At 43.6% G+C, this 144,179-nt stretch overlaps 2 protein-coding genes and 1 non-coding gene across 6 annotated transcripts; 1 reads left to right on the top strand and 2 right to left on the bottom strand.

Moving 5' to 3' along the window:
• Positions 1 to 48,678: 48,678 nt before the first annotated feature.
• Positions 48,679 to 60,710, bottom strand: LOC103885037. 3 transcript variants are annotated; one of them, XR_004183693.1, is made up of 6 exons: positions 60,668 to 60,710; positions 59,242 to 59,429; positions 55,544 to 58,803; positions 51,718 to 53,224; positions 49,923 to 50,082; positions 48,679 to 49,516 (listed from the first exon to the last, which is right to left on the bottom strand). It is a non-coding gene; the product is annotated as an uncharacterized LOC103885037 (transcript). The 3 variants fall into 3 exon arrangements; XR_004183692.1 differs by having other exon boundaries at positions 60,593 to 60,676; XR_004183691.1 differs by lacking the exon at positions 60,668 to 60,710 and having other exon boundaries at positions 59,242 to 60,660.
• A 360-nt stretch (positions 60,711 to 61,070) lies between these two features.
• On the bottom strand, positions 61,071 to 84,387 carry LOC116275037. Its single transcript, XM_031666813.1, has 5 exons — positions 84,172 to 84,387; positions 83,382 to 84,003; positions 64,061 to 64,273; positions 62,695 to 62,754; positions 61,071 to 61,527 (listed from the first exon to the last, which is right to left on the bottom strand). Exons 1-3 carry the CDS (start codon positions 84,385 to 84,387, stop codon positions 64,149 to 64,151), a joined length of 963 nt encoding a protein of 320 aa, XP_031522673.1. The 3' UTR covers positions 61,071 to 61,527; positions 62,695 to 62,754; positions 64,061 to 64,148.
• Positions 83,909 to 111,417, top strand: GDNF (glial cell derived neurotrophic factor). Of its 2 annotated transcripts, XM_003899594.3 has the most exons (3): positions 83,909 to 84,469; positions 89,134 to 89,310; positions 107,958 to 111,417. In XM_003899594.3, the coding sequence occupies exons 2-3, from the start codon at positions 89,160 to 89,162 to the stop codon at positions 108,440 to 108,442; spliced, it is 636 nt and encodes a 211-aa protein (XP_003899643.1). In that variant the 5' UTR covers positions 83,909 to 84,469; positions 89,134 to 89,159; the 3' UTR covers positions 108,443 to 111,417. The 2 variants fall into 2 exon arrangements, with proteins under 2 accessions (XP_003899643.1, XP_017814987.1); XM_017959498.3 differs by lacking the exon at positions 83,909 to 84,469 and having other exon boundaries at positions 86,801 to 89,310.
• The last annotated feature ends 32,762 nt before the right edge of the window (positions 111,418 to 144,179 follow it).

Raw genomic sequence — 144,179 nt, 5'->3', positions numbered from 1 at the left:
TGTCAGTAAAATGGGAATCATGCCTACCCATAGGGTTGTTGAGGATTAAATAACATGAGTAAAATCCTTAGTACAGTGCCAGGCACATCGCAGGTGTCCAAAAATATTTTTTCTAGCATTGTACTAACAAATATTTTAAGTGCCTAATCTAAAAAGAAATGTAATAATATTGCCTTGACCTCAAAGAAATGGTAAACTGCTATTATTAAGAGATAGGGTAATGACTATGTGGAAGTATGTTTGTCAGGATAGATTAGGTTATACTGCAGTAATAAACAATCTCAACATCTCAATAGCTTAAAACAATCAAGATTTGTTTCTTGCTCATATTATATGTCCATCATGCACAGGTCGGGGATTCTGCTCAACTTCATCCACATTTGGAGACATAGACTAACAGAGACTCCATTACATAGAATGTAACTGATTATCTTGGAAGATGGCAGAAGAAATGGAGAATTGCACTCCCACTTATAAGTATGCTTCAGCACAACAACTCCACTTATATTTTGCTGGCCAGATAAAGCCACATGGCTATACATAATTTCAAAGAGACAAAAAAGTATGATCTTCCTGCATACCCAAAAGTAGAGTGAAACCAGAGATTGATGAAAGTACTTATGATAAAAGTACTTAAGGAGGTACAAAATGTGTAATAAGATCATAAAGAAAGGAAAGCCTAAGGTTGCCTCAAGCGTCCAGAAGAACCTCTTTCAGGAAAGTAACTCGTGATAAAATTTTAAAAATGAATAGTAACTTGTCAGGCAAAGGAACAGGAAGGTGTCCCAGGCAGAGGGACTCTAGCATATGCAAAGGCTTGCAGTCCTGATAAATTATAGCGCTCTCTGTGAACAAGTTATTCAGTGCTAATCAGTGTTAATAGGAAAAGAAAATATATCAGGTGAGTTGGGAAGAGGTAGAAAATGAAGTTGGACCAGTGCTAGATCATGTCATGATAGAGTTCAGCTTTTATTAAGCAGGTGATGAGGGAGGGGAGTAAAAACACTGAAAGGTCACAAGTAAGAAAGCGACAGGGTCAGATTTATTTGGTCATCTATTTAGTGGACAAATATTTATTGAGGGCCCACTGATATGGTTTGGCTGTGTCACCACTCAAATCTCATCTTGAATTGTAATAATCCCCACGTGTCAAGGGTGGGGCCAGGTGGAGATAATTGAATCATGAGGGCAGTTTCCCCCATACTTTTCTCATATGTGAATAAGTCTCACAAGATTTGATGGTTTTATAAATGGGAGTTCCCCTGTGCAGGCTCTCTTGCCTGCCTCCACGTAAGGCGTGACTTTGCTCCTCATTCACCTTCCGCCACGATTTTGAGGCCTCCCCAGCCATATGGAACTGTGAATCAATTAAACCTCTTTCCTTTATATATTACCCAGTCTTGGGTATGTCTTTATTAGCACTGTGAAAACAGAGTAATACACCTACTAAGAGCAAAGTACTGTTTTAGGAGTCGGAGATATATTGGTGAATAAAGACAAAGTTCCTGCCCTCATGGAGTTCAAATACTAATGTCAGGAAAGGCACTGTGGAAAAGTATGGAGAATGGGTTAGAAGAGATTGGTTGAGAGGAGAAGCAAAGAAATTAGGAAAGAAATTATTGCAATTGTATAGATGAGTAATAATACAGAACTAAACCACTCAGTGAGAGTGAAGAGGAAGGGACAGATAAAAGAGGCATTTGAAAGAATCAACAGAACTTGGAGATAATTCAATGTGAGAGTAAAGAAACAAGAGAAGTTAAAAATGACTCCTTGTTTTTTCTGCCACTTACTGAGACTGATAACTCAGAAGGAAGAAGGGGGTAAGTAGAGATGACGCATTTTGTCATTGATGTAATTACTTGGAGGTAGTGTTTTTCCCACAGGAGTTTTGATGTATCTGGAATTTAAGAGCTGGTTATACCCGGAAAAAATTAACTTGGGAATAAACAGAGGGAGCAGAAACCATGGGAGAGATTCTAGGTTAATGGCAAGTATATGTCTCCTCTCCCTCCCAAGACCACACCAGCAGGATATTAAGGTATTTAATAAGATGTGAACACACAACAACAAAAAGTAGAGAGCAGTGAACAACACATTCAGAAGAAAGTGGCTGAGGGAAAACTGATTTTTAAATGAAAAGGCTCAATATAAAGTGCTTGCAGAGGAGCTGACCTGGCCCCCCAAAGAAACACTTAAGAAACTAAAATGCTCTTGGAAATTAAAAATGATAACTAATAAAACAATCAATAGGAAAGAAGTACAGTGATGTTGAAGAAATCTTCTAGAAAGTGTAGCACAAGTCAGATGGAAAACAAGAACGGAAAGGTTAAAGACTTGGACAATCAATCCTGGAGATCCAACTGCAGGCTAACAGGAATTCTAGAAACAAAACAGGGTAAGAGGATGAAGGAACTTATCAAGAAATAATACCCCCCCAAAATGTTCCAGAATTGCAGAACCAGTTTTCAGATTGAAAAAACCCTCCAAGTATGTACCCAGTGACCAAATCCTGACCTATATCAAAGCTTGTAAGAGTGAAATTTCAAAACACCTAGATTAGGTTAAACACATAACCACAATCTCTCAGGGCGGGGGGGGGGAGGACAATGCACTTCATATACAAAGGAATGAAAATAATAATGATATCAGAAGGTGGATTATAGACCTAAATATAAAAGTAATAAAATAAGAATTCCAGAGGAAAACACAAAATATCTTTGTGACTTTGACATAACCAAAGATTTCTTAAACAGAGCACCAAATGCACTCAATATCATAAAAATGAATAAACTGGACTTAGGTAAAATTAAATTCACCACTAACAAAGTGAATAAGCAAATCATAGCCTATGAGAGGATAGTCTCCACACATATATCAAAATGACTTGCATCCAGAATATATATGAAAAGTTCTTTCAAATTAATAAGAAAAACAAGTCAATATTTTTAGTAGGCAAAACACTTGAATAGGCACTTCACAAAAGAGGATAACTTCCCAGTAAACATATGAAAAGTGTTTAACATAATTACGCATTAGGAAAATGCAAATGACAACTTAAGTGAGACATCCCTACTCACCCACAAGAATGGCTAAAATTAAACAGGCTGGTGATACCACATGTTGGGAGGAAATGGAGCAACCAGAACTCTAATACATTGTGAAAAGTGGCTCATCTACTTTGAGAAACTGCCCAACTCTCTGATAGTATCTCTGACTCTAGTATATAGCAATTCCACTCCCAGGTACTTACTTGAGAGAAACGAGTGTGTCTTCCAAAAAACATGTACAAGGGTGTTCATAGCTGCTGTATTCATAGTAGCCAAAACCTGGAAACAACCCAAAAGTCCATCAAGAGAAGAACAGATAAACTCTAGAATGGTACATGGTAAAAGAACAAATGAACAGCTAATACACACAATGATATGAATGAATCTCATAGGTACTTTATGGAGCAGAAGAAGCCAGGCACAAAAGAGTATGGCTCCATAGTTGAAGTTCAAGAACAGGTAAAGCTAATCTGTGGCGATAGAAGTCAGATAAGTGGTTATCTCTAGGATGGGGGTGGGGTGATATTGACAGGAAACAGGCACAAAGGAACCTTCTGGGTTGCTGATCTGAATGGGGTTACATGGGCAAATACATCTGTAAAAGTCCATCAAGTTGTAATTTAATATTAATTGGTTTACATTTTGACCTTTTTAAAAAGATTATGCCTTTTTTAAAAAAGAAAAATAAGAAAAAAACAAAGAGTTGCATTAGACTTGTTAAGTGCCACACTGGAACTTAAAACACCATGAAGGAATGCCTTGAAAATTCCAAGAAAAAAATGGCTTTGATTCTCGAATTTCATACCCATCCAAACTTCCAATCAATTATGAAGGCAAATTAAAGACATTTTCAGATGAACAGGACTCAAAGAATTTTAACTCCCGTGCACCTTTTCTTTGGAAGCTTTCAGACGGTATTCTTTACCAAACTTGGGAATACCCTTGCCAATGGATTCTGAGAACAAGGGATCTGGCCAGAGTAAGAGAAGGGAGGGCTATGGTGAAAGGGGCTGAGGAAAAGGGGAAGAAATGAAATATAAGCAGATATGAGCAACCATTTAGAAAAAACTACTGATAGGTTTGTGACAGATATTATGCAGCATTCAGAAAAAAAAAAGAGGAATAATGAATAACTACCTTGAAGAAACCATGAGAATTAGAAGTGACTATTGATTGACTCCAGGAGACATAAAAAAGATACTGGAAAGTAAATATTATCATAGTCCTCTACTTGAATTTAAAGTGAATAGTATGAATATAGTTGTGATATTATAAATGCTGATATTTGGTTTAACAAAAATATAAGCATCTTGGGGTATCAGGGAGGGAAGTGCTGGGAGATCCAAGACAGCGAAATCCTCCTCTACATTAGAAGAATTTTGTTAATTTCAGAAGTTGTCTGAAATTGATAAATAAAAAACTCACAGTAGAAAATATTATATAAATAAAGAGACAAACTATCAAAAGAAACAACCAAAATAATTAAAAATCATTGTCTCCACTGAGTGAGAATGGACACAGGATAGGAGTAGTTGGTGTAGGAGACCTGTTTTCACATTTTAAGTCTTTCAAGACTATATTTAATAGAGTTTTTTAAGAAACAGGAAAAAACATAGACAAGATTATACAGGGAGGGGAAGAATGAGAAGAGAGGAGAAAAGAAGAGAAGAGAAGAGAAGAGAAGAGAAGGGAAGGATACTAAGAATTCTGAGGAACATCAACATTTAAAAGGGAAATGAAGAGAAGCCTGCAAAGAAGACCGCAAAGGTAACACCAAAGTAGTAGCAGGAGAAGCAGAGAAGAGCAATGCATGGAAACCAGGGAGGGGGTGTTTACTGAGTTCTTGTTTGCAGTGGACTCAAATGTGCGTGGAGACTTTAATTATAATTGAATTATAACACAAGCTTATATCCATCTATCCTTTACACAGGTAAGCCGAGACCTAAAGGTGGTTCTGGAATGATTCGATATTGGGCAGCTGGTAAGTACACACCTGGCCCTTGGAACATGGCTTGAGCCAACAAGGTCTCAGAAATTACTCACTGCATCACCCATTCACTGACCACCTGCACTATATCTGCCTTGCCACTCCTACCCTGTAGGCAGTGACCTTGGGCTCCTGTTTCAAGGGTACAGTTCTGGGACTCTACTTCCTGGCTTTCTGTGGCTTCCATTCAGATGTCCTAATGCTTACTTAATCCTGAGCCTCTGGCCTTTCTTTGCCTCTTGGACTGGATCTGACATTCTCTAGGTGGTTGTCCACGTGCCCTCCACCTGGTCCTAGGGTTGCTAACGTGTACTGCTCCCACCTCCTGTCATAAGTGACTGACAGGAATAGTTCACGAAGCATATGTGGCTTCACCTTTCCTGAGAGAATACCAGTCCAACACTTGTAGGGTTTGTCAATTAGCAGTCTCCAATTAAACTGCTTTACAGCTAGATAACATGGCCATGGGTATGTTTATAAATAGGTTAATTGTCTAATTAGAAGTTAAAAACCCTTAGTTCTTTAGAATAGGAAGGAAGGTGATGAGATAGTTCATGACAGTACTTCCAGGCTGTTACTGAATGAACCAGAAAGTTCTGGAAGTACAGAAAGAGTGTCACTCAAGGAAAATGCCATCATATAAATGAAGATGAAGAACATGACCATATGGATGATCCAACCCAATAGATGATTTGAACAGACATGTAATTATCTTGGAGAAGCAGATAGTACTGGGAGAGTCATTGATGATCAAGGGAATCTGTTTAAATGTAGGTATGGTGGGATAGTATAATCATAATGATATTTGTTGAGTGCTTGCTATGTGTTGGGTTGTAAATCCTTTACCTTTATTGGCTTACTTAATCCCAAAAAAACCCTGCGAGATCAGCAGTATTATTACTGTTCTTATTTTACAGAGGAGGAAACTGGAGCAAGGAGAGGATTTTGCTCCAAAGTCTAATGGCTAACAGAGCTGAGGTTTGAACCCAGGCAGTAGTCACCAGAGCTGCACTCACAAGCTCAAACTGTAGTGTGAGGAAGGTGGATCACAGGCTTTGGAAGTATTTTAGGCTGGGAATTCTTCCAGTTTCTGTAAGAAAGATATGATAAAACCCATAACAGAGGATATGGGAGCTGACCAAGGAAGTGAAGCCATACACATGTTCCCAGCTTCTACAGAGGACCAAATCCCGATAGGAAATTCTTTACGTGTGTGGGTGTGCACGTGCGCGCGTGTGTGTATGTGTGTATATGTGTGTAATTTTAAGTTCTGGGATACATGTGCAGTATATGCAATTTTGTTACATAGGTAAACATGTGCCATGGTGGTTTGCTGCACCTCTGATAGGAAATTATGTAGCCACACACACAGGTATAGACATGGCTACTGAGTAAGACTTATGAAAATCTAACTCTTAGTACAACTGTAAGCACCGAATGAATTTAGCAAAACTTTTCCACATCTCTGCAGACAGAGCCCTGGGTTTTTAGTACAGACAATCTGAAAGGTTACTTATCCCGATGTCAGGTGTAGCCTTGAGAAGTCCAATGATCCAACGTTCAGGAAGAAAATGTGTGAAACGTATCTCAACACATTGAGCCTGCCATTTAGGAGGCTTTGCATCCATTTTTAAGGAAAATTATTCATAACTACTCAAACCCAAGCATGTAAGTCTGTAGCTAAAGAATTCCAAGGGCAAAGGGCTCTCCAGGTGAAGCCAAATGTAACCTTTAAATAATTCAGAGTAACAATATCACAGAAAAAGAACTTCAAGTTTTGTTGCTATTGCTTAGTGTCAGCATGAAAGTTTTCACCCTGAATTGCTCTTAAATCCTGATTCATTTGAAAATCAATCCAAATGTCTTCTCACCAGCTCTTCTTCCTTCTGGTAAATTTTATTAAGCAATAAATTCACATCAAACATTATTTATTGGGAAACATCAGATGAAACCATTCAAATTTTACTATACAGTAGATACACCAAAGAAGTCAGCATTCCCCCCTCAAATTTTTTCATGAGGAGGGCCACTGAGATCTTTTCTCCTCAAGACATGACTCCCAGGAAGGGGTCTTGGCACCAACATGGAGGAGGATGCTTGCAGAGCTGGGACTTGGGCATTTTAAAAGCCACGTGGCTCTAGGCGTGCTCCAAGTGTTCCTAGCTCAAGTCTTATAGTTAAGTCCAGATTTCTCAGCTGAAGTCACTGAGCTGCAACCTTCCTTGCCAAAGGCCCAAAGCAGTAAGCGGAAGGTGCTTCCTGGCCCTGACTCAACTGGTGCAGAAGGACACTCTATTGATGGTGATGCAGAAGTAGCTCTGAGCCTTCTCTGAGTGCTCCGGAAAGCATTATCCTACCCAAAGGGGAGGAAAGTCTCTTTGAAAGTGTTTCTCCTAGCCTCTCAGAGACGAAGACAAAAATCATAATGGGAAGGACAATATCCCAAACATCACGGATATTATCTGGGTGTTCTGCTTGCAAAAACATTTTGCTTATAAAAGGAAAATGTGATCCCATCACTAACTGTCCCTAAAGCAAGTCATCTGCCCTTTCATGGTCTCAAGGGGCTCATCTGTAAAATGAAGAGATGAACTAAATGATGGTTGAGGTTCCATACTGTCTAGTAATAACATACTGGAGGTTCCATACTGTTCCATACTGTCAAATGTTGAGGTTCCACACTGTCAAAAGTGGTCACATACTGTCAATTTCATATGGCGTGATGCACACACATGCACACTCACTGTGCGTACACCCTCACAAACATTTATTCATTCAATAACTATTGCTACTATACACCAAGCATTCTTCTAGGCACTGAAGATATAGCAGCAAACAAAGCAAAGCCCTGCTCACTTGGAGCTTATGTTCTAGGAGTGGTAAAAGCAAAAAAAAAAAAACAAAAAAAAAAAAAACAAATTCACTAGTATGGCCAAGGGGGTGAAAGGGGAAAGGGAGAGAGTGAGAGAGAGAGACACCAAGTGGGGACAGTAGAAGGAGATAGAATCAGAAGGATCACCAGGGTCTGGCAAAGCCTTGCTTTTACTCTGAGATGGGAAGGCATTGGAGGGTTCTGAGCAACGTAATAGGATACACATGCTTAGAAAATGATCCTCACTGCTCTCTGTGGCAGACAGACTTGTAGGGACAAGAGTAGAAACAGTGAGACCAGTCAGGAGGCCGTTGCAATCACCCAGATGAGGGATGACGGTGGCTTGGACCTAGTGGCAACGGTGGAACTGAAAGTCCTGGCTGTTCTGTATTCTGAAGGCAAAGTCAATAGGATTTGCTACTGGATAGCATGTGGAGCATGAGTGAAAGATGACACCAAGATTTTTCACTGGAATAAGTGGAAGGATGAAGTTCTCATTTACTGATCTGGTAAAGACTATGGAAGGAACATATTTGGAGCTGGGGGGAGATAGGAATCTGGATGTTTGATTTTAAGCATGAAATATTTGAACTGGCTTTTAGATACTTTATGAAAGTGTGATGTTAATACCACAGGCATCCAGAATCTTCTTTGGAGAAAAATTTTAAATATAATCCATCGTAAAAACACTCATATCTTTTATTTGGGAACTCCCCAGAGAATACCTGTGACATGTGGTATGGTGGTAAACATTTAACAACATGTTCTTCAAGGAGGAAAAAAAATCCTGAATTAGTAGCATTTGCTGATTTCCATGCTGTCAATACTCCCACCATGGCTAACTTCAGGCTACCAGTGTGAAGTCACTGAGGGGAAGAGGTGCTGTCCCAAACCAGCCTGAGCAGCAGTTCCAGTCCCAAACCAGCCTGAGCAGCAGTTCCAGTATGTCCCACAGCGACCTCTCCCCAAGCCCCCCACTTTCCCCTCAACAGAGAAAGAGGGGGAATCAGGAACAATCCTAGAAGGGGGGGCGGTGTGTGTGATGACCTTAGTTGTTATCCTTTAGACACCTTTGCAGGATTTTGAAAAAACAGGTTGTATGAGAAAGCCTGAGCTGTTTCTATTATAAACAGCTGCTTATTGTAACAACTAGATCCAGGATCTGACATTAATTATCGCTAATATAAAACAAATTTACTCTCAAATTTCAGTGGGGGTAGAGCAGGACACAGGAGGATGGGATCTCTAGCGCTCCTTATGGTCCTCCAAGTCACTTTTGAAAAAAAGGAAAACCTCTGTATTTCTGTTGGGTTTCTGAGCCCCATGTTCCTTTCTAAATTAGTCGGGGAAGATTTGAATCACTTGCAAATCTGGAGTAAGAAAAACAATGCTTGCTTTAGGCTTTAACACGCCCCTGGAGAGAACTGTCTTCTCAGGTCAAGGAATGACATTAGGTTTGCTTTAGCAAAATCTGTTGTCCAGTCAGCAAATTAAGAATTCTTAGGAAAGTCTCTATTTCCTCCTCCACACTGGAACAAGGGTTCTTAATCCTTTCCGCATTTTAGAATTAGATCACAAACTTGTTTAAGATATTCATACTGGGGCCCCACACCCAGAGACTCAAGTTCTGGAGTGATACCTGGGCGTGGGAATGTTTGAAACACTTGCTGATTCTAATGCGTAGCCAGGGTTGAGAACCACTGCACCAGAAATTCAAATAATGTGGTTAGAATCAACCCAATCAATTTGGTGGTTGTTAAAGGAATATTCACATACACAGAAAGTGGCTCGGTGAAGAAGAAATAGCACAGGGCTAAAAATGAACAAGTCCAGGGTTCTAGTCCTACTTCTGCCATTTGGCATACATCGTCAGAAAAGCCATTGAACAACCTGGACGTCAGAGGGTTAGAACAGATGGCCTCTGGGCTCATTCATCCCCCTGACATTCTGTGTCTACTAAAATAGGGGAGCTATGTCATAGGATTTTCATTTTGGCACCCAGTAAGGAAACCACCTGTAGGGCCTGAGGGTGTGTTTTCATAAGAATGGCAGCATGGCTGTTGTTGCTTGCAACTAACCAAAGAGCTGGTAAATATCTTGATAAGGAATGCCTAAGCAAAACAAGCCTGGGCCAAATGATTTGCCCAAAATAAAGCCTGTGTCTGGGATGGTCAGGTTGATATGCAATCCTAGCCTTTTCCAGCTCTCCCACCTGACTTCAGCTTCCTGATTTTCTCACCTCACAATAATGCAGCAGAACTAATGTTCTTTAAAACTCTGAGATTTCTCATGGTTCCTGACCAAACAATAAAGCAATCAAAGGTCAATTAAGAAATGTATTCTCAAATCAGCTGGGAGTGGTGGCTCACTCCTGTAATCCCAGCACTTTGGGAGGCTGAGGCAGGTGAATCACTTGAGGTCAAGGGTTCCAGGCCAGCCTGGCCAACATGATGAAACCCCGTCTCTACTAAAAATACAAAAATTAGCTGGACGTGGTGGTGCATGCTTGTAATCCCAGCTACTCAGGAGGCTGAGGCACAAGAATCACTTGAACCCGGGAGGCAGAGGTTGCAGTGAGCTAAGATCACACCACTGTACTCCAGCTTGGGCAACAGAGTGAGACTCTGTCTCAAAAAATAAATAAATAAAAAGTATTTTAAAATCAAATAATGCTTAACCGCCTGATCTTTTGAGTTATTAACAGTAGGGGTACCTACCAAGAAGACTGACAATTAGTGGTCAGTGGCATCAAAACTCTCATTATATTGTAAGTCTATATTTTCTTCCTGTCCAGGCCCCCAATTCCAAACAACCCCATCCTCTCCCTCTGACCCCCACCTCACTCTCTACTCACACACAGACACCGGATCAGGGATCCAAAGGAACAGAGATAACACAATGTAAAACAATACATCGTGGATGAAGAATGGATGGCGTGGGCTGGCGGTCCAAGGGGAAAAAAAAGCCCAGAGAATGTCTGTCCTTCCAAAGAGAACACATTTACAGAAAAATCTTCCCAAAGAGCAAAGCCCAGACAAGCGTTCATCCTGATGGACCTCAAGGGGCAAGGCCACTAAAGGAGTCAGAACTGGCTGCAGAGGCAATCGCGGTCTCCGTGGATTGCACAAGAGACACTTCCAGCCCATCTCCCATCTCCAAGTGTGCCTCTGGGGGAAACTGGAGAGGAAGAAATGTGGAACTGCCAGTGACAGCAGAGGCTTTTGATTAAGGAAAACAAATGAAGTAGAAGCTTTGTCTTTCACATTCCCCAAAACAGTTTTCCAAAAGAATAATGTATATTTAAAAAAAAAAAAAAAAAAGGAGTAGAAATGTTCAGTGCTTCAGCCTGGAAGGCCAGATGGGGAAGGCAAATAAATCGTGCTTTCAACAAGAAGGGCAGTGCTGTCAAGCTAGACAGGGAATGGGATTCGCTATTGTCCTTATCTCTTCTCATTCAATGACATAAGTTACAAACTGTATGGAAATAGATGGTAGAATGAATCAATTACCTCCACTTGTTAACCCTTTTCCAAATACATACCATAGCTGGTTTAGCAAATCTGGTCTCTTGCCTATGCTGGTGCCATCTGATAAGCGCCTTCTTGTTCCTCAGGGTCCAGTTCAAATGCCCCCTCCTCTGTGAGGCCTCCCTGGACTCCCCCAGATAGTGCCTACAGCCCCTTCTCCTTTGTTCCCATGGCCTTCATCCATACTCTCCATATTGTCATCTAGTTGTGTCATCTTGTCATCTAGTTATGTCATCTAGTCATCTTGTCATCTAGTTATGTCATCTTGTCATCTAGTTATGTGTAAGTCATCTAGTCATCTTGTCATCTAGTTATGTCATCTAGTCATCTAGTTATGTCATCTAGTCATCTTGTCATCTAGTTATGTCATCTTGTCATCTAGTTATGTATCTGTCTCAAGTAAACTGGAACTCCTGGAAGGTAAAAGCCAGATCTTGCTGATTTTCTCATCTATAGTACCTAAAAAAATGCCTACAAGGAAACAGGTGGATGGACAGATGCACAGATGCCAGAGGGAGCCAGAGGGGCCACTGTTCTGAAAAGGAATCTTTGTCAACAAGAGAGCTGCCCACCCATGAGACAGACTCCTATAGGCAGAGTCATCCTTTCTGGAAGCTTGGAAGGGCTGTCAGCAAGATCTCTGCCAGCCTCCTCTGTGTCTCTATTTATACCTCGGGGCCAGGAGACAGGATGAGGCTGTCTGAACTCAAGGATAATGATCAGCAAATAATAGCCCCTCCATTTATTCTTGGCAAAGATCCCCCAGAGGTTAGGTTTCCTCTAGAAAGTAGCCACTGACAGAGGGAAATTCTACTTTTTAAATTCTGTTATTTTCAAAGAAATTGACAGAAGCTTTAAATATCTTCTTGGTAGTCTTTAAGTCTCCAAAACTCACCCATAAGCAAAAAGACTACAGGCACTGCAAAAGCTGCTGACTCAAAAAATTTCAGGAGGTTAATGGAAAGGAAACACCAAAACAAAAAGAAAAACTAAAGGGGTACAAGAGCGTGGATTTTTTTTTTTAATCAGGAGAGAGGATGTAAAATCATCAGCCTATTCAAGTATTTTATTTTTTGCAGGGATTTTGCTTTGTGTTTTAATTTCTAATTTTTGCGGGTATATAGGTGTATATATATTTATGGCGTACATGAGATGTTTTGATACAGGATTACAATGTCTAATAATCACATCATGAAAGATGAGGTATCCATTCCCTTAAGCATTTATCCTTGTGTTACAAACAATCCAATTATACTTTGTTATTTTTAAATGTGCAATTAAATTTTTGACTAGTCACCCTGTTGTGCTATCTAATACTAGGCCTTATTCAATTATTTTGTACCCATTAACCATCCTGCCCACCCCCACCAACTACCCTGCCCAGTCCCTGGTAACCATCCTTCTACTCTCTATCTCCACAGGTTCAATTATTTTGATTTTTAGATGCCACAAATAAGTGAGAACATGCTACATTTGTCTTTCTGTGCCTGACTTGTTCACTTAATATAATGATCTCCATTTCCATCCATGTTGTTGCAAATGACTGAATAGCCTTCTTTTTTATGGCTGAATAGTACTCCATTATGCATAAGCATATTTTCTTTATCCATTCACCTGTGGATGGACAGTTAGGTGGCTTCCAAATCTTGGCTATTATGAACAATGCTGCAACAAACATGGGAGTGCAAATCTCTCTTTAATATATTGATTTCCTTTCTTTGGGGTATGTAGACAGCAGTAGTTTGCTGGATCATATGGTAGCTCTATTTTTGGTTTTTTGAGGAATCTCCAAACTGTTCTCCATAGTGGTTGTACTAATTTACATTCCCACCAACAGTGTATGAGGGTTCCCTTCTCTCCACATCCTCACCAGCATTTATTATTGCCTGTCTTTTGGATAAAAGCTGTTTTAAGTGGGGTGAGATGATATCTCATTGCAGTTTGATCCGGAGCCAGTTCTGACTCCTTTAGTGGCCTTGCCCCTTGAGGTCCATCAGGATGAACCCTTGTCTGGGCTTTGCTCTTTGGTAAGATTTTTCTGTAAATGTGTTCTCTTTGGAAGGACAGACATTTTCTCGGGTTTTTTTTCCCTTGGACCACCAGCCCACGCCATCTCATTTCTCTGATGATCAGTGATGTTCAGCACCTTTTCATATACCTGTTTGCTATTTGCATGTCTTTTGAGAAATGTCTATTCAAATCTTTTGCCAATTTTTTAATCAGATTATTAGATTTTTTTCTATAGAGTTGTTTGAGCTCCTTATATATCCTGGTGATTAATCCTTGTCAGACAGGTAGTTTGCAAACATTTTCTCCCATTCTGTGGGTTGTCTCTTCACTTTGTTGATTGTTTTCTTTGCAGTGCAGGGTTTTTTATTTTTTAACATGATATGATCCCTTTTGTTCATTTTTGCTTTGGTTCCCTGTGTTTTTGGGATATTACTCAAGAAATCTTTGCCCAGACCAATGTCCTGGTGAGTTTCACCAATATTTCTTATAGTACTTTCATAGTTTGAGGTCTTAGATTTAATTATTTAATCCATTTTATTTGATTTTTTTGTATATGGTGAGAGATAGGGGTCTAGTTTCATTCTTCTGCATATGGATATTACATTTTCCCAGCGCTATTTATTGAAGAAACTGTCTTTTCCCCAGTGTATGTTCTTGGCACCTTTGTGAAAAATGAGTTCACTGTAGGTGGGTGGATTTGTTTCAATGTTCTCTATTCTGTTTCTTCAGTCTATGTGTCTCTTTTTATGCCTGTACCATGCTGTTTTGGTTACTGTAGCTCTGTTCAAGTATTTTAATTCTGTGATGGGGCAAGTAAAAAAAAGTTTAGTAAATACTTGGGCTTATATTTAATGGATCTAAATATATACACATACACATACACACATACATACACACACACACACACACACACACACACACACACACAGAGTATAAAGCAGCTCTTAACCTAAATTGCTAAAACCTCAATATGCTCCCTTTTGGGAAAAGAAGCAAAAGCTCCAATAATTAAGAGCACATGTCAGACAGACCTGAATTGATTTGCACTCCACAGCCTGCTAACTGTGAGACCCTGAGCAAGTTACTCAACCTCTCTGAGCTTCAGTTTCTTTAGCGATAAAAGGGGTTGTTGTGAGGCTTACTGAGGTGCTGCATGTAAAAGATCTCAGCACAGTGCCAGGCACGGAGAAGACATTTAGTGGTGTCAGTTTTAGTAGTAGAAGTCTTCAAATTCATTATCATCATCCTCACCATAATAGGAAAGCAAATGGATATCAGGAATTTACGAAGAAAGGAAAAAGTCCCAGTTGCATGAAGAATCTCCTTTCTTCTATAGCTTCATCTTCTGTTTATCAGATGTATTGGTCTTTCTTTTTATAGGATCCTCAATAATAAAGATCCAAGTGTGGTCACGGAATTTACCAGAAAGGGTAACACATTTGATCAAGCTTTTCAACCAAATGGTTGAGACAGGAAGGGTTTCTCTTTGAAGTATCAGTTACCAGTAAAAACCCCAAACTCTAGTAGGAGCTGAGTTCTGCAAGGTTAAATTGTTCATTGGCTTCGGGAGGCCTGAGAGACTGCTTAATCACAAGTTCCTTTCCAGAAGTCACATCGGAGAGTTCCCACTTGTTATGTCTCCTACCGTCTGGAGGGATAGAATACACACCCCAAAAGGAGACCTTTTTTGGCATTAAAAATGAAGTGCCAACCTCAATCACGAGCCCCAGTTCATGGACTTAATAGAATCCCTTACAGTACTCTGCCACCAGAGAAAGCATCCTCCTCAATTTTGTTATAGGTTTTCAAGGGCTAAAAATCACACATTTAAACAGAGTGTATAGTGTGTGTGCGTGCGTGCGTGTATGCAGACACACACACAGCAAAAGTGGGTATGAGGATTATAAGCCATGACCCACACCTGACTCTGCCTGTTAGGTCAAGGATACTCCCAACTTGCCCAAGTCAGTTCATCTATGCCAGGGAAAAAAAACAACAAGAAGAATGAAACCCAGCCAACCTACAAGTATTAGTACCAATCATCAAGAAGATGCAAATAAACCAAATGACACATTTCTACAACCTTTGTTTTTATCTGACTTTAAAATGAATAATATAGGTTGACATGGGGTCAGTTGTTTTTGTTCTTTCCTTTCACAGTTAATCAATTTTTAGCACTTTGTTGGGGAGGGGGGTAAATGACAATTACAATATAATTGCATTTCATAAGCACAGATCAACTGATGATTGCTGAATTATACTTGGTAAGAAAAAGGAGCCATTCTCAGGTGAAAAACATGTTGGATAAAAAGAGGGGATAATGGTAGATAATTTGGAGTTGTCTTCTGCCTCCATATTACACGTGTGAATGTATATATACATATAAACATGTTTATGTAGCAAAGGAACTCCAATATTATGTGTGTCGAGGTACAACATTCATGTGTTAATATAAGAGTGGTCTATAATGTCTATATACAAGGAGGTTGTGTTAGTCTGTTTGTGTTGCTACATAAATATCTGAAGCTGGGTAATTTGTAAAGGAAGGTGGTTTATTTGGCTCACAGTTCTGCAGGCTGTACAAGCATGGCACTCCTATCTGCTTGGCTTCTGGCGAGGCCTCAGGAAGCTCACAACCATAGAAGCAGCAGAAAGGGAAGCCAGCATATCACATGGCGAGAGAGGGAGCAAGAGAGAAAGTGAGGAGGTGCCAGGCTCTTCTAAACAACCAGATCTCATGTGAACTCACAGAGAGCTCACTCATGACCTTGAGGATAGCACCAAGCCATTCATAAGGGATCCTCTCACAACACCCAGACACCTCCCACCAGGCACCATATTGGAAGTCACATTTCAACATACGATTTGAAGGGAACAAAACATCCAAACCTTATCAAATGTATCCGTGTGGCCCTGTGCATGTCTGTGGGCACGGAGCAGTTCATGTGTGTGAACGGTACACGCATGTACTCTTGGGAAGCTTCATCCTCACAAAAGAATTTGTCTCATGAGCCCTATGTGCTGCTGACATACAGCCTTGTTTTAAGAAACATGTTTTCCATTTATATGGTTTATTATCCCCTTGTTTCCTTTCTCAAGTAAAGAAATGCTAAACCTTCAGCTCCTTCCCCACTCCCCACCAGATCACCTGCCATTGCTGGGAAAGGGCAGTCCTTCTGACTCTTGCAGAACCATGACTCAAACCATCCTCCTCTGGAGACATCCAAAGGCAGCCCTGTCCCAGGCCTGCATGACTGTCTCTATGGATCCAAATCCTTTCTCCTGAGGGCCCTTGTCTGCCCTAGTAGAGGAGAGATTTTGGTGGGAAGTCTCATGCAGGCAGCCTCCATGGGACGTGTGACATCTGGATCCAATAATGCCTTGTAATAAAGTACCTCCTGCAGCCAGGGATCAAGTCACAGCCCCTGTATTTGTGGTGGAAGTCATCTGTCTCCCTACATTACTGAGTCTCTTAAGAGGATATGGATTTAAGGTCTGACTTTTCTATAAACATGGCCCCGCTGCCCTTGAGAAAATGTGGGGAATTCTGCATCTGGTGACGGATTTGTGTCCTCTATATGCCCACTCTCCTGAAGCCAGGGGTGCAGTCCGCGTTGTCCTGATTCTCCATCTCTCTTTAGCCTGCAGAAGCTCTCCTGAGCACAGGGCAGAATGTTCTCTCCACCCTCTGCTTCCTTGGTTTCTTGAGAGACAAGAGGAAGAATGACTTTCCCACTGACAGTGTCACTACCTCTTTCCCAGCCACACTGAGTAAACATCAGCAGGGTACACTCTAGTCATGCCCTAGGTGGTTGTTCTTAAACGTCTCCACTGTTCCAGCTGCACTCCTGAATTTCTCCTAGGGCCCTCCCTCACACACTCAATCTCCCACCTTCAGCCCAGAGGCACTCCCCATGCTCAGTGGAGCCCCATCATCATGAATTCTCCTGAAATCTTCTCTACTCTCACCACACACATGCCAGTCTTTTCAGTCCTATGTCCCTAGAGGTGATGGGCAATGATATGTGGCTCAGTTAATGTAATTATCACCTGATGCATTTGCTAGCTAAAAGGTTATCTTTTATCAAGAATAAAACCCAGCAGGGCGTGGTGGCTCAAGCTGGTGGCTCCCAGCACTTTGGGAGGCCGAGACGGGCGGATCATGAGGTCTGGAGATCGAGACTATCCTGGCTAACACAGTGAAACCCCGTCTCTACTAAAAAAATACAAAAAACTAGCCGAGTGAGGTGGCGGGCGCCTGTAGTCCCAGCTACTTGGGAGGCTGAGGCAGGAGAATGGTGTAAACCCGGGAGGCGGAGCTTGCAGTGAGCTGAGATCCGGCTACTGCACTCCAGCCTGGGTGACAGAGCGAGACTCCGTCTCAAAAAAAAAAAAAAAAAAAAAAAAAAGAATAAAACCCATACAAGGTAAAATTAGAGGTGAGGTTCTAAGAATTCAGTGTAGGCCAAAAAGGAGCCATTATAGGGTACAGTAATATTTCGGTTGTCTTATGCTATCCTGTGCAAAGGGTCACCAACTCCCTCCCCAACAAAGCAGGGGGGGGATAGATGACCACAGGGACATGCTTCTCCAAAAAGGTTGAGTGTTCCTGATCCTCACCCCAACCCCTGACCCCGCTCAAAACCACACATGGAGCCTCTCTCACTCCCACATGGAGGGTGGCCTTCCTCACCCTGTGGTCAGGGAGTCCAGCAGACAAACAGCACTCCAGGGGCCAGTAAGCCTCATGTGCTTCCCCCAGGGCGCCACCAAGGAGTCAGGGTACAGGAACTTGGAGGCCAAGCAATCAAAAACACTTTTGGCAGCAATACAAGGGCCATCAGGAAGCTAATTTAGATCCCGCCTGGCTGTATAGGGTCTGGAAGGAACAGAGAACAAGAAAATTATGCAGTGAATTGTCAGAAGGCAGCAAAGACCTGAGGCCTTGGTCTTAATCATATTCCATGTAAAGAAGTTCTGGCATGGTGCATGCATGAGACCTGCCAAATCTTGAGTAATGGGAACAACAAGGGAGGAAAGAAAAGGAGGGCTGAGATCAACTGATGGGGAGAGGGAAGTCAGTGTCTAGGTGGTGCCAAACATCTGGGTAAACTGCAAAATGTTTAAGCCAATAACCAGCCATTTTGTCTGTAGAATAGAAAATGTCTAGGTCACATCATTGTGATTTTGTTTTATTTTGTTCTTCAGTGTTTGTGCAGATGTTTGAACTTTCCTTGAGGGCATAACCAGGTTTGTTTATTTTCAGGTGTCTCCATCTTCCAGCACTTAATACATCTCGGGTCCCTAGTATGTACTCTACATACGTTTAAGGAAGGAAGAGAGGGAGGGGAAAGCCACGTACAGATTATGGCAAACTCTTATATGATGACCAAAAAATTTATTATCTAAACTGGGACGACCTTGAGAGTCAAAGGGAGTGCTAATATTGGCCCACGAAAATCAGGTCAAATGGTCACCCTTCTTAATGACCAATTATGTATGAAGGAAAGGAGGCATTAGAAAGGAAATTTCCTTGTTATTTTCTAAACACTGTAAGTTAGATAAGCTTAGAGTGCAGATGGAATGGCAAGAAGGTCAATGCGGCTAGAGCAGAGAGAAGAAGGTAGAGAGTGGGAAAATGAAGTAGAAGGGTCAATAGGAACTTGGACTTCATTCTAGGTGTGATGTGGAACCATTAGGGTGTGGGGGGTTAACTGGGTGAGTGACAAATTTGATTTACATTTTAAAAGATCTGTCTGGGCCGCACGTGGTGGCTCACGCCTGTAATCCCAGCACTTTGGAAGGCTCAGGCATGTGGATCACCTGAGGTCAGGAGTTCAAGATCAGCCTGACCAACATGGTGAAACCCCGTCTCCACTAAAAATACAAAAAAATTAGCTGGGCATGGTGGTGCACACCTGTAATCCCAGCTACTCAGGAGGCTGAGGCAGGAGAATTGCTTGAATCCTGGAGGCGGAGGTTGCAGTGAGCCGAGATCATCCCATTGCACTCCAGCCTGGGCAACAAGAATGAGACTCTGTCTCAAAAACAAATAAATATGTCTGGCTACAGTGTGGAGAATGAGTTCAAGGGACAAGGGTAGCATCAAACCATGTGGTTGTCCAAGTGAGAGAGGATGGTGACTTGGGCTGGTGGGTAGCAGGGAGAGTGTTGCAGAGGAGGTGGAACGAAGGGGATGGTTTCACAATAATTGCTCTAAGTTGAGTTGCAGGTCTTTGCTCATGCAATGGACATAGGTGGTAAGGTAAAGAGAGGCATCGAGGATGAGTCCTAGGTTTAGAGCCTGAGCCACCAGCTGGGTAGAAGGTGGTATCTCTTACCTACCTGGGAAAACCATGGGAGGTTGATAAGCTGGGGAGGCCTTTACTGACCTTCTTCTAAAAAAGAATTGTAGAGTTGTAACACTATCTACAAGAGCTCTGCAGAATCATGCCTTGTGTCATGGGTTAAGCCATGTCCAAAGGAAAGTCCCTGAAAGCCAGGACAGAGACCAGAGTCACAGCTTGACTCTCATAGTCCAGATGTACTGCTTGCTGATGGCTCCACTCCGTTGTTTCTCCAAACCTCGGATCCTAAACCCTGTGTCATGGCTAAAGACTAGGACTCCTCTTTTGCTCCACCTTCCTATATTCCGGACTTTTGGCTGCCAGTCTCTGGCCATACTCTGCCTCTGTCCCTTGCCTGACACAGACCTTCATCTACTGCAGGCCTATGGAATCAAAGAAACCCAACCTTCACAAGCCTACCAGCTCCTTCCTGTTTACATTTTTCTCCACCTTCCCAAATGTGCAGCTTGTAACCTACCTTAGGCCCTCTCTTGACCTTTCTTAGGCTAGTTTGAATCTAGAGTTTCTTCTCATGGAACTCCTGTACCAAGGTTCTGTTGGAAGTTTGGTAAGCAGCCACACTGGTGACTGTTTTCTCTGCCAAACACATTCTCTTGGTTCCTCTGCTGCTCCTAAAGCTATTATTATCCACCCATAAGGTCTATGCAGGCCACTCCATTTACAATTTTAACCTCCATCTAGCCATCCAATCCCCTGAACCTTGCCCTTTTGTTTTCTAAATGACATTCTAACTACTATATCATATATTCATCTAGTATACTATTTCTTTATTTCTGCCTCCTCCAATAGAATTTAACTTCCAAGGAAGCAGGAATTTTTGCCTGTCTTGTTTTTTTGATTACTCCTCAATGCCCGGAACAGTGTCTGACACATAATATTATTGAATGGATCAATTAATTAATAAGAAATTCATTGGTAGTTAAGAATCTAGTCTGTGGTCTTAGTACTAGGTTTGAATTTCAGCTTCACCTTTTACTAGCTATGTGACTTAGAGCAAGTTTATTAACTTTTTATACCTCATTTCTATCTGTAAAAACAGAAAAAAAATGGCAACTACTTCACAGGATTGTGGATGAGAAAAAGCATGTAATGTGCTTAGCATAGTAGCTAGAATACAGAAAGTATTGTGTGGATGGCATCTATTACCTTCAACCTTGGTGGATGAATTAGACTTTGAAATAATCAAAATGCCACCTGGACCAAAAACTGGTAAATAAAGTGGTTGTAATATGAATGATTCTCTTTTGTGGTTTATAGACCAGCTTTACAAAAACAATTCTGGAAAGAAAAAAAAAAATAGCTACATTTATGTCTTAATCAATTCCAACATGGCCACCTGGACGGGCAACACCCACTTGGCAGCATAAATTGACATATTTGTTAAACCAATAGAGTCTCAGTAGTAGAGATAAAAAGCCCTTGGAAGTCCTCTGCTGGACCTCCTGTTTTACCAACTCACTTTGTTGCTTTTCTGCCAAGAAGAACCAAGTATTCTCTGAGTATCTGGGTCAAGAGCCTCTGGAGAGAGTGTGGAAGAGGCTTTACAGAGAGGATGTCTCAGAAAGTGATACCCTGAACCAGACCATGCAGTAACCTGAGTGTCATGAAGGTCTAGAAACCCAACCTGGGGAGCAGCAATCAGACACGGGACAGCTCATTTGCAGAACAGACTTTCTGGGGCCCAGAGGAGGAGGAAGGGCAGATTCACCCTGGATGGGCTGACCACCAGCCACCACATTAGACCTCTGCGGCCTTAATTCCTCTCCCCTCTCCTTTGACACTTCAGGGAAGAGAGGGTGAGGATAAAGCAAGGCCCAGAGTGACACATTCTACCCTACCACCCTGAAAAGATACAAAGCGCAGGATTCTTCCATTCTAGTTGTGCCCACTGTCCTTCTCCAGGGCCAAGAATATTCTTCAAACTGTATTAGAGGATCAAAAGGGACTTGGAGACTGTCCTTCCTCATTTTAGAGGGAGGGAGATGAAGCCCAGAAAGAAGGGTGTAGGGTGGCCCAGCCATATCCCCTCAACTCACCCAGAAGCCTCCTGCAGACAGTTCTCATACCCACCAACGACCTCCTGCACCCTCTGCCTGAGGGTGTCCTCTGGCCCCGCAAGCATGTTCAGCCTATAGGCAGAACAGGCCGGATGTGCCTGAGAGTTAATACCCCAGAAGTGACCCTCAATCTACCAGGGAGATAATTTAAGATCCATTCCACAGAGTTTCTTAGAAGGTCCCAGCAGGACTGAGTCACAGTTTTCTGCACAAGCAAATCTGCACAGTTACATCCCCTTCATCAGCCTTCCTCCCTTCCCTTGCCCACCTCCCCAGTCCTTCACCAGTCTATCATTTGGCTATTGCCGCAACATGCTGTGTAACCAGGGGTATGCTGGAGCCAGCAGAGACCACACCCAAGAGTCAATTGTTTAAAAAGCCAATTTTATGAGCCTGTTAAGCACAGCTCCTATTAAAAATTAAATTCTATAAACTTACAAATTATATTTCAAACAAAGATACTCACTTATCACATCCTAATTATATTTTTCTGTTGTTTATGCTTTTTATGTTATTTACGTGTCTTGTGTTATGTAGGTCAAGCATCCCTAATCTGAAAATCCAAAATCCAAAATGTGCCAAGGTTCAAAACTTTTTGGAACTGGGAAGAGATGCTCCTCAGTACACAATGCTTCCATCATATACAATTCCACATTCTATGACATCACATTGGTAGCCAGAAGTCAGCTATAGTGGGAATATTATCACCATTTACACCATAGAAATCAGCGTCAGGGCTTGAGATACTGCCGTGTTAAAGTGATGGACACAATATTAGTAACATAGATTAAACTTTGTGTCATGTTTATAACCCTTACATTATAAATACCACAATGTAATAGGAAAATATTTTTTCAGTTTGTAAAAACTGTTATCTGATTCTGCAAAGAAGTCACTCACATGATTGACAAATACATCTTAGTTGTTTCATTTTCATCATACTTATTAACAAAAATAGCAATGAACATTTATGTCAGCCAGGAGGTTCTGCTGATTTGGGCCAGGCTTGGCTGATCTGTGCTGGACTGGTCATGCATCTGTGCTCAGCTGGTGGGTCTGTGCCAGCAGGGTCAGCTGGGAGTAAGAGCGTCTAGAATGGGCTCGCCAAGGTTGACTGGTTCCCCTCTAGGTGGCCTCTCACATCCACTTGTCTCCCATCTCCCTCCATCAGGCCAGCCTGGGCATATTGTCAGGGAACTCTCTAAGTACCAAGAAAGGAATCAAAAACATACAAGTGCCAGCAACTACTCCCTCCATTTGGTGCAACAAGGAAATTGTAAAAACAATAAGATATTATCTGTCACTTGTTGAGGACTTACTACATACCAAGCACAGTGCTAAGCAGTTTAAACATTTCACAGGAGATTAATTCGGGAATTTTCTGACCTAGTTCAGGCACAAAATTTTAAAATAATAGGGAGAAATACCTTCCTATTCCAAAGAGAACTGCTAAACCGGAGGCTGTAATCATGTCTGTTTCCTTGAACCCCTTTGGCAATTTAGTGAAGACTGGGGACCTCTTCTCAGGATAATTATTTTTAATGCACACAACAAAACACATAGGATTATAAAGGACATTAAATATGTTGAAGATCATTATTAAAATAATTTAATGTTGCAATGTCATCATATGCAGACTTATTAGCACAATAAAAAGATCTAAGGAAGAATCTCACAACTACCATAATGTTAAAGTTGTGATGAGCATAAATAATAGTTTCTGCAACAAGTGATATGAAAATGTGTGTGACTTCTGTTGTTGACAAAGTCACAGGCACTGCTAATACCGTGGTTTATTCCCTACATTCATAATTAAAGGAAATGGTAAGATTCAGGGGAAGTTAGAAAAAGTAAACATGTAATTTATTTCCCATCCAAGCTCGCAGATCTCCTGAATTTTATGCAATCTTTGGGGTCTGTAAACACCAGACAGATTAAGTACCCTTATATTAGAATATTGAGGTGAGGCTTGCTAACAGGTGACTCAAAACTGGTTTAAGAGATCCTTAGTGTTTTCCTTCTCTTCCTAAACAATTCAGCCCTAACATCATTAGCTGGGGTAGAGCAAGTTTAGTTCTGCAGTGGGGATGGAGGATTCCACAGGGGCTCAGGGTGGGGCATCAGATTTCATGCAGAGTCAGGAAGGTGGCCCTGTAGAAGAGCCAGTGGCACCAGATATATACAAGGGCACTGATGAAATCAATATATTAGGAATAATGGAAGCCAGGTTTCTCACTGTTGGAAAAGAGAATTACAAATACAGAAAGGGGGTGATACATCATAATTTGTAATCCTAATGTCTTTTTTTTTTTTTTTAGACGGAGTTTCGCTCTTACTGCCTAGGCTGGAGTGCAATGGTGCGATCTCAGCTCACCACAACCTCTGCCTCTCGGGTTCAAGCAATTCTCCTGCCTCAACCTCCCAAGTAGCTGGGATTACAGGCATGCACCACCATGCCTGACTAATTTTGTGTTTTTAGTAGAGGCAAGATTTCTCCATGTTGGTCATGCTGGTCTCAAAATCCTGACCTCAGGTGATCCACCTGCCTCAGCCTCCCAAAGTGCTGGGATTACAGACGTAAGCCATACTGTACCCGGTCCCTAATGTCTTAAAATGGAGTCACTCATGTCAAGTAACATTGAGCCAACAGTAAAGCTGCCCCCTTCAAAGTGATAAATATATACGTAATAGACTGAAGTGATAACACCTGCTGCTGCACAATACCACGCAAGACCTGCAGCGAACAAATAGGAAGTGAAAGGTGGCTGAGATCATGAGAACAGACCCATCTGGAAGGATCATAAAAGCAGCCAGGGGGCGAGGTGGCGGGCGCCTGTAGTCCCAGCTACTCGGGAAGCTGAGGCAGGAGAATGGTGTAAACCCGGGAGGCGGAGCTTGCAGTGAGCTGAGATCCGGCCACTGCACTCCAGCCTGGGCAACAGAGCGAGACTCCATCTCAAAAAAAAAAAAAAAAAAACCAGCAGCGAGGACCCAGCTTTCTTCAAGACATCCTTGCAGGCTCTTCCTGTGAGAACACTGAGGCCTTCTCCTGACTGGAAGCTGCCAACAGAGGCTCTGCGATAGGGATGATAGGGTAGAGAGAGAGAAAAACAACAAAGCCACACCCATGTCCCCCTCCAACCCCCACCCATCTCATCTCACTCTCCCCCTACACCATGACTAGCATCCAAAAGGACCTCCAGACCCACTTGACTTGTCTGTTAGTGTGGTGGTCTCCCAAGCCATCGCTTTTCTTCATTACCCCCCTTTTACTACTGCCTGTGTGAGTATTAACTACATGATTGATGGGCCTCACAATGTACCATGAATTTGAGCATATATAATTGGCTACTGTGTCACTGTGAAACTTCACTGACTTCTATGAGAGTTAATACACCTAAGCAGCGCCAAACTAATTAACATAACAGGGAAAAGGCTCAATGAGCCCTGGGGTTGGATTAGAACTGGAGACTTGTGTGAACTCAAAGTTTTCAATAGAGAAGTTAACACATGTGTATATACACATGTATATACACACACACACACATACACATCCCCTAGCTCTGACCATTGAATGAGCCCAAGAACAGCAACAGCTCACTAGCAACAAGCACACCTAGCACTCAAATATTGGCTCCTAAATACTACTTTCTACTAAAACAGACCAGGGTTCCTTGGAGAAATGGCTGATTCAAGGGCTGGAGTACAGAAAGTACAGATGAGCTTAGAGCCTCTTATTGTGCCAGAAAGGCAGGAAATGCTCATAAAATGATAGGGTTCATATTCACACAAAAGGAATACAGAAGCCAGCTTGAATGGGATCCCACTGGCCAAACCAGGGACAAATTTGAGCATCAAAATAATAAGAATTTAAATTCATTCAGTATAATAGGAAAACATGAGTCTGAACAGATATAAATAAATAGGTAAGTTGAATGTTTGATACAGAATGAGATGTTTATAGAGTTTCAAAATACCTCCCCATGAAATACATATCAATTACACAGGGAAAGAGTAGCTTTACAGTGGGAAAACCTAGAAGATACCAGCTTAATCAAGTAATCAAAGCTAACACCACCAGCAGTGGCATAAAGAGACATTTGTACCACTTGATAGGATGCAATGAAAAGAACATTACCTAACCTCTGTGATAATCACTGCCAAAAATGCATAATCTGAACATAACTGTGAGGAAACATCAGACAAATCTAAACTGAGGGATGTGCTACAAAATAATCAGCCTGTAAACTTCAAAGAGTCAAGGTGATAAAAATCAAAGAATGTTTCAGACTGAAGGATACCTAAGAGACATGACATCTAAATACAGTAGGTGATTCTGCAATATATCCTTTGTGCTCCAAGGATGTTATTAGGACAATTTTGCAAAACTTGAATGGGGTAGTAAGGATGAGATGATAGCAAGGTGTCAATGTTAATTTCCTGATTTTGATGATTATATTGTGGTTACACAGGAAATATCCTATACTCCCTACAGTGTTCTAGGGTGATAGAATACAGGTTAGAAATTTACTCTCAGAAGGTACAGGGGGAAACAGTTCTTTGTACTGTTCTTCCTTTTTTTTTTTTTTTTTTTTTTTTTTAAGTTTGGGATTGTTTCAAAGGCTGTTTCTGTGACCTATGGTCTATCACTTACTTTTAGCCAATAAATAAGGGGAAAAAATCTGAGGGAAAATTGGGGAATAAAGATTTCTCCAAAGAGAATTGTGAGCTGGTATTTAGAGAATCCTGCTCATTTCAGTTGAGAGCAGGGACGCATGTCCCCACCTGCACACAAGTCTAGAGAATGGGTGTATCTGCCTGAAAGAGAGAGTGACATTTTGCCCCCAAGCTCGATGCCCGTGAAGGAGCAGAAACTCATACAACCACTTAGCACTGCAACCAGAGCAGGGCATATAAAGCTTTGAGCACAGCCTGCCTTCCAGAGTGGGGTGAACAGAGATACAAAATACCTCCCAGAACAGTGGGCACCGTGAAAGGCAGCTATACTTGGGTCACCTTGAAAGGATTCAATCCCAAAGAATTTTCTGGTGGGCAAAGTAACCCCAGCAGCAAGAAGCATGGGCTGCAGGATGGGGGGATGAGAAGCAGGGAGAGGAGAATTGTAAGTGGTCAGCAGGAGACTATACCCCCCCCCCAAGTCAGGGAACACGACAGTGGGCAGTGCCTGACATTCCTTTCAGGAAAGATGATATTCTAAGAACCTATGAAAGCACCCAAGAGAAAGAAAGCCCGCATTTGGCTATCTGAAACCCAGGGGGTACCAGCACCAGAGAACAAATGCTGTACCATCAGACCAAAACCACAGAGAACCCGCAGCAGCAGCACAGTCATGGGCAGAAGAGGAACAAAGGAGCAAGGAAGAGAAAGCGTAGAACAAAGCACGCCCTACCCTCGCCCATAGCAAGTCCCAAGCCTGGAAGTTTTGAGTTGGAAGAGAAAACTCCAAATTTTAATTCATATCAGTTTTTTTAAAAAACCTTAAAGCGTAACTAAAATGGCTGAAAGTCACCAGACACCTGTGGACTATGCCAGGAATAGGAAAAGAGCCTGTTTAAAAAGTCATGCTGAAGAAGAAGAATGTGACTTGCTGCTTTTCCCCACCCCCTCCGGCTCATTTGATGCCCTGGTTGCACATGCATTGTCCTGTTTATTCCTCACAACACCCTAGAAATTTGGCCCCCACCATGAGTCTCTTTCATTCAGACTCATGGTGCAAGGCTATCAGCTCCCAGTCACAGCACCCAGGGTGCTGGCCTTCCAGAACAAGGCATTGCTCCTCCCCCAGCTTCACTTGGGTGGTAAACAAGTGGAGGCCCACAGGAAAGCCACTAGGTGGGCAGCAGAAACCAATAGAGGGTAATGCAAAGCACAGTTGCAGGGAATTTGTTTTGCTTGTCGTGGCTTCACAGGAAAACCACAGCTACAGGGAGGATTAGCAATCAGAGGAGGGTGGTTCTTCCGTGCAGAGGCATTGGCAGAGAACACACTGGGAAAGCGAAAAGCCCAACAAAGAAAATGCTCACACCAGGATAATCAAAAACTAAGATTCTGTTCGTGCACCCATTGCGGTGGTCCTTAACCTTGGCTGCACACACCTAGGACTTTTTAAAAATCCTCATGTGTGGGCCCCAACCTCAGTGATTGCAGGCACAGGGATTTTTTTTTTCCAAGTTCCCTAGGTGACTCAAATGTAGCCCAGGTAGAGAACCATAGCTTCATTCAAGGAACTTTGCTGCCTATCAGTTTGGGGACAAAATTTAAAAAAACGATAAAAGAAAAATATTCTATATCAATTACAAATATCAACTCCAGAATAGGTTTGACTGAGCATGAGCCTCAACCCTGAAAAGTGACTAGTATGAAATTTAAACACACTAATGAATATTCAAGCATAGCCTCATTTGCTAGATACAAGTATAGCTATACAGATATAGACACAGAGATAATAATGTAGCCATATACCTTGTGCTAGTGGTAAGATATACAATTAAAAGTGTTTTTCCTGCAGTAGAGATGATCACCAGTCCATCTTATCCACACTTACTTACCTGGTCCTCCTTGCAAAGAAACACACACTCGGGATTTAAGAAGTCACAGAAAAGAGCAAAGCCATTCGACTCACCAGAAGATTAAAATGGCAGGGGCGGGGCTGGGGGGTGTGGATGGGGTTGTTTCATGTAAACTGTTCTTGAGTCAAATGAATCCCCACACTAACAGCATTTCCATCTGCTCACTGACAACACTGTTTCAATAAATGTAGAAAGCATGCAAGCAGACAAGGATTCTTTCATTTACAAGACTTTCACATTATGTAACTCCGATGGCACTTTCAACTTCCATCCCTGTTTTCAGATTATTTTTAATATTTTCCCATCACTCACATGAAAAGAAAAAGATCTGATCCCTCTGCTTGGAAGTCAGGGTCCTTCACAATCTGTTTCCGTCCTAACTTTTACCCTTATTTCCCTCTCTCCATGCCTCTCTAGAACAAATTACCTTTCACTAAGCTAGGAAGTCCACTCACTATCCCAAAACTTTCTAAAGCCACCTTTTTTTCTTCCATATCTTTTTTCTTCATTAAAAAGTATTCATTCAGGCCAGGTGCAGTGGCTCACGCCTGTAATTCCAGCACTTTGGGAGGTCGAGGTGGGTGGATCACGGGGTCAAAAGATTGAAACCATCCTGGCCAACATGGTGAAACCCCCTCTACTAAAAATACAAAAATTAGCTGGGCGTGGTGGCACGTGCCTGTAGTCCCAGCTACTTGGGAGGCTGAGGCAGGAGAATCGGTTGAACCCAGGAGGTAGAGGTTGCAGTGAGCCAAGATCATGCCACTGCACTCCAGCCTGGCGACAGAGTAACACTCCATCTCAAAAAAAAAAAGTATTCATTCAAAAAGTATTTATTGGCTATTTTTCCTAGTTAGGACAATAATTAGTATTTAGTCCTCATTAAAACAATAATATATTTAAATAAACACATACAATTGTCTTTTCTACAAATAAAAAGAAAATGCCACCCATATCATCAAGTACCGTGATAGACCGATGACACCAATGGCTCCAATCTTTTATCCCTCTCTGGATCCTCAGGCTTTATAATGTGACTTGGCAGCTTCACCTATCAAAACATAGGGTATCTATCCCCACTCTTTGACTCTCAGTTTGCAACTTGCTTTGACCAGTGGGCAAGTTCGACAGAAGCCAAAGCGTAAAAGGAAGCACTCAAGTGTTTCTACTTTTGCTCGTCTGTGATTGCTACGTGAACATGCCCAAGCTAGCCTACCAGAGGACGAGCAACTCATGGCCCAGTGACTCTGCCCCACTCATCAGCCAGTCAACTGCCAGACTCATTTGAAGCCAGAAGAACCTCCAGCTGAGTCCATCCTAATTCAGCCAATCCTGGTGACTATCAGGCATACTAATGGGCCCAATCAAGACCAGAAGAACTTCCTAGACAGGCCAACCTAAAGTGCCCTCCTGAGACCATAGCCTTAGTAAATACTCATTGCTTTCAGTCACTGCATTTCTGGGTGGTTTGTTACACAGTATTATTGTGGTAATAGATAAATGATACAAGTGTTAAAATAACTGTATAGCAATAATTTAGATGAGGTAAAAACAACTGGACAAAGACTAGACTACAAGGTCTAGTAGTAGGACAGAAACTATGTTGGATGATTCACGACTGTGTCCCCTTTGCACAGCACAGGGACAGTCACAGGTGCTCAATAACATACGCTGCCGGATGAAGGAAACATCTGGTCATGACAGATCCTGGGCTGTAACAGTCCTCAGAATGGATCATTAAATCATTAACTTCCAAACTTTTACAAATATAACTGACCGACTGCTATCATTTACTTACCTTTTTTCTTTTCCAAGTCAAAATCCTTAGCCAGTACACATAAACCACACAAGGAAAAAAATGTTTCTGTAAATGGCTTCCCCAAACACTCAGATGGCTCCTTGCCCCCTCACAGAAAGCCATTTCTCTGCAGCTGCCAGGTTACTTCTGCAAGAGCTCAAGCCTAGCCAGTTACAGTAGCTGGTGTAAAAGCTAATCTTAGAAAACACACATCATTTCTCCAACCCGGTAATTAAGACCAGAAATCTGTAACCGAGACATTCATAAAACTGGGGTTTCCAAGTGCCAGCTTTCCCTTAGAGTTCTCCAGAATGGGTCAGACTGGGAGAAGCCTGCCCAAAACAATTTGATGGGCAGGAGAATGGGTTCTGGATGGGCAAAGGCCAGTGGGAATAGGCCCAATCCAGTACCTTTCAAAGTCTCCTCTCCTTCTAGCTTCATGCCTCAGTACTTCTCTGTCCACCTTTGACCACTATTCAAGTGCCAGAGCTAACCAACCATTAACAAATCTACAATAAAAGAATAAACTTCTGTGGGCAAGATTAGTAATGTGTTGGTATTTTGGAGCTCTGCCTTTATTAATGTCTCCACTGGCCAGTTGTAAACAAGAAGGCTTTTAACTTCTCAGAAGGACATTGCTATTTCCCCCATTTTATCTTTCACAGAAGGGAAATAGCAGTTTCAACCAACTTTTTCCAGTCCTGACACTTGGATTCAAGTCAGAGACAGTTATTAAACTCATTTAGCCACTGCTTATTACTGAGTCCTGATTTATTCAAGTGCTTATTTACACATAGGACCGGGAACGTACAGCCTCTCCTTTTCAAAATGCAAACTTTACTTCCGACTCCAGGCCTTGCAATTTATCTGGACGAAGTGCTGATATTGGCAGGGTACCCTTGAATACACTTTAGGAGTCTGTTTCTTTGATATAGCCAGGAGGGTAAAACTGCCATATCCACAGATGTCTTCAATTGCTGGGATATTCTCTTCCCATCGTGGAGACTTTTTCAATCTCTTTAATACTAGGGAGGAGCCAGGTTGCTATTTTGGGTTTAACTATGAAATATTTATTGAGCTCTAATTTACCAAGAGTTATTTGAAACTCCGGAGCCTTAGGACTTCGATTTTTTTTTTTTTACAATAAAAATGAGCCTAGAAACTGATCAAGTAACGGTAGGAGAAACAGGAAAGGCCAATCTGATTTGAAAAGGATTGGCAGACCAAGAGACTTGGATTATAAACACCTAGAGGACAGGAAGGACAGCCTTTGAGTGTTGCAAATGCTTCTGTGGGTACAGAATGAGAATGCTACACAATACCTTACAGATCATGTATTGCAAACTTTGCACTTTATATGAGGAAGCTGAGGTCCAGAGAGTGTAAGTGACCTACCTGAGATCACACAGCTAGTCAATAGCAGAATCAGAATTGATTTCTGTTTTCATTCTTTTGAAAGTTACAGGAAATGACCATGAACACCATCTGTAATGACAGGGCAGTATAAAGAACTTGGTGCTATAGCTACACACATGTCAGAGGGAAGGGTCTCTGATCTTCCTGCCTCCACTCCGGGCCCAAGCTCAGCACACTCATGTCAGTAACATTTCCCATTGTACATAAGCTCTCAAAAGTGGAGAATCTATTGTTTAGAGAAAGCTTTCTAAAACTCAGAACTATTGACATTTTGGTGCAGGAAGTTCTTTGTTGGGGGATTCTTTTTTCACAGGATTCTTGGTTCCTACACACTAGGTGCCAGTAGCATCTAGTTGGTTCTCCAGACATTGCCAAATGTCCCCTGGGTTGCAAAATTACCCTAGTTTAGAACATTGATTTAAAGCAAAGTTCATCTGATACCAACTCAAGACTCTACATAAGCATCATTGAGCTGCATGATTATTTGTCATAACCGTGAGAAAGGTGGAAGACCTAGAGATTTAAAGAGAAATAATGGATATCTGTTTAATTCATTGTTGTATTCTCTAGCACCTAGCACATTCATTAGTACAAAAAAAGTTGCCCTCTATCTTCTTAGAAATTAACATAACTAAAACATCATTTATTACTAATAAGTGTTCATTTATTAATTCATAAAAGTTTGAATGCTTTGGGCTTGCAATCAAATAACTTTCTTTCATGTTTATTCTAGTATACAGTAGGTATTCTTTCCCTAATGATCATTGTAGTCCTTCTTTTAAAAATTCACAGCCTGAAGAGTACACAAAGGACACAAATGTAGAATAAAAAGAACTCCCCCAAATAAAAAAGTTAATTTAAAAAAACAAACCTCATTCACATTTGATGTTTTACCAAATTTAAATTCGTCCTGATGAATGCACAAACATCCCAAAGTGGATTCGCCTGGATTAGCACAATCAGATTGCTTTCCTAGCACCCAGCAGTGGCTAGTGGAGAAGAAAGTGTTTGGGTGGGGTAGACAGGAGCAATAGGCCCTCAGTGCTCAGCAATCCCAGTTTCACTTCATGGCAAACTCTCATTCTGAAGCAATTCCAAAGGTCTAGGGAATGTAGCAATTTGTAATTTTGTTAAGGTTCCAGGTTCCATTGTTCTCTACTTGCCAAAGATGTGTACAAAGTAGCTCTGACAAATAATTTGTTGTTGTTATTGTTGTTGTTGTTGTTGTTGTCTTTGAGACAGAGTCTTGCCCAGGCTAGAGTGCAGTGGTGCGATTTCAGCTCACTGCAACCTCTGCCTCCCGGGTTCAAGTGATTCTCGTGCCTCAAGCCTCCCAAGTAGCTGGGATTACAGGCACGCACCATAATGCCCAGCTGATTTTTGTATTTTTAGTAGAGACAGGGTTTCACCATGTTTGCCAGGCTGGTCTCAAACTCCTGGCCTCAAGTGAGCTGCCCACCTTGGCCTCCCAAAGTGCTGGGATTACAAGCGTGAACCACCATGACTGGCCTGACAAATGATCTTTTAAAATTTGTTTCTGTGTAAAAAATAGCCATCAAATGAGGGATAAAACTTCAGGGGAAGTTGGAAAGGTAGTGAACTGTAGTTAATGAGCAAAATGAAGGTAAACACAGAGGCATTCAACTCAGTGGAAATGTGAATTAGGAGGAAACAAGAACTCATGCATACATTCTCTTATTCTTTATTCTCAAGTCTTGGAGGGGTCAGAAAGATCTGAAAAGTACAGTCTTCTGGGATGTGAAAATTCTATTGTAAACTCTTGCTTATTCAGAAACATATCCAGGAAGGGGTCTGCTGAGTGAGGGTCTAGAGCAAGGGAATTTTGAGCAGCCTGAGGCTACAGGCTTGGGGAGGAAAGTGGGAAGAAGTGGAAGCCAGGCAGGGTTCAGGGCTGCCTTTCCAGGTGGCTTTCATTTAACTTCAGAGCGGGCTCCTGCCACACTGAGCTCACTCTGGGGTGGTAGGTATAAAAGAGCAGCCTAGGGTCAGAGCTGGACCTCAGGACCTCTGCCTCCTCTCAGACCTGTCGGAGTACATTGTCTATAGAAGGATGCTAAAATGTCAGGAAAACAGATCAGGCCCGGGGAGGCCCAGGCAGTGCCCTTCCAGGGGACTGCAGGAGGCTGAAAAATACCTGTTCTCCTGCAGAGTCACTGGCTGGGGGAATGGGTGTGTTTTCCGAGACTCCCCAAGCTGCTCTCATTGTCTTCCCTGCTAGAGCCACCATCAACGCCCAAAGAACCCAGACTCAGTAATGCCTTGGGCTATGCAGTTTCCTGTCACATGGCCCTTCCCTAAAACCTGGCTGAAAAGACCAGCTGTGTATCTTATTTCAAAGGGTGCCTGGGGGGTGGATCGCCTGCTTGGCTACATTCCCAGCAGCCCCAAATCTCTGACTAACCATGACTCTGACTATCCAGCAGAAAGGTACTCACACTTGGTTCTACAATCATCCACTAAGCTGGAGAGAATCCTACAACTATCCTTCTTCAGAAAGAGTCTTTGTCCCATTATGTGCCAGGTGCTTTACACAGCTTTATTTAGACTTTGTAACAACCTTCCTCATAATAACATAGCAAAGTGCGTATTTACAAACGAGGAAACTAGGGTTTGGAGAAGTTAAGTAATTTGCCCAATGTTGCACAATCTGTAAGTGATCTGGCTGGAAGAGAATCCTGTGTTGTCTCTATGACAGCAAGGGATATCCAAAACCCAAGAAAGATACAATATTTAGGCCAAGTCCAAACAAGAGGCTCCTCTTCTGCCTGAGTTGTTACTTAGTCGGACCTGGCAAGCTTTGCCAAGGCTGTATCTCTTCATCCGCCCGCCATATTGATACTTGGGATTCTGTGGCATCCTGAGAGCATCCCTGCAAGTGCCTATGAGCACTCCTGCCCCTGAATCTGAACTTCCTGCTACATCCAACCTAGGACCTTCTGAGATTCAGTGCAGCCAATCTCTCAAAGAAGTCAGTCCCCACATCCCGACCCAGGACCTCAGGTACAGAGACGGCAGGACACTTCTTGGAGTTGGAGACAAATGGCTAGTCTTGGTCTGACCACAGGTCCAGAGCTTCATTTACTACTTTCCAGGGGCAATTACAACAAATTCACGAATTTAGTGACTTAAACCAACACAAATGTATTATCTCTCAATTCTGTAGGTTAGAAGTCTGATAAGGTTCCTGTTGGGCTAGAATCAAGGGGTCAGCAGGGGGGCGTTCCTTGCTGGAGGCTCTAGTAGAGAATCCATTTCCTTGACTTTCCAGCTCCTAGAGGCCACCTGCATTCCTTCCTCTTGGCCCCCTCCCTCTATCTCCAGAGGCAGTTACAGCAGGTTGAACCTTGCAGGCATCACTCTTTGTCCATAGTCCCATCTTCCTCCCACTGTCTTCTGCCTCCTTTTCCACTTTTCAGAACTCTTGTGATTCACGGGGTCCTCTCAGATAATCCAGCGTGAACAACCCATCTCAAGGTCCTTAACTTAATCCATCTGCAAAACTCCTTTTGCCATGATAAGTAACGTAATCAGAGGTTCTAGGAATTAAGATGTGAACAACTTTGGAGGGGTTGGGGGGCACACCCCATAAGGCCAAAAACTTTCCTCAGATCATTCTTGCACACAGAAGCACAGGCATTTTCCAGCTCTAGCCTGGAGCTGTCTTGGACTGTGAGCAAGCTGAAGGCAGGACCGCCCCTGTCTTCTTAACAAATGTCTGACGCATGGCAGGCAGTCAGTGGGAAGTGACAAATGAATATGTGCCCAAGAAATGGGCCTCTTCCAACTGCCTGGAACTCAGTGACCTGAGATTACTCACATCTGCCTTCTGCCTGATGGTTTACTCTCAAACATAACCCTCCTGGTCACGAGTGTCCACTCTTTATACCCACCCTCAGCATAGAGCGTGAGCTGCCTTTACTCACCACATTGTTCCTTGGCCTTCAGCAGGTGGTGATGAGTTTGCAAGTATGGAGCTATTGCCATAGAAGACTCTGGAAAAGCCCGAGGGATGTGACTGTGCTGACCAACCCCCTCATGCCAGGAGTTGAAACCTACAGAAGTATCCGGTTGGTGCAAAAGTAATTGAGGTTTTTTTGTTTATTTTGAGACGGAGTCTCGCTCTGTCGCCCAGGCTGGAGTTCAGTGGCGCAATCTTGACTCACTACAAGCTCTGCCTCCCAGGTTCACGCCATTCTCCTGCCTCAGCCTCCCAAGTAGTTGAGACTACAGGCACCCACCACTACGCCCGGCTAATTTTTTTGTATTTTTAGTACAGACAGGGTTTCACTGTGTTAGCCAGGATGGTCTCAATCTCCTGACCTTGTGATCCGCCACCTCAGCCTCCCAAAGTGCTGGGATTATAGGTGTAAGCCACCCCCAGCCGAGGTTTTTGCAATTGAAAGTAGATTTCCTTTGCAGAAACTGCAATTACTACTGCACCAACCTAATATCTCCCTACTCTGTGAAGCATTTGGGTGACTCTACATGTGGACGTTCTTAGAGTAAAATTCAAACTGTTCAAAATACAAAATAACTCTGGCTGACGGCTTTGTAAAGGGAGGTATATGATGCCCCTCAATATCTGGCTCCTGCCCACCTCTCTAGCATCCTCTGCAGCACATGCCCCTGCCTTCTGGTTTTAAGGCACAATGACATCACACCCTCACCTTCAACATTTGGTACAACCCTCTGGGGAGTTTACCCCAATTTTGAGATGAGCAAACTTAGAGTAGATAAAGAACTTGCTCAGCATCACAGAGCTCACGCACGGGAGAGCCAAGTTTTAATCCAGCCTCTTAAAAATGAAATACTTTCTGCCTCACTACACAGCCTCCCAAAGAGTGCAATGACACAGTCCCAGGACCTTACCAGGTGACCAGAAGTGTCTACTAAACACAGGGCTGCCTGGGCCCAGCTAATGGGACGTTAATTCTGGCAGCCCTTTCCCTCCTATTTCCCGTTCTTTCTATGAACTTTGGGATCAAAAACTTTGTGATGAAAGTTATCATTTCTAAGACAGATTTCCCTCTAGGTTTGCACGTACAGTAAAAGGGATTTAGGTTAGACAGTTGGAGAACTTGCCCACACATTAAGGATTGGCTTAAATAATTGGATTAAATTTCCCAAACATAAGAAGAATGAGACACTGGAGCAGGGTTATTGAATTGTCTTTCCTAAGAATATTTCACAATGCAGGCTGCAGACCCAGTAATTAACTAATGTTATTCACAGACTTCTCTAGAAATTAAAAAAAAAGAAAAACGAAAAAAAGAAGAAGAAGAAGTAAAAAGACCGGGTCTTACTCTGTCGCCCAGGCTGGAGTGTGATGGTGCCATCACAACTCACTGCAGCCTTGACCTCCTGGACTCAAGCAATCGTCTCCCCTCAGCCTGTCCAGTAGCTGGGAGTACAGGTGTGCACCACCACGCCTGGCATTTTTTATTTATTTTTATTTTTTGTAGAGACAGGGTCTTGCCGTGTTGCCCACGACGGTCTCAAGCTCCTGGGCTCAGGCAATCCTCCCGCCCTAACCTCCCAAAGTGCTGGGATTACAGGCATAACACACCACGCCCAGCCAGCCTGTGTCTTTTGCAATGACAGCACCATCATAGCACTTCGCAGACCCGAAAGCCCCGGGTGCCTGGAATGGAGGAGAGCAGAGGGAGTTCACGCTGCCACCTTTCAGAGGGAACCAAATCCCAGAGTTCACTCTGGATTTGGCTCTCAAACTTTTATGGGCATCAGAGTCATCAGGAAGGCTGATGAAAACACAGATTGCGGGCCCCACCCCGAGTTTCTGATTCAGTAGGTCTGGGGTAGGATCTGAGAATTTGCATTTCTAACAAGTTCCCATGTGATGCTGATGCTGCTGGTCTAAACTTTAGTGGCCTCAGTCCCATCTAAACACTAGGATTTAGAAGGGATCTGGGTTTCCTCCCTTCCCATAGCCTGTGAAGTGCCCCCAGGGTTGCAGGACAGCCATGTGTTTTTAGAACATCGTCTCAAGATCTTGCTGGGGCTGTGATCTTTCACAAAAGAGGAGTTAGCCCTCTCTCCCCACCACAGCTCAGATTAAGTCTTTTCTTTTCTCTGAAAAGACACTAATCCTGAGCATTCGCCAAGGATGGGAGCCGTCTGCTGACCGAGCTGCCACCAGCTTGGCACCAATATTTGCTTAACCTCTGCTCAGCCGTCTTCTGAGCATTTTCTTGTCCCGCCCTTGGTGGGGCTCATGTTTTTCAAGTTCAGTCCTGAGAAGCCTCTTACTTACCAGTGTGAGGAATCCGGGTTTTCTTCCTGCACATGCTCCTTCTGGATCCCCTACTTGGGCTGTTTGCCATCTCACAGCCTGGCCAGACTAGGGGATGGGGACGGCCCAAACCATCTGCCCCAGCAGGGAGGGGTAGTTTATCACTGACTGTTGGCACATGGTGATAATAAAAAGCATTTTGTTTTACTTTATTTTATTAGTATTTTTAAATGTAGCCTGCACCTGGGTCAGACAGCTCCTCCCCACCCCCACCTTGGTTCTCCAAGGCCACACAAGGTTACTATTCTAGAGGCCTTTAAGTTAAGTACCATTCCCAAAAGGGGCATAGCCGCAGGGTCTCCTGGGAGCAGGATTCAGAGTCTAGAGAATACCCCCCAGTTGTCCTAAAAGACTTCAGGCTGCAGAAGGCTTCCTCCCACCACCTGCCCACCGCCTCCCAGTCTCCAAGCCCCAGCATCACTCTCCTGTGTGCTCACTGTTCCCTTCTCCACCCATTAATCAAAACCTGCCCAGCCTCCTCCCTCAACAGATCAATGATCCGTCAAAATCATTCTCCTTAAGGTCTTCGTGGAAGAGCAAGACTTCTTCCAGACCTTGCTGCACCTAAAAAATCAGGGCCCCTAGATTGTCTGTTTGCAAAAGATCATATTGCTAATGGTGGCAATGCAGCCATTTCAGGCCCCAAAAGTGGTCAATTTGGAACAGGTAGCTTCTGACCCCTCGGATCCCCCTCTGTAGGTGAACCCTGAATATTCTATGACACCAGCCTTCTTTTAATAACCAAACAAAATGGCCCAAGCCCCTCTATTAGGTCATTCTTGCATTGCTATAAATACCTGAGAGTCAGTAATTTATAAAGAAAAGTTTCAGGCTCACAGTGCTGCAAGCTGTACAGGAAGCATGGTGCTGGCATCTGCTTAGCTTCTAGGGAGGCCTCAGGGAGCTTTTACTTATGGCAGAAGGCAAAGTGGGAGCTTGCACATCACATGGTGAAACCAAGAGCAAGACAGGGACGGGTGGGGGCAGGTGCCACACACTATTAAATGGCCAGATCTTCTGTGAACTCAGAGCCAGAGCTCACTTATCACCAAGGGGATCGCCCAAGCCATTCATGAGGGATCCACCCCCATGATCCCAACACCTTCCACCAGGCCCCACCTCCAACATTAGGGATTACATTCAACAAAGGTGGGGACATCCAAACCATATCAGCCCCTATCCCATGGGAGTACAGTGTCCTCCTGGAGACTCCCGAGGGAAGGCAAGAGTGGAGAGACATATGGTCTCCTGGGACAGGAAATCTCTTAAAATTGAGTATTAGTTATCAGTGTTCTTCAAGTTGCTATTGTGGCCTTATCTCTTCCAACCTCTTTAGGAAACCTCTTTCCTTTCTCATCTTCTTCCAGTTCCCCAGGCTCTGAATCTCTGTTTCTCCCTTCTATCCCCAAATTGCTGAGGGAAAATGGAAATCTTCCGTACTTTATTATACAATGACGTTTAAGTCTGAACTCTCCCCTTTCAGAGGCTTCAGGGCCTCTTTTACTCATCTGCTTAATAGGTTTTCCTTAACAAAGAACTAACATCCTTGGCATGAATTTCATGCTTCCAATGCACAGTGGAACTGCAGCAGTCATTTTTGGTTTGAAATAGCAATTTTTCCTTCCTTGCTACCTAGGCAATTTCCTCTTTTGCCTATGAGCCTTACTTTGATTCCTAAACCATAAGAAACTTCTCTTAGGGCCAGTTCATTTTTTTCAATTATTTATGCATATGCATATATATGTACATATATATAATTTTCTTCCATAATGTAAAACCATTTCAAACATTACTGAAAAACAAAAAACATGATTCCATCACTCTAACAACCATTTGTATTTTCAAATGCTCCATCCTAGTCTCTGTCCACCCACATATATATTTTAAGGCATCTATGTTTTCCTCTTCTGCTATTTGATTTTACATGACACAACAAACAACTTCCCATGTCTTCACTGCTATTGCTTTAATAGCTGTATAACACTCCATTGAATTATTGCCCCATAGTTTAGCTACCCATTCTCCATCACAAAGGCAGGGATCTTTGTCTCTCTCATTCAGTGATATACCCCAAACAGTGGGATACAGTGCCTGGCACACAATAGGACTTCAAAAAATATTTGTTAAATTGGCTGAATGAATGAGATACTTAGATTGTTTCTAATTTCTCACTGCTATAGACAGGATGCAATACACATTTTTATAGATATAACTTTTTTGGCTTTTTTCCCTGATATAAATTCCCAGGACTAGATTAATAAGAACAGCAGCAGCAGCAATGATGACGATAGCTAACATATATGAGCAGATACGACATTCCAGGCTATGTGCTGAGCACTCTACAACCATTATATCTTTGACTCTTCACAGTATCCCTATGAGAAAAGTACTAATTATCCCCATTTTACAGATGAAGAAACAAAGAACTGGTTATTTGCCCAAGGTTACACAGTTTGTACAGGGCAGAGATGGCCTTTGAATTAAGGTTTATACCAGTCCAGATTCTAAGTTCTTTATTATTATTATTATTATTATTATTATTATTTTTGAGATGGAATCTCACTGTGTCGCCCAGGATGGAATGCAATGGCACGATCTCTGCTCACTGCAACCTCTGCCTCCCAGGTTCAAGTGATTCTCCCACCTCAGCCCCCCGAGTAGGTGGGATTACAGGTGCACGCCACCACACCCAGCTAACTTTTTGTATTTTTAGTAGAAATGGGGTTTCACCGTGTTAGCCAGGATGATCTCTATCTCCTGACCTTGTGATCTGCCTGCCTCAGCCTCCCAAAGTGCTGGGATTACAGGCATGAGCCACTGCGCCTGGCCTCTGGCTCTAAAATATTAATGGTTCCTGTTGTCCTCAAAGGAGCTCAATCTAGTACAAGCAAGTGAATCACTTGATACCCAAATTCTGATGGCCATCAGTGTAGGGACACAACCTGAGCACAGGCTGATGGCAGAGATAGCCTCAAACTCAGCTCCTGCCATACACAAAGCTCAGCCTGCCTCGTGTTGGCCTCCCAAGCCTCAGAAAGACACTCTTCTGATAAATAAAACCAGGCTTCCATGATCTGACCTAAAGTGCTCATCGTTGAAGAGAATACCTTTACACATGATATAGTAACCTTTAATTATTCATTGGAATAGAGGGCATCTAAATATCTCTTATTCTTGGCCTTTGATCAATGGTTTTATATTTATATTTGAGATGATCTCAAAACTTATAAGCATAAAATAAAACCATGTTGCAAAGTGCTGGAGCAAAAAAGGTCTTGAAAATAGCCAAAGACCTTCCTCAGCCTTCCTTCCTTCCTCCCTCTCTTCATCCTACAATGAATATATCCAGACTTTGGGGTTGGGTACCAGTTGCATAAGACCCCAGGGTATCTGTGCATGCACATCAGCAGTAAAGTACTCCAGGAATTCCTAAAAATTACCTCCCTAGCATCTCATTTGTGACCAAGGACACAAATAATGAGAATGGAAAACATCCTTGGCCAGGGAAGTCAGCTGTTTCTGTTCCCTGATTTTGAATCTGTGAGCAAAGCTTTGCTGTCTTGTCTGGAATCAGAAAGGTCAGTTTAAGGTTAAGCCTAAGTGAACGGTCCATCATGAAGTAAACACAGCACAACCCAGGGCTATGTGCAATGTTATTCTTTCACCTTCTTCCTGGAATTTCAGAGGTTGTACAAATGGAACACAAAAGTGAATAAAATAATGTAACAGTGCAAAACAATGTCAGTGGAGAAATGTTTACTTGAGGATTCAAAAAAGAAACAAAACATACTTTAACTATGAATGTGCCTATCTCTCCACCCAGCTCCCTAAATCCCTCTTTCCTCAAAAGAAAAAATTATCTTTTCTTTCTTTCTACAAGACTATATTGTTTCCAAAACCCTTTCTTTCTCCCTCTCTCTCCTAAATACACAAAGAGAAAAAACAGGACAATAGAAGTGGATGGGAAAGCTGAAAACTCAGCAAACTCAGTGCTTTTCAAACTTTTTTAAACCAAAAAATCTGATTATGGACAAAACTTCTTTGTAAGCTGCATTAGACAGCTATAGCTGTGTAACAAAACGCAACAGCTCATGGCAGCATGTGTTCTTGTACTAACAGATCAACAGGTTGACTATAAGTGAATCTAGGCTGGACTCGGCTCTGTTTCAGGCTATAGGTTGCATTTAGGTCTGTTCTACACCCCTCCCCTTCTCCTTGGACCAGTGGCTCTCTATAGCATATTCTCACAGTAAACAGAAGAGTACGAGAGGTAGGCCAAACAATGCAAGTACATTTAAAGCCTCTATTCACATCACATCCTCCCACATTTCATTGGCCAAAGTTAGTCACATAGCCAAGCCCAAAGTCAGTAGAACAGGAGAGTTATGGTTTGCTCCAAGAGGAAGAAGGAAGGGAGTAATTTTTATTGCTGACCAATAATCCAATCTATCATAGAAACCAAATATATAACACAGAATAAGTGGCTTTTTGCTAGTTGAATGAGGGATGAGGCCCTCTAGACACATGCTCTTCCCATCCCCAAATTCCCAATGAGTCCTCTGGCAACCTGGCAATCCCACAGGGCATCAAAGAACACAGAATGAAATGCAAGGCAACCTTCCCATTTTACAGATAAGAAAACTGAGGTGCAAATCATCCTAATAACTCATCCACCATCTGAAAAGCATCAGGTGTGAGGCCACAAGTAAGGAGATCCTTTCTATGCTTTTCCGAATGTAATGACAACTGGTCATTTTCCAGTCTGTAGTCATAGTTACAGGGATTATAATGGATAAAGAGTTTACAGTTTGTGTAAATTGCTTGCAGCTGGAGAAAATGTTCACAAACCAGGTAGCATAGTAAATAAAGAAAAGGAGGAAGTGAAGAATATCATTCTGACTACTGACTGAATCTCAAACTACTCATTTCACAGTAAGTAAGTGAGAACTAACTACTTCAGTCCCTGCCACCCAACTGTGATTCCATGTAAGTTACAGCAGTGACTGACAAAATAGAAGAGAACACAGTTGAGTTAAATTCTAAATGCATATCTGATGAGGAAAATTGTCAAATGAAAGAGTAAGAATAGCATCAATCACAATTCTATTTGTGGATAAATGAAGGCTTCAGAAGCCAGAGAACCAGGAAAAGGGCAGAAACTGTCGCAAGGTGGCACTTTGTCAGCACTAGAGGCACTAGGGGAGCTCCCTGGTCTAAGGAGGTCAGTCACCAGGGAGACCTGAGAAGTCCAGCTGGATAATGTAGCAGGCAGATATTAGAAACAGAGAGTAGGGTCCACACTACGAAAGACAGCCACTTGAAGAGACACCAAAGTGAGACTAGGGGCATACCAGGGTCCCAAAGATGGCCAGATGTTTCAGCCTTACTCAGCCCATGATTCCAAAGTCAAGGATTGGTAGAAGAGAGGGTCTCTTTCAGTGGTTAGAGGTTAGAGGGGAAGACCAATGTACTCCAGCATCCAGGGATGAGATGAAATGGCGAGGCTATTCCCTGACTTCAGAGTGCCAAGGCCTTCCTTGTCCAGTTCCCTGGCGTGGCCCTCAGCTCAGATCTTGTCCCCCTTGCCTCTCCAGGCTTGAAATGTCAGAGTGAGTAGACAGCACAGGCCACTACAGGTGCTGAAGCTTTTAACCCGTCCAATCCACATGGGGACCCCTCAGCAGTGACTTGTGCTGTGCCACCAGAACTAAGCAGGAACCACATTTCCCAGAGTTCCTTCCTCTACGGTTCCAGATTAAAGCTGGCAACAAGAGAAATCTGTGAGAGGATTGGAAGGCAGAAGGGAAGCAGTAGCCATTCCACTCAGGAGGTTTAATTAGGGACCCAGCGCAGCGGCAGCTCACACGCATCTCAGACCTGCTGCCTCACCTTGACGGAGCAGGGCTCCAGGATCTCTGACTCCCTGGGTCTCCTCCAGCCCAGAGCCCTGAGCCAGGTGCATGTCCAGCCCTGTGATGAGAGGCATCGGCTTTTCCTGCAGGTCACTGTGTTACCACTGCAGGAGTCAGAGACATGGTACAGTTCATTCTTGTTCTCCTGCTTCCATCCAGCTTTCTGTCCCATCTGCAAGCCCTGCTGACCTGAAGAAATGTCAAACTCAACTCCAGATACAGAGGCAACAGCCTTGCCTAGACATTTTTACTAGTTTTCATAATGGGTAAGTCTAATCCCTATGATTAATCCCCTATTCCATGTCATACAGAGTAGCTCTGATTTCCTGATCAAATGCTAATTGATACAACAAGCTACTCCCATGGCCTTAGCAAATGCAAAGACCTTCTATCTCTGCTTCCCGTGTGGTTCCTCTGATCAGAACACTGATGCTTCCTCCAGCCTTCTGCTTTCTTGATGGAACTTTTACCACTAAACCACTGCCACCATCACCACCACTGCCACCAAATCATTATCATCATTACTACAACCACCTGACTGTCATGTTCACCACCATCAAACCACCGTCATTACCATCATTACCATCATCACTACCATTACTGCTATCACCAGTATTATCACCACCACCACCACAGTCACCATTACAACTACCACCACCATCATCACCACCACCCCTATCACTGTAGCCATCACCTGCCACCAAAATCAGCACTACCACCACATCAATACCCTCACCTCACCTCAACACCGCCATTACCATTATCATCATTCTCATTATCACCATCACTCCTGGTCATTCTCACCAGGCCACCGCTACCACACCATCACCCCTCCTTTATCTCTGTTCATCTGCACAGCAGTCTCACCCAGGTCAGATTATTCCTAGCTGACAAATGAGGAGAGGTTAAGTAACTTGTCAGCAATCAAGGATAGAGTTAAACCCAGGTCCAACCTCAAATTCCCTATTCTTTCACTACACTACACAGCCTCCAAAACTATGTTTGACAGAGCAAAGGGCAGTCAATGGTTAGTGGAAAAAAGGACTGAAAGCAGCAGAACTGTGCTGATCAAGAAAGGAGGGGCAGAAGAATAGTAGCTAGAAGGCATAAGGCAGGCAAAGAAGGGATGGATTCAGACAAGATCCCCCAGAGCAGAGGGGCAGAAGGGGGTTCCACATGGGTGGCAGTTCTGACCCAAAGCCTGTGTCTAGGATTCAGAGAGGAAGTGGCCTTGCTCCTGCAGACCTCACGGCAAGCCCCAGAGGAAAGCTCACCTACGCATGAAGGGCAGAAATCAGAGTCCGAGGGGCCAGTGAGTTAAAAGGGGTGAGTCAGAAACGACCAAGGGAGGCACCTGCAATGCCACTGAATGTCTTAGCCAGGGTGGTTCTCAGTCCTGGCTGCACAATAGAAGCAGCTGGAGAGTTAAAAAATGTACTAATACCCAAGCCCCACACACAACACTTCTATGATTTTTGTAATGCTTCTCAATTCATTCGAATGTGCAGGAAGGGTTCAGAAGCAATGCTTTAACCCAACGAAACTCTGGAATCATGCTTTCCTTCCACCTGAGCCCTCAGAATTCCCTCACGCTCCAGTACAAGCTAGCTGGCCTCTTAAACCAAGTGTCTCTGGGTGCTAGATGGTGGTAAACTAGAAGGGAGAAACGGATCCTTCCTAGGATAGGGAAAAGATCAGTCTAATTTTAGACCAAGGAATCTACCTTTTATTTTTGGGTCACAAAATTAGATAATTAATCTATAAGTTGAAACAATAAGAAAAAGAAGGTAAGCTGAAGGAGACTCTCACAGTTTGGGTAAGGGGCTATTCCTCTCCCCAGCCTGGAGGTGAACTTGCCTTATTTTCTACTATATTCATATACTTAATAGAACAAGAGAAATTATAAACAACAAGAGCCACTGTTAGCATTTGCTGAATACTTATTGTGTGCTGGGCACTGGGTTAAATTGTATAATTCTCAAGGTAACCCTATGTGGTGGATGCTAACATATTCCTCATTATACAGATGAAGAAACAAAAGCCCGGGGAGGCTGAAGAACTTGCCCAAGCTCACACCAGCAGCAGAGCTGGAATATGCACAGATACATGCCTCCAGGGTCCACACTCCCAACTCCACACCACACAGCATCCCAATTGCCATGGGTTCTGGGATAAGTATTACTGTCCCTATTTTACAGGTGGGGAGACTGAGGCTGCTGCATCTCACTAGCACAGCCTGGATTTGGAACCTCCACAGGTAGAATATACCAGAAGAGCTGAGCAGCAGTTTGGCCCACAGGCAGAGAGGTTGCTAAATGCCCAGTTCTTCCCCTCCACCACCCCACCCTTTATGCTCAGAGGCTACACAGAAATCACATGGCGTGACCTTTCAAAATAACTGCATTTTTAAAAATCGACTCAAGACCCAAACCAGTATTGGTATATGAGCCGAGTCTGAAAATGACACGTAAATAGATGGAAAGGGCGAATCCAACCGCGCTGTAGGTTGGGCAAAACATCTCAAATTATTTGTTTCAAATATTTTGCAATTGGCAAGACCCAAACCACATTTTTCCAAGCATTCCCTTCTCCACCCCACCCCCACGCTACCCGGTTTTACATTGTAAGCCCATGTGTATTTCCCAAAAAATGTAATCCATATGTCTCTGAGCCGTTTACACTTAACTCATCAAATTATTGTTTGCTAAGAGTTGTTTGCTGCCCATGAAGCCTTCTGAGACTGTCTGTGAGGCCTTCAAAAGCCCCTTTCTGCCTCTTTTCTTAGAAACAGGAAGCTGCATTTAGCCAAGGGCAAATGAAATTGACCATGTTGGCACTGGGAGGGAAGAGGTTCCAGGGCCAAAAAGTTTGTTCTTGTTCTCAACATGGCAGAATATCAAGGAAGGTCCCTCTGAGGTGGTATTTCAAGGCCCAGAAAACCTGCTCTCAGTGGAATACCAAGCTCGAGATTGAGTCCAGTTTTGTTTTCACCCCTCTTCACCATCCCTCTGTCTGCCATGGTCCCTATGATGGTTCAAGAAAGTCATAGAAAGCAACAAATCTGTGACCTGCTGGTGAGACTGATGGTATCAACTGCTGTGGTGGAAGTATTACCGACTTTCCACCTCAGCAGCTAAGGTCTTGCAAGTTCTGCTTTTCTATCTGCCTTTTAAAAAAGCATGCATGTACATAGGCAACAAACCAAACACTTTTCAAAACAAACCATTCCATCTGATATAGTTTAACTCATCCATGTTTTTTGGCTTTAGCAAAAGGTTTTAGTTTTTTTTTTTTTAATTGCTTAAGTTCAGCTAACTTATGTCTCTTGGGAAAACAGATCTATGTAAATGTGATTTAACTAAAGGGGTTTGAGCCACTCACATGTGTTTTACATTTTCTAATCATCCTGAGCTCTGTACATGGTGAGCAGACTGAAAAATGATGGTGGTCTCATTTCAACATCAATTTTTATCCATTCTATCTCCCAAGAATGCCAAATGATGGCTGGAGAGAATCTCACTTCCTGTTTCCAGATGATCAGAAGCTGGTATTTATGAAAAGTTGGAAGTGTGTGAAGTTGATTGCATGGCTAGAAGATCCAAAGGAAGATGGCAATTCTTTAAGATATCTACATTCATTAAATTGGCTAAAACTTTAGAAGATATTCCTTTTAAATATTATATTTCCCTGATTAAAGTAAGTTCAGCAAACATTTAAGATGCCTACTGTATTAGGCATTGTTGCATAACAAATTACCACAACCTTACCGGCTTAAAGTAATATACATTTGTTATCTCAGTTTCCACAAGTCAGGAGTCCAGGAGTCCAGGCATGGCTGAAGCAGGTCCTCTGCTCAGCTGTTCATATGTTACAGTTAAAGTGTTCATCTGGAGGCTTGACTATGGAAAAAATCCACTTCCAAGCTCATTTGGATTGTTGGTAGAATTCACTTCCTTGTGGCTATGTGGCTGAGCCACCTGTTTTCTCGCTAGCCGGTGGCTGGGAACTGCTGTCAACTTCTAAAGGCCACCCTCAGGTCCTTGCCACATGGGCCCCTCCATAGGCTCCCTTAAAACACAGCTGCTTACTGCTTCAAAGCCAGCAGTGGACTGTCTTCCTTCAGGAAGGGCACAGTCCTCTTTTAAGGGCTTTTCCCTGGTTAAGGTAGGGCCACCCAGTATAATCTCCTTTGTGAGTAACTCAAGATCAACTGATCTGGGACCTTAATTATAGCTGCAGAAGTCCTTCACCTTAGCCATATAATGTAATCTAATCAGAGAGTGACAGCCATCATATTCACAGGTCCCATTCATCATTGTAAGATAGAAGAGGATTTTCGGCCGGGCGCGGTGGCTCAAGCCTGTAATCCCAGCACTTTGGGAGGCCGAGGTGGGTGGAGTCACGATTGGCTCAGGAGATCGAGACTATCCTGTGACTAACAAATTGGTAGAAACCCCGATCTCTACTAAAAATACAAAAAACTGAGCCGGGCAGTGGTGGCGGGCTGTATCCTGACTAGTCTCAGCTACTTGGGAGGCTGAGGCAGAAGAGAAATGGCGTTGAACCTCGGGACTGGTCGATGGAGCTCATGCATGTGAGCCGAAGATCACGTCCACTGACACATCCAGCCTGGGATGTGATGACTCCGTCTCAAAAAAAAAAAAAAGCATAGTAAGTCAGATGTTTCTAGGATATGGATGCCAGAGGGGTTGGGAGTGATCCTTCAGAATGTCTGGACCTTATACCATGAGAAGCCTTCCTATGTGCTAATGTGACATGGCAATACATTAGTTATGAATCCTACCTACAAGAAACTACCAGGCTTTAAGCCAGGAGTGGTAATATGTGCCTGTAGTCCCAGCTACTCCAGAGACTGAGGCAGGAGGAGCGCTTGAGCCTGAGAAATCGAGGCTGCAGTGAGCTATGATCATACCATTGCACTTCAGCCTGGGTGGTGCTTTCGTAAGTTGCAACAAGATTCACTTTTGAAGCTTGAAGTCTTCTGACTCTTCTACCACAATATGTAAATACAAGCCAGAAAGCAAAAAGCCTCTAAAAATTACAGTAGCCTTCATGTCAACTCCAAAATACCTCTTGAGCCATGAGGAAGATGACAACATTGCAAATGAAAATGCAAGCATCTTGCACGCGGTTCAGCTCTGAGTGTTCCACTCCCACTGCCAACAGTCTGATGTGGGATTGTTTCTGGTTACTCAGACCTGCTCGAGTTAGTTTACCTCCCTGTGGCCTTCCTGACAAGCCCTATGGATAGGAACTACAAAGTACTGGGAGACCCGGATACCAGTCTCAGTTCAATTCGTTCTTTCATTTATCCAGAATTGTTGGAGGACAAGTGAGTTCCCCACTTATTGGATAAATAAGTTTTCCAAACAACTGAAAATTTTCGCTAGCCACAAGATTTTTGCACTTTTATTGTTTAAATAGGAGAAATTCTCCTAAGATATGGAATATATTAAGAGCATCGCCCCTGGACCCTGAATGCCTGGGTTTGAATCTCAGCTCCAACGCATGCTTGCGGTGTGATGTTGGGCAAGGGACTGAACTTCTCTCCGCTTCCAGGGATAATGATAGTCCCTGCTTCAGAAAGTAGAAAGAGTAAATAAATTAACTACACAAAACAGAACAGTATCTAGCACATAAAAATTGTTTCAGTAAGTATTATTGTTATTACTGTAAACAGAATGACTAACAGAAAATATGAGGCTTTCCTTCTCAGAATCATCACTATAACCACTAAGCAAAATATTGTATATGTATATATGCATATTATTTACATATATAATATATATTTATAAGTATACAAACATTTTATGTATTTATGTATACACATACTTTATACAACCACACACTCACTAAATCTATATATATACACATATATATTTATGCATATATATGTATACACACACACACTCTCTCTCTAGATGTAAATATATAAAATCATGCCCTCATAACCCACTGGAATACATTAGGGAACTACATTTACCTTAAACGACCTCAGAAGTTTTAGCTTCTAGTTTTTCACACTTTGTGTTTGCCTGTTTTAAACATCCTGGTCTCCTCTTTCATTGGTGGAACTGCTAGCAGCCATGTCTGGCTATGTCTGACTTCTTCCCCTCCTGAGTTGTTCTTCTATTCTTCCATGACTGAGAAACCAGATTGCAAAGCTTGTTAGAATTGTGGCTAACATAAGAGCACAGAGTTCTGAATGAGAATCTCAGAGGCTCCTCTATGAATAAAACGGATGGGCTTTAATATTTGTACACCGGATCACCTGCTATGGCTGATCTGATCACCGTGTTTAGCTTGCTTTCTGATTCTTGAACCTGTTCTTAATCTGTGCTTTTCAGCTGTGCTCACAGGACCATCAGGCTGTGTGAGCAGATTTCAGGGGCTACCATGGTGTAGAAAGGGGTGGCCAAGGTGGGGTTTAATCTAGGAAGGCTCCAAGCCCTCCATTTTTGCTTCAACCAGAGAAGCTCTGAGATGTTTTATATACTGGGCTTCTGCATAGGATGCCATTTGCAAAAAGGCTTCCGCTGCTACATTAATAAATAAAGTTGGCAACTACTGTTCTACAGAGTTATGTTTGCTAGATAAATGGCATCTGGACATACACTCTTTTATGTATGTTTGAAATATTTCAAATAAAAAATGAGAGTCACAAGCCAAACCAACACTAGGGATTAAACATAACAAAAATTCATATGTAATAAATGAGACTGGGCATCTACAGAAAACATTTCCAAATAAACCACCATAACTATGATTTGTAAATTTTGTAACGATGTTAGGTTAACCCCACATCCCACCACAGAGCCACCACGTTAAAAGTCAATAAATGTAAAATAAGTGTAATTTTAAGAAGTCTAAAATGTTAATGATGGCTACAAATAGACGGGGCTTGAGTTACATGATTGGGAAAAGGGGAATTTTAAGAATGGTTTGTCAGGGTTTTTCCAGAACTCATGAAAAGAGATTCTAACAGTTGATACTAGGTTTCTAGTCAGTAACATCCATACACTGGAAATGGACATATTAGCATGATGGAAACGATCTTCCAGTAACATTAAGCTCCCTCTTGTTCTAACTAACTCCATCTTACTAACTGTATCAGTTAGAATTGTTTTGTCTGCAAGAAACAAACAAAAACCCCCACAAAAACAGCAGTGGTTTAAACAAGACCAAAATTTATTTAGTTAGTTAGTTATTTGTTTGTTTGTTTGTTTGTTTTTTGAGATGGAGTCTTGCTCTGTATCCCAGGCTGGAGTGCAGTGGCATGATCTCGGATCACTGCAACCTCCGCCTCCCAGATTCAAGCAATTCTCCTACCTCAGCCTCCCGAGTAGCTGGGATTACAGGTGTGTGGCACCACACTCAGCTAATTTTTGTATTTCTAGTAGAGACGGGGTTTCGCCATACTGGCCATGCTGGTCTTGAACTTCTGACCTCAAGTGATCCACCTGCCTCGACCTCCCAAAGTGCTGGGAATACAGGCATCCCAGCCAAGATCAAAATTTATATTTATCAGTTGAGAAGCCTGGAGGGAGGTAGTCCAGGTCTGCCATTGCACTCGATGGTGTCAGGGGCCCAGACCTGCCCTACTTTATTGCTCTGTTATGAGCATCCGCCATTCTCAAGGTCTCTTCTGGTCCAAAATGGCTGCCAGAGTTCCAGACATTGCAGCCACTTTCCAGACAACAGGGAACAGGAAGAAGAAGAGGAAATCCCTCTTCCTTCAAGGAGACTTTTAAGAAGTTTTACAGACCCCTTCTGCTTACCTCATATTGACAACAACTTAGTCACATGGCCACACAGAACTGCACAGAAGGCTGGGAACTGTAGTCTGTATTCCAGACAGTTCTGTGCCCAGCCAAAACTCAGGTACTCCAGTACTAACAAAGAAGGAAAAATAGATATTGAATGACAACAAAAGTCTCTACCATGCCAAATTATCTCCTGATTCCTATTTCCACTTCCTGAGTGAACCCACTCACCAAGAATAGAGTGGTATCCCATTGTCTGCTTTTCTCCCAATTATATTCTTAAAAATTAATTTTCAAATCAATGTAAAGCCACAAACACTTGTTAGGTGCCTATTATGATTTATACAATGGAATACTATTCAGCAATGAAATGTAGCAAATTATTAATATACAGAACTTCAATGAATCTTGAGAAAATTATGCTGAGTAAAAACAGCCAGAAAGAAAAACAGAGTACATGTTGTATGATTCCATTTATATAAAATTCCAGAAAAACACAAACTCATCTGTAGTGACAGGAAGCAGAATAGTGGTTGTTTGAGAACAATGGGAGGAAGGGGGGCGACTTGCAAAGGGACGTGAGAAACTTTAGGGCTGATGAATGTGTTCATTATCTTGATTGCAGTGACGGTTTCATGGGTATAGACATATATCAAAACTCATCAAGTGGAAAACTTTAAACACATGCAGTTGATCCTACATCATGTATGCCTTGATAAAGCTGTAAAATACTTTTTTAAGAAGAACTTATTACATGCCTGGTGCTATACTAGGCATGGGAGGCACAAGATAAAGGTATAAGGTCCTGTCCTCAAAGGTCTCACAGCCCAGTAAGTCATCCTGATTAATGAATTAGGCTTGTGAGTATAGATAGGGTAAATAGATCCTGAGTCCCAACACACTAAGAAGGCACTCAGCCTACAGACTGAGGGTCAGACTTTGTCCCATAAGTACTCCCAGCCCCCAAACCCAGCCTGAAACAGGCTTCAGTATTTGACAATGAGGAGCACCATGTATACATGCACTGCTCTTTCAACCTACTTCTACTAAAGCTCTGGATACACATGGTGAACAATATGCTAATATCTTAAACATCCCATGGTAAATTGTATATTTTCCACTCTTAGAAATGGGATCCAATGACATGTTCTCTTCACTTTCCACATCTGTGTTGCAGAACCAGGAAGGACCCATGACAAAGAAGTAGTTGGCACAAATGAATCTTCTGATGGAACAGTCTGGTGAGGCAGCTACTTGGAATCTGCTGTTTCCGGTGACCAATACCACTCATGTTTGACATCTCTTGGTATTGCTCCTGTGGTGTGTGCAACAGTGCAAGGGTGCAGTGTTAAGCTCTGAAGGCCCCAGATGGCAGCTCAGGGGGAAAATACTATAGAGCAAATTATTTTCTCTATTTCCTCCTCAATCTTGCCCCCCTAGTTCCTAGAGCTTATGAAGGTCCACAGAATGTATCCTTAGATGTATCCTTAGAACTGAAAGCTGTTGCTCCTACCTTTTCCACCTTGAGGAAAAAAAAAAAAAATCATTAGTTGCAGTGCAGATAGTTTCATCACAAAAAAGTAACAAAACTGATCAACTGAAAATCCTTGCGGAAGAAGAGATTTTTTTGTCATCTCCCTTAAGCCCTTTCCATGTTGGTCTGTGGAGCCTGAACATCACTGAGTAGGGAATGTCATACAGGATTGCATTAAGTGCTCCCCACAACCCAAAATACCTCCCTTTTAGCCTAGTATAACATCTGACACCCTTGCATGAATCCTTTCAGACTAAGATGCTGAGGCTGAATTGTCCTCTGAGAAAAGAAAGCAAAAACCCAACTGGCCTACATCACTAAGGAGACCTTGAAAGATTGATGTAAGACAGCCCCTGATGGAAAAGAATGGGCAGGGCCCACAGGGATGACCTGCAGAATCACTGTGGACCTGCTGGGGGGGTGACAAAGGACAATGGGAGAAGGAGGAGGTAGTGAAAATAAACTTTGGTTGTGCCAAATTTTCTGAAGAGCCAGCACTTCTTACTGTGAAAAACTGATCTGGAGCGAAGTGATGAATTATCCCATCCAAAATTACCAATTCTTTTCAAGCACTCCTTTCACTTTTATTCAATCCCCTAATAAAAGCAGACTTGCTGTCCTCATTAAGCCCAACGTATTGGCATCTGAAGTGTACCGATGTACTCATATGTTATTTCCCTAATTACACTGGAACTTGCAATGCCCGAGAACTCTGTTGATGAAAATAATCCTTCTGTAATATTTCCTTTTTGACTGGGCACCTCTGGGCATTAAAAACACATTTTCGATGAAAACTAGGAAGGGCTTTCTTAGTTCTTATCACATTAATCTTGTCATCTAAACTTTTCTACTGGAAAGCTAGCTTCTTCCATAAATCCTTTTCTCAAATTATTTTGGAAGTAACCTGAGATACTACACCAATGAGAAGGCCCAGAGCAGATGTGGGAGGAAAGAAAGAGGAATTAATGACAACCTTCAGCATTTATTCTTTGAAGACTAGCAGCTTAAACCCCCTAAATAGAACATGTGAATAATCAACTCACTCCTGAAGCTGAAGGGAATAGTTTTATCCGAAACAGAAGTCCCTCATTATAATATGGTTTTCATGATCAGATATTTCCAAAGGGGCAGAGAGGTAGGGGACAGGGAGACATCAAAATATACCCATCCAAACCCAACATTGAAAAGCCCACAAAACACATTTGGCTACAAGTTGGAGTCAGTTCTAAATCCCAGTATGTCACACAGGCGTCTCACAGCATTCACCACAACACCCCTGTGACTGTCCCAAGCACATCCACATCTTGCCCTTGGACAAGTCACACCTTGTCTCTGAGTCTTATTTCTCACCCATACAAAGGAAAGGTTTGCCTAAGGGACCTCTGCAGTCTGTCAAAATCCATCCTATAACGGATGTAGGATATATCCTACAGTGGAATTACACTGATGCTCTCCTGGTGGCCCTGCTGTGTCTTAATTTTTTGGTGCCTTAAGTCCTTACAGCATGACACTTCTCAAGACTACCCAAGGAAGCACACCTTCAGTGTTTTGCAATACCACATGTTATAGTTTGGCTGTATCCCCACCCAAATCTCATCTTCCATTGTAGCTCCCGCAATTCCCATGTGTCATGGGAGGGACCCAGTTGGGGGTGACTGAATCATGGGGGCAGGACTTTCCCGTGTTGTTCTCATGATAGTGAATAAGTCTCATGAGAGCTGATGATTTCAAAAAGGGGAGTTCTCCTGCACAAGCTCTCTTGCCTGCTGCCATGTAAGATGTCCCTTTGCTCTTCCTTCATCTTCTGCCACAATTGTGAGGCCTCCCCAGCCATGTGGAACTGTGAGTCCATTAAATCTCTTTTCTTTATAAATTATCCAGTCTCGCGTATGTCTTTATTAGCAGCATGAGAACAGACCAATGCACCACATCCAAAATGCCAAGAGAGAACCTGTTTGGGTGCATATTCAGAGTGGTTCATGGAAAAGCTACCAATGGAGGCCTACTGCCTGCTGAATGGACCTTCTAAGCACTACCAATGCAGAATAGCCTAGAACTAAGGGAGATTTTGCCCCTCAGGAGACATCTAGCAAAATCTGGAGACAATTTTGGTTGTTACAACTTAGTGGGAAGGGGTTGCTCCTGGCATCTAGTGAGTAGAAACCACAGGTGCTGCTAAACATCCTATAATACACAGGACAGCTACCAATAACCAACAACCATTCTGCCCAAAATGTCAATAGTGCTGAAGTTGAGAAACCAGGCCTAAGTCCACAGAACCAGCGGTGTGGGGCAGCCAGCTCTTACCAGTGCATGAGAGTTAAATGTGTTCATCTGCGTCCAGTTCCACGTTCATGAGGTCACTCTGGCAAAAAGAAATCTGCCATGGTGGGAGGATTTACACCACAGAAATCAGCAAATCAGCTCTACAAATCAAAGCAATTTTATGTCTGTGAGCAAGTTATTAAACATTTAACAACACATCGCTAATCCAAACTTCTGAAGTAACTTCTGAAGTAACTAGTTCTTTCAGCAAGAAGGCTATCATGTAGTGAGATGACTTTACCTATGGGCAAGAAGTGGGACTTCCTAACATTACCACAACAACCATGACAAAAAGGAAGGACACAGAATGAGGGACATCGTGGGCAGGTATTGGAAGAGTCTCCTGTTCTTTGGTTCCATTTTCTTACTTATATATATGCACTGCCTTCTTCCAAAGAGCACTTGAGGGGACAATTAGGAAATACACAACAGGCTTGTTTACTAAACTGCTCAGAGGAAAAGCATGATGAAAAAATAATAACTCAATACACTTAATTTTGAAAAATTGACATACAAAAATAAAGATCAACACACAACAGGTGCCAAGCCCGAGGAGCAGGCAAGCTGATTCTTCCGCCCCTAGCCCAGCTGCCTGAAAGACACATTTCCTAGTGGGTCCTGGATGCTGGTAAAGCTGGACTCTACCAGACCCCCCACAAGGAACCGCAGGGCCCCCTCTTGCCTTCCAGGGCTCCGCACGGAGGATGGAATGCCCTACAGAAACTCAAGCCACATTGTAGGGAAACCCTTTTCCAGCTTGTTCTTTATTGCTGTCTTGATATTTGCCTCTGGTTGCTATGGCAAAATCTGGCATTGGAATTTTTCTGGGAACAAATAGGAAATAGTTGTGGGGGAAGTTCAAGATCCTACATACATTTAGGTTTGGTTATAAACACTCATAGTAAAATAAAGTGTTGACTCATTAAACCCAAAATAAACCAAAAAAGAATTTTTTAAAATCCTCTTTCAAAAACTCTTACTTTGTTGCAAAGGTGACCAGCTAGAAAGTTCTTTGCTCTTATGGACAAGATGGTCAGCAAAATGAACTAACAGGGTAGAGGACCGATCAGTTGGGAAACCGGTCACCCCATGCCAAGTCACACTCTGCCTTTAGCATGTTTCATTTCTGGAGCTGGAAGTGCTCACCCTACGCAGAAGAAATTTTCCATTTGCAGGAGTGGATTATTTTGTCCAGTCTCACTGAGGAATATGCCAGGACTGCAGCCATTTGAACTCTGGCACCAAGGGTCTGGAAAAACTTAGGAGGACATGCAGGCCTGTGGCACACCTTGAACCCAGATGGACCGGGTGTCTCTTTGTTAGTGTCTAGTGATATAGTTTGGATGTGTGTCCCCACCCAGATCTCATGTTGAATTGTAATCCCTAATGCTGGAGGAGGGGCCTGGTGGGAGGTGTTTGGATCATGGGGGCAGATCCCTCACGGCTTGGTGCCATCTTCACAATAGTGAGTGAGATGTTATGAGACCTGCTCATTTAAAAGTCTGTAACACCTACCCCCTTCCCCAATCTCCCTTGCTTGCTCCTGCTTTCAACTTGTGGCATGCCTGTTCCCCATTCCCCTTCCGCCATGATTAAAAGCTCCCTGAGGTTTCACCAGAAGCTGAGCAGATGCCAGCACTATGCTTCCTGTATAGCCTGCAGAACTATGAGCCAATTTAACCTCTTTTCTTTATAAATTACCCAGTCTCAGGTATTTCTTTATAGCAATGTAAGAATAGTCTAATACATCTATCTTTCCCTAAGGCCACTATATCTGAAGAGTTCCTGAATCTCCACTTTTCACCTAAGCCCCAACTGTTCTCTCAGTTCACATCCACAGCTCACATCGCCTGACTTGTCTCCTAGGGCCAGCCACATATGTGGGAAGAAACATTGCCATCCATACACAGTGAATTGAAGAGGGTGAAAGTCCTCTCCACCCTGTATGGGCTAACTGGTGTGATGTCCCTAGCATTCAAGGCTATCTTCAAAATACAAAGTCTCTTAAGAGATGTATGGAGAGGTATCACATCATAGACTTTACCAAAGATTTCAAAGGGGAGATTCTTCAAGTGCCATCTGTCTCCAACCTATCTTTTTTCCATCCCATCTCCTAATGTTCCCCAAAAACCTAGCTCGGCTCCAGTCAAGTTCATACCTTACTATCTCTTGCATCTACCATAGATGCATCAGAAATAATGATAAAAATATGTTACTACATACAGCAATCTTTACTTATCAGAGTATCTCTAAAAGACAACATATTTGTTTGGAGTAAATACTTAGGTAAGCCATTTGGGAAGGAGAAGAGAGATCTCAAAGTTGTGTTCAAATAGCAAACAGTGGTCACTGAAGTATTATTTATAAAATAAGGGAGGAAAGAAAAAGCAACAGGTAAAAGGAGGCAGGACCTGTGTGGGAGGGGACTAAAGAGATAACACGTGTAAGAACAACTATTTTTCTAGAAGTCACCACCACCTGACAGTGTTCCAATTTCTTTATATGAATCAACTCATTCAACTCTTACTACAGTCCGATGAAGTAGTTAGTAATATTATCCCCATTGCACAGGTGGGGAAACAAAGCCCCGAACCCTTCAGTAACTTGCCCAGGGTTACCTGGCTTGTGAATGGTGGAGATAGCGAGTGATGGTCGGACTCCAGCCTGTACTTTCCTCAGTGGGGAAGCCTCTGCTTGCAGTTGAGGAAGGACTGCAAAGCAGTAGACTTAAAAGATTTTAACAAATATAAGAAGTCACCAACATAAGACACACCATTGTCTGTTACCATTGTATTGTTACCAAAGGAAACGTGCTGCCAATTAGACTATGACACACCAACACAGCAAGACAGAGTCTGGTTTCCAAGATATCAAATACTCAACTAGGAAAAACGTACATATTGGAAATGATGAACACAGTATCAAAGCGGAATATGAATCTGTTTGTTGTGGGAGTTACAGGGAAACCTCCATCATCTTCCCTTTGAAACTCCACAGTAAACTCCACATTTCTCACAAATGCTTTCGTGAGCATTGATTCTTGAGAGGAGGTGGTGGCAAGGAAGAACTCCTAGAAGTGCCATTTGTGTGTGTGCGCGGGTGCCCACATGTGTGCAGAGGCAGAGCAAAGACAATTTTAGCAAATGCAAAATGTACTTACCCTATATTTAGTTACACAGAGAAAATGTACCTTCATTATTTTCTATAATTGATCAAATCTTTCTCCAGGGTCCTTCACTTTACTAAGTAAAGAAGGAAAATTACATGTCATCTAGTCCAATAATTTTAAATGCCTTCTGGATATTTTGGTATTGCAGCACCTCGTCGCCTACCACGCTCCACTTTCCCATGTTTCTCCAAGATGACCCCTGGGGGAAGGGTCTGCTTCATGTTGGTAGGAAAGGGGAGGAAGGTCCTTGGCCCACATGATTCATATGTGCAGGTTCCTGGTCTGTCCTCCAGTTCATCTAGTTCCCACCCTAGAAGGTCTCAATACTGAAGTCTGTGGCTGATCAATGCCTGCTGTGTGCTCACCAGGGCCATGCTGACTCAGCTCCACTTAGGTCCTCACAGGAGCTGCATATCCTTCTGAGGTCTGGCTATGTCTCCCATTCCATCTCCCCCTGGGCAGTCCCCCCACTGGCAACCCCCTGATAAGCTCATCAGCTGGAACTACTTACTCATGGCACTCATGGCATGCTTGTTCAATGAGCTTCGGTGTGACTTCCAGTTCCTTCCAATTGCAGCTCCTTGCCAGCTGTCATAAGGCTGTCATATTAAAGAAGCTAATTGCCATCCTAGATATACCAGTGATCTCCTGAGGGGCTCCCCTATTGGTAACTACCTGTGCCCAGGAGACAACAGTCACCTGAAGGGGAAACATAAACATTATACAATGTTGCAATTAGTGTTATGGAATAAATAAAGATCAAGATCACCTACTGAGCACTTTAGCATGCAGATAGCATGTTCTAGTCCTAGTGGATACTCAGTATATTTCCAGCTTAGTCCATGATTTCAGACTGGAGTTCCATGAAGACAGAGACAATGCTTATCTTGTTCATCATTGTATTTACATGCATACTGGGCACTGAATATTTGTCAGATGCATGTTAAAGTTTAAAAAGGGAAGAATAACAAGTCATTTACATTAAAGAATAATGTTGTCTAGGCCAGTGGTTCTTAAGTGGAGATAACTTTATCCCCCAGAAGACATTTGGCAACATCTGGAGACATTTTTGGTTGTCACAACTGGGGAGGGGAAGCTACTAGCATCCAGAGATGCTGCTCAACATTCCACTATGCATGTGACACCCCCCAAAAAGCAAAGAATTATTTGGCCTAAAATGTCAATAGTGCTAGAACTGAGAAACTCTGATCTAAGGATTTGAGAGCTACAGATCACGGTGTGCTGGTAAATGTTAACAACAGGCTCTCTGGGTAAGGGAGGGACTCCTGATTCATAATGTTCACCAATTTACATGAAATAAATACTACAACCATGGTTGATTTCAAGCTCCAACAAGACATCATGAAACACACAGTTGGGAAAAGGGCATAGCAGAGCACACTGTTATATACTATTTCCACCCTGCAGTTACAATAGACAGAAATAACGCCAACAGCATAGACAATAGTAACATACAGTAAAACAATTTGAAAGTAATGAATTTCGAGTATCATTATTACTAACTTTGTTTTTAATGAAATTTATTTAAATGTCAGTTTAGGCCATTTCACTTTTATAATGGCTGTATTTAATAAGTGGCTCACAACATTCCTGAAATTTTAACATTGGCCCTTGTGAGTCTGTATGAGCAACATACCTAGTCAGGGATAATGCAAATGGGAAGAGATAAGTTGAAGGGTTGAAGGGAGGCAAGAGGACAAGCTGCAAACATCAAACAGTGCCCTTGGCCCGTGTAGCAAGAGGAGGCTAAAGAGCAGGGGAGACATCCTGAAGCACGGAGCACCTTGTGAGATATGAACATGGGAGCCGTTCAGAGGAGAAAAGGTGTTGGGATGTGTTACCTAATGGGTGACCCCAGTTGCTCTACTTTGAAACATTAAAAAATCCAGCTTCCAGCTGGTTGCGGTGGCTCACACCTGTAATCCCAGCACTTTGAGAGGCTGATGCAGAAAATCACTTGAGGTCAGCAGTTCGATATCAGCCTGGGCAATGTAGCAAGACCCCACCCATCTCTACAAAATAAAAATTAAACAAATTAGTCAGTCACAGTGGTGTGTATCTATAGTTCCAGCGACTCAGGAGGCTGAGGCTGGAGGATCGTTTGAGCCCAGGAGTTTGAGGCTTGCAGTGAGCTATGATTGTGCCACTGTACTCCAGCCTGGGTGACAGAGGGAGATCCTGTCTCAAAAAAAAAAAAAACTTACAAAATCCTCTCTCATATATCTATCTATAGATAGATTAGATAGGTAGATAGATAGATAATATAGATGGATAGATAATTGATAGATAGATAAATAGATAGATAGATAGATAGATAGATAGATAGATAGATAGATAGACAGATATGGATATAGGTGATATAGATACAGATGTAGATACAGATATATTAATAGATATACCCTAGTGGTTCTGAGTAACACCACACTAAAAGTAAAAGCAAATGAAAACAGCAGTCCTCAGTACCTCCCCTAACACAAAGTGAGAAGTGAATAGAATTTAAAGGAAGGGAAATGTATATACACTTTCCTATTTTCTTAAGAATAAAACATCGAGGACTGTCTCCCATAGTGTTCTATCACATTGTGCAGGCTTAAAAAATAAAGAATTTAAACCACCTACCTTCCCCAAGGGAGACAGGCAAATGCACACTGGCATGAGAACGTACTGCTCACGTTGGAAGGCTTCTGTCTGCTCCCCCAGGAGAATCTGGCCCAGTAAAGGAAGCGCTGCTTTCTTGTGTGCTTTAGACGTCTATCCAGAGCTGCCGTCCTCATGGCTGGAGAAGTGAACAGCAAGCAGAGCTGATCCTGCTAAACTGCAGCCACTCCCTGAGGTTTGGGATGAACCCATCAAGGTCTCAAGACGAGGGCCGGGACAGCATAGCTTCTCCCCCTGTAGACTAGAGCTGCTGAATGCAGGGAAGTCCATGCAGCCCCAGAGAGCCCAGCAGGTCTCTCCACAGTCCCACTCCTCCACTTCCGGTGACACCTACCATCTGCCCACCTCAATGGACCTGCTCTCTGTTCAACAAGTAGAGTGTTTGATTTCCACATTTTCCTTTATAAAAATCCTCAGAAGGCCACATCTCAAAAACATATCCACATGTGAAAGTGGGATTTGGCAGAGAAAATAGAATGGGGAGGGTTATTCTTAGGCCCAGGAAAGGGGGGACCCTAGTATTCCTCTGGTTGTGCCCTTTCCTATGGGGTGAAGAGTTCAGGGGCACAGAGATGTACCCACCTGGAGCCTGCAGCCTGCATCTCCTCTTTTGGACTATGTCTTGGGTACCAGAGACCCTGAATCCCCTGTCCAAGTGATCTTAATTCCACTTCCAGAGCTTTCTCCAGGCCTTTTCTCTCAAGGCAGGTCACACCACCAGTGCACACACCCCTAAGCTAAGGGGTGCTGTTTGTGGGGATACAGCTTGGATGTGTAGGCTAGGATGTCCACACACATATGTGTACCGCTCCCTTATGTGGGACTGCCAGGGTGGGAAGAGATGAGGGACAGGCCACAGGCCATGGGCTAGGTGTTCACACCCTCTGAGCCACCACATTCCTGCATGGTGCTCCAAGACCCCACAGATTTTCAGTGCACTGCAGCCCTTGTGCACAAGTGTCTTTATCAAGGCAGGAGGATGGAGCATCTTTTATTTAACACTTTGCCAGCTTGATTTATCACTTTTAAATATTGAGGTATGGTATATGAGCCTCCGTTTTTACACTTGCAGGGCCCCACAAAAGTTAGGGAAGGACCTGGGGAAGGAAAAACGTTTAAGGGAGGGATGGGGGATTATCAGGATTGAAAAGGACCAAAATTGTTTCTTTGCTATGTGGTGCTTAAAATAGTGCCCAGAACATAGTAAGTATTCAAATCTTTGTTGAAACAGAATAGTTGGAGGGGAGAGGGAGAGAGAAAAAGAGAATTCAAATCCTGTCTTTACCATTCCACTTGTGCATCCTTGGGCAAGTATTTCAACATCCCTGATCCTCAATGTCTTCATCTGGAAAAAGGAGAAGCCACGCTTATCACACAGAAGAACAAATTAGTGTTAACTGCTTACACTGTTCTCAATACCATCACCATTTTCATTAAATGCTCCCCCCTCAATCCCATTTAATCTATAAGATGTAATTTGAGTATCGATTTATTTCAAATAACCTCAGGGAGGCTATTTCTCCTGACATGCCCAATGCAGAGAGAGAAATATTTCATGATCAGCCCCACCAACATCCTCAAACGCCCCCCTACCACCATAGCAGGTACTGCTGGTGTCCGCCCATACCCCTAGGCACTCATCACTTCAGTACTCAGTAGTCTGACTTCCAGTTGCCAAACCAGCATTTCTTTGCATAAAGGCATCCCCAGACCTCCAGAGCCCATTTAGCCACTTGCATGCCAGGACTGCCTTCAACCAGTGATGGGCAGGAGTTGGTAGGAATACCCTGGCTCTCTTACTCCTAGAGTAAGATAACTCTGCCGTGCATGTTCTACACTGAATCCCAGCAGGATCATGTTCTAGTTACCCTTAGTGATAACTTGCTTGTAATAGACACTTTGGTTGCTACACAACAAGTATGCCTGAGTATGGCCATGCCGGTTACTACGGCCAGTATTCCTTCTAATTGCTCAGTGCTCATGCCTTATCACTTGTTAAATATTTTCCAAATCACCCCTTCACATTTAACCAACAAGTTGTTCCCCCAAGTGATTCTTAAGAAACATGAATATTGTATAAAACTAGATCCAATAGCAATTTCACCTAATAAACTATTATTTATTAGTCTCCCCCTTGTTTCTGTGATGTATGGCATTAAAAGGCAATAGTTAAACGAAGAAGAAATGGACAATAAAAGATCATTCAGTGCTTCCAGCAAACACCACAGATTTTTTGTTGCTGTTGGAAACTTTCCCACGTGTGTGAGTGAAATGCCATGACTACACACAGTGTATCAAATAGGCATCTGCTCTCAAGTGCTTTTGTACTTGGCAGTGACCTCAGGGCTTGACAAATATGTTGTCTCCGTGTTTTTATTTATTATCTCATAATCCTTTGGATGGTGACAAATTCTAAGATTATAACAAATATATTACGATACCAATATGAATGTAATGTAACAAAAAGATGACCTAGATCTATGGTAGGTGAATGCCAACCCAAACAGTGGCTAAACTGAGCAGCTGTTCGCAATTAGGTCCAATTAACAAGTTTTAAACACGGCATCACTGGGAACCTCTTTGAAGTGTGTTGCTCCATGAAGGTTTTGCTTGAAAGGGGTTTCCCAATGGGAACTAGTCAAAACCCTCACCTGAACAGCTTCACTTCCTCTTTAGACTTCAGTGCCATGTAGAGTTCACACTTTTAATTCATCTTCCCCAGTTTTGTGTATAAATATTTCAGACATGTAAAGAAATGTCTGGAAAGGCATCTTTGCTGAAAAAGACATTGTGAAACGAGGAAGGAGGAAAGCAGGGGGCAGGGCTCCTGGGCTCTACTTGGCAATCTGTTGAAACGATGATCCCTACAGAAAAGGAAATTACAAAACAACATCTAGGTATTCAATAGGCATATGAGAGCATCATCTACTCTGAAATAGAAGCTCCATGAGGGCAAGAACTTGGTCTGGCTCATCATTGTATCCCTAGTACCTACTAACTAGACTGGCACACAGCAGACCTACTATAGATATTAGATGAATGAATGAATGGCTTTTTACTGAATGAATAAACAAATGCTTGAATGAACTAATAAAATAAATAAAGTATATACATACGCTTGGAAAACACAAGCTATTTTATAAAATCTAACTCACATGAGTACGTGTGACACAAAAGCACACAGAGGCACACATACAACACACACAAGCACACACAGAAAAAGCCGGAAATTTGTCTTGATTCTCCTAATAATTTTGCTGGTCCTGCCTATTTGGTGATCATTTGGGACTTACATTTCAGCTTCATTTTTTGTATCTGACAAAAAGAAGGGAAATGCAAGGTTGGACAGAATGCTTACCATGTGTCTGGCACATGGTAAGCACATAATAAATATTTGAGGACTAATGCATGAGAAAACTACATGGTTCTCCACCATCCCTGGCCAGAAGAGGCTCTGACATCTCTGTGTTTCACTCCTTGTGCATTTCCTAAGTCTTGTTCACTGGCTTTCCTGCAAGTCCCTCTCATTCGAGGACAACAGGCCCAGCTCCAAAGGAGAGTTTTGGAAGAAGAGAGAGGGAGCCACCTTCCTTCCCTCCAGGCCTTGTGGAGACAGTAGAGTCAGTGGCTTTGTTGTAGGTGAAGTGAGATGCTTATTTAGGAGATGCTCTGCAGACAGTGAGAGATCTGCCAGGAGGCAGGGCTTCAAAACCTGGGTTGCCTGTTACAATGCTGATTCCTGGGTCCCAGCCCTAAAAGGCTCACACTCAGTGGATCTCGGGTATAACCCAAGAATCTGCACAATAACAACGACCCTGGTGATTCTGATGCAGACGATAAACTACCAGAGCCACTGGGCTAGAAGGAAAGCCTTCCAGAAGGAGAAAGATGTTCATCCCAGAGTGCCTACATCTGGTGGGTTGGTGCCATCCTGAGGCATCCTTCAGGGAAGTCCTCAAGCATTCTCTAAACATGACTTTAACTGACATTAAAAGAGAAAGAACACACATTCTTTCTTTTCTGTGATGGTAGGGGACACACACAATTCAGCAACCAAAAGGTTTCAGTTCCCCAAAAGCCTAAAAGCACACTAATAAAGAAAAGGCTCTGGAGTGCAACTGGGGAAGACAAGCACGCTTCCCAAGCAAAAGACCCACTTTTCCCTTAAGGGAAAATCCCAGGTTTGAAAGTATCACAGAAACAAAAAGAAAGATAACTAGAAAACAGGAGGTGGAAATGTTGATCCTAATGAAAAGCAAGGAAGCGGGGCAGAGACACCGACATCTGAATTACCCGTGTGACAAAGTCTCAGGACAGAGGGAGGGCTGACACAGAGCTAGACTCCATTAAAGTGTTAGAATGACAAGTTCCTGCAACATGATAATTTAGAGACTTGTAATATATCTGTCCACACAATAGCTAATTTCAGAGTCAATGGTGTACTCCTTGAAGACAATCTGGAAACCTGGAAAATCCAAGACAAATGGTCTGTTAGCATAAAGGATCTCAATGGTTTAAAGCCTCCATATATCATGGCAGCATGAAAGGATTCCTCTGTAAACAGCGGAGCAAGACCACACTGCCTTATATCAAGACATTTTCAGCTTGTTTAAAAGGGGGCATTATTTTCCACTGGCAAATAGTTTCTTCACAATCTCTCTCTCTCTCTCTCTCTCTCACACACACACACACACACACACACACCCTGCCTATCTGTGCACATGGAGGAAAACTCTTTTGACAGGTTTTTAAGTTATAAAGGCCTAAGCCTTTTTGTACTACTTTGGGAAGCTTAAAGCTACAGACTAGACCAGCTACAGCCCAGCCTGGTGAGACATCAGTCTCTGTGAGCTGGCCAGCATCACCTACTCCCTGCCCTCTGCCTTCCTGTCCTGCAACCAACAGTCTAATTGCTTTTGTACCTTTCTGAATAAACAAAAGTAGTTATTTTTTGTTTAATGTCATATATAGTTTATAAAATTAAGTGGTAAGTGTAGATAATAAGCATTTTATGTCAGCTATGTAATACATGAGCTTCAAGTCTATTTCTGTTGACTCTCAACCATCAGGCTCATGGCAAAGTCTTTATGACTATAGGATAGATAGGGGTGTATTAGCCACATAGGTTGGAAGGAAGGGAAACAGGAGAAGGAATAACAGTCAGAACAGGCTGGCTTGTGCTGAGGTAATAACCATTCCCAAAATCTCAATGGCAAAAAAAAAAAAAAAAAAAAAAAGGCATCTTTCTCACTCTACTACATATCCATCTCAGGTCAGTGGGGGGTGAGATGGAGGGTGGGACCACTCCTTACTCCTCACTCCAAAACCCAGGCTGAGAAAGTGGCCACCAATTCCTACATTGCCAGGCATATGGCGGAGGGAAAGAAAGTTCTGCACAGCCTTGAACTGGCAATTAAATGCTTGATCTAATGGTGACACACAGCATCTCCACTCATATCTTATTGCCCTGAACTGGTCACATGGCCCAGTCACCAGTCACCCAATGACAAGGGGGCCAGGAAGTGAAATCCTACTCTGTGCCTGAAAGTCAAAGATCCAGAAAGATTTAGAGAACGGCACTAATGACCACTAAGAAGGGAGGATGGGAGAAGACCTACCAACTGACTACTGCTGACAAAGACACACTAAAAAATCCTACTACTGTCACTGACTGTACCCAGATCCTGACTCAACAGCATCTACCACTGCCTGTAAAACCTGCAAAGTAGAGGGCATGTCCCAAAAGATAATCCAGCTTTCATCCCAACATCTAAAGAAATAATCATGCACTTCTATTCAGATTGAATTTTGGCAACAGACAGGTGATAGGTGTTGCTTTGTAATTTTAAAAAATAAAGATTTTTTTGTTAACTATACAATATTTTCAAAATGTTTTCATTTCCCATGAAACAGGCATTCTCATACATTAATTTTAAGAACAAAGTTGGTTGGGCTTTTCTGAAATGTTATTGGCTAGGTGGCAAAGAACATTTAAAACATTCATCACCCTTTGACTCAGAGATTCTACATCTAGAAATTAATCCTAAGAAAATAAGCAGAAATGCAAATAAAGGTTTATGTAAAAGCACATCGTCTTCCTTTTTTTTTTTAAGACAGGGTCCGGCTCTGTAGGCCAAGCTGCAGTGCTGTAGCCTGATGACAACTTGGCAGCCTCAGCCTCCTAGGTTCAAGCGTAGCCCACTTCAGCCTCTCAAGTAGCTGGGACTACAGGTGCCTGCCACCACACATGGCTAATTTTTGTATTTTTTTGTAGACATGGAGTTTTGCCATGTTGACCCAGGATATTCCCAAACTCCTGGGCTCCAATAATCCTCCTGCCTCAGACTTCCAAAGTACAGCGATTACAGGAGTGAGCCACCATCCCCAGCCTAAAATGTTTTTATGTTTTATAGATGTTTTCTGTAGCATTATTATTAATACTCCAAACAGGAAGTAACATAAATGTCTAATAAAAGGGAATGGGTCAAATAAATATGGCTACCTTCATACAACAGAATATTGCATATTAGTTTGGTGAAATGGCTCAGCAGGCTGATGTGATAATACAATGAAGTACTCTATTGCCATTAGGAATCACAATTATTAGGGTTATCTAGAAATATGGAAAGAACTACATGAAGTAATAATAACAAGACAAAGTAGAACTCAATAATATACATATTAAAATTCTATATGATATAAATCAGTTCTACATTAAATTCAGAAAAGATTAGGGCATATATCAATGTTCCAGAAATTTGTGTTTTTCTGATGATTTCGTATGTGTTCAGATGTTTTGTTAAACTCTTGTTCAGCTGATGAAAGAAGAACAAGGACAAAGAAATGAAAAGGGAGGGGAGGAAAAAAAGAAGAGAGAAAAACGGAAGAAGGGGAAAGTAGAAATAGAAAGTAGAAAGGGGACCAGAAAGACAGAAAGATTTAGAAAGTTTATTGTAGCAACTACCATAACATCTCCATGCTGTCCATCCCAGGCAAAGTCCTGAGTAGGCTTTTCCTCTGTGAGCTACAAAACAACAATGTGATTTTAGTTTACCAAAATGTAAGAATTTTTGCTGTTCATTAAATACATGGGAAGTATAGGAAAGATCTTCAATACCTCTACATCACATTCACAGATACATTTGCCACTTAGGAGAATTGAGCTTTGGCCTCTGAGCAGTGGCCTCTAAACCACCTGGGAGGTTCAATAAATACCCAGTGAACTGGCTGGGTGTTTCTGGGCTATGTGGTACCTGGTCTGACTAATTCCAATTGGTAGCGTAGACCAGGAAGGCTGAGTGACAAGACTGGGTCTGGGCTTAGTCAAACTTTGTGCAGCCCTCCTTCAGGGTGAAACAGAGGACCTAGAAGCTAGTATTAGAAATCTTCAAATAAACAAGAAACTTTTTTCAATTCAGTAGGCTACCAACAATGAGATACCATCAAACACCCACCACAGTGGATAAAATTAAAAAGACTGACAATATTAAGCACTGCTGAGGATGTAAGCAACTGGGCCCCTCATACATTGCTGGTGAGAGTACAGAATAGTACAACCACTTTGGAAAACCGTTTGGCCCCTTTTAATGTAATTCCACTCCTAGGTTAATACTTGAAGAAAATGAATGCATATGTCCACAAAAAAAAGACTTGTTCAAGAATGTTCATGGTGACATCAGTCATAATAGTTCAGATTTGTTTCATGTCTCTTTTCTCTAAGATGAGTGACTTCCCAGGACATGGTTGAGTCCAGGAGCACCAAAGGGCAGAAGAAATTTGCCATGCCTATTGAAGTCTCACTCAGAACTGACACACAGTCACTTCCATCCTTCCTATTGATCAAAGCAAGACACATGGCAAAGCACTTACTGAGCATTTACTGCAAGCGTGGCTCTTCTCACGCATTTTAATCTTCATAACAATACAGTGAGAGGGGTACAATTATTATCCTCTTTTATAGATGATAAAACTGTAGATAATTTTTCCAGTCACAAGACTAGTAAATGGCAGGGATTTGAGTGCAGAGAATTACACTCCAAAGCCCCTTATACTGAACGTAGAGTTAGAAGATCCTAGATACAGAGTTTACTTATACAGCCATCACAAAAGTCTATGGAGTGAATTGGGACATAAATTTTTAAGTGGCTTGAACAAGTCACTTAACCTATTTGGCTTTCAATTTCTTCTTGTGTAAAATGAGAGTTATACTAGATTGACCTCTAAGCTCAATTCCACTTATAAATTTAATGCCAAGATTCTGTGAACTCATTGGAACATTTACCATTAACCTGATAACAAATGTAAATGGATAATTTGCTAATCACTACAAGTGAGCCCCAACTACCCCGATTTCAATATAAGCAACCATATTCAGGGAAGTCACAACGAGATGATTAAGTCTATATAGAATAGATACTAATTTAAATCCCATTTTAAAAAATGAATTTTGCTTTTTGGTTAATCCTAAAAGCACTAGAAAAAAAGTAATTCATTGTCAAATTAAACAAATTCCTTTGTTAATGCAAGATTTTTGTTCATTTTTTTAATAACAAATTGCAGTTCCCATGGAAGCATGGTTATGCTGCTAGCAACTGAGTCTTATCCTCTACACTCTGTACCTTTCTCATGGGGAAAAAGTAGAGTGAGGTCGATGCCCAGGAGAGCTGCAAATCCCATTCCCATAAGAACAAGAGCAACTGCTGAAATTGTCTCACATCTACTGTTACTTAAAATAACCTCTGAACATTTTCTAAGAATTTTTTTACCAGTGTACTTCTCTAGTCTTTCCAAATGGACTTACAGACTTAAAAAACACAGATGATTTCTATTTGTTTGCATCTTTATGATCACTTGGTACTGTACTGTTTTGTAAAACTGGATGGATTGATGGGTGGATGGATGGATGGATGGACGCACAGATGCACAGATGCATGGATGGACAGATGGATGGACGAGTGGGCTACCACACACACTGTACCTCTCTTAGGAATGCTCTTTCCAATTCACTTAGACTGTTTCACCTAATTAACTCCTATTCATATGTTGGCTCTCAGCTCAAGCATTGCTTCCTCCGAGAAGCTTTCTCTGATCCCCAGTCAAGATCAGGTTCCTTCATTATGTCCTTACCTAGTGTAGTGTTCCTTTCTTCAGATCACTAAGCTACATGGGGTTATGTATTCATCAGTATGATTACACACAAGTTTAATGTTCATCTCTTCTAGGCCATAAATTCCATAAGAGTGGGATCACATATGGGCTTTAAAAATGAATGAACAAATAAATGAATAGGTGAATGAACGAACTGTGAGCTATGAGCCTAGAACTTGGATATAAAGATAATTCTACCATAATCATAAAGTTGTAGTATTTAAGAAAAGCAGGAAACTTCAAGGTCAAATGGCACTTACATAATAAAAGAATCTTAGAGCTTTGAGGGACCTTTGGTTCAATATCCTACACAATGTGGGAATATGCGCACTGAATATTTGACCTGTATGAACAAAGTGTATAATTTGTGTATGACTTGATTTTTGGAATAGGCATTTAATTCCTTGGGAAATGTCATTTGCTATGGTACCCTAAAACTCAGATGTTTAATTAAGTTCATATTAGTGTAAATTTTATTCTAAACGATTATTTTATTCATGATTTTTCAATTAATCAATTTATAGGTCTACCTAACTCAATACAATGCAATAGGTGTGGGCGTGTGTGTGTATACACACACAGTATATAAACTAAATTATATGGAAATCATATATTCATCAATGAAATCATTTAAAGTGTACCAATTATGTTACAATTTAAACAAATGTTAAGATAAATTATTTCATAAAATGAATAATAGTTTAAACTTCAGACTATTTGACCTCTAATCTGTGTTTTGCAAGTCTAGATTTTTAATCCGAACTTTCTGAAAATGAGACCCACCTATATAGGCACCTACAGTTCTGGATTTTACAATGACGAGATTCCCCAGAAAAATGACTGTGGAGCATGTTATCATCATGTGTAATAGTTGAGGATTAAACTGGTTCTCTCTAGTATGTTCCAGAAGCCACATCCAGATGACCTTCAGATTCCTCCCTTCTTCTGCTTCCTTCTGAGATGGGTACTGGTTGATTGTCAATTCCATCCTGATGCAGCCTCAACTCGCAGCCTGACCCTGCCAGCCGACTACCATGGTCTTTGCCTATTATGTGCCCATGTGGACACCTTGTATGGCACCTGGAGTATTCACAGAAAATTAGCTCATCAACTCTTCACCCAACCTGATGCCAGACATACAATTTGTAATGGGAGAAAAAATAATAATGTGATCACACTATTAGCTTCTCCTCCCTCTTCCTCGCTAGCAGAACCCCGACTGTCTAGGCAGCATTGTACCCCAGTCCCAGAAGCTGATTCACGGTTAGTCTACAAGCCAGGCACATCAATCCTCCTTCCTTTCGCCAGTGATTGGTCTAGGACAGGTACATGAACCAGTTTTGACCAATGAGATGTGAAGGGAAGGCTACTAGGGAGATGCTAGGAAAGACTTTCCTATCTGATTAAAGAGAGGCCTAGGCTGGGCGCGGTGGCTCACGCCTGTAATCCCAGCGCTCTGGGAGGCCGAGGCAAGTGGATCACGAGCTCAGGAGATCAAGACCATCCTGGCTAACACGGTGAAACCCTGTCTCCACTAAAAATACAAAAAAATTAGCCGGGCATGGTGGCAGGCGCCAGTAGTCCCAGCTACTCGGGAAGCTGAGGCAGGAGAATGGCGCGAACCCAGGAGGCAGAGCTTGCAACGAGCTGAGAACACGCCACTGCACTCCTGCCTGGGTGACAGAGCGAGACTCGGTCTCAAAAAAAAAAAAAAAAAGAGAGAGAGAGAGGCCTGGAAGCAGATCTCTTTTCACTCCATTCCCTGCTTCCTTCTTGTTTGGGACATCGTACTGTAAGCACATGACTCTTGAGAGTTATGACATCCATCTTGCACTATGAAAAGAGGCATCACCAACACAGGGACATCAGCAGAATGTAAAGAGCAAGCATCAGGTCTTTAATGACATCATCAAGCCACTACACTAACCCTGGGAACTGGTACATCCAGGTAAGTGAACTACAAATGTCTTTATGGCTTAAGCCGTTGTTAATCGAGCTCTGGGCTACTTATACTAAACACATTCCTGACACAAATAATAATACAACCAGTATCTTATGTCAGCACGGCACTTCACATTCTTCGAAATACTTTTAAATCCATTACTTTATGTAATCCTGCAACAATCCTGGAAAGGGATGGTGCAACTATTATTATCCGCCATTTTTACAAATACAGAAACAGATTTAGAAAGAATCAATCTCATGTAAAAAAAAATCAAAAGAACCAGACCTAGCACTGATTCAAGACTCTTTGCTTTAGTCCAGGAGTTGGCAAACTATGGTCTAAATGTGCAGCGATGAACTAAGAACATGTTTTGCATTTTTTAAATAGCTAAAAATAAATTAAAAGAGCACTATTTCATGACACATAAAAATGTCAAATTCAAATTTTAGTGTCCATAAGTAAAGATGTACTGGAATACAGCTATGCTCATTTGTTAACATGTTGTCTATGACTGCTTTAGTGCTGAAATTACAGCACTATTTGACCTCTAATCTGTGTTTTGCAAGTCTAAATTTTTAATCCGACCTTTCTGAAAATGAGACCCATCCATACAGGTGCTGCAATTACAGCACTAAAGCAGTCAGTAGCTGTTCATACTACCATATGGCCCACAAAGCCTAAAATAGCTACTACTTGCCCCTTTGCAGAAAAAGTTTGCCAACCTCTGCCTTAGTCCTATCACACCCACTCATAAAAACTTATGCTCCAATAAAAAACTACGCAGAGTGGTTAGAACACCGTATTTTACACCCTAGCTTGGTGATCTGAGGTTTAGTTGCTGTTTGTCATTTTTTTCCATTGTCTGACTATAACCTACTGACAGCTTCATAATCTCCAGCCTACCCAGATAGGAGCAGCGAAATGGCTTGACTAACTGCTAATTAATCAGTCTGGCTTGAATTCTCCCTTCAGTAAACACTAGAACACATCTGTTTGAAACAATGTTTTGATGAAACAGTCCCTCAATCAAAAAGAAAAAAACTCACATCCCATGCATGCTCCGCTGCAGTCTTTCTTCTCTGAGATTTGCCATCATCTGAATGTAAATGAATCATGCTAAATCTGGTATCAAACCCACAAAAGACATCTAGGGAGATTATGAGCAACCATGTTACACAAACTAAGATTATGCAAACCATGTAGCAGATATAAAACAAGTCATTCCATATCTTAATCATTTTCTTGCTTTGATCTTTGTAACATAATATTTAATGAACACTACATTTCACTAGATGAGAAATATATATGCGAATATTTAATAGAGTACCTAGTACATATTTTGCACTTGTTAAAAATTAGTTGAACCTGAAATTCAATGAACCATGAGGAAGAATATTTTTAAACCACTTAATTGTCGAAAAGAATAAAGTATGCATCTTTAGCACATAAATTCTAGGAGTCGGCAGTCTATGAAGATTTATCTCAAAATAAATTTTTTCTTGTTCTTGTGGCTTTGGTTTAAACCACTTCATAGAACCCTCAAAACATGCCTTAAAAGATACAATGCCAGCTTTATTCCAGAGCAGGCCAACATGGTTTCACCGGTTTATAAATCTCTGCATTGTTGTAAAACAGAAACAACATGCCAGTCTGCAAAGATTCTTTCACAAGTCTTAAATTTAAGTTATACTCACCCCACTATAGTCATCAAATAGAGGGCCTGAGTTCTCCATGATAGAGTTTTTTTCTAGGGGTTCAGAACTCCTGATCCCTGTCACCTGGAGAGCCCAATGTTTCAAGTTTATCTGCTCCCTCTGCTGCCTGGCTCTGTGGTCATTACCAGGCTCCCAGGGCTGGCCTAACAGCTCATGATAGAAGTACACAGGCAAAGAAACAAACAGCTGCATGAATTCTAGCAGCATTCAAACCTTAAACAACCTGAGAAAAGTTGCTGAATCAAAAATGGAATCTAAAAAACTCAAACTCATATAAGTTGAATTTCTGGAATGGTGGTTACCAGGGGCCAGGGTAGGAGGGGTGGCAGGGGGAGGGAGGAAAAAGGTGGGAAAAGGGAGACGTTGGTCAAAGCACTCAAAGTTTTGGTTGGACCTAAGGAATAGGCTCTGGTGATCTATTACACAGCATGGTGACTACCATTAATAATAATGAGGTATTGTAGATTTCAAAATAGCTAAAAGAACTATTTTAAATGCTCCCATCACAAAGAAATGGTAAGTATCTGAGGTGATGGGCATGTTATTTAGCCTAATTTGATCAGTCTACAATGTATACATGTATCAAAACATCATGTTGTACCCCACAGATACATACAATTATCATTTGTCGATTAAAAGTAAAAAAAAAAAAAAAATTTTTTTTTAAGGAACAAACTTGGGGAAACACCTCTCAAAACATTCTAGCAAAGAACATAAGGGCTACATCCAATTGGCCCAGCCTCCAAAAGAAAAGGAATTGTAAAATGTGCAAACTTATAAAAAAGTAATGGCTGAAAATGTTATTTCTTTCCTAGACAAAAGCTTTATTTCAATGATTACACATTCTCTGGGAGAATTGATAAGACACTGGTAATTGTGTTACCAGAGAAGTGAATGGCTTAAAGATGGCATGAGAGAAAGAATCACTTATCAACGAAAATACCTTTGCACCTTTTGAAAGGTATAATGTGCATATATAATCTCGTCAAGTAATTGCATTAAGTTTTTAAGATTACATATTACACACCCAACACATATCATGAGTAGACCAAAGTTACTAAAAGCACACAATGCAAGGTGTGACTTCCAATGAGAGTCTTCATTCTTTCATTCATTTAACAAGTAGTTATGTGCTAGATACTAAGGAGATGAACATTTAAAATGTGGTTCCTGCCCTTACAGAACATTTGGTCTAATGTAGCCATGGCTATGCATACAAGCAATTTCATACAATAAGTATGAACTGCAGTAGAACAGAGAAAGGATGCCCAATAAACATTGAGACATTTATTTCTTCAAACATACGTTACAGCCTCCTGGTAGTCACCTGGAGACACCAATCACTTAGTCCAGAAATGTTGTGATTGTTTAGCATTGAGAGTTCCTCTTCTGGAATCAGTTTAAAAGCTATATGAGTGATCTACTGCCATAACGATGCTGCATAACAACCACAAAATCCCACGGGTATACAGTAAGCCTTCCTTGCTTATTCCAGACTGGTTGGAGAAGTAGTGCTTCTCCAACCAGTTGATCTTTACAGGCTCATTTACATGTCTGGGGATGAAGAGTGCAGGGGAAATCAGTTGGCTCTCAGTTCATCTAAACTGACCTTGCCTGTGACAAACGGAGCAACACTGCTCTGTTCCACACGACTCTCATCCTCCAGCAAGCTAGCCCAGGCATGTTCTCCTGGCAATGGCATAGCTTTGAAAGAGGAAGTGGAAACATGTTTACCTTGTGAGTCTTGGCTCAAAACTGGCACACTCTCACTACCATTGCATTCTACTGCCTAAGACAAGTCACAATGCCACTTCAGATTCAGACGATGGGGAAATAGACACCATCACTTTAGCAAGAGGAACCGTAGAGTCACATAGCAAAGAGCATAGATACAGAGAAGGGTGAAGAACTGAGGCCATGATTGCAATTTACCACTGAGCCATGAACAGTCTCTAAATTATCTTCTCTTGGTTTTAACCCTCCTCTTTCACTAGAATTGATTTCAGATGTTTTGATCTTTGCTCAAAATTCAACCCACCCTCAAAACCCAGAGAACTGCCATCCCTGAATATAGAGATGCTGTCTCATGACTTGTTTTTGTCCCTCAGCAACTGCCAACACAGGGCCTTATGAAGGGAGATGCCTAAATGATATTTGTTGGATGGATGAACAATTGTGTTTGCAGGTTATAAAAGTGTTTCGAGTGATAGGTGCATGTTAGGATACACAGATAGTCTTCTCAGATGACCACTTTGAAACAGATGCCACATTCTAATATGTTGGTGTCCCTGAGTTTGTATAAAAAATTGACCCATTAGATTTAGGTCACATTCCTACTGTTCAAGATTGTAAAGCAGATACTTATTACATTTATCTTAACTTTAGCTTTTGTTTTTTACTCAGATTTCTAAAATGTACCTCCCAATCTTTCACCCATTATTTTTCAAATAGTGAAGTCATTCTACAAATAGGTATTCCCTACTCTCATGCTGGGTATATTATCTGCTGACTTACCATTGGCTAGAGAGTGCCTCTGGAAAGGATAACAATGACCTACCTTACAGGCCTCTTCTGGGAAGTTACATGATAAACTGCTCGAAGAAATGTCTGCAAATTCGCCTTGTGTAATATTAATTCTTTACATTTCTAGAGCTGCCTTTCTCTCAAAGAATTCCAAGTGCTTCACATATGGTCCGCCAGATCCTCTTAGAGTGTAAATTATGCCCCAGGAGTAAGTTAATTGCTTGCAGGGAGGCATTTAACTCTTTCAGGTCACTAGGGTTCCACTTACAGCATTGCAGGAGGGCAGTAATTTACCAAATAATACCCCAGTGACCGGAAAGTATTTGTGCAATATAAATTATTCCCAGGGAGTAACTTATGAACTCAGAAAACCTGGTTTATTATCTCATCTATTCACATAGATTCCCAGGGAGGGAGAGAAGGAGCAAGAAAAGAAAAATGGGTAGAAAAATAGGTGAGGCTACAAGTTTCCCAAGCTCCCACAGCTTGTCAGGGGCAGAGCTCCAACTTGAGTTGCCTGATCACTGGCATGCCTTCCTCTCAACTCGAGGCTGTGGGACTTGGGGGTGTCAACCTGAAGTTTCTGCTAATCAGGGCCAGGACTAGGGTGAGGTGAGAGAGGTGCCTCAGTGGCTTCACCTGAGTCCTGGCCCTGCTGCTACATCAGTGAGATATGTATTAGCTTGAAACACTCAAGGGACCATAAAATCCACACTCGCATGCACTGCTTGCTTCTATTAAATCCATAAATAATTGTTGAGGATTCATGAATTGATTGATTAGTGTTCCCACATGGAGGAAAAATGGAGAAGGCAATGGAGGAGGCGGTGTAAGAGTAAAGAGGAATGGGTGTCATGTTGCTCTGTTGCCATTCTTGGAAAGAGTCAAACAATTCATGTATTTTAGGTAAGAGCAGAAGAGACTAGACTGAAGTTTGTTTATTACGTAATTAATATATGGCATGGAGGTCTCTTGGAAAATTTTGGCTTAAAGATCCAAATACTGGCCAGAGGCAGCAGCTCATGTCTGTTATCCCAGCACTTTGGGAGACCAGGTGGAAAGATAGCTTGAGCCCAGGAGTTCCAGACCAGCCTAGGCAATGTAGGGAGACTACATCTCTATTTTCTTTTTGCTCTTTTTTTTCTTTTTTTTTTTTTTTTGAGATGGAGTCTCACTCTGTCGCCCAGGCTGGAGTGCAGTGGCACGATCCCAGCTCACTGCAACCTCCACCTTCCTAGTTCAAGCAATTCCCCTGTCTCAGCCTCCCGAGTAGCTGGGATTAGAGCTGCACGCCATCACGTGTGGCTACTTGTTTTGTATTTTCAGTAGAGACGGGATTTCACCATGTCGGGCAGGCTGGTCTCAAACTCCTGACCTCAGGCAATCCACCCGCCTCGGCCTCCCAAGGTGCTGGGATTACAGGTATAAGCCACCACGTCCAGCCTATTTTCTTTACAAAAATAAATAAATAAATAAACAAAGGTCCAAATACTGAGTCCTTGTCAGAATCAACTGACCACTATGAATTCCCATTCTTTAGGAAGGTTCCAAAAGTGTACAACAGGAACTAGGTGGTCCACAGAAGAATTAGGATACTGGTATCTCGACTCCCCACTCAAATCTCTCTCTTCCGCCCAACCCCCACCTCTCTCTGTGCCTTTGTGATGGCTGTCTAAAAGCCAATTACAAAAATATCATGGCCTCTTAAGGGGGAAAAAAATGTATTTAGTGCTCTGCTCTCCGCCTGGGAGTTTTGCTGTTCCAAAACGCAGCAATCAACTTCTTTTCAAAGTTCTGCTACCCATTCAACCTGACATTAACCTCTGCCCCCAATAGAGATCCCAGTTGATTTACCTGAATTTTGATTTACTTCTTGCCTCAATAAAATACACTAAATCACAATTTGAAAGGTGACAGAACACTCCCTATGTGCCCCCTTCCATACACACACACACACACACACACACACACACACACATAAAACCAGTGAAATAACTGTATAGCACACTTACTTGGATGGTAAGACTGTCAAAGAGTGGCATTGGGTAGCCACTTAACCACTCTCTGCCTCCATTTTCTCCCCTTGTAAGATGAGGAGCTTGGACTAGAAGTTTCAGGTCCCTTCCAATTCTGGAGCTGATAAGTCTCATCAAAGTGATAACTTTAACCTATACTGGAGTCGGCAAATCATAGCCCTTGGGTCATATCTCGTCCACTGCCTGCTTTTGTATAGTCCATGAGCTAAGAATGGTTTTTACATTTAAAAATCAAAAAAGTATTACATGACATGGAAAAAAAATATATTATCATTTACATATCAGCTGTGGGTGCTCTTGCAACACAAGGCTAGAGTTGAGAAGTTGCAACATAGACAGTATGCCTGCAAAGCCTAAAATATTTAGGGTCTTTACAGAAAACGTTTGCTAACCCCAGACCTAAGCCATCAGACCATTTGCATAGTAAGAAAGTCTGCTGCAACACTCTCGCCTGACTGAAGTTTTATCTCTGGAAAAGAGGAATCTCACAAAGTAATTTCAAGAGCCAAAAACAAAATTAGTGGACAATTAGAAAATTTGATCCTTATGAAAGAAACTGCTGGAAATCACCGATAAATCTCCAACGTCAGGATTGATTTCTTACGAGAAACGATTTACTCCAAAGAATTTGTCACTTCCCACTACTTGCAAAAAGGCCATTACAGTGAATTTTTCCCCTTTCCTTTTTTTTTTCTTTTCACTTTTTTTAAGTGGTCTGAAGGCAAATCTATCTTTCCTTCATGAGTAATAGGATCATTCGTGAAAATGGCTGTTAAAAGCAAGCAAGCATGGAACAAATTGTGGTCCAATAAAGCAGTGACTTTGAAAAGGAAATTGCCCTGCTTAAGTGATGGATTCTGTTTCAGTCCTCACGACCCAAGTTATGAGGCAGTCCAGGGACCCGGGTCCTGGCCCTTATAGTCAAAGCAGCTGCAAAGCTCCACTGGGAACTGGCCAAGGACTCTGTGAATGGCCAAAAGCGAACCCACCCACCCCACCACTTCTACAGACTGCAGGCCTACAGGGCTACAGAGGCTTAGCAAGAATGTGGCAGCATCTAGCATCTAGTCTCCTCCAGCGACCCTTTCAGCCAGCCTGGAGTGTCCCCTCACCCCTGCCTTCTCTCTGCTTACTTACTCCAATCAAGGCCTACTTTGAGTTCCATAACCTTATAATACCCTGTATTATTTTTCATCATTTTATGGTTATGTTTTCTCTTCCCAAGGACTGTAAGATCCTTGAGCACAAATTGCACCGATCATTTAGACAACTTTCAGTTAGAGACAAGAAATCCTGGCGAAGAGGATGATAGCAATGAAACAGGAGATTGTAGGGCTTCGAACCTTTTTTCTCAAAGAGGAGATGGGAGGCTTGAACAATGTTTGCTCTCTCTGATTCTCAGGCAGGTTTCCTAGATAAAAAGCTGAGATCTGGGGACAATGTGAGAATCCTTAGCAGTATGCTGTTGTTGCTTTATCAGAAGATGTTCTGCCTATTGAGAGCAGAGTTGGTGCTGCAAATTCTTCCCTTCTGGACTTCGCTGAGGAACAGCTTCAAATCAAACTGTTCCATTTCCTTCAGAATAGAGAAGATGGAGCCTCAAAGCTGTAGGGCTCCCTACTTTCAGCTTATGGGGGCGTGAGACTGCGACATCAGGCCATCCCCTTGTTCCCAAGACACCAAATGTTTGCTTCCCATCTTAACTCTATTCAAGGCAGTCACTTCAGAAGGAACGTTTGCTGAATTCATCTGTATGCTGTAGCCATGTAAATAAATGTTCTTTCAAAATTAGAAATATTTGCTTTAATTCTAAATTAAATTTAACATTTTCCTTTATATTACTGTTTTAAGATACTTTGTATTTTGAAAGGAATTTAATGTTTTAGAAGAGTCTTAGTCCTAGAACCTATCAAAGCAGGGCTTCTTCATTTTGCTTTCAAAAAGAATCATAAGATGATTGTAACCACTGGGAAAAGATAAAGCCAATTCATTAACCTGGTGGTATCTAAAAAATCAACCACTGAGCTCCACCCCTCAAGAGATTCTGATTTAATTGCCCTGAATGGGGCCTAGGTGTGGGACTTTTTTTTTTTTTTTTTTTTTTTGAGACAGTTTCACTCTGTCATCCAGGCTGGAGTACAGCGGTGCAATCACTACTCACTGTAATCTCCACCTCCCAAGTTCAAGCAATTCTCATGCCTCAGCCTCCCAAGTAGCTGAGATTACAGGTGCCCACCACCACAACCAGCTCATTTTTCTATTTTTAGTAGAGACTGGGTTTCGCCATGTTGGCCAGACTGACCTCAAACTCCTGACCCCAAGTGATCCACCTGCCTCAGCCTCCCAAAGTGCTGGGATTACAGGTGTGAGCCACCACGCCTAGCCTACAGGTCTGGGTATTTTTTGAAATCTCCCCAGTGTTTCACTGGCCATGTGAAAATCAGACTCCAGGACATGAGTCTCATACATACTTCTGTTGGAGTATTTATCACTTTATACCATCAATACTCATGTGCATATCTCCCTCTCTGTAGTGATAGTTTCTGAAGGGCTGGGAGAGGACTGTCAAAACCCAAAGTGCCTACCATTAACCCAGATCCTTCTGAAGGACCATCTGCTGTGGAGGGAAGGTGGGGAGGAACTCTAGGAAGTATCTCAAGCAGAGGTGGCCAGGCTCTGTACTCCATGATGCCAACAACCTGGACACGGATGATTGGCCCAGGATAGGCACCTGCCCCCAGGTCTGCGGCTATACAGGGTGTTTTGCAACCTGTAAGGAGCCTGATACAAAGGCTCAGTCCAACTCTCACCCCTGGTGAATCCCCAGCGGGGCCAACTAGATCCTTTGACTAAAGGAGTTTAAATGTGAGATCAACTGAGAGCTGAGCAGTTGGTAGCAGGAGCAGAAGCCAAAGGACACCCAGGGAAAAACAGCGAGAGAGGAGCTGAATCACCTTGGCGGCTAAGCCTGTTAGTAGGAATCGGCAGATGCCTGCTGCTGAGGGGGCAGCGAGATAACCCAGTCACAGAGCTGTATCCTGAATGACCTTCCAGTTCCTGAACTTCAATCCAGTTTTCGTGAGGCCTGGCTGGGTGGCCTTTCCGGAAGGCTTTTCGGAGACACGTGGCTGAATGGTGGAGATTCCGGTCAGCCTTCCTTCCACAGTAAACTCCCATTACTTAGGGTAAACTCAGTGGTATCTGTTCCTTGCAAACCCCCCCCCACCCTGCCCCCCAAAAAAGTCCAATCAGCACAATGCCCAGGGTCTAGCACTTTGCCTGGCACACAGCAAGTGCTAAATATTTGCAGGTGCTTGGACGGCCTGATCATCCCCAGCAAAAAGCCTTCTGAAAATAAAGAAATCATTTAGAGTAAGAACATTGATGAGGATCGTCTTCAAATTCCGAAAACAACGCTAAAAGGCAATAAAAAATTAAGCTTATTCTGCCCTCCAATTTCTGAATCTATCTACATTTCTACCACAAATCTATCAAAGAGCGAAATGTCATTTTCTGCAGAACTGCAAAGAGCATCCTAATTTCAGCTAAGGTATGTTTGGATGACTTGATTTTCACTTCGCTTAATCTTAAATCACAGCAACATTAGTAAGAACAATTTTCCTCCCACACTCGCTTCACTGACAAACCTGCAAAGTAGCTGATCTTTGACTTTTAAGAAGTTTAATAATACATGATCTTCCCCCCCCACATTGCCACACGCATTTCCCCTGCCTATTGTCTGTATCAGCTACTTGAAGAACACATACTCCCCAACAACCGGATGAGTCATAAAACAAGAGGTACATGGAAGTAAACTGAGCCTGTTTACACTTTCCCTGGCCCCAGCTAATAAAATAAAAGAGGTCCCACTGAATTCAGGTCCACTGGCTTCCGGAAAGCAGGTTTCTGCTTAGCAAAGACATGCCCTATTTAGTACATTATTTTAGAGGTAGAGCCAATTCCATGCCCCATGTGAATGAAATGTATTTATGGTTATAACCATGCACAGGGTGTGTAAGGACTTGCCCTCCTCCTGTCCTCTACAAAAGAAGGCTCAGGCAGCTTCTGGTGGTGAGCTAACCAACAAAACCAATGCCTAGAAGGTCTCACCTCTCCCATCCACAGAGCTCTGGAATGGGGGCCGGACCCCTGGTCGCTGGAAACTCAGCACCCAAGGGGGTGCTTGCTGAAGTTTCCCATCTGCATTTTTGAAAATCTGGATAAAGGCAGGTTTAGCTCAACCTCCCCGGACCCGTTCCCGATAAAGTGATCTTATGCCTCTGGAATTGGGATTTTGAATGTATGTGCCTACCCCATGTCTGGTGTTAGATTACAACAGCATGAAAATGGAGCCTAGGACTGAGGAACCGGCCAGCCTCAGAAGCCTTCTTCATTGCCTGCCATGTAATACATGATATGCAAAGCCTCTGACTTCAGCCAGCAGATATTTGGAGACCGTGTTGGCCTTAGCATGGGGACTAAACTAATGTGTGTTTAGGTCAGAAAGCGAATCAGAAAAGCCACTGGAGGGCACGTCACGGAGTGAGAGCTCTATAAATTCATCCCCACTCGCAGCGTCTCCTGGCAAACACTCGGCTTCCCTCACCCGGCCGCTCCGCATCTCTCCTTCTCGGTGCTAGAACTCCAGCTGCCCGGCAGCTCCTTTTCTCGCCGCTGCCTCCTGCCCTGCGGAGAAGCGAGAGGACGAGACAACCGAGCGGGAAGGCCGGCCTTCGACAGGCGCGAGGAAAGCCCGGCGCGGCTCTGCACCGGCAAAGCGCCTCCCTCCCAGTGCGGCGCGCGGGGGCGAAGCCCGGCGCGGGCGCCGCGGTCAAGTTCGGATTGCCCCCTTCGGCTGGCCCGCGCAGAGCGGCGCACATTCCTGCCGATTTTTGATCCACCCGGAGGAGAAGGCGCAAGCCCCGCGGCGTCTCCACGCTCTCAGCGCTCTCCCTGCAGCCCAGGGAGGGGCGCCTCGCGTAGCCCACTCGCACCCCGGACCCCCGCCTCGGGAACTCCAGCGCCTCCTTGCTGCTCGCCTCTCCTCCCCCACAGCCCGGCCCAGCCGACGCCTCCCGACCCCTCCCTCCCGGGGGCCCTGCACCTCCCCTCCCCCACCCCGGCTCCCGGCCCCCCAGCCCCGGCTCTAGAAGACCAGCCTGCGCTCCTGGCGCCCTCATGTCTTCACGGGACTCCCCGCGCCGGTTGACGTGGTGTCTCATTCGGATCTCCAGGCAAGACCTCAGCTCCCGCGGCAGCATCAGACAAGCCCGTCTTGTGCTCCCAGGCAGTGCGCCCAGAGGAGGCGCAGAGCGCCGCAGCTGCAGCTGAGCAGCCCGCAGCGCCCCGGGCCCGCGCAGCCCCAGCCAAGAGCGCGGCGCGCGCAGCCCTGTCACCTCCCCCCCACCCAAAGCAGCGGCGGCTGCTCGGACCTCGGCTTCTGGGGGTGCGGGGGGCAGGCGAGAGAGTTGTCGGCAGCCCTCGCGCTGTTCGCGGCGGCCGCTGCTGGAGTCTTGGCTGCCGCCTCCAGGGCGCTCTTGCTGCCCCGCGCGACCCCAGGATTGCGAACTCTTGCCCCTGACCTGTTGGGCGGGGCTCCGCGCTCCAGCCATCAGCCCGGATGGGTCTCCTGGCTGGGACTTGGGGCACCTGGAGTTAATGTCCAACCTGGGGTCTGCGGAGACCCGATCCGAGGTAAGTGAGGGAGCGGGCCGGGGAGGAGGGAGCGGGTGGTGCCTGCGTAGCGGGCGGGTGCGGCTGGCTGAAGGGTGCCCTAGTCAGAAGGGTGCGTCTGAGAGTAGAAAGTGGAAAGACTAGAGGGAGGCTAAGCTATGCGAGGAGAGAGAAAAGTAGAACCGGAGAGAGGCCGGCCTTTCGGAGGAGCATGTTGCCCTTTCCACGTGGGCAAAGATCTCTGGAGCCCCAGATGCCCCTGGACCCCGAATGCCCAAGAGAGGCAGTTTCCTTCCCGGACTCGGCGAGGCGCTCTTCCGTCAGGTCACAGAACGATTCAGGGCTTGGGTCATCTTCGAACCCACCGCCGTCGAAAGTATCCTCTCTGGACGTGCAGAGATACTATCATTGCCAAGGGTGCAACTTACTATTGAGCTTGTTTTGATCTGTTCCGAGGCAAAGCGCAGGCCCGGGGAGGGGCTGCTGCAAAGGTGTTGAGAACCTAAAAATGGAGGGCTCACCTCCTCCGGGCGAGGTCTGGCAAAGCTACATTCCTCACTCGGCTGCCTGCACGTTCCTAACGCCCTCCACCCCAACTAACCATCCCCGTCGAGGTTAGGAGAGGGGCTTTCTTGGCAGTACTGGAGTCAAATCTCAGTCTCGAACATATTCTTGAGACTCCACTAGGCCACTGAGGTTATTATTTTAATGGCTCCTTTTTCTCCTGTACTCTGTGTCGCCTTCCAATAACACCCCACCACCACTGCCACTACTTTACACCATCTCGAGGCTAATTCCGCGCTGGTGGTTTGTTTCCTGCCCCAACCAAGAAAAACCAACCCTCTTCGGGCTGGAAATGGACTTTCGCGGGTTCCCGCCAGCCTCCTGGCTCCCAGCTAGTTTCGGCTTTGGTAGAATCAGCCGCCAGGACTGATGTGCGCGCCTCCGGAGGCTTACCCATCCGTGAGCTCGCAACACTTTTGCTCATAGGCGGGGACAAAGGCAACTCTTCCGGCCCCTGCTGCGATGTTAGAACGCGCTCGACTCTTGCTCAGTATTTGGAATATATGCTTAGGTATTTCAAGAAAGAGATGTTTCTTCCAACCTCTCTCACGCACCCGGTCCCGCAAAGCCGTCAAAGTCGGCCTCGACCAAACTCTTACTGTTTCGCTGCGCCTTCGCTTTGGCAGGGAAGGTGGCGCCTTTTCAACAAGCAACAAGTGTCCGATCTCTGGGAAGTCCGCCGTGTCCCTAGCAATTCGGGTGCTCTCGGACCTGGAACTGGCATTTTAAACAGTCAGACCCCCTTCCCAGTTGGCCTGCGAGAAGTGTCCCAAATTCTTTTTCCCTCCCTCATCTTGGGCCCCGCAGTTATGGGGGATTAAGGGGAGACTAAGTCCTCTGTCAGTCAAGGACGCGAAGCATAGTTAAGAAAAGCAATAGATCTTCCAGCAATTTCTGTCTCTACCTCCCCACGCCAAAAAAAAAAAAAAAAAAAAAAAAACTCGAGTTTATAGCAAACCCGTCTCCCCGCCCCACCGCCTCCTCTTTCTCTCTCTGAGACCTGGATCTTGAAGGCAAAGCCCAAACAAACCTCCCAGCCTGCCAGGCACAAGAAGGTGCGGGGGCACTGACGGCGGGAGCGCTGCCTCCTGCGAAGCTGTCACGGTGACGCGGGGAAGGGGTGGGGGATGGTCTAAAAGCAGGTTGCCAAGAAACCCGCTCAGGTGAAGTGGGGAGAGGAAAACCAGCGAGAATCGAGGGGTGGGAGCCTGAAAAGCAGAGATGCCGGTAAGGACCTTCACAGGTCCCCGGGCTAATAGGATTTCGGGAGGCTTGTAGAGGGAGTGATGGTTCTCCGGTTTTATAACTAAAATGATAACACAGCCTCCGGGCCGCGTGGGCGTGACACGGCTCAGACGGTTTCTGGTGCCCCCTGCTGCGGGGAACTCAGAAATGCCTCGCAGCGAGCGGCTGCTTCTGGGAGCACTTCTGTGGCTTTCCTGGGCGTCCTTGCCTCCCCAGGCCCGGGGACCCACCAGGTGCCGGCGCCCGCAGCCTGCTGCTTTTGCCCTGCCGGAGCGTGGTGGTCCCGGACCCAGAAGGGGACCAGCCTGCCAGGCACGAGAAACGGTGCGGGGTTACCTGGCAGAGCAGAGCCCCCATCACTTCAGGAGCAGAGCTTGGTTCTCGCACGTGGCGGCGCGTGAAGCGGTTCGCACCGCGGGCAAAGGCCCATGGTTGAGGAGAAACGCGTCGGGCAGATGTAGATGTGTTCTGGGAAAGCGATAGAGAGACAAACTGAGAAGCCGAGGGGTGGAGTCCACACAGACTCTGAGAAACACGTCCTAGTAGACGCTGTGTGCCGAGTCCCCAGAACCTCCCCCGTTTTCCCCCGCCCAGCAAATACCGGGAACTAAAGAGCCGCTCGGACTGGAGCCGGTCCCGGCGGCGCTCAGAGGGAAGAATGCGCCCTCCCTGTCCGGGGGGAAGAGGGGGAGCTCGATCGGGGCGCTGGCGGCGCTCGGCCGAGGGCGGGAACCGCAGCCGGGAGCCTCCTCTGGCTAGGCGGGGAGTTTTCCACTGTGTAGTCTTTTGCCAACTTCGCCACACTTCTAATTGAGGATCTCCACGTCCAATTTAAAAAGCCCTCCGTCGGCCAGGCAGGAAAAAAGGGAAAACCCTCTTAAGACGGAAGGGAAATCTGGTGCCTCTGTGGCTTCCTGCTGGCGGGCACCGCGATTTGGAATGGCGCATTAACCCCGCGCCTCCATGCTCCTGCGGTCTGACCGCCAGCCATTTCGCACGCACCCGGGAGCTGGCACCGGCGAGGGGATGGGGGCGGGGGGGCGGCTCGCGTTCCTCAGGTCCTAGCTGCCAAAGTACCTTTCTGGGCTCATTTTGCACGGCCTGGTGCAGTTTTCCTGTGTCTGCGCGTCGCGACCCGGAACCTAGTTTTTCCGGAGTTTGCAAACCAGCCCACGAGGCAAGAGGCGCTGGGTGCTGCAGGTCACTAGGAGTTTCTAGTCCCTACACCCTCTCGAGCCCAACAGCTGTATAGCGAACAAACAGACGCTCAGGGGATGAAAAATGCATTCGTCTCTGCAGAGGTGGGAGGTGGCGGCCGAATTAAAGGCTTCCCCGGGTTGCCTACACCGGGACAGGGGCTGGGGTTCCGGGTAGAGATGAGGACTGGAACCCTGGAATGGAGACGGGGGTGCCTGTGAACTAATGGCTAGGAAAGGCACAGAGGTTTTTGCATTTACCTGGTTTCTACATTTCCCTCCCGCATGGGAAAAAAATAAAAATCGAGTTTTTCTTAAGAATCCGTTTTATGGAGCGGGTCGAGGGGAAAGGATAATCGACTGCATGAATTTCGCAGATTCCACTTGAGGAGATTCTCTCTAGGTCACTAGTCCCCTGGAGATTGGAACCCTGGGATTAGGAAAGCACTGGATAACACTGAGCCCCAAGATGCCTCGGTTCTTTCCCGTCTCATTGGTTGGAACTCTCCCCCGAATTTACAGCCCCCTTTTCTCACCCACCCTCAGCTGCGTGGCCCTCCTTTGTAGGGGTGTGAGGATTGAGAAGCCAAACAGAGCCCACCTCGGACTGAAAAGAGCTGAACCCCCTACTCTGCGCCATACCACTGTCTAGGCCTTCCAATGCCAGAGCACCTCCAAAGCGTCGGAGACTGGGTACAGTCGTCCAGGCTGATGGGGGCGCGGGGAACCAGCGACCCCTCTGGGAGGGGAGGGGATTACGGGCAGAATCTCATCTCTCAAAGGTGCAAAAATCCAATCAAGAAAGGGTTTTCGGGTATACTACGGAGGATTAAAACTTTCAAGACAAATGCAGTCTTTGCCTAACAGCAATGGTAAAGCATTTATTGAGCTCTTACTACATGTTCCGCTAGCGCTTTTCATGCGTGATTTAATGTTCATAACCTTAAGAGGTGGGACGAGTATTTTTAAATCGAATCAGTGCTTCGGGAAGTTAAGTAACTTAACCCAGATATCCCATACTGGCCAAAAGTCTCCAAGTCCCCGCTAACTTCTTGCTCTGGCAACAGAATACCTATTTAGATGGGGAAAATGAGGCGTGGGCGGCAGGCCGGGTGAGTGGTACCCCCGAGCCTATCCTCGAGTAGCCAGAAGCCCGGTCGGGACCCGAGGCAGGGGAGTGCGCTTGATTTTATTCCCAAAGAGAAAGACCGGTCACTGCTTGGGCAGAGGACTGGTTCCGGGGCCTATAGGAGCTACCGGGACAAGAAGGGGAGGTCTCTGGTTGGAGTGGAGGACGCAGGGTGGGAACTACCTGATTGCCCCCCAGGAATGGGGGATTTTGCGCACCAGTAGAGGGCACCGGACAGGAATCGTGGTGGGGGGTTAACTGGAGGGACAGCAGCCCTGCTTGGAACTCTGGGTGACCCCTAAGACCGGGTGGTGAAGAAGGGCAACTGCAACCTGAACCAGGAGTGCGAGCTGCTCCTGGGGCGCACTGAGGAGGGAGAAGCGAACTGGGGACTTGCAAGGAGGGCAGGAGTGCCCGGGAAGCCGCTGGCCTGCAGCGGTGCCGGAGGAGGGCGGTGATGAGGTTGGAGAGGGGCGCAGGGACCCGCGGGGAGCCCAGGCTTAACGTGCTATTCTGCGGTTCTCTCCCCCACCTCCCGCCTGCCCGCGCAGGTGCCGCCGCCGGACGGGACTTTAAGATGAAGTTATGGGATGTCGTGGCTGTCTGCCTGGTGCTGCTCCACACCGCGTCCGCCTTCCCGCTGCCCGCCGGTAAGAGGCCTCCCGAGGCGCCCACCGAAGACCGCTCCCTCGGCCGCCGCCGCGCGCCCTTCGCGCTGAGCAGTGACTGTAAGAACCGTTCCCTCCCCGCGGGGGGGGCCGCCGGCGGACCCCCTCGCACCCCCACCCGCTGGCACGTACCCCAAGCCAGCCCGATGACTGTGTGGCCTACTGACCCGTGGGCAAGGGGTGCGGGTGCTGAAGCCCCCAGGGGTGCCTGGCTGCCCACTGTTTCCCACACGCCTTGCCTGAAAGTGACACGCGCTGGTTTGCCCAGCACAGAGGGGATGGAATTTTTATGCTGCTCCTTTAACATTCTGATGAGCAAATATGCTCCCCACTAGCACCACCACCTCAGAAACGACACACACAGCTGTCCCCTTTTCTGTTTCCTCATCTATACACACTCCCAGTTTTTCTTTTATTCTAAAGCCCTTTATCTGTGTGACTGTGCCTGGCTGTGCTTAATTCTGAAAACTATTGCACTTTCATCCTAAACCGCGCCTGCAAGGCGAGAGGCCGACTTTTCACAAAAGCAAGCCAGAGGCAGAGAAAACACAGAAGGGCCTCCGTTTCCAGAACAAGCGTCTGGGTAATGTCAAATCTGTTCAGAAGAGTTCCTCTGTTCTGTAAAGTTCCGGTTCTAGAAAGACTTAACCATAAATAGTGCTGGCTGGGACTAGGGACAAAGACTGTAGCTCCCTCCACGTGTGACAATGCTAACTCTTGAGAAAAAAAAAACCCAGGTTATTCTTATTAGAAAATAAGTCTGTGATTTACCTCTCAAAAGTTAACATGTTTTAGAAGCAAGTCAATTAGAGCGTATCGGCTGTGATGTGATCTCCTTTTCCCTCCCTCCTCAGAAGCTTGTTGCATGAAGTGAGAGATGCTACATTACACATGATAGAGGCTATTGCAGAGGCATAATGTCAACAAAGGTAGCAATAGAAAATTTCACACAACCCCAAAATAAAGCAGGAATGCGCTGTATGTAACTAGGATACCACCCTGGCTACTCTTCCCTCCCTAACCCCACCCCCAGAATTATCCCTCTAGTTACTTTGCGCTTGAAACTTACTATGGTCATAACCACAGTAGTAGTCCCGCAATAGTCAGCTGTGCGCTGAGTCCGCCAAAGCCAGTGGCCTTGGCTAGGAAACAACCCAGTAAATGCAATATGTTTATTTTATGCTTAATTATAGCAACAAAAGCACCTCTTCCACAAGTCCCAAGAAAGACAGAAAGTGGATTTTTTTTAAAGGCAAATTAAGACTTCAAAAGTAAGTTAGGGAGCATGGTTAATCCTTTGAAACTAAAGTACCTGTTCCAAGAGTGTCTATCAATTAGCTGTATAAACCTACTTTAGAGGCTTTTATTTCCATCACAAATTTAGTGTATATAAATGTTCCTCCAACAGAAACTTAAAAATGCCCCTTAGTGCCAGGTCTTCCAAAACTGGCTATTCATTCACTGAAATGGTCTAGACGAGAGGGACAGGGACATAATGGCAGATAATAGTTCTCTAACCCAGACATTGCCAAGAGAAAAACGACTGTGCCTGATTACAAAGCTGATTAATTCATGGAGGTTTAATTGCCTTATTAGTGCCCTGTTTAACTAGGTTCATTTAATTCTGGCTCGGGCTCCTGGCTCTGCTTTCAACTAACTCTGTGACTTTCGGGCAAGTTACTTTAGAGCTCAATGAATAGTCTGTAACTATACCATAAAGAGAGGCCTTTCTACTCCACAATGCCAGTGGCTATAAGATCTGCCCCTTGGCCTTTATGCTTGTCCTAAAGTCCTTTGGGAAGTCTCCTAAGAAGAGATTGGAGTCACCTAGGGAACTTTAAAGAATACTGATGCTAGGTCTCACCCCAGGAGATTCTGATTTACTTGGTTTGGGGTGCGGCCCAGGCACCTGAGTTTTTAGGTGTTCCCCAGATGAGTCTAACGTGCAAGCAGACTTGAGCCACTGCAGCTTGATAATACCCAAGAAAATCTTTGGCTCATATAAGGTACAAATAGTCACAAAGCAAGTGAGTTAGCACAGATTGCGGGGGCGAGGGCATGTTGTGGGGAAGAAGGATTGCTTCCCTTTTCCAAAATTGATACTATGCCATCAGTGAACAAGATTCTCACTACTCTATTTATATTTGAACAGCAGAACACACCCCATTGTGTTTTGTCTATGACAAGACCTAGTCGATCCTAGAGGAAACCTGAAAAAGAAACATTCCCAAAGAGAAACTGAGCTGCATTCTAAGCCAAATTGACTTCTTTCCAGGTATGTTTGATTCAGTAGCAAGCTGTCAGTGCAGGGAAGGCAAAATAATGACAGTATGCAGACTTTGAACACTGAACCAGTGTCAACACGCCCCTGTCACAGTGCTGACATTTATATCCTGCACTGTACAGGGTGCAACTGGTTAAGGCTTATGTAGAAAAACATTAAGTCACCACATTTCATTTAAAAATAGAAAGTATCATAAATTCTGATTCCTCTAGTTCCATCCAAATACTTGTAACTTAATGATTGAGCAAAAGAGCTTTCATGCCACATTAACAGTCATCCTGTGCTTTTCACAGGAGGACCAGGATATATAGTTTGCACACTCACCTTTGAGATTGCATGTGTTCTGCTGGTTCCAATGTAAATAAAACATCCAGAATTCTATTCCTAGTATGACCTCAGTGTGAGATAACCAAATAGAATTCATAATTGGCCAATGGGCTTGCCTAGAGGCTGGTTGTAAAGTAAATGGCCCAGGACTGCTTCCTGTAGCAACTTCTAGCCTGTCTAAACTCAAGGACTTGTGATTTGACTTTTGGGCTACCCAAGACTTTTCTCTTTGGCTGTCTTTGTTCGTTTATTTTGCTTTTTGCCAGTATTTTGCTTTTTGCCAGTTTCCAAAGGGCAATTAGAGCAGGCATGAGGAATCTGCAAGTTGAAACTTGCAAATGTCATAGCATTTTCAAGCTGAAAGGAAACCCCTCTAGTCCTGAAACCTAAAGAGGCAAAGCAACTCGTATATAATGTGCCACAGTTCCATGATCACAGGAGGCAGGTCGGAAGCTGGGAACAGTGTTTCCCCCAAACTACTGAAATGCACTTTATATGGGAAGGGGAGGATACTTTGTATAGGAGGAAGGTCTTGAACTAATGACTTAGACCATGGTGCACAAGGTTGTTTGAATTTATTGAAGGTTAGTTCATCATAGTCATATTCCCTATCTTAACTCTAAATGTATTTAATAAGTAAAAGCATAAAATGCATGTGGTTTTAAAAATTTGCATCTAAATGCACATATACATTCACCAAATAGTTACATGTGTGCCTGTCTATGCCAGGCACTGTCCTAAGTGCTAGGGATACCTTGATACACCTAATAAACAAAAGTCACTGCCTTCATGGAACATACCTTCTAGTAAATGTCCATGTGTGGTGGTTTGAAAAAATTAACATGAAAGAACCTCAGTCCAGTAAGGTGGGCTGAATTTTTTGTGCAACTGGAGACCAACTAAAATGACATTGAACATTGTTAAGTTGTAATCACAAGTAATTCCCAATTTAGTATAATATAATGGGATTATATTCTACCAGTTTGAGAGCAGTTCACAAAATTTCCTATGGGAACAATTTTTTAAATTAAGCTATCAAGTTTTCAGGCTAGCCCACAAAAACCTATGTAAACCACAATATAACTGAACTGTCATTCACAATATTACTGACAGTCTCTGCCCTGGGGGCCATGTCCTATAATCTGCAAAAGGAGGGCACAGAACAAATCAGGGAGGTTTCAGCAAGCAAGAGCTCAAGGTAACACATTCAGACCAGACTAGGATTTGGACCCCAGCCTTGCCACTTAACTGAGATATTGAGCTGTTACTTAACGTCCCTTAAGCTTCGGTTTTCTCCCCTGTAAAACAGGCATAATAGTAAACCAGTCTCATGGGCTGATGTGAGGGTATTGCTTTGTAAAGCCTCTGCTCCATAAATAGGGATCATAGTTGTCATTTGCCACCCTCCTACTTACAATGGCCCCTCCTTGGGCACCCAGTGAATTCCCTTCTTCCGCTGCGACATCTGCCAGGATGCTGCTCTAAATAGTGGGATTTCAGCAGCACAACAGAGTACGGGGAGTGAAAGAAATGCAGGCCTTGTGGGCAGGCTATTTTGGGCCCTATTATTGGTTGGCCAGCACGTAGGCAGGCCAGGCTTGCCTGGGATTCTGCCCCTGGGTCAGCTGCCCCTGACTCTTCCCAGGTTTCACAGCTCTGTTGCTTCCCCAGTTTCCAAGCCCACATATTTCCAGTGGAATTTTTCTCACCAAACTCCCATGGTTGTGTTAGGGAGACCTCTTCCCTCATGGGAAGGAGGGAGGCAAGGTAGGGTAGGATGTTTCTATGTAAGTGATAAGAGGGTTGTGAGTTGGAGGCTACCTGTATAGAGATGGAGCGTATCTTTGTAAATGATCCCAGCTGGATATTTAATTTAAGATGTTTCATACCCTAGCAAAAAAACTTAGTAAACTGTGAGACCACCTCTACAGATCTAAGCAAGCTTCTAGTGCAACAAACTGGGTAAATGTTAAGCTTTCAAACCTAATGTTATGAAATATAGAATTTAGAATAAACAAGCACCATGTATCTATTGTGTCTTATTGCTTAGGTACTGTATGACTGGACAATACTTTAACAAAGTAACTACCTAAGCTGGAAAGGCGCTCTGCCACTTGGGAAGGGTCTCTTGGAATCAAAAAATTGCACATCAGACTTTTGTAGGAGGCACTGATTCTTTACTTGAGATCTGAGACCAACATTCTCATTCTGGTCCCAGTCTGGAAACCTATTTCAAACTGTTGCTGTTTAGAGACATCTATTTAAGGCTTAAATTGATTTCGCCAGTCTTAGGATCTTAGGCTGACCCAGGGCGTAAGCAATGTACTCAACAGGTTCTTCTTCAACAGATATAAAAATTAAAGCTCCCTGATATTTTCCCCTGCTAACATCTCTTTGTTCTTTGTTTATTTAGCACTCGTGACCCATAGCACCTTCGTTTGATTAAAATACTTGTTTTTTAGTTAATCACTTGAGCTCAATCGGGAAACAAATACTAAATATCTTTCATGTGCTGGGTGCCATGCAGTCTCAAAAAGGCTAAATTTGTAAATAAAGTTGCTGGTGATCTAGTTGTAAACTATTGCTAGGTGGATGGGCAGATGGCTGGATGGGTGAATAGAATGTCAGTCAGATAGATATGTCTATTGTGTAGGGTTTAGGTGAGCTGTACGCATGCGTGGTAAAAATTCCTAGCAGTGAGCTCACTGGGATTTGGGGATCATAGCAGGGACGACTTCAGGGAAGAGGGAGGATTTGACCTGGTACTTGAAAGATGGGTGTTGGGAAAGGAAGGGAAAAGGAAAGGGAGACCTTCCATACTAGAGAGTAGCATGGGAAAATTTGTGACCATGATGTGGGGTAGGGACAGTGGAACAAGGAGGAGGACAGACCAGTCTCCAAGTTCTAGAAAGAGGTATAAGAAGTGGTGGGAAATTGAAGATGTCTTGATAGGTGATCGCAGATCGTGTGACGCTATAAAATTCAGGAAAAGGTATTTGCTCTGTTTTTGATAGCAGTGAGGCACCCATGGGGCAGGCAGGTGACTGCAGAGGGGGGTATTGCTTCAAAGCTGTCTTGCAGCAGAAGTTACCTAAATACCCAGACTGCTTTTGAGTGGGGCCTATGCCATAAGCATGTCTTTCATTTTGAGGTATTGTGCTCTTATTTTTTAAAATGTTCTAGACATAGGCACAATTGAATCAAACTACTAGCCCCAAGTAAGTGAATAGCTGCAAATAAACACTTAATATAAAAGTTAATGACCTAGCGCCTTTTAACTATCCACATGATGAACATGAACACAGTTCTTGTCCTGAAATCAAGTAAGTCTGAGCTCTACAGTACAAGAGGAGATATTATTATCCCCATTGTACAGGTGAAGAAAGGAGACCTAGAGCGTTGTTCCAGGTCACAAACCTAGTAAGTGGTGAAACCAGAATTTAAACTTCAGCGTTTTGGTCCGAAAGCCAATATTTCTTGACTTTACACAGACTGTGTGTGCATATTAGTGGATTAAGAAAATACAGACATTTGGCTTGCTTAAAAATGCACTCACTAACCCTGAAACACAGATTTTCAGGAAAATTAAGCAAGCAAAGAGAAAGGAAAAGCAGAGACTATCAAATTTCCTTTAGGCCCTTTTAAAATTTCCATTTGGGCTGTGGTAGGCTTAAGCGTGTATTACTAATGACTACTTCAAAGTCCAGATCAGGATGTTTTAAGAAGAGAAACATGAATTTATCTAAGTATTCCTATAATATTGATGCTTTTTGCAATGAGAGAAGGCTCCCTAACTCTTTGCAACAAAGCAAGGTCTCCTCAAGTGCTTGGTAGGCAGACAGCATTCGGGAAGCCTTGTGGGAGACTCTAGTTCTTAGATCACTCCCATTCTGCCCAGCGAGGGGATGGCATCCACATGGGAACCTAGTGTGACCGCACAAGTGCCAGAGCGACGGCCTCAGTGGTAACAGGAGTATGCGTAAGTAGACTTAGGTCACCACTGGGAAACAACTGGTTAGCTCAGTAGAGGCAAAACCCACTTTTGCATAACTTTAATAACATAATTGAAGCAGAAAAGCATGGCTTTAAAACAATATGTTTTTGCCAGCAATTTTTTTGCCTGCAAACCTGCAAATAAGAATGTTGAAAAACGATTACCTACTTTGAAGCTTTCTAAAATTTTTCATCATAGGTTTAAATAGTTATACTAGATGTCATTTCTAGCCCTTTCAGGAACTGAATATATGCTTTAAATATTCTTTTGGCAAAACTTTGCACCTGTATATGTAGCTTATTCAGTTCATGGAAAACGGTCAAACTAATCAGCCCAAATCAATTGGCTTTTTGGTCAGGAAAGGTCTGACTTCATTTTCAATTCAAATGTACATGTTAACATACACCCCATGACAACTGTCACACTTCTGGATCCCAATTGTAAGGTAAAGAGATGGATAGGTGAACAGTCAGACAAGCAGAGAAAGCACTGAGGCTTCCCAGGGGGCCTGACCAGGAGGAAATATGGAGCAGCTTGCTTCAGGATTTCTTGGTTTATTCACAAAGTTATCTCCCTTTGGAAGTGGTTGTAGTACAATGAACACCCATACACCCTTCAATAAGATTAACCTCTTTTTTAGCATTTTGCCTCGTTTTTTTCTGAACCATTTGAGAATTTGTTGCAAACATCAGAATGTTAAATATTTCAGTATGTACCTTCTAAGAACAAGGACAATATCTTAGATAGCCACAATTCAGTTATCAGTCTCAGGAAATTTAATATGGATATAATACTGTTATCCAATAGATAGTCCGCCTTCATATGTCCCCACTTGTAGCAATTACATCCTTTATGTTTTGTTTTTAAAAAAAAAAAAAAAAAAAAACCCAGGACCATAAATTGCATTTGACTGTCTGGTATCTTTATACTTCTTTAATCTAAAATGATTCACGAGTCTTTTTTTCTACATGACATTGACATTTATGAAAACTCTGGGCTCTTTTGCCAGCTGTTTCCCAGACTGCCCTTCAGTTTGGATCTGTCTGATTATTTCCGCATGATTAGGTAAATATCCTTGGAATATCATATTCATGGCGCTGCGTCCTCACATCAGGAGGCACCCAATATCAGTGTGTCCCAAGGAGCCATTCATGCATGAATGCCTTTGTATGGCACCTGAAGGTGTTTATCCCCGGGACAGGCCCCACAATAGAATGGCGAGATGGGTGAGAAGCACACCATCTCTCAGTAAGGACAAAGGGGGATTGGAAAAGGGGACATGGGCAAGGAGAACCACAGCAGGAGCATCCGCAGGCAGACCAGACGTTTTAGGACACGGCGCGTGTGGAAATTGAGGAAATGGACACGGATTCCCTTTCAACCACCCATAGGCACTGCAGACAGTCTTCATGTGCCCCCAGAGGGCCAAGTGCCTCAGTTTGAAGACACCGCTCTAAGCCATAGTGGACACAAAGATATCCCTCATGGGCTCCGGGGTCAGCTGACATTTGCGTGTTTAGTTGTCAGGCATTTTGAGGAGCACAGAAGAGCTTGCACAGCCTCCCAAGACAGGCCTGTGGCTTCTGCCCACAACCCACCATGCCAGGGGCTCCAGGCCCTGCACAGAGGTCTCTCCTCTGTAGAATATGCTAGACTAAGTAGGGACCAGTGTCTGGATCCCCTGTTGGGCAATCTCGCTTTGTCTAGAGACCGCAGAGTTGGCTTTGCGCTGCTGCCTTCTGTGCAAATATTGCTGAAGGAAGGTCCCAGATGCAGCAACCATATTGGCCTACATGAGGCACCATTTGTGAAATACTTTCTGTGGACCAGGAACTGAGCTGAAATCTTTTCTTATGTTATCACATTAATTTTGACCTGAAGGTAAAGTTGTGACTAGCCCCATTTGAAAGACGGGGAAATTGAGACTTACAGGGTTAGCAACTTAGCCAGGGTCTGGACACAGGGCAGCCTGAGTCCAGCACTCACACTTGTCACCACTGCACAAGATCACTTCCTGACACCCAGATGTCACTCTTCTGACTGCATCAAAAAGTCATCAAGGAAAAAAAATCAGGGAATGGGTTTAGCAGATAAAGTTGTTTTAGAATGATAACCATATCTCATTACCTGAAGAGTCTTTGAGATTCCCGTAAATTCACTTGCTGGGGGTAGAAATTCCCTCCTTGTATCTGACCACAGGAATCTACCAAACAAATTCAAATGATAAAGAAGATTTCTTTCATCTTCTCTTAGTCCCTCCTTCTTGTTCAAATCACTGAGACCCTTACAGACCTTTTACCCACTGCTCAGTGGGTCCCCTGGGAAGAGCTGAGGGACGCTGAGGGCAGAATCCTGCAGGGTCGTGCAGCCTCTCAGGCTGGGGGCAGGGCTTCGCTGAAAGAAGAAAGGAGAGACTCCACCACCCCCACAACCCCCTGCCTCTGAGAACACCACAGGCATGATTTGCCCTAGTGGCTTTTTGTGCACTTAATTTTACTGGGTAACTTTCTCACCCTTCCCCATTAAGTTTTTTATAAGGGCAGTAGCAGAGCTCCTGGTGTGTGCTCATTAGCTTAGGGTGTTTATTACTGACTCTGGAGTGCTTTTAGCTCACACCAGGTGTTCACGGATTAGCTAACAAATGAACACCCTGTTGGGTGTTTTCCTGACTTAAAAGCTGAAGAACGGACACTTTCCACCCAGGGCCACCATGCTGTATTACTGTAAAATTATTAGCATAACTATAATAAAAGCATGGACCACATACATAGAAACCAGAGCAAGGTGATCAGAACCTGAGTAACAAAGGAATTTACTGTCTGTCTCTCCCTGAGTGGGGTTTTCTGGCTGTTTATATTCATGGAGTAATTTTCAGTCCATTTGTTACAAATTTTCTTAGTTGAGTTGTAGGATAACAGTTTAGGATATAGTACAAGTGGTATGTGCAGTGTCATTCAAAGCGGGTGGAGATGGTAAATAAGACGACATTTTGATGGGCAAAGTGGCTTTTCAAAGTACAGCTCCTTTTTCTATATTCTAAGGTGTTTTGCATTCTGGTTGGTCTTTTTCTTCTGCCTTGAGAGAATCCAGAAATGCTTTCTTAAAACAACAAAACACTGGTGTTTTTACAACGCAAATACTTTTCAAATAAACTGATGTCATGCCTTTCCGTCAACAAACCACTGGTCCTGAAGAGAATGCACTGGTAGCTCTGGAAATGGTCACAATGACTTAGTAAATTGCCTCAGCTGGTAATTGTTTTCAGGAAAATAGATGCTGTGGACACTCCTGAAAGTTAACCCAACAGCAGCCTATGATCAGGACGGTCTATCAAACACTAGATGAATTCCGTGTCCAAAATAGGAAAGCACGGAAGGTCATTACATAATGTAAGATGCATCAGCATTCAGTGCTTACTGATCTATGGGCCTTTTTAAAAAAGTAGTTCAAATAAGTGGCAAAGACATCACTTTGAAATAGGAGCAGATGACAAAACTTTACAGAAGTTTTTCAGAGAACTGGAACATTCTCGTGAACTCACAGTTAGAGTCCATTCTCATGGGCTGCACATTTTAGAGGTTCCTGAAGGTCAAATAAGAACAAGAGTTGACAGCCCATAGGTCAGCTTCAAGGACAAGCTGACTGGCTCTCCTGATCCATTTTGTGCCACTTGCAGTGGGCAATTCTAGCCTTGGAGTCATAAGCCGGGCATGACCTAAGCATACTTGAAGCGGCAAAAACAGAAATGAATAAAACTGGGGTTCGAAGAAAATGGTTATTTGAGTGTTTGACTTTTGGGTGATGGGGACTGAAGGAGTTGTAGCGTGTGGCTGTAGTGTGTCCTCTCAGGGGTCAGGGGGCCCATCTGTATTTTTACAGATGGAAACTGACGTTTAAGAATGCCTCGCAGTAGAATCTGGATGCTTTCAGATGCAGATACAGGGTCCTTTCTACACATCTTCTACCTCTCTTAAATAGGGCACAGGAAGATGACTTGATGATTTAAGAGAAGATTGATGACGATCATTTCAAATGTAGCCGAGACATTGAGCCAAGAGGTAGAAGAGGTCGAGCACTGCAGAGTTCTGAAATACCACCTGTGGGGTTTCCTGGGGCCCCGAGGGTACTGGCTGAGCTGAACGCTGCTGGAGTGTCAGCCAGAGGTGGTCTTCTCCCTGGCAGAGGTGACTGAAAAACCCGTGTCTGGCCGCGTGTTCCAGCCAAGACTTAGACTCTCCACACTTTAGCACTGTGGAGCTGGAAAGGGCCCCAGAGAGCATTGAGTTGACCTCAGAAGGGTTAAGCGACTCTTCCAAGGTCACGCGGCTGGTCAGGGACTGACCCGGGACTGGAATCCGGGCCTCTGTTCTCTCCAGCTCTGCAGCAAGAGCCTGGTCATTTGGTGCCAGCGTGAGTTGGAGGAGCTTCCGGAGATGGGGCCTCTCTGTCTGGATCTGCTGCCGTGCTGGCTGCGGCTTTTCCGGTTTTAACTGGGAAATCGCCAGAGCTGCCTTAGCATAATATGCAAGAACCAGGACGTGGGAGAGATGCCCCTGAGTGGCATGGCTTTTCCTTTTTTGGAGACAATTTACTGTATTCTGTGGCCCATGGCAGCCTAACGTTAGGATCTACTTAGCGTTCATACTGAATTTTTCAACAGAAAGTGTGTTTCTCACCTCCTGTGCTGACTTTGGTAAATGTGTACAGGTGAAACCAGCATGTCTTGCTCTTGTCTCAGAGTAAATTCCCATCTGCCACAAGACTTGAAGTGCTCAGTGATAGTAGAGTTTTTACTTTAAAATGAAAAGATAATAAGTTTGAACTTTGAAACTGAACCACCAAGTCCACATTTGTTAGTCCTGTGGCCTTCACCAAATATTTGTCTTCTCTGAGCCTCAGCTTCCCGAGCTGTAAAGTGGAGATAGTATTCAATTTAGCCTTCAAGGGAGGTTGTCAGGTTTAAAGTTAATGTTGTGTGAAAGTAGGCAGTATTCCACCTTTATATTGGTAATGTTTTTTAAGTGCTTCAAGGAAGCCCTTATCTAAGTTATAGCCTGATGAAATTTTATAATGCAAGAAGTTTTAAGGTTAAACTCAGCCATGTAATTCTTGTAATGATATTCCAATATTAGTGAAAGAAAATCATGTTTGTATCATATAGAAAGACAAAAATAACTTATTCCAAAACAATGACATTTGTTGGGACTCTTCTTGAGAAGTTATATCAATTTTAAGTTGATCTTTTCTTTTCATATATGTATGTGTGTGTCTCTGTGTGTAGACACATATGTATGCATGCGTGTGTATGTGTATGTGTTTATAGGCAGAGAGAGATCTCTATATTTTTCAGACGCTTGGCCTGTAGAGCAATTTGCATCTTACCTGCAATATAGGTAGGCAAAGAATACCAGATTCAATGTCTCCCACGATTAGGGAGTTTTCCATTTTCCTCCTGTCTGAAGACAGCCTTTCATAGGAAGCTCTACATGTCAGGATGTATGGCACTGCACCTCGACAGCCACAGGTGCAGCATCCTATGGCCTCATCCTCAGCTTCCTGCCCCATCCCAAAACTGGGCCCTACCATCTGGCACTGGTTCCTGATGTATCTCTCACTTGTGTGGCCTTGGCTCAGGCAGCAGCTCACCCCTATGAGCCTCTTTAGCCCTCACCCTTCCAGGCACAGAAGCTGGACACTTTATAGTGAAGTGGCAAGGCTGTTCTCCCCCCAGCAAGAAACCCCTGAGCCTTCTCTCTGGGGCCCCTGCATCAGCCAAGCCCGGCTCCTGCAGATCTCAAGCCTGGCCTTGGAAGACCTCTCCTCCTGGACAGGACCACTGTGGGTACTGAGGTCAAGCCCCCTCTCTCCTGGGTCCCTCTGAGCCTCAAAGACCTTCCCTCCACCCTCTGGATAAGGAGTTGTGTCCTCACCACTTTGTCCCTCATAGACAACTTTGTGCCACCTCCCTCTCCGGCCCACAGGTTGGGGACTTAGGATGACTTAGAATGAAAGTCAGCTTAGACTCCCTGCCTGGCCAAGCTGAGGAGGGGACAACCAGCTACAAGTATTAAAATGACCCTTTGATTAAAATATGGTTAACCTGTACTGTTTTTAGACAAATATGGCATTTTAGGAAAAGACTTTGTCCACTATTGCCAGCTTAACCAATGTAATGTTTTAGATTATGTAATTTTGAGTTCAGCTATTACAGGGAGGACTTGGAGCCCTCAGCCTTGTTCCTATTAAAACTCAGTTGACTTTACAAAATAGTCACTATCTCAGTCCTTTGTTCCTGAGGTGGCATTACTATTTTTTCCCCCACAATCGAGGGCAGCAAAGTCCTTGCAATGAACTGTTTGTTCCCAGAGTGGTGCCCCAGTACAAGGTTTCATTTGTTTAAGTAACACTATTTATACAAAGAACACATCAAAATTAAAATATTTTCAATAGAATAATACCAAAATATTTGGTTGCACTCTGAAGGATAGCTTAAATGCATTTGAGCATTTTGGATTTCCAAAAACTTCCTCTTTTAGATGGACATGTTTTCCAAGATATATCCTCCAAGCAGGTCTGGGAAATGAGCAAAGATATGACCTATTGTTTTTTTTAATGATGCTCCTCTTTTGTGGTTTGCAAGTATCTCACAATTAAAGTTAATAAATGAGGGTCATTTGCGTATCTGACATTCTGCCACGGCTTTTATAGGATGAAGACAGAGATGCGCCAGTAAGTCTTAATTTAGGGAATGAATCCAAACTCAGTCTCCTCTTCTTTTCCCTCAGCTCAGTGAATTCCTGGAAAATAGAGGCAGCTGTGGGCATCTCAGCTTATCACCAGGAGTTTCTTGTCTGGGCTGGGTGAGAGGCCTCTGCAGAAGAGTTAAGGACAGGCTCAGTGAGGCTGCCCAGCACCCTCTGCAGAGGAGTATGGCTCCTAATGTCCCCAAGTGCCTTGCATCAATAAATTGAGGCTGGCTCTAAGAATGAACTCATTTAGTCGGAACAGGCAGGCCTATTTGCCCTGTGGTTTGAAAAATACAATGTTGCCCTTTCCTGGCTTCCAGAATTCATATCCATGTAAATTTTTCAGCATAAATATTTGTTGTTTGTTCTATTTTTCATGAATATGAAGGAAAACCAAACTTCAGCTTAATAAGAGTTGCCTATGGCCTGAACTTGGGGCTTAAATAATATTTCCACATTAGCAACAAAGTGTGAAGGAGACTTTCCATCAAAGGAAGGAGTTTTCATTAGCCACATGCCAGGAAGCCTTTTGTTTAAAAAAATAAATAATAGACTTTATTTTTTAGAACAGTTTTAGGTTCACAGCAAAATTGAAAGGAAGGCGGAGAGTTCCCATATACTCCCTACCCCTACACATGCATAGCCTCCTCCACTGTCAACATCTCCCACCAGAATGGTACATTTATTATAACTGATAAACCTACATTGACACATCAATATCTCTCAAAGTCCATAGTTGACATTGTGGTTCACTCTTGGTGCTGTACATACCATGGGTTTGGACAAATTTGCTATGACGTGTATTCACTCTTTACCTGAAATTCAAATCAGGCTTTCTGTATTTTACCTGGCAAACAAAGCCTGTGACAAAGCCATGCAATCAAAATATCTTAAAAAAGGAGGAAAAATGTTTTTCAAGATCTTCCAAGTATCGAGGGCTAAGAAAAAACACTATAAGCGCTGCTTCAAATTCTTATTACTATAACTCTAGTAATACAAATTATGTAACATATAGATTAATGAGTCTCTAAACCAGCATAATTTTAACTTCTGTGACTCTAATGTTTTCCCATTAGCTTATATTAAAATTTTAGTAATGTTTTACCCTCATTTCTGATTAATCTTCAGTTAATTGTTAATTGAACTTAACTTTCTATATGCCCAGGTTCCTAAATTAATGTTAATGACCTATTTAGAATTCTTGAATAGAGCCTATAATGTGAGTCCTTTTGTAAAACAGAGTCTCTTTTTTTTTAATTTGAAGACTCTTCTGTATTTTGATTAGTCACTCCTAATATATCTGTTTTATAAGTTCCAATTTATATAGAAGCATGTTTTTTTTTTTAAACTGGGCACATCTGTATTTATTTCCTCTTTACTAGCTTATTGTTGAAAGAAATCACCAATAGCTAAAACAGCTCATTTAAAAAAAAAAAAAAAAAAAGTCAATTGTTTCTGTCAAAGTGATTTAAAGTTGTTGTTTTGTTTTCTTTTCTTTTGAAAGAACACTTCCTAAAGGAAGTTCAGTGAGAAAGCAGTACAAAGGAAAGGACAAATTAAGAGCACTCTTGGCCGGGCGCAGTGGCTCACACCTGTAATCCCAGCATTTTGGGAGGCTGAGGTGGATGAATCACCTGAGGTCAGGAGTTCAAGACCAGCCTGGCCAACATGGTGAAATCCCATCTCTATTAAACATACAAAAATTAGCCAGGTGTGGTGGTGGGCACCTGTAATTGCAGCTACGTGGGAGGCCAAGGCAGGAGAATTGCCTGAACCCAGGAATTGGAGGTTGCAGTGAGCCAAGACCATGCCATTGCACTCCAGCCTGGGCAACAGGAGCAAAACTCTGTCAGAAAGAAAGAAAGAAAGAAAGAAAGAAAGAAAGAGAGAAAGAGAGAAAGAGAGAGAGAGAGAGAGAGAGAGAGAGAGAGAGAAAGAAGGGAGGGAGGGAAGGAAGGAAAGAAGGAAGGAAGGAAGGAAGGAAGGAAGGAAGGAAGGAAGGAAGGAAGGAAGGAAGGAAGGAAGGAAGGAAGGAAGGAGAAAGAGGAAAAGAGGGAAAGAGGGAAAGAGAGAAAGAAAAGAGCGCTCTCCTGGGCCCCCTTAAGAAAGCATTACTCAGGGAGCAGAGAGCTTTGGGAGACCCAGGGGAGGTGGGCGCTGATAATTAATGCTGCTGCGAAGCTGCAGAAAGCTGCAGAGGAAAGGCAGTTTGGAGCTCTCTGGTGGGCAATGACTGTGCCACTCATGGCAGAGTGGCTTTCCTGAATAATGTGGGCTGTTTATTTTGGAGCATTTCATTTCATAATGATGCAGTTTTCAGCTGAAGTCCCAGTGTCCCCTTGAAAAATTAAGAACTCTCTTTCCCCCTAGTAAAATGACCCGACTCATTCAGCCAGCAGTTACCGTAGGCCTCCACAGCCTACTCAAGCACCTGGAGATCCATCAGTGAATAAGCAGGACAGAGTTCCTGCCTCTTGGAGTTGACATTCTTTTAGAGAAGACAGACTATAAATAACAACCCTAAGAAATCAGTTAGATGGTGTGTTAGAATGTATCTAGAATTATGGTGGAGGGGGAGGCACAGGGCAGGGGTACCTGGATTAGGGGTTGGGGAGGAATCTTATTTTAAACAGGGAGGTCAGGTGGGACTCATGGACAGTGACATTTGAGCAAAGACTTGAAGGAGATGTGGGAGTGGCCACAGGGTGGGAGACATGTAATCTGATATTCTTTGCCTACGTATATTGCAGGTAAAATACAAATTGCTCTATAGGCCAAGGGACCAGGTGGAGAGGGGACAGCCAGCACAAAGGCCCTGAGTTCCTGACTGTTTGAGCTGTAGTTCTCAAGGGATGGTGTTGCCCCTAGGGGACATTTGCAATATCCAGTCATGACCTTGATCTGTCATGACTAGGATGGGGGATGCTACAGGCCTTGTTTTAGTCCATTTTCTTACTGCTATGAAGAAATACCTGAGACTGGGTAATTTATAAAGGAAAGAGATTTAATGGACTTACAGTTCCACATGGCTGGGGAGGCCTCACAGTCATGGCAGAAGGCAAAGGAGGAGCAAAGTCACATTTTCACATGGCAGCAGGCAAGAAAGCATGGGCAGGCAGGGGAACTGCACTTCATAAGACCATCAAATCTCATGAGACTTATTGACTAGTACCAGAATAGCACAGGAAAAACCTGCCCCCACGATTCAATTACCTCCCACCAGGCCCCCTCCCATGACATGTGGGGATTATGGGAGCTAAAATTCAAGATGAGATTTGGCTGGGGACACAACCAAACCATATCAGGCCTCTGCTGGGTGGAGGCCAGGGATGCTGCCAAACATCGTACAGTGCACAGGACGGTCTCCCACAATGAAGATGACCCAGCCCAAAAGGCCAGTGGTGCTGACACTGAGCCCCGTGTTTGGGGAATGGTAAGGAAGCCAGGGTAGCTAGATGGGAGGGAGGAAGAGGAGAAACAGGAAAGGAGGTCAGAGTTACGTAGTAAAGGCTGGAGGAGAGGGGCAGCCAGGTCAGGTAGGGCCTTTAGAGCCAGTGTGGATTTGGGCTTTTTCTCCAAGAGTAATGGAGAGCCATTGGAAGGTTTTGAGCAGAGGGGGTTATGTTCTGCGTTTACAGTATCTCTCTGGGGGCTGGGTAGACAATAGATCGAAGGTGGGTAAGGGTAGAATGAGGGAGCCCAGTTCAGGGGCCACTGCAGTTATCCAGGCAAGAGGTGACAGGACTTCAGCCAGTGTGGAAACAGCTCTGTGACTTCTGTGCAGCCGATCCAGCCAATGCCAAATTTCAGAGAGCAACCGGGCATTCTATGGCTTCCAGTCACCAGTCTCTTCATTGTCATATATCGTATGTTTTACATATTACACACACACACACACACACACTACACACATACGTGGTTAAGTTGCCTTTGCTAGATTTTGTTCTATAGGAAGGGATACCTGATATTTTAACAATTAAATAGGTTAGGTTTATGACAAAACAATTTGACATGGGTTAGACATAATGTAATCTTTCTATGCTTTAACACAATCTTGGCAAAAAACATTTACTCTTGCTGACAACTCTTCTGTGGTATATTTCTTTAAGCCACTTATAATCCTAAACATAATAAATAACCTGAAAAATGAGGTGAGGGAGACGTAAAAGGCCTAATACCTAAGAAATAGGTGTTTGAATTGTATTTCCCCTGTTTAGAAATTTATTACATTGTTCCATTAGTTACTTTTCTCTTCTTACTTGATCTGCCAAAGCAAACGCTGAAATCCGGCAGAAAGCACCGAGAAACTGCTGATTCATACTTTCACCAAAGGTCTCAGACATCTTAGTGTCCCCGCATCCTTCCTCCATGTGATCTCCCTAATGAGCCTCTTGTCCTGCTTGCAGCCAGACGGTGGGAGCCATGTGACAGCCTGCAGCTGAGGCCGGACCTCACCCTTGGGGGCAGGGCTGCTTCTATCCACAAACAGCGTCTCATTTCATTTATTGCTTTGATACATAAATGCCATTTTACTCTATCACTGGACTTTTTTGTTAAAGTCATGCTGTTCAAAGGAAGCAGTAAATTAGTCTCTTTGTTAGTAAAATGTAAATTGTTTTCCTGATCCTTAATGATTTTTAAGGAAGTTTTAAACTGTAGTTGCATTCCTGAGCTCTTCATTTGTTCTGTCAGAATGGTTCTTGTCCCACTCAGCCACACAGAATCAAAGCAAGTTTCAGGGAAGAGCACTCAGTATTCCAGATAAAGGTAGCCATATTGGAAGACCTCACTTTTTTCACCCTGTAAGATGGTGTCTCTCAAAGTTTGGTGCATGGATCTTTGACATTAGAATTCCTTGGGGCTTGTTAGAAGTGCAGATTCCTTGGCCCCTCCCCAGACCAACTGACTCATTGTCTTCAAGGGTAAGGCCAAGAATCTGCATTCTAGTCAATATCCAGGGTATTTTCCTGCACACTCACATTTGAGAACCACTACTCTAGGTTGTGTGACTAGGCAGGAAAAATGCCCCTAGAGGATTGGCCAGCTCACAGCGAGCTCTGTATGGACTTGTTAAAAATGGTGGATGTTATTCAAATGAAAACTACGCTTCTAAGGATTTGTTTTCTTCGAGGAAGTATGTCACCACCATGGTAGTCTCCTCTTCCAACTAAATCATCTTTCTTCTGTGCATTTTTGCCTCTGTTCTTGGGGATTACAATGGTCCCGTAGCTTAATCAACTGATAGTTTTGCTGTGGGTCCAATGTTTGCTGACTTTAGGGGGGCACTTTGATCTTGAAGATGGCTTGAAACGATCATTTTGTCTCATGTGCCATTTTCTCTTTTCTTGTTGAACAGCAAATATGCCAGAGGATTATCCTGATCAGTTTGATGATGTCATGGATTTTATTCAAGCCACCATTAAAAGACTGAAAAGGTCACCAGATAAACAAATGGCAGTGCTTCCTAGAAGAGAGCGGAATCGGCAGGCTGCAGCTGCCAACCCAGAGAATTCCAAAGGAAAAGGTCGGAGAGGCCAGAGGGGCAAAAACCGGGGTTGTGTCTTAACTGCAATACATTTAAATGTCACTGACTTGGGTTTGGGCTACGAAACCAAGGAGGAACTGATTTTTAGGTACTGCAGCGGCTCTTGCGATGCAGCTGAGACAACATATGACAAAATATTAAAAAACTTATCCAGAAATAGAAGGCTGGTGAGTGACAAAGTAGGGCAGGCATGTTGCAGACCCACCGCCTTTGATGATGACCTGTCGTTTTTAGATGATAACCTGGTTTACCATATTCTAAGAAAGCATTCCGCTAAAAGGTGTGGATGTATCTGACTCCGGCTCCAGAGACTGCTGTGTATTGCATTCCTGCTACAGTGCAAAGAAAGGGACCAAGGTTCCCAGGAAATGTTTGCCCAGAATGGAAGATGAGGACCAAGGAAGCGGAGGAGGAGGAGGAAGAAGAAGAGGAGGAGGAGGAAGGCAGCCATCATGGGAGCCTGGTAGAGGGAGATCGAGCTACAGACAACTGGACAGGAGAGAGAGAAAACAGCCCTCTGGATTCTCCAGGATGGCAGCCGATGTCACTAGAAGCTCAGGGCTGATGTTCCTGGTTGGCTGTTGCCACCGTTTCAGCTGATACGATCCACTGTCACTGATCACCGGCGCGGCTGCGGATGCACTTGAACCAAACCAGTGTATCTCCTGTGATTTGTTTTCATGTGTCTGAAGACACCAGGGAAACAGGGATCCTGGTGTTGTTCCTTGTCATTACGTTTTACTGCTGAAAGTAAGAGGTTTATTTTTCTGTCACTCAGTGGAGACATACCCTGGAAAGGAGAGGGAAAAAAAAAAAAAGCAAAGATACAAGAGATAATCACCTTTGCATTTGAAAGTCGAGGCCCGAGGTTTACTACAACCAGCATTTTTGCCAACAGTTGGTGATGGATTTCCATCATCGTGTGTGGGGTGGGAAGAAGTTGGCTAGGAACCAAAAAGGCTGTGCTCATGATTAAACACAAACCTGAAGGTATTTCCTTTATGTCCTTGGAAACAGGAAACGAGTTACGGTTTTCGCCAGCATTCTTGTAGGAGAGAATTGGGGAAGGCCCCCAACTGCCCCCGGGCAGGGAGAGCACCTCGGGCCTGTTGGTTTACAGAGAGACAGATGTTACATACCCAGCTCCATTGATGCGTGGTCACCAGTGACCAGAGAAGCTACTCGATGCAATGCATCTGTTTCAGATACAGAAATATAGAGAAGATATTTATTGAGATTTAAGTTATTGTTATTTATTACCGTTCACTAATGAGTTTCTCTTTTTTCCCTTATTTATTAAAGTTTCTTTTCAAAGGTGCCAAAGTATATGTGCTCGCAAAATGTAAAGAAAGGTGACAAAAGGAAATTCGAATTGGGAACAAGGGTCCATGCTTTTCAAAGTATTAAAAAGTTTTTTGCTAGGCAAAAATCACTTACTTTACCTGTTTAAGAAAATGTCTCATTAATTTTCCCCAGATTTCAGCATTTTCCCCAATTTTTATTTGTGGAGCGTCTCAGGCAAGCCCCCTTTCCTGGAGCAGCGTGCAGAGACCACCGGCGCTTGATTTTATTTCTTCCTTGCTCCATCGCTGAACAGAAATGTTGTGGGCTCCACTTCCTGTTGTATTTAAGCTCTTAGTCCCCTCCATGTATACCTAGCTATACTATGCATAACCATATATAGAAAAGGTTCAGTTCCTTTTAACAGGTAGTCCTGGATTTAATATTGACCTAAAAGTAATGTCAACAATGCTATCAGGTAGCTACCATTTTACAGACTCCCTCCATCCCTGCTCACCCACAGCCCTCCCGAGAATATGCCGGCTGCCCAGTGCAGCATGGGAGACACAGGGGCCTTCTAGAGGTAGGGTCTACCAGGTCCTGTACAACTCCTGGGCTGTCACCGAGGGATCAACAGCTGCTGCTGCTATATACCTAAACACCTGACAGTTCCCTGGGGAGCAGATGGCTGAGAAGGGTGCTGAGGAAGCCACGTCTGGGCCAGCCACAGCCACACACAGAGCCTCATACTTAAGAGTGTGCTGCCTTTAAATGAAGGTGATCAGGGCCAGTGCAGCGGCTTACACCCATAATCCCAACACTTTGGAAAGCCAAGGTGGGAGGATCTCTTGAACCCAGGAGTTTGAGACCAGCTTGGGCAACATAGGGAGACCCTGTCTCTACGGAAACTTTAAAAATTAGCCAGGCGTGATGGTGCACGCCTGTGGTCCCAGCTACTCAGGGGGCTGAGGAAGGAGGATCACTTGAGTCCAGTAGGTCGAGGCTGCAGTGAGTTGTGATCATGCCACTGCACTCCAGCCTAAGTGACAGTGCAGTACCCGGTCTCAAAAAAAAAAAAAAAACAGAAAGAGGTTGGAATGGGAGGAAGCATCGGGTGGGAACAGCCACCCCCCTCCATGCCCTAGATAGTGAATTTGTCAGGCAGCCAACACACGTATGACACACTAGGCCTTATATTAGAGCTTGTTGCACATTTCATAAAAGGGATTTTCATCAAGGAGATAATCTGTTACTACCTTAATGGCTATTAGTCATAAAACTATGACAGATTTAGCAATTAAATGAAATACTGGCCTCCATCAAATAATCATGTCAGTTTTACAAAGTAACAAGAAGCAGCAGTTACCAGATATCCCATCCCCTTCCCTGAAAATACCCAAATTCTTCACGGTTCTGCCCTTCTCTGTCTTTTCTGCTCCCCTTGCCTGCCTGGGAAATGGAGGAAAGGCCTTCTCTCTCACCTTCTCTTGGGATCTTGCTGAGAATTCAGACTGCTCAAAACAGTGACAAACTCCAGCCATCCAGTCATTCATGGAGTGCAATTTGGATGTGGCCCCAGGGGCATCTGTCCCATTCAGAGAACCCTGGCAGGTGCAATGGCCACTGTTCCCAGGCTTCAACCTCAGTGACTGCCCCACACCCACACCAGCTCCCCATGGAGAGTCCCTGCCCAAAAAAAGCTGTAGTATCCAATGGGTGTTGACAGCTCGTTCCCAGCATCACCTACACACCACAAGCAGGTTTTAATGGAAGCAAATTGCTCTACCAAATCCACAAAAGGGTAAAGTTTGTGATTTTTCTTTATCATTGCGATCGCCATCTGATACAGTAAGGAGTGCACTTGTTTGAAAGTTCTGACTTCTCTGATCTGTCTCGGTCGTTTGTGTTATACAACCAAAGTTCTCTACAGACTTTATTTTTGTACAATATCATTTTGTAACTTTTTACAAATAAAAACTCATTTCTATCACTCTCTGTACTTCTGTACTTCCTTGCATGCACTGGGCGAGGCAGCCATCCACAAGCATTTATTAGGAATCACTGCCTTCTTACCACACAGCCCACTGGATGGTCAGTGGCCTTGCCCATCAACTCCCAGCAACCAATCACCACTCAGGAGGGAAAAAACTTGCAAAATTGTTCTTCATTCAGCAAACCCTTATGGTGTGCCTACACTGTGCCAGGCACTGTTCCTGGCACCAGGGCTCTAATGGTGACCAAAGCAAAAACCTCTGCCCTCCTGGAGTTATTTTATTTGGGGAGAGACAGACAACATTCAAAAAAGTAAACTATGTACCGAGCCATGTGTTGAGAAATGCTAAAAGAATACAAACAGGATCCTATAATATAGACACTAACAGGGGAGCTTGCTTTAATTAGAAATGACGTTAAGACTGAAGTTAAGAAACTGTGCCAAGAGATCAGGAGCGTCCCAGGCAGAGGATGCAGCTTGTATGAAACTGAGTCACGTCAGGCGACTTCGCACGGTGCTCTATGGCTCTTCTGCATAGCCCCAGCCCAGGCTGCCCCATGGACGGCATTTGTCCCCCCTAGCCTTTGCCTGAAATGCCCCCTCTTCCCAACGCACGCCATCCCTGCGTGGAGACTTAGTGGACTCACGGGTACAACTTGTGGGTTCAGGCATTCAGAGTCCTTCTGCCAGGACTGGCTGGAAGAGGCTCCAGGGTGGTGCTGAGGCCAGCTGCATTTTCTCCAAGCCAAAATTCCAGTCCAAAGTCAGTGACTTGGAGTGGGAACACACGATGGTAAAACTCCTGCTTACCTCCTCTCCCTTTTTAGAGCTATTTTCCCAAAGTGTGTCCGGGATTACTTACACAGTGAGATGCTCCTCAAATTAAAAAAAAAAGGGGGAGGAGGACATGATGGTTCTCTGATCAAATAACTTTGGAAAATATTGAGTTAAATAGCATCAACCCATGCTTTAAAGTTTAATATATAATTGTAGAGCTTATCAGAGTCTTTATTGGGCCAATGATTGTTTCACAGTCCGGGGGGGCGGGTATCGTGTGCAGAATTCCCCATGTAGACATGACCATGGGTTCGTTGGTTTGTCTTCTTTCTCATCACACCTGGTGACCACCATGGAAACTATTTTGGGCCATTTTGCCTGTTTCTGTGAGCTTCATGGTGAGTCAGGAGCTGGACTATAGATTAATAAGAGGCAGAAACTACTGGGCAGCTCCCTACTAGGAGGGCACCCCTCCCCAAACATACACACACACACACACACACACACACACACATACACATACACACACACATACATACACACACATACACACACACATACACACACACATACATACACACACACACACACACACACACGGTATTTGGACCCTGGTTTCTTGCTCAGCATGAATAACAAAACAATTAACCAGTGGTCAACTTTAGCAACTTCCTTCAACCAAGAAAAGGAGAATGTGCTGAGAGCTGGGAAGTCCCCAGCAGCCTGGGGGCGCCTGCACCGTGCTCTCCCTGTCCTTCTTGGGCTGGTGCTTTGCTGGTCTGCAACCTTGAGTGCGTGCCACCTCTCACTGCAATCCCCAGAGGGAAGGCCACACTTGCTGGCCTCCAGCTCTGAAATCCGCGATGCAGAGAAGGGTGGAAGACCACTGGGTGAGGAGCCTGGATACTGGTCCTGACGGCCTTATGTGGCTTGTGCCCACGAGATCATCTCAGGCCAGCTTTCTGCTGTGTTAAGGAGGTGCTCTGGGGGACCATGAGTGTGGAGTGAAGTAGGTTAAAGTAACTTTTAAAATATCAATCCACTCCCGGGATAGAGGTAGAAAATCAGAATTTCCTGAACCTAAGTCTCAAAAACAAAGATCTTCCCTTTGAACACAAGATCCTACTTGGGCCACAGCCGATGTACTATCAGACACCCAAATCCTTGGGAGGTGGAAGCCTGTCGCCTCCACTCATAGTCCACCCAAGGAGGGGGCACGGGTTTCAGCCGAGAGTCTCTGGCTTTTTTCCGTCAGGTAATGAAATGTCTGAGCCCCAAGGGACTTCTTGGGATCCACATTTGTTAACAGAAGCGTTGCTAGAATCCCAGGCAATAGTTAACTCATCTTTAGTCTCAGCCTCACAACATCCTAAATGAAATTAAAACCAAATGCTGTCAGGTCATCCCTGAAAATAGTTGGGGAAACGAAGGGCAAGCACACATTTACTCATGTAAGACAAGGAATACACTGCCACGTCCCTGGCCACGGCAGCTGAGTGGGATGAAGATAGGACTGCAGATGCGGGGAGGAGTCCGTGATACCCCAAAAGCGAGACGTGCAGGGAGAGGTGTGGAGAGAGCGCTAGAATGCCTCAGAGAGAGCCGCAGGTGGGATGAAGAGCCGGAAGGAAAATGAATCAGAAACAGCTACAGATTAGTGTTGCCTGAGAAAACACAGGACACCTAGTTAAATCTGAATTTCAGATAAGCAGGCACAATTTCTTAGTACAAGCATGTTTCATGTAACATGTGGGACATGCGACATGTGGAACATACTCATGCTTGTTGTAACAAATAATACATATTTTTAATTTGTCTGAAGTTCAAATGTAAGTGGGCATGCTGTATTTTAATTTGCTAAATTTGGCGAAAGTTACGTTGGAGCTGGACCTTGCATATGGGTAGGAATCTGTCACGTCGGTTAGGTCAACACAGGCTGGGATGGACGATAGACAGACACTCCAAGCAGGAGGAACAGTGGGACTCAAAGTGTCAAAAGGGCAGGGTGGTGGGCTCAGAGTGGAATAAGCCATTAGACACGGCAAACGCAGTGCCTAGGGACCCAAACACGTTTTAAACATTTTTTAAATCAAAAGAAAAATAAATATAACAATCATGCATATACAATAATTAACCCAGTTTAGAGTGTACTTGCCTATAGCAATGCAGTTGTATATTTTAATGGAGAAGGGGCCCACAGAGACAAAAATGCCCGGAGCCCATGAAGAGTCATCATGCAGCCCTGGGTGCACTGCTAACAGCAAATTTTCTGTGTCCTCTGCTTCCAGTTTCCTTCTAGTTTTCTCTTTTTCATGAACTATTAAAGCCAACCTTGTCCTTAAAAAAAAATCCCAGCACTTTGGGAGGCTGAGGCAGATGGATCACCTGAGGTCAGGAGTTCAAGACCAGCGTGGTCAACATGGTGAAACGTGGTCTCTACTAAAAATACAAAAATCAGCCAGGCATAGTGGCGCACGCCTGTAGTCCCAGCCACTCGCGGGGCTGAGGCACAAGAATCACTCGAACCCAGGAGGCGGAGGTTGCAATGAGCCTAGATCGTGCCACCGCCCTCCAGCCCGGGCGACAGAGCGAGATGGAAAAACAACCCTTCTTTCCATTCTTCAAGTTAGATTGTTTTCTCAAGATATTTGCATTTACTGCCTACTTAGCAAAGCATAAACTTAAGGCCATGCCATTGATAGTCCAAGGCTCATTCATGATTTCTGAGAAGCGACAATAAGAATCAGTGGCCCAAGGGCATGACAACAGAGGGAAGAGCAGGTCAGGTGGAAGGTGGACGGGATGGGCAGACCGTGGGAGGGGTGGAGAGAAGACTTCTGCCTCCAGGAAACCGGAGAACCATAGAGCTGAGCAATGGCGAAGAAGGATGAGGTTTCAGAACATGTGGAATCGATTGTTTTAACTTGGGAAACTCTTCAAAGTGATACATGTAGGGGATTTTAACCCACTCCCTGCTCGCCTGCTCTGGGCCTGGGTCTCATTCATTCAATTAATTATTGAGCAGCTATCTCCTGCCAGGGGAGGATGTAAGATACAGAGACAACGCTGCAAGGGGCTTCCAGATTAGAGGGACAGAAATGGAGCATGAGAACGTGGGGGAGGGGCAGCAATGGAGGGTGTCCTGGAGCTCCCTGGAGGGACAGAGAATCCCGCTGAGCCTGGGGAGCAGGGCAGGAGAGTGGGGTGGTCTGGGCGGGGTGATGCTATCAGGGACCACCTCCTGGAAGTGGCTGCCAATTAAAGGATGAGTAGGAATTTCCCAGAGAGGGCGTGAGGTGGGGGAGGGCATTCCAGGCTGAGGGGACACCGAGAGCTCAGCCGTGACACCCAGACACAGCCTGGGGTGCTGTTGGCTTGAGAAGCTGGAGATGGGGAGAGGACAGAGCTCTGGATCGCAGGGTGGCTACGCTTAGAGAGGAGAGAGGCCTCTCGTGGGGAAAGGCAGCCGTGAGGTGGGGGAGCAGGGAGCTCTGCTCTGCCAGGCTCCAGGCTCCTTGGGAAAATGATCACTTTGGATCTTCACACCCACCCCTCCCTTTCTGACCCACTGCCTCTGCAGCCCCTCTGGAGCCCACACTTTCTTTTTTTTTTTTTTTTTTGAGACAGAGTCTCGCTCTGTCGTCCAGGCTGGAGTGCAGTGGCTGGATCTCAGCTCACTGCAAGCTCCGCCTCCCGGGTTTACGCCATTCTCCTGCCTCAGCCTGCCGAGTAGCTGGGACTACAGGCGCCCGCCACTTCGCCCAGCTAGTTTTTTGTATTTTTTTAGTAAAGACGGGGTTTCACCGTGTTAGCCAGGCTGGTCTCGATCTCCTGGCCTCGTGATCCGCCCGTCTCGGCCTCCCAAAGTGCTGGGATTACAGGCTTGAGCCACTGCGCCCGGCCGAGCCCACACTTTCAAGGCCCTGTCTGCACTGATCTCATTCTCCCACAGACTCGCCTCCTGGGAATATTTGCTTCCCACAGGAGACTCAGTAGGACTGCAAGGCTTCCAGACCAGCATTTCCCAGGCTGCCCGGTGGAACCCTAGGAAGCATCCATGGAGACTGGGATTCCTTGATCTTAAACATGGGAGAAATGTTACATACTTCAGTCCCCTCTCACGCAGCAGCAGCAACATCACACATTCCATACGAAGCAAGGATCTGCGAAGGCCTGTGGAGGGAAGCCCCGTTTAATCTTGTCTAACACAACATTTCCCAATCTTAGTTGACCAAGGAGCACCTGTTGGCATCTAACAGAAGTGTTCTGCTAGACAAAATCTGGAAAATGCTATTCTAGAGCCAATGGAATGAATCTCTAATGGAAGAATTACACATATCAGAATTGTTTCTGGCCAGGCGGATCTTCCCAGCCCACCATTTGTGGAAAGGCACACTTGGCAAGAACAACTCAACAAATGGCCACTAAGTTCTCTTTCACACATCATTTCTTTCACACATCACACGTCAGACTTGGCCAGTGAGCGTTAAACACAGCCATGTCCACATTTCTTTTCTTTTTTTTTTTTTTTAACATTTTTTAATTCTTAATTTTTGTGGATATATAGTAAGTGTATATATGTATAAGGTACATGAGAGTCTTTGATACAGACACACAATGTGTAATAATCACATCATAGGTTATCCATCCCCTCAAGCATTTATCCTTTGTGTTACAAACATTCCAATTATACTCTTTCAGTTTTATTTTTAAATGTACAATTAAATTATTATTGACTATAATCACCCTATTGTGCTATCAAATACTAGGTCTTATTCATTCTTTCTAACTATTTTTCATGCCCATTAACCATCTCCACATCTCTCCCACCATGTTCTCATCTCCCCCTGAGCTTGAGCTGAGATGACCAACCCTCCTCCCTCAGCCTCACTCTCCACCATCCTCTACCCTCACTCCACCTGGCTGACCCTGCCATGGTGCAGTTGTGGTCATCATCAGTGCAGTTCACAATTAAAGATCCTGTCCACTTCTGGGCACATAGTAAGATTGTACGTTTCAGTTCCCTTGTGATTGACTGAGGTCGGTGACTGGCCAAAGAGCATGAGCAGAAGTGACCAGTGAAATGGACATTATGAGACCCTCCAGGGCCTCTTTTCCTCTGAGACAGCAGCTGGCAACATTCAAGATGGCGGCAGTTCTGTCTACTTCAAGTGCTGATGACAAACAGAGCCCCTCTGCCAACCCACAACAGGTGCAGCACAACGTGGTAACTGAGGAATTAACCTTTGTTATTTTGAGCCACTGAGATTTGGAGGTTGTTTGTCACTGCAGCCTGTATTAGCCTATTCTGACAGGCACAAGCTTCTATTGTGAAGAGGTGCATTATGGGCCATGAAGAGGAGAGCAGTCCCGTAGAGATGTGGAAAAAAACAGAGAGAGGCCCAAAGCAATGGGGGAGCAGGAAGAAATAAAGCTGAAAAGGCAGCCAAGATCACGTAGAGTCTTTTGGGCCGTGGTAGCAATTTAGGATTTCATTCTGAATCAGACAGGGAGCCGTCAGAAGGTTTCAAGAAAAAGGGAGACAGGATCTGAGTGTGTTTTTAAAGGATTATTCTAGCTGCTTTATTGAGGACAGACTGTACAGGAGCAAAAGCAGAAGCATGGAGACCAGCTAGGAGGCCCAAGTGAGAATCCACGTGGATGATAACGGTAACTTGGACTGGGGTGTAGCGATGGCAGTGCTGACATGATGTGGTCAAAGATCAGGCATGAGGAGGACAGGAGAGAAGAAGAGAGAAGGCATCATCAGAACAGCACCGAGGCTGACGCCAGTGCAGTGACATCTCTACAAGGTGAAGTAGGGAGGGTTGGTGTCTCATCCTGGACATTTTCTGCTGGGAAGGTAAGAAAACAGACGCTCTCTCCTGACATCCTAAGTCAGGGTAAGGCAGGAGCCAGTGCAGGGCAAGGATCTGAGGGAGCCTGCCAGCCCGAGGTCTGGAATGCCATTTAAAGTGCATGCCCGGTGCGTTGGCTCACATTCCAGGATGAATCTGCCACCACTCCCTCTGACAATGTTTAGCATGAAATAAAAAGTATGGCTTTCAAATGATACCACGAGGAAGATTCTTGAGCAAATATGGCCAAAGTTTCTCTGCAGAATGTTCTTGGAGGCTGGGATTCCATCCACCTCCAGCCTTCTTTTTCCATCCAGTCCTTCCCAGTCCTGCAGTAAGGTTTGATCAGACCACGGCATTGGCCTCCTCACAGAGTTACCTGATCTTGCTGCCAATGAAATCACTCAGACTGCCAATCAGAACCTCCACAATCTACTCCAAACAACTTTTCTCTAGTTCTTGTTTGGTTTTTGTCCCTGAAATCTTCCTTTTACACCTAAACTCAACTCTTCAGTCACTATGAATGTCCTACAGAATTTCAAAATACATGTTGAGCTTCTAATTTCTCACTGTTGTACCCTTGCCCCAGCCATTTCCTCTGCTGGAAATACTGTCGCTCATCTCTTCAGTGCTCCAAATACTCCCATGGTGGTATTTATCACTCACTTAACTGTGATTCTATAGCCAAAGTGCTTTATGTGTGGGTCAGACTGATGACACGAGAACTTTTTCTTGTAGAATTTTTTTTAGATGTATAAATAAGTTATGCACTGATCTTATGATCTCTGCTAAGTTGAGGGCTCCTTGAGTGCAGGAGCCATGTCTGGCTCACCTCTAAATCCTGAAGAGCCCTGGGCACCTGCCTCACAGGTAGCAGATGCTCAAAAAGCATATGTATTTGTCAGGACTTTGGCTTACAGCAGCAGTCTCCAGACTTTTTGGCACCAGGGACTGGTTTCATGGAAGACGATTTTTCCATGGACCAGTACTGGTCTGTGGCCTGACGGTTGGGGACCCCTGGCTTACAAGTAACAGTAACTCAACTCAAAGTGCCTGAGACAATGAAAGGAAATTGACTGGTTTGTGTAATGGAAAAGTCCTGGGGTGGATCTGGCTTCAGAAAGAGCTAGATGCCGATGATCAGTTGATGTTATGAAGAACAGTCACCTCTTCCTCACTGCCACTTTCCTGTTTGCCTCTGTTGTTGGCTTCATTCTCAGACTGTCTTTCCCCACATGGTAGCAAAGAGGTGCAGTGGAAGCTACAGGCTTAGAACCCACTTTCTGGAAGAATTGAGTTTCTTATTTGACAATTCCAGCAAAAATCTTTTGGGAACTCTGATTGGTCAACTAAAGCCAAATGCCAATTTCTTGACCAATCACTATGAGGTAAGGGATAGATAGTTCTGTCCTAGGCACATGCCCACTTCTGGTGCCAACAGGTAGAATGACCTCACCCAAACTGCATGGACTAAGAACATGAAAGGTGAGATACTGAAAAGGAAATGTGAGTGCTGTGACCTAAAGAACGGATGAGGGATGCCAGGCAAGCAAGAACAACAGATGTCCCTAACAGAGTCCTTTTTCTGTGACGGCACACTACAGAAAAACAAATTGGCACCTCTTGTTACAGGTCGACCTTTACAACCATCTGCTCAAAGAAATTAATGTTCCCATTTTGGCCAACTTGTTTGGCCATAACAGCAAGTTCACATAACAATTCAAACAGAGCAGTAGGGAGTAGGTAGCGTGGTTAGGCATAATTGGAAGAAATATGAATACTGGCACCTCAGTTTTATTTTACAAAGGAAAGCAGCATTGGATGAATGGGTGGATGGATGTCTGGATGGGTGATTGGAGAGATGGATGAATGAAGCAGTGTTCTATTTATTTAATTGTGCCATTATATTTAGATTAAAATCCTGTTACAGTGGACTGCATTATAAAAACAGTTCAAAAGAAGGCTCAATTAATAGGAAATCCTACTGCAGCAGCTTAATGAGGGTTTACTTTTTCATATAATTAAACATTTACTAACATACACCTGGTATATGTCACAGAAATAATTTTTGCAGGTAGATCTGCCACTGCATGTTAAAATTAGTGGGCAAATGTTTGAGGAGAAGAGGATATTTTCATAATCTCAAAATAGCTCCCCTAAGATACTTATTAATCACAAAGGGAAAAATCACAACTTTACTGTGGAGAAACCCAACAGGCACCACCTTAACCAAGTGATCGTTGCTAAGATCACCAGTAATAAGATATGTTGATATCATGTTCCCTGATATAATGATGCACTGAGAAGGGCACAACATCACTCCTGTGTTATTTTTACCCAAAATGCAAAACCTCAAACTAGCCTTGAGAAAATATCAGACAAACTCAAATTAAGAGACATTCTGCAAAATAACTGACCAGTACTGAAGTATATGAGAGACAAGACAAAACAAAAGAAATGTTCCTAGGTTGGGGGAAACTACAGAAACATGACAATTAAATCAATGTGGGATCTTGGATTGGATCCCAGAGGAGGAAAATAACATGTCTTAATCCTTGGGCTACTCTAGCAAAATACAGTAGGTGACTTATAAACAACAAAAATGTATTTCTCACAGTTCTGGAGGCTGGGAAGTCTAAGATCATGGCATTGGAAGATTCAGTGTCCGGTGAGGACCTACTTTTTGGTTCACAGAATAGAATGGTGCCTTTTCACTGTGTCCTCCCTTAGTGGAAGGGGCAAGGCAGCTCCCTTGGGCCTCTTTTATAAGGGCACTAATCCCATTCATGAGGACTCTACCCTCATGATCTAACCACCTCCCAAAGGGATCCCTCCTAATACCATCAATTTGGGGGCTAGGATTTTAACATATGAATTTGGGAAGACACAAACATTCAGACCATAGCAACCATTAGTGGAAAAATGGTGAAATCTCTCTCTCTCTTTTTTTTTAAATTTGAGATGGAGTCTTGCTGTGTAGCCCAGGCTGGAGTGCAGTGGCACAATCTCTGCTCACTGCAACCTCCGCCTCCCAAAATCAAGTGATTCTCCTGGCTCAGCCTCCTGAGTAGCTGGAATTACAGGTGCCCACCACCCTGCCCAGCTAATTTTTTGTATTTTTACTAGAGACAGCGTTTCACCATTTTGGCCAGGCTGGTCTCAAACTCCTGTCCTCAAGTGATCCACCTACCTCAGCTCCCAAAGTGCTAGGATTATAGGTGGGAGTCACTGTGCCTGGCCAAAAATGGTAAAATTGTAATTAAGTCTGCAGTTTAGTTAATAGCATTGATCCAAAGTTAATTTCCTGGTTGTATTCATTGTACCATCATTATGAAAGATATTAACGGAGGAAACTGTGTGAAAGGTATATGGAAACTCTTCTCTTATTGATTTTACAACTTTTCTGTCAGTCTAAAATTATTTCAAAATTGAAACTTAAAAAATAAAACCATTGTGTAGGTCCTTAGATAGTTATGAACCATTGTATTGCCACCACAAATCAAAGGTTCCTAGGATTTAGTGCCTAGATAGGTGTAGACAAATGTTTTTGGAATTTATAGGAAGGAGGGAGCTGTGCGTCCTTGGTACTTTTGATGTCTCTGGGAAGAACTTTGGGCCAAATGATGTGGCTACAGCTAGAACTTCAGCTAGTCCCCTACTCCATAGGGGATCCCAACTGAGCAAAGATACAGAAATGTGAATGACTGATCATGGCATGTTCTAAAAGCTGTCCAAACTTCTTTCCCAGTCAGTAAGAAGGACTCTGGACTCTGACCTGGTCTAGAATTCTGGAATTTCAGGCTTCTTGTGGAAGTAGAAAAGGCAAGAGACTGGCTGTGGGACCTGAAATATGGGGAAATAAAGACAGCATCTTGGAAGAAATAGGTTATGGAAGAATAAGTACTGGATAAATATTTGTCTTCAGAAAGACACGAAAATATGAATGAAGTCTGAAACTAAAAGCCAGAGCACACATTAGGAGAGAGCTTTTAAGGGCACCAAGCTGATGTAGACCTTAATACCCTGGAGTGAATATTAATTTGGAGGTGTAATGAGTAATATAGGATCAGCTAAGAAGTTGTGCTTTTCTCAGTTGATAATGCCAAGCAGACATCCTTCAACTTCAGTGTGCATACAAAGCACCCAGGGATCTTGTTAAAATGCAGATTCTGTTTCAGCAAGTCTAGGATGGAGCCTCGGATTCTGCATTTCTAACAAGTTCCCAGATGATGCTTGTGCTGCTGTCCTTAAACCATTATTTGGGTAGTAAGGATGCAGTCCATTGGAGATGTTTGAACAGAGGGAAGACAGTGAAAGGAACAGAAGAACCCTCATCCAGGAATATGTTTAATAAGGTGGCACTGGTTCCAAATACCTTCCTGTCCTGAGCATGAGGCTAAATAGTCAAGCACAGAGTTAACACTGAAGGCTGAATACTTTGTATGCAAAGCCCTATCAGTCAAGTAAAACTGGTTAGAAGAGCAGACAGTGGCTGCCCTCTGGGAACAGATAATCCAGAGGTGACACTGCCTTGTGTCTGTAACACCAAGTAAGGGTTCCCTGATCACAATCTCACTGCCAAAAATGCCTTTGACCTGGCCCATTTACACTGCAAGTTCATTCAAGCTGAGCTCTTCCCAGTTCTTTTTACCTGTTATCACATAGCAGGTCTCCTTTATTTCTAACTCAAACATCCCTGTTATTCAAAAAAAGATCTTCCAAGCTTCACACCAAGATACATTAAAATGCCAAAAAAATACTCATAACAAAATGTGTGCAAAATGCAGGAACTGAAAGGAAAGAAAAAAAGAGAAGACCGTTTGACCTCTCCTAATGACTAAGTCCCTCCTCCTCTAGAGGATGGATGTTAGTTCTTTCTCTCTCCACCAGACAAATCAGGAATGCCATTTCTAGAAATCCACTGGGAAGATATTTTCATTTTCTGTGGTATCTGGAAGGCAGGCCTTTTCCCTACATGATCAGATTCTATTCTCCCAAATGAGCAGAGTGGATTCTTTCTGCTGTACCATGTGATGACCAAGGCACAGCCTTTGCCCTCAAGATGCTCCCAGTCTACTGGGAAAGAATGCATGGCTGATTATTCAAATACAAGATAAAACTGAAGCAGATACCAAAGACCGAAGGAACCCCAAGGAGATAATGTCCTGTGGACTCCATCAACACTTCCAGTTAGAATCTTTGGGGAGTAGGAGTTGGAGTAGAAGTTGGAGAGATTCACCCTGAGTAAGGGAGTCTGGTGGCCCCCTTCTCAGTCCAGCCTCTGGTATAACACAGCCTTAGTGTCTGCCATCTCCCTATGGGTTGGCAACACCATGGCTGGTGGAGCTCCCCCACTTTTAGGTGGAAACTCTATGCTGGACCCCACAGACAATTCATTTCAGTGTCATAGGGCACACTGTCTTGTGGTTCCCCATGGTTAGTGCCTTTTTCTTACAACTGACTGTTTATAAATCATGGCCATAAAATCCTCCAAACTCATGGTTTGTCTCCTGCGGCCCTTTGCTCTGAGTCTTACTGTTCACTCCCTACCCTGGCTTCAGGGCCATCCCTTGATCATGGATCACACACCACGGCAGCCACAGAACCTTGTCCACTCCTCCTCCCTCCTCTCCACTCTACCCCTTTCTGAGCAAGGAAGACAAGAATCCCCCCATTTCCACCCCACCTGCCATCTCTATCTTCCTGGTATTTGCTTCACCCTCTGCTCATACTGTGTATTGCTTGGGGACACTTTTCTCCTTTCCTATCCAAATCCTAGTATTTCAGGCCTGTGTTCACTGACATAGCTTTGAAGATAAACTGTTAGAAGATTGTTTTCTACAAGCCCAAACTCATCCCTAGGTTTCTGATAGAGGTGCCAACATCAAGACACAGAAAATAACTTACTTTTGGGAAAATGTAATAATAAAGAAATTCAAACAAATTCTAAAGAGACAAAATTTGAGCTTTGTTACATTTCTCTCAAATTCTCATCTCCTTTTGTTGTTTTTTTTTTTTTTAAATTGTGGTGAAATTCACGTAACATACAATTAACCATTTTAAAGTGTGTGATTTAATGGCATCTAGTGCAATCACAATGTTGTGCAACCACCACTTCTCTCTAGTTTTAGAACTCTCATCATTGTAGAAAAACACGCCTAATCCAGTAATTATTCCCTAGTCCCTCTGCCCTCAATCTTCTGGTAAAAACAAATCTGTGGCTGGGCACAGTGGCTCATGCCTGTAATCCCAACACTTTAGGAGGCTGAGGTGGGTGGATCATGAGGTCAGGAGTTTGAGACTAACCTGACCAACATGATGAAACCCCATGTCTACTAAAAACACAAAAATTAGCTGGGCATGGTGCTGCATGCCTCTAATCCCAGCTACTTGGTAGGCTGAGGCAGGAGAATCACTTGAACCCAGGAGGTGGAGGTTGCAGTGAGCCGAGATGGCACCACTGCACTCCAGCCTGGGCAACAGAGTAAGACTCTGTCTCAAAAGAAAAAAAAAAATCTGCTTTCTGTCTCTACAGATTTGCCTATTCTGCTGCTCACTGATGCATTCTCCATGGTGGATGTGACTCATTCAAGCTGCCCTGGGGACATGAAGGTGAAAATGGACAGCAGACAGTCCAGTCCCACGTCCAGGAGAGAAGGGAGGGTGACAGAGAACTCAGGGTCACCAGCACCCAAGTGATCACAGACACAAGAGTGAAAGAGATTCCAGAGATATCAGGAGAAGGAGAACAGGGGCCTGGAGACACAGCCTGGGAAAGTGGAATCTTGACCAGCACTGTGCCTTTCACAATCCACTAAGATACTTACTGCTTGGTTCCCTTTTCTCAACACCCAACCTCACCAAAGCTAGTCAGAATTTAATTTGCCAGGTCAGAGGCCATCTTCCTCCCTCTCCACCCCCACACATGGTAACATCATCATTTGCTTTCTTTTCCTTTATACACAGAAGACATTTTAAGGAATATGTAAATGCCTCCTTTTCTTTGCCATCCTGAATATCTGGTTATTATCTTGAATTCATTATTTTCAATCTTTGGGGAATCTATGACCTCACAGAGAAAACTTTGTCTTCTCCTTAGAAAGAAGAAGGTTCTCCTCCAAATGGGGTTGGCTGGCAATGAGAGGAGAGAGAGTTCTCACAGGTGCAGGTCCGGACAGTGGCCTCCTGTATTAGTCTGTGCTCACACTGCTATAAAGACATACCTGGGAGGCCAAGGTGGATGGATGACCTGAGATCAGGAATTTGAGACCAGCCTGGCCAACATGGTGAAACCCCATCTCTACTAAAAATACAAAAATTAGCCAGGCATAGTAGCAGATGTCTGCAATCCCTGCTACCTCAGAGGCTGAGGTGGGAGAATCTCTTGAACCCAGGAGGTGGAGGTTGCAGTGAGCCATGAGCCATGATCATGCTACTGAACTCCAGCCTGGGCAACAGAGTGAGACCCTGTCTAAAAAAAAAAAAAAAAGACATATCGAGACTGGGTAATTTTTCTAGAGAGGCCTCAGGAAACTTACAATCATGGCAGAAGGGAGAAAGAGAAGTAAGCACATCTTCACAAGGCAGCAGGAGAGAGAGACAGAGCAAAAGGGGAGATCCTACACACTTTCAAACAACCAGATCTCATGAGAACTCACTATTAAGAGAAGAGCAAGTCAGAAATCTGCCCCAATGGTCCAATCACCTCCCACCAGGTCCCTCTCCCAACACTGGGGATTACAATTCAACATGAGATTTGGGTGGGGACAGAGAGTCAAACCATATCACTTACCAAGGAACCAGAGCCTTGGCTTGGGGACTTCCTGCCTTTGGGCCCCAAAGGCATGGTCTACTCTGATGATCTCCACTAACCCTTCCCCCCACCCACTATTAGACATTAGAGATTCTTCTGAGCTGGCTTAATGTACAGAGGAAAAGAGCTTGCTATGCTAATGTGAGATTCCAGACCTTGTCATGGTGATTTGATTTCTCACTGAAAATGAACTAATCTAACTCTTGCTTTCATCTCAGTCTTGGGAAGTTGAGGAGGATGGGTCTGCCCCGGACCTGCCCTTGATCTGTAGGCAAAACACAATGACAGAGCCTGCAGGTTGAGGCACAGCACGTGGACCTGGTAAATCCCCCAGGGCATGACTTTCATCTGCCTGAGAAGTTGGTAGGCTCCGGCTTTCCTTTATGTTTCCTCAGGAATGACTTAGGCTCTTCTTTTCTTCCAACTGGTTCATTCTACTTTGATCACCTGCCACCTCCTTCTGCAACCCCTCCTCCTTTCTTCAGAGTCTGCCATGAAATTGTAACTTAAATGTCAGTAACAAAAAAATTATTCTAAATTAATATTTTCTAGTTTAACATTTAGGGATGGCGTTTTCAGACTTTGACTTCTAGATTGTGGAAAGGGTGCTCACAAAATGATAGTATTCACAGCCCATTTGTGTGAGTTCCTTAAAGGACCATTTCTGAATAAATGTTGCAGAGTCACAGCTTAGAAAAACAAAAGCTTCTAAATGGCTTTGGGAATGAAACCGTTTTCAGATTGGCAATAAAATTAATTTATAAACATTGTCTCACTTTTTTCACCTTTCCCATTCAAATACAGAACTTGATACTTAATATGTGTAGAAATGTGCTGATGCTGCTGGGGGTTGGGGAGCTGTTGGGAGGTTGCCTGGCCCCTGCTCCCAGCCAGTCAATGAGTAAGTGTGCACACATGCACAAGCACGTATATACACACACACGAATGCACACGTACCCGAAAGAATGCAATGGGCAGAACAGATGGGGTTGTAGATTTGAAATTAGGAGACAGCCAATAAGACCTGCAGCTAAAAGAAAATCCACATCAGTTGCAAGCCTACTTCCCTTTAAGTGTACCCCTGGGGTTCACTTTGCCTTTCTGACAAATCCCTGTACTTTTTCTACCCAATGGATGACCTTTCCTGACATCTTGCCAACGGGGTTGCTCCATGCTACTGTTGTCAACATAATGTTTATGGTGCCTTCTGTTTTATCTGTATCTCATAAGCACTACCCCATTTAATCCTAAACAAACCTAGGGGAAGGCAATTAGTCCCCACATTTTACAAAGGGAAACCCAAGGCTCAGCAAGATGACAGAGTGAGACCCTGTCTCACTCTGGATAAATTATCCGGTCTCAGGTATGTCTTTTTTCTTTTCTTTTCTTTTCTTTCTTTCTTTTCTTTTTTTTTTAAGACAGGGTCTCACTCTGTCTCCCATTTCTATGACCTGTCTGGGGTCACCCACCTGTAAGTGACAGAGCCAGAATTTCAACTCCAGGAAGTCTGACTCCAAAGTGCCTATACTCTCTTCCCATCACGTCCCTGTGACTTGAGGCAGTTTCATTTAACAGACGGCAGGACAGGTTACAGAAGTCACAGCCACAAATAAGCAGAGAAGCGAATGAAGCAGAACATAATTTTGCTCATAGCTATGGCTCCCTGACCAAGTATTTCTTACCTGAAGTGGAGTTGCCCAAGTTTTTATTTGTAAGAAGTGCAGAGCAGTATAGTGGGGAAAACAACCACTATATAACCAGCAACCAGAAATGTGGGGACTCAGTCAGGCTTTGGCACTTCTCAGTTGGGTTGACTTCATTTGTTACCCATGTTCTCTGTTGTTTCTCATCTGTAAAATGAGGATAAACAATACCTTCTTCTCAAGGCTGCCATGGAGGTCGCTGAAGCAATAGAAATGAAAATTACAAAATTTGGCCGGGTGCGGTGGCTCTTGCCTGTTATCCCAGCACTTTGGGAGGCCAAGGCGGGCAGATCACTTGAGGTCAGGAGTTCAAGACCAGCCTGGCCAACATGGTGAAATCCCATCTCTACTAAAAATACAAAAATTAGCCGGGTGTGATGGTGGGCATCTGTAATCCCAGTTACTCAGGAGGCTGAGGCAGAAGAATCATTTGAACCAGCGAGGCAGAGGTTGCAGTGAGCTGAGATCGAGTAACTGCACTCCAGCCTGGGCAACAGAGTGAGACTCTGTCTCAGAAAAAGAAAATTACAAAATTGTCCAGAAATCAGGTCATGTGTAAGTATATATTTTTCTATGTATCCCTGCTAAAATAATATTGTATTCATTGAAGTTATTTCTTACCTCTGCTTTTTGACATAATGTTTGATTTCTCTTAGCCCCAGCTTCCCCATCTGTAAAATGTGGCCACAGGGCTCGTGGACTCCTATGCTTCTTTCCAGCTCTGCCATTCAGTAGATCAACGACCCTTCCTGACTCCTACTGTGCTTTCCAGCCAGGCCTTCGTGGCTAAGAAAGCCCAGGGATGGAACTCCCTCACACAGAGCCATGGCTCTTCTTGACCAAGAGGAAGCTGAAGATCAAAGAGCAAAGGTGTCCCTCAAGGATGTTCAAATGCAAAAAACGACAGAATTAAGTTCACAGAGGATTGATAACTGTATTCCTTCTACAATGTGTATTGACAAAGCCACATGGTGTGCTGGGAATAAGACCGGATTCAAGAAATAGTTCAGAGGAGGAGACAGATTTTAAAGAAATCTTTACCAAGGTAATTATTTCACTGGAGTTGTGGCATGTTCTAGGAAGGAGTAAGACTGTTTACTGGGAGTTTATACAATGGCAGAGGGATGGTCCTTATGGGAATTTCCCAAGGGAAGGACACTTTCCTTCAAGCTTGTTCTTGAAGGTTGATCTAGATTTGCAGGGCATGCAAGGGGGCCGAGGAGAGGATGAAGAAAGTTCTAGGTGGAAGGAACATCCAGTGCAAGTCTTTTAAAAGGAGAGTTTTTTAATGTATGTCAGTTGCTAAAAATAAACTGCTTTGCCTGGAACACTGGTAGTGAGGGGAACAGTAGCATGACATGAGGTTCTACATATAAATGGGGACAAATCATACAGGGGCATACAGGTCAAGATTAGGAATTTGACTCATAAGAGCACAGCATCAGGTAGCAGTGCAGCTGCAAACTTCCAGAGATGCCACTGGAGTGGTCTAAGTTAGAGAACATGTCTACGTGATCGCCTAGAAAGACCATCATGGAAGCGGCCAGTCTGTTAGAGGCTGCAGGAGCGGGTGCAGTGAGCCCTGTCTACGGCTGGGAACAGAGAAGTGGCCATGTAGACAAAGAAAAGTGGGGAGAGTTGAGAGATGCTTAAGATGGGGCATGCTAGGGATGTGGCACTGATTGGGTGTAGTGGGGAAGAAGAGGGAGGTAATTCACACATTATACATCATAACCACGGCATTGATTGGGTGTGGAGGGGAAGAAGAAGGAGGTAATTCACACTTTACACATCATAACTGTGGCATTGATTGGGTGTGGAGTGGAAGAAGAGAGAGGTAATTCACATATCATATATTATAACCAACCGGGGTTGCTGGTGCCATGAACCCCAATTTCCAGATGAACAACATCTCTGAAAGGCTGAGTGACTTGTCCAGGTTGAACAGCTAAAAAGAGGGATTCCCAGAACTCCTAACACTTAGGCCATAATTATTCCAGGTATGTCCTAAGTGATTCATCTTAAGTGCTATCATTACTTCACAGAAAACTCAATGAAGGCCACGCATGGTGGCTCATGCCTGTAATCCCAGCACTTTGGGAGGCCAAGGCAGGTGGATCACGAGGTCAGGAGATCGAGACCATTCTGACTAACACAGTGAAACCCCTCTCTATGAAAAATACAAAAAAATTAGCTGGGCATGACAGCATGTGCCTGTAGTCCTAGCTGCTGGGGAGGCTGAGGCAGGAGAATGGCATGAACCTGGGAGGCAGAGCTTGCAGTGAGCCGAGATCGCGCCACTGCACTCCAGCCTGGGTGACAGAGCGAGACTCCATCTCAAAAAAAAAAAAAAAAAAAAAAGAAAACTCAATGAAGGTCTGATTTCACATGTATTGAATTCAACCACACCACATCCACAGCCATATGATGAGAGGGGACCAGAGTGAGTGACATCATGATCCAAACAGAGTCACTATTCAAACGTGCACTGTGGACTCCTTACACAATCACCTAATTATAGTTCCGAGGAAGCGCCATACAATAATACACTGTACAGAAGCCAATGAATAATTGTCAGTGGGCCAGACAGTCCTTTTAATCGGAGTTGATATTTGGAAAAGAATGTGTAGCAAGCTCCATGAGGTTTTTGTGGTGGGGCTTTTGGCCGAACAAGTCATACGTTATTCATGTCCAGCTTGTTCTTTGGACAGGCTCTTCCAAACTCCAGAACCAGCACAATTAAAAGTATGCTTTAGCACTTTCTCTCCCCATGTCCTGAAGAAAGGGAACAAGAAGGTCACAAAGTTCACATAAATATGTGCGTATCTGATAGGAAACAAGACATTCATGAACCAGTGTTCCTCTGACTGCACTAAGCCAGCATGATTTGCCAAGATGAACATAGATTTCTTTCTAAATATTCTGGTTCCAATGACTTTAGTTGAGTAATTTCCCCAAAGTCCCATCATTATAAGAGTCAAAGTTTGGAAACTAAGTCTCCCCAAGCTCTGGGCCAGGTTCTTCCACAGCTTCATGCTGCCTGACAGCCAGTCAGAGCCTCACGTTCCTCATCTGCACGATGAGGACAGCCTGCCTCACAGGGTTGCTCTGGTGGTCACTACAGTGTCTCAAGACAGTTCTTACATGCAGTTTGGCTCATGGTGAGATCTCAATGCATGGCCAATGCAATGGCATTTGTGAAAACTTCAAACTGGAATTAAAATGAATATAAGATGTTATAAATAGTATATTCTGATTTATTCAGAATGGCTGAGACACATTTGAGGGTCACACATACATTTGAACTATCATTTAACATAAAGCAACAGCCAATTTCCAAAGCTCTTAAACAATTCAATGACTGAAATTTTACTAGTTGTACTTGCTTCACTCTGCTCTCCCTGTATGACTCATTTTTTGTTCATGATTCCCCAAGTACTTCAAGATCTTGCTATACTTTGGGTCCTTGAAAGCGGTGTCATTGTGGAAAATGGCAGTGATCATGCCAAGGCTGTATTGATGAAAAAATGTCAAACTCTGTAAAATATTTTAAAAGGTTTATTCTGAGCCAAATATGAGTGAACAATGGCTCATGGCATAGCCCCAGGAGATCCTGAGAATATGTGCCCAAGCTGGTTGGGCTATAGCTTGGTTTTATGGGTTTTAGGAAGACAGAAGACATCAATCAATACACATGAGGTATACATTGGTTTGGTAAGGAAAAGCAGGACAACTGGAAGAGGACGCTTAGAGTTGTCTGATTCGCAATTGGTTGAAAGAGTTATTATCTAAAGACCTGGAATCAATAGAAAGGAGTGTCTGGGTTAAGATAAGGGGTTGTGCAAACTAAGGCTCTTATTATGCAGATGAAGTCTCCTGGGTGGTCACCCTTGGAGAATATAGATGGCAAATGTTTCCTACTTAGACCTTTAAAAGGTGCTAGATTCTCAGTTAATCTTTTCTGGATTCAAAGGGCCTGGAAAAGTAAAGACCTCGTTATGTTAACAGAGATTCTTTACAGATGCAAATTTTTCCCACAACAGCTTTCCCCCACAAAATTGCAGGGACATTTCAAAATATGGCAAAGAAACATATTTTGGGGTAAAATATTTTTATTTCCTTCTTTATCTGTAATGTGATATTATACTAGAGTCAGAGAGTCAGGATGGAATTTGATATCTTATTGCTACAAAGACTGTCTCGTCCATCTTGAGATCCCTGTTTTAGTGTCAGTGTTGGTCAGTTGTGCCTGAACTCCTTAAGGGAGAGGGTGTAAAGAGGCATGTCTGACCACTCCTTTCCTGTTATGACCTTAAGGGAGGAGACCACCCCTCATATTGTCTTATGCCCAATTTCTGCCTGCAAAGAAGGAAGTGAAAACTAAAAGGCAGAAATGAAATCCACAGGCAGACAGCTCAGCACCAGGGGACTGGTTAAAGATTGACCCCGACCTAATCAGTTATGTTATCTATAGATTCCAGACACTGTATGGAAAAACATTGTGAAAATCCCTGTCCTGTTCTGTTCCATTCTGATTACTATTTTCAATAGTTCCTAGTGGGGTAGGCTTACTTTATGCCTGACCCATGCTTCTTCGAAACAAAACACCACGCTCACACCACACACACACCACAAAACAAAGAACGGGTAAAAAGGGCACACACACACTTTTACAGTTTACATCAAACCAGAATCAAAACCAAAATCAGAGTATCCAGAAATCCAAGCCAGGTCAAAACCAAAACCAAAGTATCAAGCAATCCAAGTCAAGTCAAAAACAAAAACCAAAGTGCCAGTACAGGCACACTGTGGGTGATCAGGCCACACTTCCACTCAAATGGAGTGGGCAAGTTCCAAAGATTAGTCTTACCAAGTTTCAGATGTCTGGACTCCAAGTGCCAGTTCCTTCCCAGTGTTCAGCTACTGCGTTGATCCTCCATGGGAGTCTGCCACGAGTTGCTTTGGTGAGGTGTTTCACTGGGGCAATTGTCTCGAAGAAGCATGGATCAGGCACAAAGTAAGCCTACCCCACTAGAAACTATTGAAAATTTTCAAGAAAGGATTTAGGGGAGATTACGGTATTACTATGACACCAGGAAAACTTAGAACTTCGTGTGAAATAGACTGGTCAGCATTAGAGGTAGGTTGGCCATCAGAAGGAAACCTGGACAGGTCCCTTGTTTCAAAGGTATAGCACAAGGTAACCTGTAAGCCAGGGCACCCAGACCAGTTCCCATAAATAGACATTTGGTTACAGCTGGTTTTAGACACCTCCCACAGTGGTTGAGAGAACAGCAGCATAAGTGGTTGGCAGAGGTAAGGAAAGACCAGCAGAGAGAGAGAGAGGAAAGAGACAGACAGAAAAAGAGGCAAAGAGAGAGAGGAAAAGATACAGAGGAAGAGACAGAGAGACAAAGAGGGAGTCAAGGAGAGAGAGAGAAAGACAGAGGCAGAGAGAGTGAAAGAGACAGAGAGGCAAAGAGGGAGTCAAGGAGAGAGAGACAAAGAGAGAGAGAAAGAAAGAGACAGAAGCAAAAGGAAAGTCAAAGAGAAAAAGAGAAAAACAAAGAGAGAAAGAAGCAGATATACAAGTAGTTAAGAAAAAAAAAGTGTACCCTATTCCTTTAAAAGCCATTGTAAATTTAAAACCTATAATTGATAATTAAAGGTATTTTCCATAACCCTATAACACTTTAATACCACTTTGTTGTCAGTGTAAATAAGGGCATATCCCAAAAGCACTGAGACCTTCCTATCAAAAATCCTTAATCCAGTAACCCACAGATGGCCCAGATGCATTCAATCTGTAGTGGCAACTGCTTTACTAACAGAAGAAAGTAAAAAAAAATAACTTTTAGAGGAAACCTCATTGTGAGCACACCTCACCAGTTCAAAAGTATCCTTAAAAAAAAAAAAAAAAAGGATGATTTAACATTAACCACTGAAAATTCCCTTAATCCAGCAGGTTTTCTAACAGGGAATTTAAATCTTAATTACCATACAAAGGTCCAACCAGACCTAGGAGGAACTCCCCTCAGGACAGGAAGATCTATGGTTCCTTCCAGGTAATTGAAGGGAAAAAAAAAAAGCCATCTATACCAAATTCTAAGTCAATTTGGACTAAACAAGGTCTTATTAATAGCAAAGGATAATTGAAATCCCAAACTTACAAGGTTTTCAACAAAAGTAAAGTTTGCTAAAAGTTAACAGTGTAACATGTATTATTGTAACTTCTAATCTTGTGGCCTTAGACAGTCTAGTCCACAGACATAAAAGAAGTTTGCTTTGGAGAAGAATGGTTACCATCGGAAAAAAAAGGGGGGGGAGGGGAGACAGAATTTATGTAAAAAGAATGTTACATGGTAAATTCTCGTCCTGAAATAAATTAACTGGTTGTTTAAAGAAATAAATGTTTGTAATAACTCCGAAAGTTGAGGCAGGTTGAAGAATTGTCTGCAAAAGTCATGAAAGAGAAAAAAAAGTTAAAAAAAAAAAAGAATTTATGCAAGAAATACTGTATAATTTAAAAGTAACTAGTCCTCCGGAATGTAAAACTATTTAAAAAAAAACAGTTTATGTGCAAGGTGTATAAGGAAAGTAAAATATACCTTTGGTAAAAGGATTATAAGGAGACATAAGAATGTAAATTTTTACCTACATTAAAAGGTTAAAAATATATATATATTGTTGAAGGTTTAAGCAAGCTTTAAAACATTAATTGTAAAGAAAATTCTGTGTGTAAACATATTAGCTAAAGTTAAAGGGGTATCATCCAGTTTTTCTGTGAACTGGACATTAAAGTAAAAACACAACAGGTTTTTCTTAAAGCACTAACCTACTCTTTAACAAAAATTATAAAAGGTTAAAAAGCGTCTATAAAAATCTTACCTGATGGTCTGACATTAAAAATTGGATAAATACGGCCGGGCGCGGTGGCTCAAGCCTGTAATCCCAGCACTTTGGGAGGCCGAGATCGGCGGATCACGAGGTCAGGAGATCGAGACCGTCTGGCTAACCTGGTGAAACCCCGCTTCTACTAAAAAATACAAAAAACTGAAGCCGGGCGAGGTGGCATGGAGCCTGTAGTCCCAGCTACTCGGGAGGCTGAGGCAGGAGAATGGCGGAACCCAGGAGGGCGGAGCTTGCAGTGAGCTTCGAGATCCGCCACTGCACTCCAGCCCGGTGACAGAGCTGCAGACCTCGCCTCAAAAAAAAAAAAAAAATTGATAAATACGTCTACAAGGTTTTATTAAAATTAAGTTTAACATTAATAATACACTAATATAAAGGTGAAATTTAGCTTATCTGGTATAAAAAATCATACAAGAAGCATTATTAAATACAAAACGCACGGCTTTTGATCTAAAAACTAATAAAAATAGGTGCTAAAGGAAATTTCTCAGTAAGAAGGCACCAAAGACTATAAAGTCTGCTGTTGATGTTCCCACATTTAAAACAAAAATTCAATTTCTTAGAAATTATATACTTGGTTTATCTTCCACTTTCCTTTCCCTCCCCTCAGAACTAAAAGTCTTTTACCACAGGTTTCACTCCTAGAATTTCCAGTAAACCAGCACCAGCCTGAAGATCACCTTCTTATCAAAGCGTGAAAAGAAGAAAAACTCAAGCCAGCCTAGGAAGGACCCTGCCTTATGCTGCTACCCCAAGAGACTGCTGTTCGTACAGCAGAAAAAGGATGGACTCATCACACCCAAGTCAAAGCGCCACCCTCTCCAGAGTTGTGGGCCACAGTCCCACAGGAAAACCCTACCAAACTAAAGCTACGAAAAATTTAACTATTTCCTCTATTCTATTACTCTTCCTTCTTTCCTCACTCTATTGCTGACCATCTGGTTATTAACATAACCAAGTCAATTTTGCCTCAAACTATAGCATTTAATGCTTGCCTTGTTATACCCTGTGAGGACATGCCAAGTCAAAGACAGATCTCAACTTCAGAAAAGTATCTCTGTCCCTCCTGACTCTCCTCATACTGGGCATTAGTAAATTAGGGCCATTTAATGCAGGGAGATTTTGATAAAGACTCCAGTGCCAACCAGGAGTCTTGCCCCTCAATGTAGAGTTTTTATGTCGTAGTTGGTCCAACGTTCTGTGAACCACTAAAGAGCAAGGATGAACTGCCCCAACCATTTTTTGTAATTTCCTAAAATCATACATTCATTTTACTAGAGGATCATAGAAGTTAAAGACTTAAAACAAACTTTGGCAATTAAGACAGGATACCAAGATCCATTCCAATGAATCAAATATTCCATCCAAACGTTAAACAAAAGTAATTGGTATGCTTGTGCACATGGCAGGCCAGAGTCCCAGATTGTCCCCTTTCCACTAAGGTGGTCCCCCAGTTGACCAGGCCTGGGCTGCATGGTAGCTCTTTTCCAAGATTCTACAGCCTGGAGTAATAAGTCCTGCCAAGCTCTCTCTGCTATATCCCAAAGTCTGGCATCCTGCTGGTCAGCCCCTGAGGGCCATCCAGCTTCCATCTCCCCAACACTAAGTTCACTTCGTGTCTCTCATGACAGGGAGGAAACAGTGTTCCTTGGAGACCTGAAGGGATGCAGTGAGCTTAAGAATTTTCAAGAGCTTATCAATCAGCCCATGTTCATCCCCAAGCGGATGTGTGGTGGTATTGTGGTGGACCTTTACTGGGCACTCTGCCAAATAACTGGAGTGGCACTTGTGCTTTAGTCCAATAGGCTATCCCTTTCACCCTGGCATTTCATCAACCAGAAGGAGGAAAACTAAAGACATCATAAAGTGAGATATGCCCCTTCTGGGTCTTTTGACTCTCATATCCATTTAGACGCAACTGGAGTCCCACAGGGAATACCAGATCAATTTAAAGCTTGAAATCAAATAGCTGCAGGATTTGAATCAATATTTTGGTGGGTGACAGTTAATACAAATGTAAATTGAATAAACTACATCTATTACAACCGACAGCAATGAGCTTTTCATCAGTTGAAAGAAAAACTCATGTCAGCCCCAGCCCTGGGGCTACCTGACCTGACAAAACCCTTTACACTCTATGTGTCAGAAAGAAAAAAAAATGGCAATTGGAGTTTTAACCCAGACTGTGAGGCCCTGGCCAAGGCCAGTGACCTATCTCTCAAAACAACTGGACAGGGTTTCCAAAGGCTGGCCCCCATGTCTAAGGGCCCTGGCAGCAACAGCCCTGTTAGCACAAGAAGCATATAAACTAATCCTTGGGCAAAACCTGAATATAAAGGTCCTCCATGCCATGGTAACTTTGATGAATACCAAACGACATCATTGGCTAACAAATGCTAGATTAACCAAGCACCAAAGCTTGCTATGTGAAAATCCCCACATAACCATTGACGTTTGCAACATCCTAAACCCCACCACCTTGCTCCTGGTATCAGAGAGCCCAGTTGAACATAACTGTGTAGAGATATTGGACTCAGTTTATTCTAGCTGGCCCAACCTCTGAGACCATCCTTAAACATCAGTAGGCTGTGAGTGGTATGTGGACGGGAGTAGCTTCACCAACCCCTGCAAAGTGACTCTGAAAAAGACAACAAGCCCTGCTCCAGTCACACCCGGAAGCTGATTGGTCCATGCGTAGCCGAAGCATGAGAAAACTCATTGTGGGACTCATTTTCCTTAAAATTTGGACTTGTACGGTAAGGACTTTAACTGACCTTCCTCAGACTGAGGGCTGTTCCCAGTGTATACATCAAGGCACTGAGGTAGGACAAAAAGTTGCTACAGTCCTATTATTTTATGGTTATAATAAGTGTACCAGGACTCTAAAAAGAACTTGTTTGTATAATGCTATTCTATACAAGGTGTGTAGCCCAGGAAATGACCAACCTGATGTGTATTATGACCCATCTGAGCCTCCCATGATCACAGTTTTTGAAATAAGATTAAGGACTGAGGACTGGTGGGGGCTCATAAACGATTGGGGTAAAGTGTTAGCCAAAATGAAAGAAAAAGGGGTGCCCAAACAAGTCACCTTGAAGTTTGATGCCTGTGCTGTCATTAATAGTAATAAGTTAGGAACAGGATGTGGTTCTCTTAATTAGGAAAGAGGCTTTATGGCAGAAAGTAAGTACATTTGTCATGAATTAGGACTGTGTGGAAACGAATGTGGATCCTGGTCTTGTGTCATTTAGGCTACTTGGATAAAAAATGAAAAGGATTCCGTCCACCTTCAGAAAGGGAAAAGTGGCCCTTCCTATACCAGTGGTCAGTGTAACCCCTTAGAACTAGTAATAACCAACTCCCTGGATCCTCGCTGGAAAAAAAGGGGAGCTTGTAACCCTAGGAATTGATAGGGCTGGACTGGATCCTCGAGTAAATATCGTGGTTTGAGGAGGAGTTTATAAACACTCTCCTGAGTCAGTATTTCAAACCTTCTATGATGAACTGAATGTGCCAGTACCAGAAATTCCAGGAAAAAACAAGAAATTTGTTTTTGCAATTAGCCGAGCACGTAGCCCAGTCTCTCAGTGTCACTTCATATTATGTTTGGGGAGGAACTGTAATGGGAAATCAATGGCCATGGGAAGCCCGAGAATTAGTACCTACAGACCCAGTTCCTGATAAATTCTCGACTCAAAAGAATCATCCTGATAACTTCGAGGTTCTAAAAGCCTCAATCATTAGACAATACTGTATAGCAAGAGTGGGGAAGGACTTCACCCTTCCTGTGGGAAGACTCAGCTGCCTTGAGCAACAACTGTATAGTAGTACCACAAAAACAGCCACCTAGTGGAGTTCAAACCATATTAAGAAAAATCCATTTAGTAAATTCCCAAAGTTGCAAACCGTGTGGACCCACCTGGAGTCCCACTGGGACTGGACAGCCCCCACTGGATTATACTGGATAGGTGGGTGAGATCTTATGCCAAATTACCCGACCTGTGGGCAGATAGTTGTGTTATTGACACTATTAAACCATCTTTCTTCCTACTGCCCATAAAGACAGGTGGACTCCTGGGCTTCCCTGTCTATGCTTCCCATGAAAAGAGAAGCATAGCTATAGGAAATTGGAAAGATGATGAATGGCCCCCTGAGAGAATTATACAATATTATAGGCCTGGTACTTGGGCACAAGATGGCTCGTGGGGATACCAGACCCCCATTTACATGCTTAACCGAATCATATGGTTACAAGCTATCTTAGAAATCATCACTAACAAAACCGGCAGAGCCTTGACTATTCTGGCCTGGCAAGAAACTCAGATGAGAAATGCTATCTATCAAAATAGATTGGCTCTCGACTACTTGCTAGCAGCTGAAGGAAGGGTCTGTAGAAAATTTAACCTTACTAATTGTTGTCTACACATAGATGATCAAGGGCAAGTAGTTGAAGACATAGAAATATGACAAACCTGGCACATGAATTTGTCATGTGCCAAATGTGCAAGGGTAGCATGGATTTGATCCTAGGGCCATGTTTAGAAAATGGTTCCCAGCACTAGGAGGATTTAAAACTCTTATAATAGGAGTTATAATAGTAATAGGAACTTGCTTACTGCTCCCTTGTTTGCTACCTGTACTTCCTCAAACGATAAAAAGCTTCATCGCTACCTTAGTTCACCAAAATGCTTTAGCACAAGCGTACTATATGAATCACTATTGATCTGTCTTCCAAGAAGACATGGGTAGTGAGAATGAAAGTGAGAACGCCCACTATTGAGTGAGATTCTCAAAGTGGGGGAATAAGGGAGGAGACCACCCCTCATATTGTCTTATGCCCAATTTCTGCCTTCAAAGAAAGAAGTAAAAACTAAAAGGCAGAAGTGAAATCCATAGGCAGACAGCCCAGTGCCGCACCCTGGGCCTGGTTGAAGATGGACTCCTGACCTAACCGGTTATGTTATCTACAGATTCCAGACATTGCATGGAAAAGCATTGTGAAAATTCCTGGCCTGTTCTGTTCCATTCTGATTACCGGTACATGCAGCCCCCAGTAGTGTACCTGCTGCTTGCTCAATCTATCATGACCCTCTCATGTGGACTCCCTTAGAGTTGTAAACCCTTAAAAGGGACAGGAATTGCTCACTCAGGGAGCTTGGTTGTTGGAGATGTGAGTCTTACCGAAGCTCCCAGCTGAATAAAGCCCTTCCTTCTTTAACTCGGCGTCTGAGGGGTTTTGTCGGCAGCTTGTCCTGCTACAACCTGAACTGGTTTTTTCAGCTTTCTTTGGAATCCCCTTGGCCAGGAGGGGGACTTAGAATCTTATTTTTGGCTTACAGCAATTTCAGACCTCTCCTGGGTTTTGCTACATTTATTTGTGCCAGACACTGCAAGGCTCTTGTGTCGGTTCAAACCCCGAGATGGTGCCAACAAACATCATGAGGCAGTGCGGAGCAACACACGCTGTGTTAATGAGCTCCTGGGTGCAGGCAGGCTGAGGCCTAAAATGGCGTCAGCACCAAATGAGGACGGGGCAGGGGTTTTATAGTCTCCTGTAAACAGGAAGTGTCTCAGTCTGATGTAACTGCTATTCGGTACCCCCGGGACGGCCTCCCTCTCGATCTTCAGTGGGTATGCGTCTTCCGGCCAGCTCTCTTCCTGCTTCTGCTATCTTGCTGACACATGCTGCTGGCACAAGTGGCCTTGTGCCTTGGGACTGGGCCCAAGGAGGGAGAAGTTATTCATTCCCTTAAGCTTTCAGGCCCCGGGGAGAATCTTTCAGACACTGTACTGGATGCTCTACAAAAAAATGGAGGGTGTGGTCATTCCCATTGCAGGGTTCACATTTCAGTGGGAGAGAGAGGCCTGTAAGCCCTGGTTAGGAGTTGAGGTATTAAGAGCTGTACAAGCAGAAAATTCCAGCTGTGAAGGAAAAGACAGAGGGAGTTCCTACCTTGACTTCAGAAGAAAAGCCTGCCTTTCCCTCAACTCCATCATCTGAGGAAGACCCATAGGTTAATGCTCCAGCCAGTGTGGCCAGAAGTGGGTTTGTCCAGGTAAGCATGAGGAGAGTGAGCTGCAGAGCAGTGGAAAGAGCTCTGACTCAGCCCCGCAAGCACTGGGTCATATTCCGTTCTGTGTCAGATGGACACAGGGCAGAGGCAGGGCCAGCCTCCTGGAGCTGACACACACCCGCCCAGCCCCTCTCCTTGCCTCACCCCACTCTCCTCACTGGGTCACTTTCTTTCACCCTATCCTTAGCTCCTGCCACCCAGAAACTTTTCTCCAGATGGGAGGACTGGCAATCATCTCCTCTCCCTTGTGTAATCAAATATCTCACGCTGAAGATATTCTCAGACTCCCTGGCCTCCACTCAGCCCTCCCGGTTCACAGCGTGTGGTGCAGCCAGCCAGCCAGCCCACAGCCCCACTGGTTTCTAATTAAAACCCAACAAGTGTTTCTCTAGACACAGAACAAGTTCTTGGAGGAGAAACAATGGGTTCCTCTAAGGTTGGCCTTCAGGTCTCACATAGATAAGCTGTTCGTGAAGGAATCACAAACAGGCTGGTTTCCAAAAGTACAAATATATTTTATTATAACTATTAATTATTACTATTATCCATTTTAGCTGTCCTGCTACCTGAGGCTGACCACAAAGAACTTAAATATGTCTCTGGAATGGCATTCCATAGACAAAAAAAGAAATCCCATTATTTTAATGTGTTGGAGCTGCAAAAAATAAAAAACTAATATCCTGTCTCCCTTAGGTTGTAAAAATTTACATAATCCTCTCCACATTGATGCATTCAGCAGCATGCTATGGAAATGTAAACATTTCTGAAAATAAAACAGCTTTTATAATTAAAAGTTTGTAAAAACAAAACAAAACAAAAACCCCAACCCCAAAACCATCTGTGAGTGAACACATCCCCTGCCTTGGGGGTCTATCCTGTATTTTCCTTCTCCTGAAGGCAGGAATCTTCCAGTCCAGAGGTCACACGCAGACTTCATCCCCTAAAGGTGGGGATGATTTCAAAATATTGAACAATCCCTTTGGCCCAGGACAAGGTCTAATCAGAAAATGGATGTTGGACCTAGCACTACAGCAGGGAGCCAGAGAACCTGCAGTGCCAAATGAAACCTTTTTATAGACAGATTGTAAGGAAGTGCATTGGGGAGATGCTATTGGGGAATGGCCTGGAGCATAGGAGACACTAAGGGAGCTCAGGGAAACTAGTCACCAATCAGAACAGACATAATTCACCCCAGTACACACCCACTGAATATTGGCCCTGCTCAAAGGGACCAGACAAGAACCAAGGTGAGAGATACAAGCTGGCTGAAGAATTGGTGGTCTACTAAGAGGGCAGCTATGATTTGGTTTTAATCAATCGCTGCTAGACCTTCTGATTTTTCATGAGAAGTTAAAAATCTGTATTTCATTTGGCAAATAATGCACATTAAAAAAAAAAAAAAGCCATATGAACCAAAGGTTTGCCCATGGCCATGTTACAAACTGGTGAATAGTGCAAGATCAGTGATCAAGGGGTTCAGGACCATCTGCATCCATGGCCACTGCAAAAATATGAACCCATCAAGGTGTTCCAACAGCCCAAATTTCTTTTCTTTTTTTTTTTGAGATGGAGTCTTGCTCTGTCACCCAGGCTGAAGTGCAGTGGTATGATCTTGGCTCACTGCAAGCTCCACCTCTCAGGTTCAAACGATTGTCCTGCCTCAGCCTCCCAAGTAACTGGGACTACAGGCACATGCTACCACGCCCAGCTAATTTTTCACATTTTTAGTGGAGATGGGGTTTCACTGTGTTAGCCAGGATGGTCTCGATCTCCTGACCTCGTGATCCACCCGCCTCAGCCTCCCAAAGTGCTGGGATTACAGGCGTGAGTCACCGTGCCTGGCCCCAAAAGCCCAAATTTCTTTCCACCCTCATAGCTCCTGCCATGGTTCAACTCCCTCATGTTTCACCTGATTTGCTACAGTAGACTCTAAACAAGTACTCCCACAGCATCATGGATATACTGTTCTTTTAAACATACCCCTCCTATTGTAATGACTTGTCTACCTCACTCAGAGGCCTGTCTTGTTTATTGCTGTATCTGCAGGGCCTAGCATAGAGCTTGGCACCCAGTAGGCACAAAAAGAGAAAGAAGAGAGGAAAAAAAGTTTTATTCAGTTACTTTCAGTCCCTTTACTATCCTGTCAAACAGTGGCACCTAATGGTAGTATGTGGCACTGCAACCCAGCTTTATTTGACTTGGAACATGCTCACTTAACCAAAGGGGAAATAAATAAAAATGTAATATCTACAGATTTTGTATCATAGGAGAAAGCCCCACATCATAAGATGTAGCAAAGGCATCTGTAATGGTCATGGCCACCATATTAACTCTTTCTTTTCAACTTAAACTACTGAAGGATTTTTTAAAAATTATAAAAACATAGCTCTAATTCTTAATAATTTTTTAGAAAATAGAATTTAAACTTCAGAAAGCAGATCTGTAGGCAAGATCTCCTATAACATTTTACTTCTGAAAAATCTGTGTGTTTTTTAGGTCTCAGGAGTAGCTCTTAAAAATATGGCCCTTGGCTGAGCACAGTAGCTCACGCCTGTAATCCCAGCACTTTGGGAGGCTGAGGCAGGTGGATCACCTGAGGTTGGGAGTTCGAGACCAGCCTGACCAACATTGAGAAACTCCATCTGTGCAAAAAATACAAAATTAGCCAGGCGTGATGGCACATGCCTGTAATCCCAGCTACACAGAAGTCTGAGGCAGGAGAATTGCTTAACCCAGGAGGCAGAGGTTGCAGTGAGCCAAGATCATGCCATTGCACTCCAGCCCGGGCAACAAGAGCAAAATGCTGTCTCAAAAAAAAAAAAAATATATATATATGGCCTTTATTTCACAATAATATGAGAGGTGTATCTACTACTGCCAAACTGTATATGCTTTAAAATATTAAGATGGCAAATTTTATGTTACGTGTTTTTTAACATAATAGAAAATTGTTATATATTATATATTCAAATTATACATTCTGTAAAATTAATTTATATATTATATAAATAAAATTAATATATAATTATATACATTAAAATATATTATTTAAACCAGAGAAATGGTCCTCAGCCACCCTTTGTCTTCAGAGCTCCTTGAGCCTGTAATGAAGAAAGCTGGCACCAAAACAAGATAAAGTAGAACAAAGAAAAATTGAAATAAGACCCACATCCTTGGTCCTGGCATTCCATGGTCTAGTCTTCAGAACAGCTTTGGGGATAATTTGTTTCTCTCTCGTTTTATGATCCCATTCTGCAGGCATGTTCATTTATTCAGTAGGTATTGATTGAATGCCTACTCCTGAGGCTCTGAAGATATCATTAAAATATAATATCTGTCCTTGACTTACTCTAAATCCAGATTCTAGTAAATGTGCTTCCAATATACTTAGAGTTTGAAGCAGAGTAGGTGCCTGCTAAAGCCCAGGCTCTCTATAATTTATCAGTCCTTAGCAACATTCCTATGCCTGGTCATGAGATCATCAACAGGCCACATGGGAACCCCAAGACTGCTTGTAGCTAGACATGCCCACCCTTTCTTATTCACTTCCAGGCATGAAAGCAGTGTCACCATATTAGCTTTTTCCTTGCCATGCCTTGCTGTGACTGCAAGAGGTTCTGGG

Source organism: Papio anubis, chromosome 5 (assembly GCF_008728515.1).
Source record: "Papio anubis isolate 15944 chromosome 5, Panubis1.0, whole genome shotgun sequence".
Classification (NCBI taxonomy): domain Eukaryota; kingdom Metazoa; phylum Chordata; class Mammalia; order Primates; family Cercopithecidae; genus Papio; species Papio anubis.
The sequence above is the reverse complement of the archived record's forward strand: the minus strand, read 5'-3'. Positions and strand labels throughout refer to the sequence as shown.

What these genes read in the sequence shown, in the direction of transcription:
- LOC116275037 (XM_031666813.1), bottom strand. Translation starts at nt 84,387, where the DNA reads ATGGCTGGAGCGCGGAGCCCCGCCCAACAGGTCAGGGGCAAGAGTTCG. An exon ending in CTGCTTTGGGTGGGGGGGAG is followed by an intron (nt 84,004 to 84,171) that starts GTGACAGGGCTG and finishes TCTTGCCTGGAG; the next exon opens with ATCCGAATGAGACACCACGT. An exon ending in GAGAGATGCGGAGCGGCCGG is followed by an intron (nt 64,274 to 83,381) that starts GTGAGGGAAGCC and finishes CCTTTTCTGTAG; the next exon opens with GGATCATCGTTTCAACAGAT.
- GDNF (XM_017959498.3), top strand. Translation starts at nt 89,040, where the DNA reads ATGAGGTTGGAGAGGGGCGCAGGGACCCGCGGGGAGCCCAGGCTTAAC. An exon ending in CTTCGCGCTGAGCAGTGACT is followed by an intron (nt 89,311 to 107,957) that starts GTAAGAACCGTT and finishes CTTGTTGAACAG; the next exon opens with CAAATATGCCAGAGGATTAT.